The sequence below is a fragment of the Lycorma delicatula genome, chromosome 3 (genome assembly GCF_047948215.1).
Source record: "Lycorma delicatula isolate Av1 chromosome 3, ASM4794821v1, whole genome shotgun sequence".
In the NCBI taxonomy this organism is placed as follows: domain Eukaryota; kingdom Metazoa; phylum Arthropoda; class Insecta; order Hemiptera; family Fulgoridae; genus Lycorma; species Lycorma delicatula.
In genome coordinates this window covers 181,060,415-181,204,593 of record NC_134457.1, presented here as the reverse complement: position 1 = coordinate 181,204,593, position 144,179 = coordinate 181,060,415, and the positions used below count along the sequence as shown (strand labels likewise).

General features: G+C 29.3%; 2 protein-coding genes across 2 annotated transcripts in view; both read left to right on the top strand.

Annotated features, from left to right (window-relative positions):
* Window positions 1-2,163, top strand: part of LOC142322265 (cytochrome P450 4C1-like) — a 24,722-nt gene extending 22,559 nt beyond the window's left edge. Inside the window, exon 13 of the mRNA XM_075361160.1 lies at window positions 1,465-2,163. Within this exon, the coding sequence (XP_075217275.1) occupies window positions 1,465-1,637 (173 nt within the window). The 3' untranslated portion in view covers window positions 1,638-2,163. The remainder of the gene's footprint in view (window positions 1-1,464) is intronic.
* A 42,214-nt stretch (window positions 2,164-44,377) lies between these two features.
* On the top strand, window positions 44,378-133,245 carry Bsg (immunoglobulin domain-containing protein Bsg). Its single transcript, XM_075359255.1, has 7 exons — window positions 44,378-44,678; window positions 65,081-65,201; window positions 75,381-75,559; window positions 77,347-77,460; window positions 83,444-83,656; window positions 87,589-87,724; window positions 130,223-133,245. Exons 1-7 carry the CDS (start codon window positions 44,378-44,380, stop codon window positions 130,269-130,271), a joined length of 1,113 nt encoding a protein of 370 aa, XP_075215370.1. The 3' UTR covers window positions 130,272-133,245.
* Window positions 133,246-144,179: the final 10,934 nt, after the last annotated feature.

Here is a 144,179-nt window from a genome sequence, read left to right as displayed (position 1 = left end):
CGACCTTACGGTGTAAAATATTCAGTTTTTATTATTGGATTATTTGGTGAATAATCAAAAATGAAAAAGAAACGATCATGCACGAAAAATAAAGATAACATGAAGAAATATAGTTCAAAAAACACAAGAAGATGAATATGAAGAGGAAGAAAATGTTAACAACAAGGGAAGAATAACAAAATTAAGAGAGGATGATGAATATAAAGAGAGAGAAAATTTGAAAACTAGGGAACGTGTACACAAATTAAGATCATAAGAATTATATGAAATCAAAGAGCCATTAAATGAATGGCAACAAATAACGAAATGATGATCAACTCTGACTTAGATATTGTCTGACAATATCAGAGGAGTAATGAACTAAAAGAAAAGAATTTTTTGCAATTTATAAAAGACTGGGCTTGTATGCCTTAGTGTATAAGATGTTCTTGTGAGAGTCTATTTTTCAGTCACTCTGTAGTTAACTTTACTGTAGATAAAATGAAACAGAAATTCCAGAATAGTTAAATAAAATTAAACTATAAAATCCAAAAATATTACAATTCTAAATTATAATTTTCAATTAGTATTGAATAATCAAATGTTTCACCAACTCTATTTCATATACACATATGTAATAATGCCTACTAAATTACATTACACATTTTTAAAAATACATAAAATTTTATTTCACAAATAACTTCTGATTTTTTCATTTTTATTTTTTTTTTTTTTGTTGTTGTTATTGAATAATTATTTATTGTAAAACTTTTTTTTTAAATCACGTGTTAATAATTATTAATTAATCAGTACAGTAAATTTTAAAAAAAAAATGTTAAAAAAATAGATTAAAAAAAAATTTTTTTTAATAAAAAAGGAGATGAAGTCTAATTCAATCTGATGTGCCTTCCCCTTATAGATCCAATTATTTCATTAATTAAAATTTCATTTGGCTATAACTCTGGAACCAATGAAAATAAGTGCCACTTATAATACATCGTTGAAAATCTCTCAATGAGAGCTTATTAATGCAGTTAAGAAAAAATCAAAAATCAAAAATATTTGGATTTTGGACTTTTCATGGCGCCAGACAAGTGATAGCTTACAGTACATTATTATACACATAATGCAATAATTGCAGTTGCACATGGGAGTGAAAGAATGACTCACCCTAAACTTCTGAAATATTAATTATATATACTGAATTCATACTTATATCTGCTGCACAGTTTAATGAGACAAGTTTGAAAATAATACACCCTCGTTATGTAATGTAACAAGGTACATTTACAATTACTATAGGAATAAGGGATGCGGTTGGCTGAACATCCTTAATTAACAAATCTGCCTTTGACGTCTGAAAACTTCTGATACACCATATTAATCAATTATTCTCAAATTTACTGACTACACTGATTTTATTTGTATTATTACTATTAACATATTTTTATTTATAATGATTATTAATATTAAAATTACTTTCAGGTCAAAAATTTGCTCTTCTTGAAGAAAAAACTGTTCTCTCATCTATACTTAGAAACTACAGGATAGAATCACTCGAAAAATTGCAAGATTTAACCCTAATGAATGAACTTATTTTAAGGCCAGAATCTGGTATTAGAGTAAGGTTATATCCAAGAAACAATGAAAGTTCATAATATAACTTGTATTATAAAAATGTATATACTTTTTTCTTGTCAGTTACAGTTGTATGTATTCTGGCAGATTAGTCCTTTTCAACACATTGAAAAGGACCTGTAGTGTGTTACAATTTTCATCATTGTACATTATTTGTAGTTGTATGATGCACAGCTGTTCACTTTGCAGATTTTTTTAATTTTTTATTAAATGCCTAATGTATATTCATTTCTGTGTGTGTGTGTGTGTGTGTGTGTGTGTGTGTGTGTGTGTGTGTGTGTGTGTAAATATATATTATATAGCAATTAATAAAATTACCTTATTAATTAAGAATAGGCCTACTATATAGCTTTAGTATATATATCTGTGATTTTTTTTTAATTTTAACTTAGAATAACAACTTTTTACATCAATCTAGCAATATATTATTAAGACTGAACATTGTTATAGTATTTTATGCATACTAGAAATAATTACTGATGTTCATTGCATTATTATTATTTTCCTCTTTTTTTCCATTTCAATAAACTGTATTCTTAACCTTTATCAGTAGAATTTTATTTCATTAACCCTCGACTAGCAACATGATTGTTTCATACCATAGTGATGCCAGTCTGAGTAACTAATTAATGTTTTTTTTTCTATACAGTTTTACATAATAAATAATGTATCAATAAACATTTTCCTTCAGCATAAACATGATAGCTATTTATTAGTAACATGTACCAACATTTATTGACATTCTGTATAGAGTAAATTATTTCTTAAAACTTGTTTGTCAGCTGAAAACTACAATGAAGAACTCAATTTAATGGAATTACTATTTTACAGTTAACAGATAAACCACTATATGTGATACCACAGACACAGCTATAAGAGAAAACGCATGAAGCTAATATGAAACAGTTGTTCTTAGTCACCATAATTTTCAAAAAAGTTATTATTGTGTTGTTTCATAAACTACTAAGATGGTACACATTAACAAACATAGTAAACCAAGACCCCACAAATTAAACTGAAGCAGCAGCATTATACTGGAGAGATTGGATATATAACCTACAGATAAAAGGAACTCATGTATGCATTACCTAGAAAAAAAAACAATCTTAAGAAATCATCTTATAGAAATAGAATACACATGTAAAAGATATTTAGAAAGAACAAATTTTACAGATAGCACATTAAAATCAAAAATCTCGAAACATTTGAACAGTATGAAGTTTACAAAAACTAAATTTTGCTAAAACATTATATAAAATGAAGAAGCAGTAAATATTTTTTTTATTTTTTTAAATTTATTTATTTTTTTTTTGTTCAACTGTAGACAGAAGGGATTTCCTAATCATTTTAAAATAGTAAAATTAACAATACTCCTGGTAATTTTGTTGATGAAGAAGCTAGATAATTTGTTCTTTATCCTACATAGACCCTCAGCAGGAACTGAACCCAAAATCGACTGATTTAAGCATGCTAATCGTTATATCCATGGCTAGCCAGTGGTGTACCTTTTTCTGCACATATACAAAAATAATTTTAAAAATGATCCATCATTACATCATAAAAGATGTTTAGAAAACTATTAACAAACTTGGTACACTATTCCCTGTATGTTTCTTTAGTAAAATAATGTGTAAATGACTGTTTAGATTGTTACGTCACTAACTTGGTGACCTACCTAGTGAGTGGTCAATATATTACATTAGTTAACTGGTAGTTAATAAGTTAGGCTAATATCAAGGTAGATATTAGTTTAAGTTACAAGTCATATTTGAATACGTAAGTATTAATTTTTTCAACCTCAAAATACAAAGAATTTTTAAATAAAAAGAATTTTAAATGAATAATTCAAACACGTAAAAGATGTATTATTTAGATTAATTTAATGATAATTTTAATAACATTTGTTACCACTGTTTTGAAATTTTAATCAATTTTAATTATGCAGATTATTAAAAGAGAAAGTATATACAAACAAGAGAAAGTTAAGGCATATTCTGGCTAAGTAAATGAATCTATCTGAAAATTAATTCTACATCAAATGTCATGCCATGAATTCTTTTACCATTTTGAGTTAAAATTATTATTTTGAATTACCCGAGTTAAAATAGAATTATGCATAACAATAAATATTATGCTAAATAGCTGTAGTATCACATTTTTTTTTTTAAATATGTTATGTTAATGTAATGAAATTTCTTCTTTAAACATTAAGACTCTTTCAAACATTTGAACACTAGAATGTTAGAACACTATAATTACTACATATTAAATTATTTTGATTGATTATTTTAATTAGCATATCTGATTTATTTATTATAAAAGGAAACAGTACTATCCTGAGTATTTCAACTAAAAGTCTTATTGTGCACTCATAAAAACCTAAGTTAGTCTTTCTAGCTCTATACCTTTAATGTATACACAACAATCCCAACCAAGTCAGACCTCCCAAAAGATTGTGTCCAAAGATTTAGATGTCTTAAGAACCTTAAGTTCAAGGATGATAACTTTTGCTGACTCAGATGACTGATAACAAATTCTACTTAGGACATCACCATGGAATAAACCCATAAGAAAAATGAAAAATGAATTACTGATTCAAGATACATTTAGTTGAATATATATTATTTTTCTGAAGTTAATCTTTTTAAGATTCATATTATTCTTCTGTACTGTTAAAGTATATTTTTAAAAATTAAACATATTAGAGAAATATTAAATGTACTGATTGAGGAGACAGTCTTATAACAATTGAAACATTCAGTAAGCAGCATATTGTTATAAGCAGCATTCAGTAATAAATTACACGTAATTTTCATTTTAATATTACAGTAATGTAACAAACATTACGTTATGTAAGTAGTTTATTTTAGAATTTTTAATACGCAGTTTAATTAAATAATTCAATCATGATAGATGACTGAGGATGCAGTTTCTCACAAAAGTACTTTCATAATAAAATTAAGGTAAGATAGAATTAAATATATATATATATAATTATATATATAATTAGTGGTTATATATCTTAGTGATACACTAGTTTATAAATTAATCTAGCATAATAAACAGTAACAAACTCATAAACTCGTTGATCTCTGCAAAAACCACAACCTAATCTTGAAATCCACATATTTCAAGTGGAAACCTCAAAACCTGGAAACACCCCAACTACACTAAAGGAGAATGACAACTTGACCATGACTTCATGGACAAACACTACCACAAGGAGGTCTATAACGTAAAAGTCCTCTAAGGGGTAGACACAGACTCAGATCACTATATAGTCAAAATTAAAATTAAATTTACTTCCCAAAGAAACCAACAAAACCAAGCCCCTAAAGCTAAAAGAAAAATGGACCCTAACCAACTAATCAAGAATGAAAATTATCAAAAAGCAACTGAAAAAATAACAATCATGGATAAACTTGAAGATATAGTCAACAACCTTAAACAAATCACAGAAGAATTAGCCGCAATAAAATCCTGTAAAAAACATCTATGATGGAACAGCGAATGTCATGAAATAGTGGAAAAAAGACATCAGGCATGGCTATTTCACCAATCTCAAAGATCAGAAATATTCTTCCAAAACCTAGTAAAACAAACAAAAGAAACCACCCGAACCCTAAGGAGAATAAAAAGACAACACTGTAAAGACACACTGAAGTCAATAGAAGAAGAATTCAATAAAACACAATCAAGAGACTGCTACAAAACCTTCAAAAATCAACTCCAAAAATACGAACCCCCAACTCTACTAATAAAGAATGAAAACAGTAAACTGGCCCGCAACAATAAAGCAATGCAGAAATCCTAGCTAAATATTTCAATAAACTCCTAAATTGCGAAGAATCGACAGAATTCCTAAACTTCAACACCAATACCCTAATAACAACACCACTAGAAAACATCAATCCTCCCACAATAAAAAAAGTCAAGTCTACAAAGTGCTAGGTGAGATGAAGAATTACAAAGCAGCAGGAAAAGATCAGACTTTTGTAGAAATATGGAAACATGCAGGAAGATCATCAGGTAAAAATTGACCTTCATCAAGCAACTTGTCAACATCTGGATCAAAGAAGAACTACTAGAACACTCAACGATAGCCCTCAACCATCTGCTACACAAAAAAGAGGCAAAAACAGATCCTAACAATTACAGGGAAATCTCACTCCTAGACACAACCATATAAAATTCTTTCAATAATCATCCTCAACAGGATTGGTCCACTAGTCAAGAAAGAACAGGGAGAATACCAGGGAGGTTTCAGTCCCTGGAGGAGCTGTCCAGACCAGATCATGAGTTTCAAGCTAAAAATGAATTACAGCAGAAAAAAACAGAGACATGGTAATAATATTTGTAGATTTCAAGAAATCTTATGACTGCATCCACAGAAAATTTCTACTAAATCCCTACTAAAAATTAGACACCTTGGACTACATATAAAATTAATAAGCATGATAAAACTGACCCCCACAAACACTAAGTCAAAGGTAAAATTCAGAGGTGAGCTCTCAGAACCTTTTGAGATCAAAACAGGACTGCTCCAAGGCAATGGGCTCTCCCTCCTATTAATCAACTGCACTCTATAAATGGTAATGAGGGATTGACTCAAAAAATGCTCCCCAAATGTAAAAATAGGCCAAAAAATCAAAACAAATTGTCTTGGTTTTGCCGACAACTTGGCACTGCTAGCAAACGAAATCGACCAAGTAAAATCACAGATATTAGAACTTAAAACATTGCAAATAAAATTGGCATCAAAATTTTATTCAAAAACACAGAAATTATGCCCCAAAAACCATCCCGATTAAAAGAAGTAAACATAAACGATAATAAAATCAAAATAGTAATAGATTTACAAGATTCTTATTTTGCAAATTATCACTCATGTTCACCAGAGACAAAGCTCTCCCCAGGTAAGCTCTTGGGGTCCACATTCAGTTCTTAAGAAAGAAGTTTCTTCATTGTGACTCTATTTATTTGTGACTTTATTTGTGATATCTCTGCTGTCAAGATCGCAGAAGAACTCACTCTCTTGTTTTAATTGCAAAACCATGGCTGGTGTGAGCAGACAGTTACTAAGGAGTGTTGGTGACATGTGTTTGGGTACCTGAATGATATGGGAAAAGCAAACAATGTCACAAATAAATACATTTTGTGAACACTTTAACAAGAACCCACCTCATAAGCAAGATACTTGATTAGGAAAACTGCATATGGTTCCAGCAGTGTTAAATGCAGGCCACATAGTGAGCAAAAGAAAACACAAGTACAAACATGTATCACATCAATTATTCTGAGCAGTCTCCAGTTAAATCTATACATAAATGAGCAACAAAACAAACTGCAGTGGTCAACAATGAATGCATGATCATATTAAAGAAGACTTGAATGTGAAACCATTTCGATGAATGTTTGGGAATAAGTTATCAATTGGAGACATGGAACAGCAGATTGCAGCTTGCCGTGTTTTATTGGCAATTTTAAAATGCAGTATCCTGCAAAAGAGTCTTGTCTAACAAATGTGCAATACATGAGCTAGGAATGTGGTTGTTTGGTTTAAGGAGAATTTTGTGTAGGAGTTGGAAAGGATTCCACTCCATGTCATAATATCAGCCTGAATAATATTACGATATTTGATCTGGTCATATTTATTTTAAGAGTATGTGAATGTGCAAATGAATAACAAGCGTATTGTTATGTGCAAATGTTGGAAATATGATTAATACCTCATCTTTAAAAGATGGGTGTCATGGAACATGTCTGAATGCAACAAGATGAAACTCCAGATCATTTTGCTCTTGAAGTACATGATTTCCTAAATGAGCAAGTTTCAGGCCACTGGGTTAACCACTGTTCATAAGCATCACCAGCCCAATTGAAATGGTCACCACGAAGCCCTACAATACCATACCTGACAACTCATTGTAGGAAATAATCAAGGCAAACAACATTGATAAGTAACAAATAAAGAATTAACAGTGTGAAGGAAGCTTTTTGAAACATAACTATGAAGAAATTTTGGAACAGATTCAAAAAAACAAAGAAACATGTTATTGTTACAACAAGGACCTTCCTTATTAAAACAAGAAAACATGTATTGTTATTGTTTTTGTTGTTGTTTTTTTGTGTATTTATATGTATGTTTTTGTTCCTACATGGAACATATTAAGGACATCTATTTGTTCAGTACAATGGTGGACACACATATTTACTGGATAATTTGTTAGTACAAATATATATAAATGATGTTCAAAATCCATAACATATATTTATAGGGGTACAGGAACTTCTCAGACATACTGTATGAATGAAAAATGACATGAATACAGCAAGTAGTCTCAATATTTTTGAGATTAGTTTGTTACTCGATTAATAAATGCAATCATTCATGAGTACAAAAAACAGGACCAAAGAAGGCAAAATTTGTTCTTACAATAAGAAATGCATTGGCTGGCACAGTTTAAGGCTATACCTGAGAATGTGAATAATTGAATGATACGATTTCTTTGTGACTATATTGAATCTTGGAACGAAGGCAATACTGAAACTAATAAAGACATTTGAGATATAGATTTAGGAAATTCTATTCTAGATATAGATTAAGGAAATTCTTTTAAGTTAAGGTAACAACCAGGTTATTAAAAGCTTGAACATATAAACGTAAAAAAGCACGTCATGACATCTCTTGAAAATTAATCTTCATTGTTTAGAAGGAAAAATAAAAGTAAAAGTGTATCCCACTTGAAGATCTTTGATAGAACAAGTAACAGTAGTGGCTCTTTACTTAACAAATTCCTATTACTTAACAGCAACAGATAGTTATAATCGCCTAGATGATTGTTACTGCTGTTAACGAATTTGGAAGAATGAGGATTTACTACAAGCGGTTAAAAAAAAAATAATAATGTTATGGAGCAATCGATGAATCCAATTTAAAGAATATATTTTATACTCGTACATAAAGTCATTTTCTCTTTTATTTTTTTATTAACCTTAGAACGCCCATTTATCTAAAATTTATGTGTAGCAGATGCATAAATATAAACATCCCCTCAATTTGTTGCACTTTTCCCCACTACCCGACTAAGGTTCCTCCAACCAGTGCCCACCCACATGACCTTGCGTAGTGAGCATCGATCAGTCACATCCTATCTGCAGTAGATAAGATTTTTTTAAAGTAATTATGCTTTTTTACATATAATGAGTAATGCCTATGGATTTTGTATGTAAATTTTATGTATAATGAGCAATTTCAGTTAAACTTTCTGTCTGTTTTTACGTATGAGTAATAATGTTTGTAAAGTAGGCATTAATTGTATTTGTAACGAATAATGTTATGGGTACATCTTTACTACCTATATATTAAAATATATCTACCTATATATTAAAATGAAATATCTCATGGTTTTTTTTTCCTAGAAATTATGTCGCGACTTGTGGAAATTGTAGAAGAAATCCACCACATTTTGTTTGAAGAAGGTGAATCTGGAAGCAAGGTTGAAGAATACTGTGAAGTAGATTCAGATGACACTGATGCAGATCCAGAATTTAATCCTGAGGAATCTGTGGAGGATGAACTTTCACTTCAAGATGATCCAACTATTCTACCAATAAATCTTGACATCTGTGATTGATGTCAACCAGAATAGGAAAAGATCAAACAAAAATGAAAATGAAGATGGACATCAACTTCTATGGGAGATACCAATTCAGTTTTAAAAGAAGTAGAATATCATGGAATGTAATGTTTTTAATTTAAAAGAAGAATATTATGGAAAACATGGGTATGGATGGGCAAAAAATATCCTATTTTTGACGAAACTGAAAAAAAATAAGCAAAAAGAACATAGTATATATTCGACCCAGACCAGTTGGAAGAGCCACTCAACTTTTTGAGCCACTGGAAATTTTGTCTTTATTTTTCCCTGATGATGTCATAAATATAATTAATTGTAACCCATATGAATGAAGAAATTCGCTGGCAAAAACTTAACTATCTGATCAAGGAAATTCTACATTAAATGAAATTTGAAAAAAAGAATTTTATGGGATACTTGGGATTTTAATTTTGGCTGAAGTTCTAAAAATAAACCACTTATCAACAAATATAATATTTGATACCACAAATTTATTGGAACAATGCCAAAGAATAGGTTTAATTTTATAATTGATTGCTTGAGGTTTGATGATAGGGACACAAGAAATAAAAACACCAAACTTGCTTCTATTCCAGAAGTGTGGGATTTATTTATTGAAAACTGTCAAATGTATTACAGACCAAGTTCATATTTGACTATTGATGAACAATTACTAGGTTTTCATGGTCGATGTCCTCTTAGGATTTACATACCATCAAAACAAGAGAAGTAAAAAAAAAAATAATGAGGTGCGACAATTCTACGAAATACATCATAACTACAACCCCCTATATTGGCAAAGGCACTATTCCAGCAAATATCCCTGCAGCCATCTATTTTGTGGAAGAGTTAATGAAATGCATAAGGGGATCTCACCGAAACATAACCATTGATAATTGGTTTATGAATTTGTCACTCGTGAAATGTCTTCTGGATGATTACGGACTCACGTTGATTGGGACAATAAAAAAAATCAAAAGAATTACCTTCACTTATAGATATAAAATACGAAAACCAAAAAGCAGGATGCAGTATCTTTGTATTTGATAATGACATAACTGCTACTTTTTATAAACCAAAAGAGAACAAACTTGTAACATTAGTTTCTTCAATGCATGAAGATGCAGCGATTGATAACATTTCGGAGAAACCTGAAATAATCAAAACTTATAATCAGACGAAAGGGGCCGTCGATATCTTCGACCAAATGTGCTACAATACAAACTGTGGACGAAAAACAAAAAGGTAGCCTTTATTTTTTTTTTTTTATAATATGGTCAACATCGGTGTAATTAATGCATATGTCATTTATTTGTCAAATTTAATAAAAAAGAATTCAAATAAATTGAAACCATTGTTCAGACAAATACGTGCCCCCAAAAGGTCGGGGAATTTGAATTTAGCGCGGGAAACATTGCTGGTACGACCTGCTGCCGCTAGATGTGGCTAACAGTACTGTTTGTGAATCAGTGTTGCAACAGCTGTGACTGTGAGAGGCTGCATTGCTATCTTTCGCAATGGAAAACATTGCGAAAGTGCGAGAGGCTATTGTTGCAGATCGTAGACAAACAATCCATGATGTTTGTGCAATCGTACAAATGTCATATGGGTCCGTGCAACTCATCTTGTCGGACAATTTGAACATGAGACGCATTGCTGCAAAATTCATACCGAGACTGTTGAACTGCTACCAGAAACAAAATTGCGTAGCTGTCTGTAGTGAATTGAAAAATTCAGCAAGAGATGACCCTAACTTCATCTCCAACATCATAACCTCTGATGAGACATGGGTGTACGGGTATGACCCTGAAATTAAGCAGCAGTCGCAGTGGAAGTCGCCGAGTTCATCGCGGCCAAAAAAAGCACGCCAAGTTCGCAGCAACGTGAAGTCCATGATGATTATTTTTTCGACATCAAAGGCATTATCCATAAGGAATTTGTTCCTCTTGGTCAAACTGTCAATGGGATGTTCTATTGTGAATTTTTGAAGTGGTTACGTGAAAGCATTAGGCGCAAACGTTTAGATCTGTGGGGTAAAAACAGCTGGGTTCTGCACCATGACAACGTGCCCGCGCACACATCGCTAGCCGTTCGGAATTTCTTGGCTTTCAAAAAGACGGTAGTGATTCCTCACCCACCTTATTCGCCTGACCTTGCCCCGTGCGACTTTTTTCTCTTTCTGAAAATAACATTTCAATTGAAAGGCCGTCGCTTTAACACAATTGAGGAGATTCAGGAAGAAATGCAGAACGTGCTTCAAACACTTACACCTGCAGACTTCCAGGGATGCATGGAATCATGGGAAAAACGCTGGGATCACTGTATCAATGCCTAAGGGAATTGCTTTGAAAGAGACAGTGGAAATTATAAGTTATGATAAGCTATTTTATTTCTATGGTAAAATTTCCCGAACGTTTGGGTTGCACCTCGTATTTCTACTAAAACTATATGAACACTTAACGACTGATTGGAAACTTAGGAGATTGAAATCACTGACATTAAAACATCAAACCCAAGGAATAATTGAACAAACTTTAGGTGATGAAGGACCATCTACTGAAAAAGTAAACGACTCTAAAGAAGGGCCAAGAAAATATTGTTATTTGTGCTATTACACAAAAAGTTGGCACAAAAACTTGGTCATGCTGACCAAGATCAGCGTGACCAAGTTCTATTGTGCCACATGCAAGAATTCCATATGTCGTGAAGACCAAAATAAAGTTGCTTGCTCAAAATGTTAAAAGAATTTATGTTCCATTAGTAATTATGTTTGTTATTATTAGTTAGTTACTATTACATCTTAAATTATTAACAAGAAGTTCCTAAAATTCTAAAGTTATTTTTTTTTTTGTCTTCAGTCATTCGACTGGTTTGATGCAGCTCTCCAAGATTCCCTATCTAGTGCTAGTCGTTTCATTTCAGTATACCCTCTACATCCTACATCCCCAACAATTTGTTTTACATACTCCAAACGTGGCCTGCCTACACAATTTTTCCCTTCTACCTGTCCTTCCAATATTAAAGCGACTATTCCAGGATGCCTTAGTATGTGGCCTATAAGTCTGTTTCTTCTTTTAACTATATTTTTCCAAATGCTACTTTCTTCATCTATTTGCCGCAATACCTCTTCATTTGTCACTTTATCCACCCATCTGATTTTTAACATTCTCCTATAGCACCACATTTCAAAAGCTTCTAATCTTTTCTTCTCAGATACTCCGATTGTCCAAGTTTCACTTCCATATAAAGCGACACTCCAAACATACACTTTCAAAAATCTTTTCCTGAGATTTAAATTAATTTTTGATGTAAACAAATTATATTTCTTACTGAAGGCTCGTTTAGCTTGTGCTATTCGGCATTTTATATCGCTCCTGCTTCGTCCATCTTTAGTAATTTTACTTCCCAAATAACAAAATTCTTCTACCTCCATAATCTTTTCTCCTCCTATTTTCACATTCAGTGGTCCATCATTGTTATTTCTACTACATTTCATTACTTTTGTTTTGTTCTTGTTTATTTTCATGCAATAGTTTTTGCGTAGGACTTCATCTATGCCGTTCATTGTTTCTTCTAAATCCTTTTTACTCTCGGCTAGAATTACTATATCATCAGCAAATCGTAGCATCTTTATCTTTTCACCTTGTACTGTTACTCCGAATCTAAATTGTTCTTTAACATCATTAACTGCTAGTTCCATGTAAAGATTAAAAAGTAACGGCGATAGGGAACATCCTTGTCGGACTCCCTTTCTTATTAGGGCTTCTTTCTTATGTTCTTCAATTGTTATTGTTGCTGTTTGGTTCCTGTACATGTTAGCAATTGTTCTTCTATCTCTGTATTTGAACCCTAATTTTTTTAAAATGCTGAACATTTTATTCCAGTCTACGTTATCGAAAGCCTTTTCTAGGTCTATAAACGCCAAGTATGTTGGTTTGTTTTTCTTTAATCTTCCTTCTACTATTAATCTGAGGCCTAAAATTGCTTCCCTTGTCCCTATACTTTTCCTGAAACCAAATTGGTCTTCTCCTAACACTTCTTCCACTCTCCTCTCAATTCTTCTGTATAAAATTCTAGTTAAGATTTTTGATGCATGACTAGTTAAACTAATTGTTCTGTATTCTTCACATTTATCTGCCCCTGCTTTCTTTGGTATCATAACTATAACACTTTTTTTGAAGTCTGATGGAAATTCCCCATTTTCATAAATATTACACACCAGTTTGTATAATCTATCAATCGCTTCCTCACCTGCACTGCGCAGTAATTCTACAGGTATTCCGTCTACTCCAGGAGCCTTTCTGCCATTTAAATCTTTTAATGCTCTCTTAAATTCAGATCTCAGTATTGTTTCTCCCATTTCATCCTCCTCAACTTCCTCTTCTTCCTCTATAACACCATTTTCTAATTCATTTCCTCCGTATAACTCTTCAATATATTCCACCCATCTATCGACTTTACCTTTCGTATTATATATTGGTGTACCATCTTTGTTTAACACATTATTACATTTTAATTTATGTACCCCAAAATTTTCCTTAACTTTCCTGTATGCTCCGTCTATTTTACCAATGTTCATTTCTCTTTCCACTTCTGAACACTTTTCTTTAATCCACTCTTCTTTCGCCAGTTTGCACTTCCTGTTTATAGCATTTCTTAATTGCCGATAGTTCCTTTTACTTTCTTCATCACTAGCATTCTTATATTTTCTACGTTCATCCATCAGCTGCAATATATCGTCTGAAACCCAAGGTTTTCTACCAGTTCTCTTTATTCCGCCTAAGTTTGCTTCTGCTGATTTAAGAATTTCCTTTTTAACATTCTCCCATTCTTCTTCTACATTTTCTACCTTATCTTTTTTACTCAGACCTCTTGCGATGTCCTCCTCAAAAATCTTCTTTACCTCCTCTTCCTCAAGCTTCTCTAAATTCCACCGATTCATCTGACACCTTTTCTTCAGGTTTTTAAACCCCAATCTACATTTCATTATCACCAAATTATGGTCGCTATCAATGTCTGCTCCAGGGTAAGTTTTGCAGTCAACGAGTTGATTTCTAAATCTTTGCTTAACCATGATATAATCTATCTGATACCTTGCAGTATCGCCTGGCTTTTTCCAAGTGTATATTCTTCTATTATGATTTTTAAATTGGGTGTTGGCAATTACTAAATTATACTTTGTGCAAAACTCTATAAGTCGGTCCCCTCTTTCATTCCTTTTGCCCAGCCCGTATTCACCCACTATATTTCCTTCCTTGCCTTTTCCAATGCTTGCATTCCAATCTCCAACTATTATTAAATTTTCATCTCCTTTTACGTGTTTAATTGCTTCATCAATCTCTTCGTATACACACTCTACCTCATCATCATCATGGGCGCTTGTAGGCATATAAACGTTAACAATCGTTGTCGGTTTAGGTTTTGATTTTATCCTTATTACAATGATTCTATCGCTATGCGTTTTGAAATACTCCACTCTCCTCCCTATCTTCTTGTTCATCACGAAACCTACTCCTGCCTGCCCATTATTTGACGCTGAGTTAATTACTCTAAAATCACCTGACCAAAAGTCGCCTTCCTCTTCCCACCGAACCTCACTAATTCCTACTATATCCACATTCACCCTATCCATTTCCCTTTTTAAATTTTCTAGCCTACCAACCTTTTTTAAGCTTCTAACATTCCACGCTCCGACTCGTAGAATGTTATTTTTTAATTTTCTGGTGACCCCTTCCTTAGTAGTCCCCACCCGGAGATCCGAACGGGGGACTATTTTACCTCCGGAATATTTTACCAAGGAAGGCGCCTCCATTATTGTTATGTGAAAATGCAGAGCCACATTTTCTTGGAAAAAAAAAGCAGCTGTAGTTTTCCATTGCTTTCAGCTGCGCAGTACTCAGAGGACTGAGTGATGTTGATACGGCCGTTTAAGTCGTCCTGACTCACGCCCCTAACAACTACTGAAAGAGCTGCTGCCCTCTTTCAGGAATCATTCCTTAGTCTGGCTCTCAACAGATACCTCTCCGATATGGTTGCACCTTCGGTCCAGCTACTCTGTATCCCTGAGCACTCAAGCCCCCTCACCAACGGCAAGGTCTCATGATTCATAGAGGAGGTCTAAAGTTATATTGTAATTCAATTTAAATGCTTTAATTATCAATATGTAACACTTGTAATGAACGTCTTTAACAGTAATAAAGTTTAAAATAATATTTTTTATTTTAGTTAAATTATCATTTTAATCCACTTTCGTATTAGATTTACGAGAATTAAAAAAAATCTATAAATGTACGTAATTTTTACGTATAATGGAGTAATGAAGGAGTACAGGATAAGATGAATGATCGAGGGTTAAAAAATATGCATAATGAACTTTAACAGAAATTAAAAAAAAATGATATACACGTTTAGATGTAACTTTTTTCGTAAAAACAATGTTAGTTCTACTGTAATACTAAACTATCGTATTTTTATAATACCTAATCTAGAGAGAAATACTTGCAATTACTTTTCGCAAATTTCAAATATTCAAATGAAATTAAGCTAGATAAGAAGTTTAAATTAATTCATAATTAATACACAAGTTTAAAACTTGTAGTTAAATTAGTTAGAAACTACAAATTAAATCAGGTTTATTTTTAATAACAATATTTAAATACAATACTTTAAAAAAATTCAAAATAAATTGTAATAAATTATCATCGCCAACTTTGATCAACTGATTAACATAATCTTGTTTGTTTAGTAAAAATTGCTCGAGACAGAGATTGGGATAAAAATAGATTTGGTAGCCTTTCTCGAGCACCGAAATTTATCAGCTGGGTAATTCAGTGTCAGCCATTTTGGAGACCTATTTCTGCTAGAAATGGATTTTCTAAGAAATTATTTTGTAGTTTTATTAGCTTTAATTTTAGTTTTTGTGTTAAATATATCTTTCACATTAGGTAGTAAGTATTATTTCATGTATTTTCTCATTACTTATCCAAATAATTATTGTAAAACATTTTTACATATGAATTCTTCATTCCAAATATGCATAGCCTAGCCTTAAGTTAATATAGGGTGTGCTTCTGAGCTATGTATTTGCAGCGCTATATTTAAAAAAAAAGCATATTACTAAATTGCATTTAGATCTAACTGGTTTTGTTAATGGTTTGCAATTTTTATGAACTGCATATTGTGTTTAGTTTATTTTTTAATGTTATGTGGGAGGCAGTTTACATGAAAGACCTTGACTGATATACTCAGCAATGTACTTAAGAATGTAAAATGTATATTTTGTGTTTAAGAAATTTGTTTAACGTATATGTTTAATTTGCTGATGGTGTTATATATTATTTGTTCAGCATTGGTGCATCATTTAATTTGTTATGGATTAGTAATTGTCAGTTTCTATAAAATATTTTCTGATCATTGTTTTTTTGTAGGAAATTCTGGCTGTTTAGGTTTGTAAAGGAATTTCTTATAATTATTTGTGAAATAGAATTTTCATGTAAGAAGTAGTTAGCACAAGGGGAAGCTGTAAAAAAAAGAAAGTATTTTAATATGTTTAAGGATGTAATAGGAATAAATTATCTATTGAGATTACCATTTCATCATAATCTTATGTACTAAATTAATGTTATTGAATGTCGTTAAATATTGGCAGAATGCATTTCCAGTTACCTTCAATTAACTTTTGTTGTTAAGTTTTTCAAGGTTAATTTGGTTCTTGTGTATTATTGTGACCATCACTTGAGAGTTTTTACAAGATTATAACTGCCAGGGCGGGGTACTATAAGTGGTGGTTAAGTACCAATAATTTAATTTAAACTGTGTAAGTAGTAATCAGATACTTAATGTTTTTTACTTAACTCTAAAGTTGAATGTCTTATATATTCTAAATACTGAGTATCTTAATTTTCTGATTGATCGTTTGTTGGTTATGAAATTAATTTTGTTACACCTTTTCAATATCACTTGTAGTATTGTGTTACATCTTGTACTTATATTTATTCAGCTATATTATTTCTATTTTAGCATATAATTAAGCTGACTAAAAGTTGATAATGTGTGTTAAAATTTTGATTCTAATTATAGGATTGATTTTGTTATTTCAAGATTAACGCACATTACCATTTAGTATATATATATTATTTTTTTTAAATCAATTATTATAAGAATCATACTCTGTACTATATACAAATATTTTTATTTTATTTTATTAGATCATCCAAAGTACAGAATAAATAAAGTAGGATGACTTACCTTATTACGCTATATATGCAGGAGTGCTTTTGCGATTTACTCGCATTACATATTCATCTCAAATTGCATTACAAACTTCATAAAATATAACTTATAATGCACTTATTTATTTTATTTAAAATTTAAAACCTTTAATCTTTTTATTTTAAGAATTTAAACTTTTATTCAATTAAATTAAAAATTAAAACAAAATTTTAAAATATGAAAAATTAATTATTATTTATTATTAATCAAATAAAAATAGTTTTAAGTAAAGCAATTTTGCATGTTGTCCATTTAACTGAACTTACTTTACTGTACTCTTAATTTTTAATGTTAATTTTAATTAATTTTTCATGTTTTTAAATTTTGTTTTAATTTTTAATTTAACAGAATAAAAGTTTAAATTCTTAAAATAAAAAGATTAAAGGTTTTAAATTTTAAATAAAGTAAATAAATGCATCATAAGTTATTATATTTTATGAAGTTTGTATTGCAATTTGAAATTAATATGTAATGCAGCTGATGATGCGAGTAAATTGCAAAAGTGCTCCTGCATATATAGTGGAATAAGGTAATTTGTCCCACATTATTCTGTACTTTGGTTGATCTAATAAAATTAAAAAAATATACATATATATGGTTTTTTCTTTTATATTTAGTTTAGCAAAATTGAATGTGTTCATGGTTTATAAATGACATTTTCTCTAAATGTATGTTTAATTAGTCCACATTTCTTAGAGATTTATGTCAAATGAATTGTCCTGAGTAGCGTTGTGCAATAACAGTGTCAAGTCTTATCAGTTAGTTTATGTGTAGGTTGCTACTAACTAAAAAGATTCACTAATGTGGTGTCTAGTTTAAAAGTATATTCTGTTATGAAGAGGGAGTGATTGACTTAATATTATCATATGTGAATTGGATACCAGTTAAGGAATTCTTTGAATTAAACTTTTAGTAATAGCTGGTAAAAAATAGTTTACTAGAAATTTCTTTCTTTGTGTTAAACAAATCATTAAATATATTCATTTTAGTTACATTAGTTTAAAATAATTGTGACTAATATTCCATTACTCTATGTATGTAGATATCTGTCAGGTGTAGTGAGCTTGTTGTTATACATAGTTTGGATCTACTTTGTAATAATCTTACAATATCAGTTATTTAATAATATACTTTGACTATCTAGTTTGTAACAAAACAAAGTTTTCTCTACCTTAGACATTACATCTGTGTTGTAGACTTGTTTGTTGATTATTCGACAGTAGTCTACTTATCAAAGACAGTTTTTTTTTCATATGTGTTTACTTCGTACGTATAAAAAATTAAATTGCAGAATATTTCTCATTTCAAAAAAAAAACAGTGATTATGAACAAGCAGCTTATTAGTTGTTGTAAACAACCTGAATGAGATTATTATACTAAAGCAGTTGCATTTGCCTTGGGTTTGGCAATTTATAAAAATCAACAGTTTAATTGGAAGCTGTGATAAGGTCACTTTATAGAGAAGTTTTTATTTTTTAGGAGGTATAATATCAATTTTTGTACTTCCTCACAACAGATGGTTAACCTTGCTGTAATTGTAGTTTTTTATTTCAGATAATAGGGTAAACCTGCTTTAAGCAGAGCCCAGCTTTCAAAATGCATCAATAATATAGACAGTAAAATCCAAGAAACAGTAATTATACCTGTGTGTATTGATTCAGTTATTTATTTATTTTTCACTCTCAGACTCTACCTGAGTGAGAGACTGGTCAAAAGTGTCTGCCTTTAGGCAGTATACATACAGAAATAACAAAACATATGTAAAATAAGAGAAAAAAATGCTTAAACTCACCAGTAAATCTGTAATTTAATGCTCACAAGTAAATAGTTACTTAACAACCAATCAGCTATCCTGCCTTATTACATTTCTCAAAGAATTCTATAAATAAAAACACCTTTCAATTAGCAACAATTTTTTCAATTTATTTTTAAAGTTTACTTTATTTTTTTTTCACTTTTAATGTTTTTAGGTAACATTGCTAGTAATTTGTTTCCCATGTACTTAGATTTTTTCTGAAATAAACTGACAATATTCTGAATAACCATTCCTATTTCTAGTATCATACTGGTGATTGATTTTTACATTAATTATGTTTGCATTTCTTACATCATTTATAGTTTCAAAAATATACACACATGTAACTGGTAATGTGTGGAGTTTTTAAAAAGGGGCTTAAATGATTGAGGTTGTACTCTAAATATACTTCTCTTAGCTCTCTTTTGCTATATAAATATTTTTTCCAAATTTCCCTTAACTGTTCCCTACAGAATAAAATATATAGCTCGAAAAAGGTTATGGTAAACTATCATCGAGAGACTAGTATTTTCTAATTCCGACACTTTCCACTGGATGAATAGATGTTTTGAGTTTTTTCTCTTAAACTGTCTATCTGACTAATCCAATTGAACGTACAGTCCAGCTTTACCCCCAAAAGTTAAAAACAGATTCTACTCCATTAGTCTTTCTATATTAATAAAGACTGAAAGAGCCACAAATAATTTAGAATTTCTCCTTTGCTGAGTTAGTAAACACATGAAGTTGGTTTTACCTGAATTTATTTTTAAATTATTATTATTAGAGAAATATTGGGCTTAAACTATTAATGTTTATAAAAGTGTCCTGCACCAGCAAATCACAGCTTTCATTACTAGTAAACAATGTATCATATGCAAATAGAAAAAGGTTTTCTATAGGAACATAGTCATCTAGGACATTGATGTAGATCAAGAAAATAGCAGGTTCAAGAATAGACCCTCTTGGCACCCCTCTGTTCATAGTCGATGGAACCTACATGGTAAAGTTTAATTTTAGTTTCTGATGTTTGCAACTTCGGTAACTAATGATTTACCTGTTAATTCAAGCCGCTGATACTGTTCCACAAATGCCAGGGAAGCAATATTTTCCAACATTTTTTTTCCTAACATAGTCAAAAATCTTTGCCAGCATTGATAGCATGTATGCATTTACTTAAAAATCAATCAAAACTAATTTAGAATACTTATATTTACGAAAACCAAACAGATTTTTAAAAATGAATTTTTTTCTAAAAAAAATCGTAACTTTTTTTGGGGAAGAAAAGATATCTTAATTAAAATAAAATCTCTAAATACCATTTTATCAGCAAATTTCTGTATTCTCTCCAAGTAGCTGTCCAAAAAACAGTTTGCCTTACCATCATTTGGACTTCTGTACATAACTGACAACTATTTCACTTTCATTATTAGTGTAAATTTTACACTTGAATACTCAAGTTTTTGCTCTACTGAAAATTTACTACTTGTAGTTGAAATTTAAGTTGTTCAGAGTGGCAGTTATCCCTTAAAAAAATTGCAACAACTCCAATTTACAATTTTCACAACAAAAAGAACTCAAGAGTGTAGTTGCGGAGTTGCATAATCTTTCATTTTTAAATCAAAGTCTGTGTTCACTTATATATAATACCTCAGGATTTGCATCCTGCAAAAACATTTCTACTGGTTTATTTTGTTAGACATTGATTTGTTTTGCAGACTTAGAATTGCAGCTGATAGATTGGCTTACCAATACCATTCGAGACAGTAATTTTATATGATGTTGTATGTTTATTGTGGAACGTCTTTTGTATTCTGTCAGGGAGACAGAATTTGTGCATTAAAAATAGATTTTTACTTAATAATTGGGTCTGGTTGTGAATTATTTAAATATGAATAGTAGAAAGCAGGTGATTGATTTTTCATAAACATCATGAAGTGTTGTGAGACCATATAAAGGTGCTATAAAGTATGTCTGTTTCTAGTGACTATAGTTGAATTGAAAAGTTTGTTTTGGAGATTAAATATTAGTTATATAAAAAGAAAGGTTGGAATACTATGGTCGTTTTCTTCATATAATTCATTGTCCAATATGAGAAACAGCTGTCTTTTTCAACTACCGTAATCTGATAAACTGTTGCCACCACTAGGAAAAATTCATTTGTAGTATGTACTTGTTCTATATTCCTTCCTTATGGCATTAGTGAAGGTTTTTAAATATTTTTTTACTGTTGTCTCAATCTCACCCTTAAATGTTTTAATTTCCTAATGATCATGTTCATTATTGTGTACGTATTCCCAAATTTTATGGTACGTATAACATTAAGGAGTAATGATTAATATTTGTAGACACTTTGTCTAAAAACTATACTTTTAGGTCTTATATCTAGGTTCATGTTTGTTTACTTCAAGATTAGGCTAAAAATATTTGTTTTATGAAATGTTAATTTATAGGAATGTTGTGCAATTCTGGAAAATGCATTTTATGCACGTGTGAGGGTTTGTTCTTAATTTTGTAAATAACTATGAACTGCTGGTAACCATGTCCAGAATTCTAATTCTTTTTTTAGTACATGTGATTTTATTGTATTTTGTTTCATTAGTTTTTTACTGTAAAGTTTGAATAATGGCCATTATTCTTCAGGATCACCAATCTAAACGACCAACTTCTATGAAATAATTTAATTTCTCATAAGACCTAACATAAGTGTTATCCACCCTTAAACCTGCTATCTTTTATTCCAGCCTTTTGCCCGTTCAAAATGGCTTCTTTTAACAACTACCTTGTAGATACACATTTGTTATACAAGAGGGTTGCTCAGAAGTTTGTGAAATTACCCTTAAAAAAAATATTAAATAAAATACTTAAAAATTTGTTGGCCTCCATCCCTTTCAGAAGACTTCTTTCTGCATGAGTAGTGCAATCCCTCTGTTTTTTCTATGATCTGAATTGAATCTATAAGGCATCCCCCACCAGGATGCTCATTCCTCCTGTGATTTGGCATGCATCTGTTCAGTGATCTTGAAACATCATCCCTTAAACTTCAATTTTTCTTGGGAAGCAGGAAGAAATCAAGAGATGAGGTCTGGTAAGGAGAGGGAGGATGAGGGTTGACTGTTTTGTTAGTAGATGCAAACATTTATCCACAAGTAATGTATAAATGGGTACCTTGTCATGGTTAGAAAAACCAAGATTTTTTGTGCCAGTTATAAACTAATGTGCATCAAATGTAATTTTCAGTGATTTAAGTGGTATAACTGTAGTACTGTCCGTTCATAGTTAGACTGATGAAAAAAACTGTGTGTAATTTCAGTGGGGGTTCAAAACGCAAATCAACATTCGATGTAATGTTGTTTGAACCTGCCTTGCTTTCTTAGGCCACACTGTTGAACTTATCCATTGCAATGGCTACTAATTCATTTCAGGATTATAGTATAAACCAGTAATTGTGATTTACCAGTAATTATGTTGGCTTAATTTCTGAAGGTTCTCTCAACTCTGTGCAGTTTTGGTGAACACAGTTTACAAAATAAATATAAAAGTTTCATGGCAGAATGCTCTATGTTAATCTCTTGTAATAGAATTGCTAACAAATATTACATAGTAGGCCTATAATTTAATTTAAATTAATAAAAATATGTCCTGTTTATTAATATAAATGTCCAGTGGTCTTGTAAGCTTGATGCATATTTGCTACATTGTGAGATATTTTTTAAGTTTAAGGCCATCAGAATGGTCTCATAATTGACTATGGTCTGTTTTAATCATCGTATATTTCTATAGTTTTTCTGAGTTTAATGCAGATTCATTGCCCTTTTTAATGCCATTCATTTTCACATAACTGTAGAATTGCAAATCTATACTAACACATCACAATAAAAAATGAGCAGATCCGTAAAAAAATTAAAAATAGGTAGGTTAAAAATAATTAAAAAATAAGTAGATCTGCATAGTAAGGTACTACGTAGCCAACTGACTTAAGGTATAAATTTTCTTGTATCATACAGCTGTAATACAAGTGTTTCACTTGCTTCTTAAAATGTTATGGGGCTTTTGGATAGATATGATCTTATAATTAATATAAAGCATTCAAATGTTTGTGTTTCTGAATAAATTCTTGAGAAATTGGATATCACATCTGACCAAGTTTTTTTTTCATTCTTGCCTGTTCATTATTGTTACTCAACACAAAGTTTATTCATAATAAACATACTGTAGTACCCTTATAAACTAAATTAATTTAGGCCCAGTGTGTTTTGAATTATCAAACTTGTATCTGAATTCATTATGTAACTTTAAAAGTACACAGTACATTTTGCAGTAGGTTATTTTACTGTAAGAAAAATAACTAATACAAAGTAAACAGAAAGAGGTTTTTTATTATTTTTTTTAATATTACATAATTCCTTCCTTAATTTTTTCTGCGAATAATGGTGTTTCATCCTGGTAAAGAAATAAAACCTGATTGTATAGTATACAGTTTGTTTTACAAAATGTGGACAGTTATTTTATGCAGTAAGCTTTTGTCAAAGTGAAGTTTATTAGTCAGTCGCCCATCTTCTTTTAGGTAATGTTAATATTTGTTTTTTTTTTGTAGCAATCACTTTAAAAAAAAGCTTCATTGAATTGAACTGGTTTATTTTTTATGTTGTACATGAGTTAGAAATTTATCTGATTGTCAAGGACTTAAGTCTTAAACTTTGTTATCTCAGAATTTGTAGCATTGTATAATAGCAATTACAATATGATCATGCCATTATCATAAATCTTGTTAGTTATCATTACTCTCCAGCTGCTTGTTAGCATCATGATCATCACACTCAAAGCAAGAAACTCACTTGCATTATGGTCATGTTTTCATTGCCAGCCATTTAAGATGATAGCTTATTGAACCAATTTCCTAAATTGTCTGTTAACCAATTTCTCCTCGGTCCACTAACATTTTACAACAATCATCAGATTTAGCCTCTTCAAAATTGTATGCCAATGTCCTATTCAGCAAAATGTAAACTTCATATGACCCAAGTTTTCTGAACATTATTTCATTTCATCAGTTGAAAAAAATGATTTTTATGTTTTCTAATTTAGAAGGAATGGATTGCTCTCATTTACATTTTTTAACATATAATTTATAACTTGTATCATTATTTTGATACATAGTTCTGTTGCATGCACGAATAGAATTATTTTCAATGTTTACTAAAATATTAATTTAGAATAATGACGAATGAGTTAAAATAAAAATACATGACACAACAGTTTACATTATAAGAAGTACTGGATTCTTGGCCAGTGGCTATCAGAATAGTTAATTAAATCTTTTGCAAGTACAATTTACTAATTGTATTAATTAATAATTAGCCCATTTTTAACTGGAAAACAATTGAACATAATTGCAAAATTCTATCACAGAATAATAATAATAATATGATAGAAAGTCCATTATTTGGTGGTATTCAAAATTTATGACCGAAATGCTCCATTGTAAATCAGAAACAGATTTACAAAATTCTGTTTAGCTTGTAGATCACTAATATTATATTGTCAATAACATTGTAATTGAATTTTAATAAAATTTTGATAAACTTTTTCGGCATGGTCAGAAATTATAAAGAAAAATGAATTACAAAGGACATGAAAGTACAAAATTAAAAAAAAAAACATGAAGTATTAACAGTAAAACCTTTGTTCTTTCATCTTTATCTATTTCCAGTTATGCGAACTAGTATGCAATTCATTATTTCACTTTGACTGGTTGGAATAAAATCTAACATACTGTATCTCAAATTACAAATAAGACATTAAAACAAAGTAACCTAAAAATAAAATCTTTGTAGTTAAATTATACTGTTTTTTTTAAACCAGTAAAAATTTAGTCACCAAAATCATTTATATTAAAATTAATACATTCATATTCAATTGGAACAATTTTGACTAGATCAGAAAAGACACATCGAAATTAGCACCTAAAAAAGAAGAAAATTAATTTAAATCTTTAACTTAACAAGTTTTAACTTTAAGAACCACATTCCTTATAGTTTTTTCATTTTCAATACTTCTAGTAATTTTGTTATTGACCATTATCAAGTTGTTCATTGATTACAAGTGACGCAAGTTTTTTTGCAAGGCATTATTGATGGTTGCATTATATTTTAAAATAACACAGTCATTTATGAAAAAACTGGACAACAGGATTCCAAAAAAAATTTGTTTTATAGTTTACATTTGTAATTATTGCACCTTTAAATTTTTTAACTTGCAGTTTAAGTAAACAATAAATAATTATTCATTTTATTCATTGTGACTAATAAAGAACTGATAAAGGTAGTGTGGAAGTTTATCTTTAAATGTTTTAATAACAATATAAGGTTTCTTTTGTTTGTAAGAAAATAATTTTTTAAATAGATATTATACGTCTTATCTAGGTCAATGAGACATTGTAACAGTGTTTGTTCTGTTGAATGAAGACATACGAGATAGGAGATATCAGTACAACTTCTACAAAATAAAGCAGTTTTACATAGGAAGTGTTTGTAACTCAGTACATGACGTGACCTAATTCTTTCTTTAGGGGCATCAATTGAAATAGCTTTAAATCACTAATTCTTTTCGGTTACGCGTGGTGTGAAGAATTCATCCCTATGAAATTTTACTCTGAAGAATTGCATATGCCAATATTGTAATTGATTTGAAGAATATGTTGTTAAAAATTTGTTCATTGAGAACCCAGCTGACATGGAAGGTCCAGGTATAACTGTTGAAATAAACAAGTTTTGTTTTCAAAAAAAAAAATTCTATGTTGGGCATAGAAAGAATGTTTCCTCTGTGCATACTGGACTGACATGCTAAAAGATTGCTACAGGTTGTAAGGAAATCCTTTTTGCCAAAAACAACAGATGTCTTATGACTTGTGGGCATCACGTAACGGTAGTTATATCTTTACTTTGAGGCACAAAAGGTATCTTTAGTGATCATTCTGAAATTTTTGTAGATCCTATTCAAGTGCATACAATCAATCTCTGAAATCAAAAATTAAAAAGAGTATGATATAATCCCAAATTTATGAAGATATAGATTCATATCTTTGCAAATGCACATGAAGATATAGAATAAAGAGAAATTTTGATGAAAACATATGGGCTGACTTCATGTTGTACTGGCCTCCAAAAGAGTGTTAGTGAAACTTTGTTATTTTCATTAGACTAGTAAATGTAAGATTTAATTGAAAGCAATGTTTCCTTTAAAATCATTGAATACTTTTTTAACAAAGACCTTTCATCCACATTTGAGAGATTGTCACTATATATTTTACTACTATAAGTAAAGTATTAGTAGAAAATAAAGTAGTGAACATATTCTAGAAAATTGCCATTTGTTCAGATGAAGATCCATTTCATCTAATATTAAACAGCTGAGTTTGTCTTTTTCTACTTCTTCAAGAAACATATTAAAAAAGTATTCAATTGTTGAAACAAATGCACAGCTTCATCAAATATTTTAATGTTGAATAACCTCACTCATCTTCCATATCAATCAAACCATCTTGTAAGAGTACTTTATTGTTATTGGAAAATAACATTGTGAGACCACATATACACCATTTTTTTTTGTGACCTGCCATTTTTTCGGTAACAACATAATCCTGTAGCTATAGAACTTTGTTTTCTGGTCAAAAAATTGTTATACTTGGTTTACACAGGCCTCTTGAAACTAACAACACCATTCAGAGAGTTCTGCAGAGACCAAAACAAATGATAGTCTTGACAGTACCTAGTCCAGGCTGTATGGTGGATGCATTGAAACCTTTCAGTTTCTGATGGGTCGTTAAAGATGTTTGCGATCTGGCATTGTCAGCGTGTTACACGACACCCTTTCTGTTGACCAGTTAAGTCCATTTCTAAGAATTGCTAAGTGCAATTTCACTTATTTTTGACAGTGAAGATCTGAGTCTGTCATACTGCCTGGCAGTAGTACTACTCTGATGAATAGACTTCGATTATAGCGGTAGTATGATAGAGTGGTGGTCTGTGTGGGCTTTGCCACAGACTGTGGAGCTTCTCCTCACTTTGACCACAATTTATTTTGCACATTGTTGTCATAGGTTATCCACTTTTCATCACTCATGATCAACTGCTTCAAAAATGGCTCAATTTCATTACGTTAATGTAGAAATTCGATCTAGTAAACTTTTTTTAGTCTGATCATGTGACACCCAAATATCGAGCAGCTTCTTGCAGCCAGCTTTCCCCAAATGGTTTAACACTGTTTGGTAGTGGATGTTTAGATCATTATTGATGTTATGACTTGCTTACTTGCTGGTCTTCCTCAGTTTTTGCCAGAATATCATTCACTTTTCCTTTGATTGGTCATCCACTGCAAGGACCTTCTTGGACATCAAAATTTCCAGAACAAAAGTAACTGAACCATCTATTGGCTGTTGCTTTTGATAAAATCTTGCTCATAAACAGCATAAATTTCTTCACAGGCCTGTGCAGCATTTGTGCCTTTATTGAAATAAAATTGTAAAATGTAACAGTTTTGAGAAAAGTTCTCATTTCCACAGTGCAATACCTTATGTTAGTATAACGAATTTCAACTCTTTTGCACCCTGAGAGTTGGGATGCTAACGCTAATACAGTATTTAATACATTAGATCCTATACCAAAGCACAAGAGAAATATGCCTATCAGTATTGTTTTATTTAGAATTTCAATTCTATTTTGATGAACATTTTAGATATTTTGCTGGTTTATTATGGAAAATTAGATAATATTAATCAAATTTATATATTGTTGCAGAAACTTACAATGTAAGCCTTACATAATAAGAATATAAGCAACTAATAATAATCTGTTAATTTGGATCAAATAAAATAATTCATTTCTATTGAAATGAATTATTTCTTCTCATTCATTAACTTAACATTATAAATCTTCTTCACACACAAAAATGGTCAGCCAAATGCAGTGTCACTAATATTGCAGCTTTGAATGAAAATAAACTATCCATGGTTAGATCAAACAGATAAATTTCTGGGCAACTGCAGTAAGTGATAGTAGAAATAATTCTTTAAGCTCGTCATACTTGTACCTTTTTTCGATGATTTTATTGCTGTGTTGAGGTAGATTATATATAGCTAAAATACGTCATATCAATAAGACCGGGGACATATCTTGAAAGACTAGGCTGCTCTACAAATATAAATTTGGCATTTGGTGTCAAGAATTGTAAAAAGAAAAAAAATGTTATACAATCTAATTAAAGGTTTGTTTGAACTTCATCAATTCAAATTCTATTTTATATTTCTTTGTTGAGTTTTGTAAGGTTAAAATATGTGTGTGTTAATATTATAAAATATAATAGGTTGATATTTTTTAAGATGAACTTCTATTGCTATATAAATGACTAATTTGTTTGGTAACTTCTTTAAAATTATACGTTTTCTCATATTTTTAAAATTTGAAATTAGCTTTTTTTGTAAAGAGTATTATTGTAGTTTATTGGGTACTTTTAAAGGTGTTAATTGTGTAATAAAATTATCATTCTTTTTAACGTCAGGTTGTATGTTTGAGCAAAAATAAAATGAATGTATTATAGGTTTTTAGTATGACTTTCTAAAGAGTGCAAAAAAATCATATTAATCATATGAAAAACACATTAATTGTATCACCTCAGGAATGTGCTTTGCATTGCATCGCATTATACAGATATCCCATGTACATGTTAGTAAAGGTACTGGTAAGCAGTATCTTCCTGTTTTGCTGATTTCATTGTTTGCTTATTGCTGTGCTGAAATGAATTCATGCAATATGATCAGCATGGCGTGCAGTGTAGCATAATATTTTAGTGTGATGTAACTGATGAATGTAATTCAGAGCTGAGCATTGTGCAGTAGAGTGCTGATTATCGGTGGAAATTGCAGGTACTTGGCCATGAATAACCAGAAATGAACGATAATATTATATTTTGTTAAGTATGTTAACATTAAAATAATAATTGCAGTCCCTCAAAATTGGAATTTATTAATAAGTTGCAGAAATTAATCTCCTGCATAATCTGTACAATTAAGAAACAACTTTTTTTTAAGATAGCAAATCGTAACTTTGTTTTGATTAAAATATATGTGTCTACTAGTCTTAGATCTGTTAAATATTATTTTACATTATTTTGGGTTTCTATAAGACTGACCAATATCCTGTCTACTAGGACTCCTAAAACTATTGTGTGTACTGTTTAAGGTCATCAAAAAGTTAAAATTAGTTTTCAAATGGGGTAACTTTTAACCTGTTTTTATTTATTTGTTGTTATCCACTTTATTATAATTAAGAACATTTTCAAAAGATTTTTTGTTATTCTCCCAATCTTTTTAATCATGATGTATAATTTTGGATTTTGTGTGTTTAATTGGGAGGAGGCTGGTTTCTAAGCTACATCACACAGATTTAAAGTCTGCTTTGTATCTCTTAATTCATGAGCAGAAACATACATGGTGAGACAAAAAAAAAATGAAAACATCATTTATAGCTTGATATGCAGGATGCAAAGTGTGCTTAGATTTTCTTGTTGTAGTTTAATTTAGTGGCAGATTTATATTTTTCTTAATTTTCAACCTACGTCATGATTTTTTAAACCATTGGTAGGATAAGTGAGCCACTCATGCCCTGTTTATTATAAACAGTTTTATACACATTATATAGCAGTACTTCAGGTTGTACAAGTGTAAGCTTTAACTTTTTCTGCCAGTCAAAATATGTTACTGTTTCTGTCAGTGTATTTTTTCTATGACATTGGCTTTGACTCCTGAAGTTTCCCAGATATTTCATTTTTAATTTGAAATATAATAAAAAAATTAATAATTGTAATAGTAATTATTAATAAATTTATTAATTTCCTATGTATATATATATATATATGAATTTCCTATATATATATAATTTGAAAACTTTCGTCTGTAAAATGTGTTTCATTAATAACCAAAAATGAGTATTTGTTGGTCATTTCAACTACTCTGTGTGTATTTAATAGTTTTGGTTTTCCAAAGGAGCAGATTGAATTATTATAAGTAGGTTACTTTTCAGTAGCGTTTGTAAATTAACTGCTAATGAATAAATGCTTTTTAATGCTAATTGTAAACTGTTTGTTCCTTTTGATATTTTACTCAGAACAAGATTTTTCCTTTTTACAGTAGCTAATTTCTATACAGATTTGAAATTTGGAAATAGAAAGTTCATCAGACTAGTTTAGTTTGACGAAAGGTTTTTCTCTTCTAATGTAATACTATCATTTATAACACTTGAACTATGCATTATTGATTATTATGGTTTTATTCTTTATTCCATGTAAATAAATTAATGAACCAAAATTTTAATAACAAGAAAACAATCATTCTCTTGATAAAAATAATTATTTCTGTATGGATGTTATTTGCATGAAAACTGATGTTGTCCCTTCTTATCAAGTATTATTTTGATATAGGAAAAAGAATTTTGCAGTGGGGTACAAAACTGGGCTTCAATTATCACTAATATACTTTATTCTTATAGAAAATACTATTCATATCTTCCCTGAAAAGTAGAATTTTAACCCAAATAAGTAATTTTGTAGCTGGTAAACAGGTGTACTGAACAGCCTGTAGGAGTATGAGAAGTAGACAGTTATAATCTTGATTTCTTTGCAGGATTCTTACACAGCTGAAATTTTCTTGTTTTAGTTGGGATAGTAGTATCCAGAGTATTCATGCTAGACAGACCCACTTACCAGATTGGTCTGGGTGAACTCATCTTCTCAAAACTGCTGATTTCAAATTTGAATGTTCTAAGGTTCAAATCCTAGTAAAGGCAGTTACTTTTATACAGATGTGTTTACTAGACCATGGATACCGGTGTTCTTTGGTCGCTGGGTTTCAATTAACCACACATCTCGGGAATGGTCAACCTGAGCCTACAAGACTACATTTCATTTACATTCATACAAATCATTCTCATTCTTCCTCAAAAGTAATACCTTATGGTGGTTCCAGAGACTAAACAGAAAAAGAAAGAAAGAAGACCATTCATGCTGGAAAACTGTGTAACACAGAGCAGTGTCGTTAAAGAAGTCCTCCTTGCTCTAGCTGCAAGTTGTAAATAGCCATTAAAAACCCTGTCATATGTTCATTATGTATTAATTTTGTGATCTATATCTCATCACACATTTAGCAAATTTGAGAGATAGTTCGAAAACCAATTTTTCAGTATTTTTGGTCGAAGGTTACTGGGTTTCATTTTGTATGCCCTGAACAGTAATCAGATGCTTAAATTTTACAGCCAGATCTGTTTACTGGTTTCATTACTCTTGCCGGATAAATCACCCATAAGAATGTTGGATCTCGTTTCTAATATTATTAGTGTCTTTTGGTAAATTTTGATCTTGCTCAGTATTAAGCATGTGACGAAGTGTGGTGAACATCCTCAGACTGTGATGAAAACAGCATTAATGACATAGATAGGTGGTTTAAAGGCACATGCTCAACCCTCTCCTTACATGATAAATTCACAGGAATGCTTTGAGTAATTTAGCGTTTCACATTGTTACATCATTTAGAAATTCCATTGAGTTAATTGTATATTTATTTACTACTAGAGTTTCGCCCACTCCTTAGAATTTGTCAATCATGAGAAATTTCACTACTTCCCCGACATCTTCTGCCATGAAAACATTCAAATCATATGATATTACAGTGGGAATTTGGGTACTCTTTCTCAAATAAGTCCAGATGTTGTGTTTATGGATCTAACCATTTTGACTACGTTGGCTGTTAATTTTTAATCAGTCACAACGTTTGTATGTTGATATAGTTCACCATTGCAAAATATTTGATTTGTCGATTACCATACTTATGGCCCTATTGCGACATAGATGGATTCTGCTGTATTATACTGATTCAAGCTCTTGACATGGGATTGCGGTCACTCAATTTCTTATCTCGGCGATCGCAATAAGTGTGCCAGGCTTTTACTCATTTAGTAATGATTAATGAACGAACTGATGTTGCCGTAAAGGAAGCTTGCGTTTAGTCAATTTTCGATGATGTTACTCATTCTACCATAGGTGTTGTATTAAACGAGTGAAGGTAGATCAGGAGAATGAGTATTTGACAATTGTCATTAAGAATGTCAAGCACTACAACAAATTTCACCACACTAGCTCACCGGGAAATCGTAAGTACAAGACAGCGAGCGTGAAGTTGTTTGTGTTTGGGCTGCAGAATGTCTAGATCGTTGATACAGATGTTTTTTTGGTAGTTTGGTTTCAATTAACCACACATCTCGGGAATGGTCGAACTGAGACTGTAAAAAAAAAAAGAAAAAGACTGCAGAATGTATGTTATCTGGTGATAATCCAATACTACTCCAGTATTTTTGGCGATGATATAGCTGAAATTGAAAAACCTTCCCAAATTCTTGAAATCTATTAGGTCTAAACCTTGAGTTGTAATTTTTTCTTTCTGTTACTTGTCATATTTTAGTCATCCTTTTCCATTCCATGAGTAAGTAATTCCAATTCGTACTTTTAATTTATTTGTTTTTAAGATGATACTGAGGTAATTCATTGTTTACGCCTTTTTTATTTCAAAACGTTTTGCCATTAGAATTAGTATTATTCACAGTGTAATGTGTGCATTACATTGTACAGTTTATTATATTTCTTCATTTATTCAAAGAAGTATATTATCGTACAGTGTAGGATTTTTTTCATATTTTGAAAATTGTTTTATTATTTGTGTTTTAAAACATTTATACAAAATTCCATTGAAGCTTATTTTACTGAGAAGCAGTACAGTATTCTGCAGTTTGTGTGTTTAGGCGATTATAACCCGTCGGGTTGTTTGTAATAATCAAATTAAGTTTAAAAAAAATCTTGCAACCCGTTTACAAACTACGAGGTTACAAACATCACGTTTGAAAAACTACACTGAGCCATTACTGGACTACTTGTCCTTATGCTACATTGGATTTTCCTACCATTTCAGTATTACATATACATTACATTTAAATTGCCTGATTTTGCGTCCCTTTGCGATGTTCTGTCTTATTCTAAAGCGAATAATATTATAAATCTTGGTTTCAGGCGAGATTTTGTGATGTAAACTCCAAATAATTAACTTATTAATGTATACGGAAATATTTGTTTAAAACTAAACTGCAGATCGTTTCGGAACCGTTCAGTCTGGACCAGTTGCTATTTATTAAAATACCTATTTTTTAAAATTATTTAAATACTACATTCTATTATTTATAGTTACATTTATTAGTTTGTTTCAGTACAGGTGAATAATTTAGCCTTTGCCTGTTTGTTCACACGGTAGGAAGAGCTTTTATAAATGAATGAGAATTTTTTGGGGGTTTTTTAATTTCATTTTATTAAATTATTGTTGACGGAAGTGTCGTAGAGGTAGTTAAAGTAAAACGAATGAAGTATAGCTGGCTGCCGTCACTGTGAACCGGCTAAATCTAGTTAGGTCAGGTATTCCACCAAGCGGTATTTTTGGATTCCGTACAATTGCCTAACGTGTAAGCCTCCTTCCTTCAATTAATTTAAAAATCGCTTGTCTGCTGTATTAATTTAATACATTAATTAATTAATTTTTTTTATCTATAAAATATGGTACTCTTTCGCATGCGAATATAATTTCGAACAACAAATTTGTCGTATAAAGATTTGTTCACCCTTAGTTAAAACATTATTGAGAGTACTTATAGGAAATAATTCGTTTTATATCGTCTTATATTTACTGGAAGTAATTACTTACATATTGCAATTACATTTTTATAATTTTTGTTTCTAAAATCGACTGGCATAGTGGTAATGTCTTCGCTTTTCATCCGGAAAGTTTAGTGTTCGAGCACTAGTAAAGTTTTCAATTTTTTATGCCTTAAAATATTCTGTACCACTTTATGTTCCAAATTAAATAGCCAAAAGCAGTCTTTGTTGGAATGTTAATTTATCATATTTAAATTTCAGGCGTTCTATTAGACTTATGAAAAAAGTTAAGTAATTATTTTATAATAGCGCAATAAAATTTATCTGTTTATTTAAATTCCCCCTTCTGTAAATGGTTTTTTTTAATTCTCAATGTATTAATTTCAACCACTAGGTCATGGTCATGTTATTTAGGTTTATTTAAATAACTTATATAAATTTATTTATTATAATAAAGTTATTGGAAAAATCTATGTAAAAATATTAAAGTAGTACAAATAAAATTACATGTATTTTTTAAATATGAGATTTAAATATTTTTTAAAAGTATGAAAAAATGTCAAACTGCATAATAAATTTTTAATCTAATCGACCAAGTGAACTGTTTGTTTTAAACTCATCTTTTTAGAGTTCTTGTAATTCAGATAATGATCAAACATGTTATGTGATGTTTAACAAATTTTGCAGTTTCTTTGCATTAAGTGAATAAAATGACCAAAATCGCAAATGATCATTTGCGATTTTGGTTGTAATGAGATTATATAACACATTTACTGATTTTTATGAAAATTTGCTATAAGGTAGAATAATTGTGTAAATAAGTTTGAATAAAATTTTTCATTTTAAGTTCATTATTAAAGATGTCACAGTCATAAAGCCACTGTTGTAGATAGACCAAACTTTAGTCTCCACTCCACCTCTTGATGTCACTGACTCCTCCTAGAAATGGCATAACATGCCATTTCTAGTTCCTCTGTCAGCTGCTATTGATAAGTTACTTCATACCTTATACTTTTTCTCCATCTTTTAAATTGTCTCATCTTCTTGTTGTCCATTATGTTTTTGTCAGTACATTATTAAGTGTTAATCTTATCTTTTATCATTCCCTCTTCAAACATCTTATTAAAAAAAAAAATGAATGTAATGGAATATCTGGTGTTCCTGAAAACAGTGTTTATGATATCGCTAATGCAGTAAGATTAATTTTGGCACTGACCTTCAAAACGTATTACTGTGAACAGCTTCATTTTGTTCTTTATTTTTCATTTTACTAATTCAGTTCTGTTACAGAGCTCAGTTTCTTAGATTAAATACAAAATGACCTGGGTATGTTGGTAATAGACATATTAACTACAGTGGTTACTTAATATTTATAACTTGTGTTTATATGAAATTATAAAAATAATTTGAAATTCATTTTAATAATTAAAAGTAAATCCAGAAATACTTTTGCTTTCTACATGTCTCATTAAAGATTTACCTTAAATGTGTGATTCCAGATTCAAATTTGTATATATCGTATATTGTATATGATAATTTTATAGGAAAATGTGTATTTGTAGATACATATCATTGGAAAATTATGACCAAATAATATAAAATGAAATGTCATGTTGCACTGTTATCTCATATAACTGATTACTTATATATAATCTGCCTTATAATTTAATATAACAAATCTATATTATCTTTTTACGATCAGTTATAACAAATCTTATAAAAAATTAATTTTCTAATTCCAAGTTAATAAAAAAAAATGAAACAGGTGATAAAATTGCAATTAAATATCATTATAAACAAGCAAACATTTTAAAAATCATTAGTACAGAATATTTACAATGCTAATACACAACCATTTATAAAAATGGTACATATAAATGTATTTATGTTTTATGAAAAACCTGCAAGATGTAAAATTACTCATTCAGTATTAATGGAAAGTTATTGTTCATAAAAATTATATTCTATGTAATTCTTCCCATGTTTAGATTGCTTATCCAGTAAAGTTAATGTTCTTAAAATACTTGTCCAGTATCATTGTAAGTTGTTATTAAAGCTAAATAAATGGTCTTCCACGCTCAATAAATCATTCAAGTAGTACTTACATTTAGTTCCGTTTGTAAACACCTTGGTGTCCCCTACCATTTTGAAAAATTACCTTGGTGAAGGCATCCATATCCCTTGTTCATGTAATGAGAGTGGTTGGGAATAGTATCAAAGAGGTAGTAATATTAAAATAAATTTGATAATTGGTTGATTGGAATTTGCACTAGCAATTTCCCACATGGGAAGGCTAGTGCTTACCATCTGCTCAACTATGATAAACATTATGCTACTAAATTGTATTCTTTTTAATTACTCTGCACATTTGATTTTATTGTATTTCTATTTGCTGTAATCGTACAATTGTGGGTTAACTGACACAAGCACAAGAAACTAGAAAAATAAAATAATCATTCTCAAGAATAATAAATTCAATGTCAGGTGTACTCAAGAAGTGAGGAGTAAAGTTGTTGAAAAATGTTGTTTTGCTTCACTGAAGCAATCAAATCTTTTCACCACAGCAACTGGCTGTATTTGGACATCATTACTCAGAAAGTAAATTTTGTTAGAAATTGTTATATCTCAAGTATAAGTCCTTTCCGTATTAGCAAAGACTGGGACAGGTTGTGTAAATCAATTTAATGTAAACTCTGTAGAGAAACATAATATTATATGGATTGTCTACTCAGTAAGGAAAATGATAGTTTTTGAAATTCTCCTTTCAGAATGTTAACTATAGTTTCTTGAAGAAAATAGAATTTTACTTCTTGGAATTTATATTTAAATACGTAAGATTTAACCATTGTATATATCCTTTGTTTTAAATAAAAATTGAATTCTTATTGTAGTTAGGTCCAATTCAACTTTAATGTAGTTTGAAATTTAATAAACTACACAACTTTTTTGAAGTAAACTTATTTAAACATCTTAAAGAAATTCTTTGTAAAAAAAAATATTTCAAGCTGATTTTGTTAAATAAATTTTTAAAATTATAAATTATAAAACTTTCTAAATTATAAATTATTTTTGAAAATAATTTTATTTTTAATAAATTAAAAATGTTAAATTATCATTTCTGTAAAATTATTATGTGAATATGCAAAGGTATGTTCAGTAGTTATAATTTTATGTTAAACAATTTTTTACCCTTCAAGAAAATAGAATATGAAAATTGAGCGCTACCAGAAATGTGTTTACAAAAACAATAAATGTCAGGAAAGGACTTATTTCTATTTCATCACTATGTTCAGTGTAGTGCAAAATAGTAGCTTTTAAAAAATATTAACTGCACTGATAAAAACTAATTAAATTTAGTATTTAGGAATGTAAACAGCTTATCAAATGTATATATTTTTTTAATTATCTGCAAAGGATGAGTAAGCTTTAGTAATGGTGTTAGTTTTTATGTATAAGCATTTTAAAATAGCTTAAGTATACTTTATTAACTTCATTGTTAAACGGTGGTATTTTTTTATAAATAGATGTGGAAATGTTGATCTGCAGCAAGGGTGGTGCAAACCACTCCCAAGTAGCAAAGATCAGTATCAGTAAATTAGTCTTCTTCAATCTAGCTCTTTGTGCCCTATTTTGGTCATTTTTATCGATATCTTAATACATTTGCAGGCCATCAATACAATGCAAGTAACATTATGTATTAAAGATTGAATAATATTAATATTATTGTTAATTTTAGAAAAGTTTCCTGTTATATTTTAAATTAATGAAATCTATGCATAATCATTTATAATTATTATTTGTCAACAATAATATATTGTTTACCCTAGATTTACGTCTTCATTAAACATGGTTTTTATTAACAATTAATTTTTTATGACAGAGCTGATTGAGGAAAAAGGAAATATTTTATTTTAAACATTTCAAAAAATAACAATGAAAAATTAAAGGTACTTAATGATGCAAAATTTGTATTAAAACTTTTATAATAAGTTATTTTTTAAAGTAATCAATAATGTGTTTTGATATTGATGATATTTGTTTAATGGTAATTATAACACAAAGCATCAAATATTTAATAACCATGAAAAATGGACATTTTAAAATCTTTTTATAATTGTTTTCTTATTAACTGATTTGATTTGGAATCTTTGTTTAGTGGAATTATAAAATATTGTGAATGATTATTTTCTAGTTTTTCATGTAAAGGATTTCTATAAAAACACACATTTAAGGGAAGTGTGTTTTGAATTCATGCAGATGCAGTTTCATTATACTAATTAACTCCATTAGCTTCCCAACATTTTCGTGCATTATTTGCTGAATTACTACTCCAGCCTGCTTGTTAATTACTATCCTCCTAAAAACCTAAAAACCTTTTTATATAATACACTGAATACTTTTTTTTACTCATATGTATATATATATATACACACACACGATATATCACGAAGTTCAACTTTCAGGCTAATGACAGTTTTATATAGTAAGTCATAAAGTAGGTTAAATATAATAGGGAACAATTAAAGTCAAATGTTTTTTATGTTTATTAATAATTTAAGCCTTTCTTCAGTTATTACAGTTCTTTTTAATTGTTTATTAAATTAGATTCAATTAGCATACAGTCTTAGGGTGACAGTATATTAGGTGAAATATAGCTGAAATTGACAAAATCTGTAAAACTGTTTTGCCCTTTCTGAGTTAGTAAATATTTCTGTCCCACTTTCATTTCATTTTAATTTTAAGAGTTTTATACTTTTGTCTGATGTTATCATCCATTTCTAGTGTTCCTATGCAATTTTTTGTTTGTAGTTTTTTTTTTGTCAATGAACTGCTGCTACTTGCATCATTTTGTTTGTGGGCTGTTTGTATGCATTACTTTTTCTCTATAAAATAAATGATATAAGCAATGATTACCAACATTGAGTGAGACGTTTATTTTTTTTGCATATTTTTTCACCCAAAAATTAGAAAAAGAGAAATAACATTTTTTTTAAAGAAATTTTATCAGTTCAATATCAACATAAGTTTTGTCCTAGCTCTAGCTATTATAATGCATTGTTTCTTGTATGATAAGTAAAGTTAAGTATGAATTAATAAGTGATTGTTACTGTCCACTACTGATTTGACATTATTTGTTGCTGGCAGCTTCTTGTGTTAATTCACTACTACTAATTAGCTCATAACATGTTCTTAGTAGGCAAAGTTAGCCCTTGTCAATTCCTAAAATGAAACCACAACCAAAAGAAAATACACTAGCAACATGTAAAAGCTTCCAGTCAGCACAAAACAGACAGAAAAAAATAAATAAATAACAAATAAATTTTTCCTCTGCCGTCCAAAATTAAATTCAAATACTGTAGAAGATACCTGCTGCATAAAGAAAAGGCAGCAGAGCTCTGACACAGCATTAATCATTTTGCAAAACCTTCTTCTTTATTCCCCTCTTTATTTTAAATTGATGCAGACCTCCATACACGATGTAATCTTCCAGTAAGTGTTTGACTGTTAGTAGTCCCTGACACTCCTCACAAACCAGTTGATTGTCGCCAGTTAACATATTGCTTGATGTCAGGTTCATATGTCCTTCCTATTCATAGCCTTGTTATAACAACTTGTTCTCTCCGTGTGATCACAGAGGGACTAGCCCACTTGCGAGGAGAGTCCTTCATGGGATTAAATTTCATTGTTATTAACCCTCTCCAAACTCTGTGCCATTCATATCTGGCACAAGCAGATACATGACACTTAACATCGCCAGGTCTGATGGGAATTTCCTCAGGCTCAGGTGCATCAGCAATCGCTCAAGCTGCCTCATCTGGAGCCTTGTTTCCAGCAATGCCGGAATGTCCTGGGATCCACATCAGTGTGCATTGTTGTCCCTTCCTGCTTAACACTTAGAGCAGTGCAAGTATCACTTGCACCCAGGGGTTCATTGAGCACGCATCCTGCAGTGCCTGAAGACCATTCATAGAGTTGCTGCAGATCAAAGAGGACGTTACACAATAGTGCTCACAATACCTCAGAGTTTTGCCAGATGGCGTAAAACTCCGCAGTATAAATAGACACAACAGCTGGCAAGGCAAGGACCACAAATGACTAACATCTACACAATAGAAGGCACTGCCAACCCCATGCACTGTTTTAGAGCCATCTGTGTATAAAACCAGCTCCTGGTCGTGTTCACTCACAATCAAACGATGAATTACCTCCAGAGATTAAAAAAATTCTTACTTTTTATATGAATAATAGTTTCTCAACAGAAAATTTTAGTTTTATTAAATAATTTATTTGTTTTGTTCTTAATTTGTAACTAAGCTATTTAATCCTAGCATATTGATTAATTCTATAAGGTCATAGTAATCTGAAACTCTCTGTAACTTCAGAAATAGATTTTTTCTGCTAGTATTTCATCAACATTTTTTTTATTGATAGGTTTTGTGGAATTTAAAAATGAATTAAGTAGTAATAGAAAAAATAGGGCTTATAATCTGATCAAATTTAGAATGAATGACTGACTGTATTGAAAAATATTGCTAAGAAAATCTTTAGCTTATGTGAAATATTGCCATGAGAATCTTTAGCTTATGTAAAAGTAAGATGTCCTCCATAACAAAATGAATGCCATGTATAAAATTAATTAAGACCCCATAGTTTTTTCTGATACAGTAATATTACTGTGACAAGTATACATTTATGTGTAATCTGAAAAAATCTAATTGTGTTTTAGATTTGAATTTAAGTTTTACTTTCTTAGATAACATCAGATATCCATTAGCAGTTGGTTTAGGAAATAAGATTCATCAAATATTTGCCATGTGATATATTGTTTTAACAACCAATTGTCAACAGGTTATTCAAAGCATGAAAATTTGGAGATTTTTATGCATGTTTCATCAAATTAAGACATTCAAACAGCAATAAAGATGAATATAAATCCAAGAGACACGGAAAAATGTTGCCTTATTTACTTCGAAAACACGTGATTATTATACTGACATCAATTTCAAATGATTTGAATGCAATAGCTGAATAGGTGATATTTATGGGAATACATAAAATTGAAATAGATCAATGATTTTCAGCAAATAAATCAGGATCAACTGAAAAAAGAATTGAATAGATAGAAATTATTAATTGGATGTTACATAAGAGGTTCATTAGCACAAATTTAGTGTTGCAAAATTTAATGCAAGAATAAGAGATTTATCAAAGCAGTCTTTCAGAGGAAAGTATTAGTTTGCTTCTATGTGTTTTGCTGTAAAGCATGATCTTTAAAAAATGAAAAAAAAACAAAATTTTTCAAGACAGAGTAACCTAAATAATTTTTTTTATTATAATTTATGTAGTGAGTAAATATTTTGTAATGAAAAACTTCTAATTATGTCTAATGAATGTAATTACGATTTTTCATTATGAATTACATGTTTTTGTATTTTATGCTTGTTTATTTGAATAGTTTGATAAACCAGACAATTTTATAATGTTATTTTTATTTATATTGCTTTCTTGTGACTGAATATTATGAAAACTTCTGCTAATTCATCAGTATTATAAGTAGGATTCTTGAAATTCACCAGATATTCTCTCTACTTTTTTATCTTATTATGTGTAAATCATTTAATTTTGCTTACACGTACAATTTTTTAAACTTTTAATCACATAGCTATGCAAACAGGAGATAACACATACTAATTTGAAAAATTTAGTAATTTATATTTAAAAAGATGCAAATAACTAATTATTACATAAATTACTATTGCACTTGCCCATAAAAAAGTTATTATTACACTACATGCAATTATGATTCTTTTGCCATAGAATTCATAAGCATTCAACATGTATTCTGTTGATTAGTGCATAAGAATTGAATTACCGTGTAGGCAGTAATTACGTCTGATTATGTATTCAACTCTTGCAGAGTATGAAGCAGCATATCAGTACCAATGTTAGTGAATGCAGTAATCATTATTGCCTTGAAGTCTTCTGTGTCAGCAACCTGAGAGTTGTTATTGGCACAATCCTTGGAGACTGTGTAAGAAACCTGAGAGTTATAGTCACAAATCCTTGATGATAACCTGTATAAAGAAGTTGCAAGATGTTAAGTCCAGTGACTCAATGACCAAGCCAGTAATTAAGGAAATTTATTGTTGAGGAATTCATGATTAGGTATAGTTCAATGTGGCAGGATACCATCTTACTGGAAGATGATGTTGGGTTGTAATTGTTGTAGCTGAGGGTAGTCAAAATTTTCCAATACATTGAGGTAAATATTGCAGCACAGTTTATTCATGAAAGAAAAAGTGGCCGATCACTATGCCGCTTGTCAAATAAGACCACAAATTAATTTTCAGTCATCCTGAGTATTGAAATACAGGTTTTCCAAACCCAAGATTCTGTTTTTGTTTATTTACCTTTCCTGATAAGTGAAAAATGGTTTCTTTAGAAAAAGGAATTTTTTTAAGATAATTGTTATTATCTTCCAAACAATTAAGCATGGCAACAGCCAAATCATTTACAATGAGCAATGTGTGTATCTGTGTGATTTTCTGTATTAATTGAAGTTAACTAGGATGCATTTAAAACTTTCCTTAACATAATATGTACAGTGTAACAAGAAATGTTTAATTCACATGCTGCTTGTCGTATTTGCTTGTGTAGACTACAATAAATACCTGTTGCACTTGTTTGACATTTTAATCAGATACACTTTGTCCCCTAACCTTTCTTGTGTTCAACACTTTGTAAGATCTTAAACTTTAATATAATGCTTAAATAGTAGGCTCTGATGATTGTGATTTGTTATGACATATTCTAAACTTGGACCATTTTATCTGATTCTACAGTATAATTTCTCTGTTATCATTCAACACACTTATCTCTTGAATATTTATAGCTACTGCCGAGTGAAATAAGCATGACTTCTGTTTGAAATACAAGTTGACATCACATGTCACTTTCATAAGTTCAAGAAAGCCAACCTTTTGGCTGTAGGTTCTATTTTTAAAATCGTAACTCTAGTCCTTTAACTAGGTCCATCTATATTAAGTTAAGTAGCATAATTGGTTTGTTTACTGTAAAAAAATCTGTCCTCAATACAAGCAGTTAGAAGTGTTTACTACCTTTGAACATCATTCTTTACCATAACAAATGTGTCTCATTGTAAAGCTTTGATTTCATTTGAAGTAATTGTTGCTCTCAAATTGAATCGTTTAAATTTCTTGAATTTTCCATTCAGTTATCTGTAATTCCTTGAAGAGTTTATTTAAAAACATTGTTTTTTTAGTCATAAGTCAATACAAAAATAAAAATGAAGGAAATAAAAAGCTGTTTAAAACTTGAGATTGAGTTTTCGCATTGGAATTGAAAGCCAAATGAAGTATTTTACTGGGAAAAATGGTTATTGTTGGCTATATTATGGTAAGCCTGATAGCTTTTCCTTAAACTTGAAAATGTTAAGTTATTCACAGTTTTTCACTTTTTAATACACAGTTTTTCAGTACTATTAATTTTAAAAGGGGAGACAAAAAGATCTAGGTTAGGGACAGAGTGAGGATTTAATGATAATTAATCACTGTTCTGTTGTTGAGAATCCTTTTTTAAATATCATTTTGTAAGTTTTGGTATAGTCAGTTTTGAGTTCATATTGAAATCATTATTTCTAGTTATAAAGTCATTCTTACAAGTTTTGTTGTTTTGATGTATTTTGATTTTTTCTCTTTGTGGTTTTAATTATCTTTGTACTTTTAACTGCATATTTTTGGTGAGTATGGTATTAATTAACTAGATACAAGATTGTTATTCAGGATTATTTTTTATTTTAAACTTTTTTTTTCTGGAAATACTTAACATTATATAGCAGAAATTGACCTAATGAATAATGTTATTTGTTTCTATTAATTCTTCATTTGATTGTCAATACAAATAATTAATTCTTTATTATTAATTAGCGATGAATATTTTAATCATGTATTTGAAATATTGTGTACTTTTTTTTTTTAAATATTCTAGCCTTTTTATAAATCTGCTTACTCTTTGAATTATATTTTAAGTATTATTTTAAATATATTTTTTTAAAAGTGTGTTTAAACTGTTATGATTGCTATTTATCACATAAGTTATCCACTTAACTGGTAACCTTGTGGATAATTCATGTAATTTACTGTGTTTTAAATAATTTTACTTAATATTGTAATTTTAATGGGGCTAAAATATTTTTGTTTTTGACACAGAAAAAATTTATGTTAAGTTTAATTAATGTAATTGGGGTGAGTTTTTTTCTTCATTTGGGATAATCTAGTCTTCTTGAGATCGTCTAATGTTCTTTGATTTAGGTAAAATTTATGATGGCAACAGTACTGTAAAGGAGGGAGATCCTTTTTTGATTATTTGTCGACTGAGTTTATCAGAAGCAGTCGAATGGCAAAAAGACAGTGTTCCAATAGTTAATGAAAACAAATTAGATCCTCATGATTATTTGTTTGAGGAGAAAGAAGATCCTGAAATAAAAAATTTTGTATTTGCTCATCTCAGGGTTAAGTCAGCTCGTCCACTACATTCTGGCACTTATCGGTGTCATTCTAGTCATACTGAGAGCCACCAGCTGATTGTTGAGAGTGGTAAGAGATAATAAATGTTGCTGCTAAATGCTGCTAACTATCTGCTTCAATTTTTCGTTCAATGTTCTTTTGTGTAAAGCAATAATCATGCGAATAGAAAAATGCCGTAGTTTAAGTGGCTTTATTTAAAAGCCTTACTTCTGCTGTTTTTCATTTTTGCCTAGAAACGTTGAAGTATTTCTATTGCGGACAAGTGTTCAATATTTTTTTCTGTTTGCAGCACCTGTAAATCATATTTATATTTTTTGAGCAAAATATTTTAAAATTATTTTGAAAATATATCAGTTGTGTGACATGAATAATTAGCAGTATTTATTTTTTGAATTCCAAATTCGTATCCCTCTACTGTTTAATTACATTTCAGTTATTGTTGATGAGTATAGTCTTCTTCTATAATGTTTCTTTCTGTAGTTGTATTTTTCATTTCTTTCAATAATCAGTACAATCATTTTTGTGTAGTATTTTGTTTATAACTTAAAACACTGAAATAACCATTAAAAATTTACTTTCCAAAGTACATACTGAATGAAGTAATTAAATTAATATCCTTCTCCTCTGCCCTCACTTATTAATTATTTAATGGAACAGATTATTTTTTGGTCCTGAAATATACAGTATTTTGGGTTCTGATGTATTTATTATTAATTATTAATTGTAGTGTTAGTAAATTTTGTTTGCATTATTTTGTATTGTACAATTAATCAATATATGATTATATTATGTAGTTAAATAAAAGTTCATTTATATTATTTTATTACAATTTACTTTTTTCAGTAGAAACACATTTTTATTACATTTCTCTATCCAAAATTGGACATTAATATGCATATGTAGTATTCTTTTAAAAGTTTATTTGTTGATGGAAATACAGCCTGATACCGAAAACAATGGTCAATAATAAATATTTTGAAATTATTAGTTCTTATGTACACACAGCTATTTTTGACTAAAAATTAAGGAGTCCATTGGAATTTTTACTTTTTTTTTTTAACTTTGCCTAAAATATTTATATTTATGTAGTTTATAATGTAAAATATAATTTTAGTCCTGTTAACTTGTTAAAAAAGATTTGTTCATGTTCTAATCAGCATTGTTGCTGCTCTGCTGTGTACTCTGCTCTCTGCTACAATGCGCTCAGCAGTAGGCTTAATCTTTGTAAATCTGTGCAAATATTATTCTATATATGTTGGTGTTTTTCTTTTAAACATGTGTGTAAGATATTTTATAGCTAGTGTAACAGGTTTTAATACAGTTTTCTTTTGTACGTGTCTGTTTTAGCTACTGACAAAGCTCTAGTGCTTAAAAATGCAGCCATATTTTTTTGTATTTATTGTTTTGGTTTTTCTTTTAACTATTTTTTAATAACACTTTGAATAATTTTGTTGTTTACATATCTATTCATGCAGTTCATTTAATTTGATAAGTTTGGTGTTGCTTTAGATTCAGGATTAAATTAGGTAGATTTATCATTCATATTACTTATTTATATAATTATTTAATAAATAATTTATAAGTATAAGTTAAATTTATTTCATTGTTTTTACCTATAGTAGTTGTAATTTTCTTAAAGAAGATTAATTAAAACAAAAATAATTTTTGAAGTGTTACGATAAAATTTATTTTATTTTACTTGTATTTAAATAAATTATTTGTTGGATTTAAATTTCTTTTTATCAGTCTATTTGAATTTTGATTTTTTTAATTTTTTGTAAATTATTTTGTTATATATAAGATAAAAACAGTGAAAAATATTACAACATACATACATTAATTATTTACTGTTAAATTTTTACTTACTACAAACTTGATAAAAAATTGTTTCCTGTTAATAGAAACATTACTTAAACTATGATAATTTATCCTATAGTAGGTTGAGAACATAGAACAAAGAATAATCATTTCCTACAGGTCTACAGAAATATACAAGTGAATTTAAAAACCTGATAGCTTTAATTAAGCTCTAAAGAAATTTAGTAGCCTGTACAATCCTGCACTGATCAATTTCACAGCTATTTAATGTGAGATATTATCGTAATGTGTGAAACTGTTTGGTGTAACAACAGTCTTCAGTAACACTAATGTTAAGAGGATATTCCATTTTAATTTAACAAATTTTCAAAAATTTTATTGCATCACTATTTTTGATTTTGATATGTGGTATATGATGACTACCCACCTTGTAGTGACCAAAAAATATTTTTTTTATATTCTTAAAAAAATTTTTCTTGAGTAATAGACTATTTTCTAACTCACCAACAGGTAAAAAAGCCATTTTCATCACTATTTCCATGAACTGTAGGATTCATATTTTACATCATACAGAGAACAAAAAGGCCCTTTTGCAAAGAATAAAGATAGAACTTCATCTTAGTGTATTCAAAATTCATTTTGTTACATAACCAAATTTTGTAATGTTTATTGAAGTTATACAATTTTTTTTTCAAATTTTGGGCCAAAAATAAATAATGAAGGGATTAGGGTAACATACCTGTTTTTTTACCTTTTAACTCTTAGCTACTAGTAGTACTTATAAAAAAAATACTGTTACAAAGTGTCATTAAAAAAAATGGCCCCCTAAATTTGAAAATGTCTCATTTTTGGAGCCCAAAAACCTCATGTGGGACAATTGGCAAAAATCTGAACTGTTTACAGCAGTAAGTACTTTTTATATACTTTAAAACCAAATGAAATTATTTAATTACTCAAAAGGGTTGACGAGTAATGAAGCCAACAAAACCGCTAAAAACACTGTTCCTTCTAACCATAAACAACATATCCAAAAATACTGATGTTATGTGTTTTTTTTTTTCAGATTATAAAAATTACAACTAAACTCAATAGAATGAATAAATTGATACTTAATAAATAGTCAATTAAAAAGTGATAAATAGTCAATTACAGAATGATAAATAATTACAAAATGATAAACAATTCAAATACATTAACAGGTTTTTCAATTCACTTTTACCTTATTTTACTTCTGCTAATGGAAGTTATGAATAAATCTTGCAAATTTTGGTAACAAACAATGATTTATTGAATGAAGTATCAGAACTCTGCAGATAGAAAAAGTGTATTCGATATTCCTCGACATTTTCACGTATTTTGACTTCAATGATTTTGTCTAACCACCATTTGCCATCGTATATGCAGCAGACATAATTTTTACATTATGGCTTTGGTAAACCTATAAAGGAATCAGAAATACTAATGTCCTTGTGTACTAATACTAACATAAATGTTTCTGGTTCAGAGGTCGCCAGGACTTTCAGATTACATTTCTGACTTGGAACATAACTGTGAAAGGTTCTTGTTTCTGGGACTGTTGTGATTACTTGATAACAAGAACTGAGGTATTCTTCAGTGTTGAACATCTTTATTAGAGCAGAAAATAAATGTTATATTTTTAATATTGTCTTTGCAATAATTGTACATTTCAGAAGGTGTAACAATTTGATTGTCAACTGTCCATTGAAGGCTGGCTTTAGTCACAGTCCTTTTTACAGTTCCACCAATACCACCACACGATCATTTTCCATGGTATGAGGCAAAGAATTTCAGTGCAATTTCAAAATCTTGATAGTAGCACAAACTTATGACATTTTTTTTGTTTTTATATTGGGCTGAGGAACCATGAGAAAAATAAAAAAGACTGTTTAACTTGTGGTAACAGTGTTTTTATTTTATTTATAACTTGCTTTTGGAAGCAAAAGAACAATGTAGTATTGAGCTTCAAGTAGTCACACATGCAGCTTTGGCTTTATAATTTTCCTTCTTTTTTAAAATATAAGAGAAATGGATGTACTGTGGCATAAGTTTTTGACCAATGATATGACTGGACTTTATACTATATCACAAAAGGATAATTGTGAGAGTAGTCTGCTTCTACAATACATTCACTCTCTTAATGTTTTCCATTTTTATGTTGAGGAAATTAGCTTGTTTCTTTGCAACAAAATTATGCATTTATATTTTTAAATTTTCAATAAGTTTATCTAAGTACTCTAGAAATGGAAGAATTTGAGTAGTTAGTTAACAATGGTCAACAGAAACCCACTGTTTGAAGATAATTTCTGAATCAAAATCATCCCAGCTCCCTTGCAGTAATCTGAGCATTCATTATTGCCTGGACATTTTTCACATAGACAGCATGCCATGCACGTTTCATATTTCTATACCACATACCATCGGTCTTAAATCAGCAAATTTTGAAAAACCAATTTGTAAATTAAGATTTTCTTTGAAGGCTGTATACAATTTTTTTAAGTTACATAAGATAAGTTTTTTTTTTAATATTAATTTTCATCCTGTCAGCTTGTCTTACAAACAATCCTTCTTCCCTGGCATTCGGCTGTGCACCTCATTTTGATAAAAATCTTGGATACATTTAATAAAATTTTCATCAATTATGTGACTAGGTAGGTTCCTTTTTCCCAATTTGTGGCAAAATTCCATTTGTTTTAACTAATTGTTTGAATTTACAGGCTAAATACTGATCAACACTAAACACGTTTTGATTTTTGAATGTTCTAGCTGCTTGTTAATAAACTTAAAATAGTTTTCATTTTATCATTTATTCTAATGATTAATTCTTCATATTCCCTGCCTAAATCAGCATAACTTTGTGGTACTAAACTGGTTTCTTCTGTAGAATATCTAAATCAAAGGAATCATTTAATCTACTGTTAACTAATTCGGCTATTTTTGTAACTAATTTTTTTTTGAATTGGTTCCTTTGCACTGCTCGATAATTTTTAAACCTTAACGGTAGAAATGCCAAGTGCTGAAGAAGCTTTATTCACTGACTACTATAACATATTGAAGCTCAAATGTATCTTGACATTCCGATTTGCTTTCTGTATCATCTTGAAGTTTTTGTATTTTGTTTAAGCATTTTTTACACAGTGCTCTGCCTGGAATTAATTTTACATTTGGATTGCTTGTTAAAAGTGTGAAAGAGATTTCTTAATCGGTTTAGTGTGACAGCTAAATGAGTCAGAACAACCTTTCCCATTAATATGAAAACATTTATCTAAATATTCAATTTTATGAAAAGTACAGATATTTTTTCAATACATCCACTTCTTAAAGATATCAATGTTATTTGCTGTTCAGTAAACTCTAAAATATTGTGCAATACTGAAGAACTATTGGAAGTCAATTTGTGATATATTGTTTCAGTGTGAATGCCAATTAAACACTCCATAATCTGTTTTTATAAAATGCAAGGGTTCTTTCGATAACAATACTGTTTGTAAAAATTATAAAACTACCAATTGCACCTCACTTTGTAATATACCAGATTCTCTACAGTTAAAATAAAAATTTCTCTAATTAATAAAATTAAAAATAAAAGATATTGATAAAAGAGAAGTTCACTGCTAATAAAATTACTTTATAAACATGTGTATATTTCCCAACCACAGTATTAACACTAGCAACAATACAACATATCACTACAAGGTGGGTAGTTATCATATACCATTTATCATCAAAATCAAAAATAGTGATGCAATCAAATTTTTGAAAATTTGTTGAATTAAAATGAAATACCCCTAAGGCTTTCGAATAAATTGTTTTAGATAGCCTTAATTGTGAGGACTGTTGCTGTTACTTTGAAGACTTGTGTTTTTCCTGTATACAATTTCTTTAATTTTGAACTAGGACATTAGAATATTGTCTGTTGGTTAAGCTGTGAACGCCTAGCAAATTGTATTTTCCCACCATTACATTGAAATTTTCTAAAATAATTGAAGCATCAGATTGTTTTTATGAATTTACATTTTTAATTAGTTTTGTTTTAAGCAGTTTATTAAGAGAAAAGCTCATGAACATTTTTAAAAATTAATCTTCTAAAATTAGGTATTTTTAATAGCAACTTAAATATTTTATTATAATGTAATTGTTTTAAATCTGTAACAGAATTAAATCATTGATTTTAATTTATAATATTTAATCTGTCTGTTCTTTGGACTTTATGATAAATATGTTTTATTATGTTGTATTTGTTGTAACAGTTTTACAGTTATTTAGGTTATTTAAAAATGTCAGAGGAAAAGAGAGTAGTATTGTAATTATAGTACCATAGTATACAAACATTAGATAAATGCTTTTTTTGCTAATACATGTTTACCATTAATCTGTTTTAGTTATCATTTTACAAGCTGTAATTAATTATTCAGTTTTATTATTTGAAGGAATTTGAGATAAAATAATTTGTTTGGTTTGTAGCTGCTGTTAGCTATATAATCAACATACAAATGAAGAGAAATATACAAAGTGATAAGTAAAACAGAACAGCACTTTACTGTAGATGTAGGTGTAAACAAATTTACAGCCTACAATGGAGGGTTGTTGACTAATGAAAAGAATTTTCATTAATAATTTGTAAAAATTTAATGGAAGTAATTACAACTTTCTCAACTTTGCCCTTTATAGATTTTTATTCCAAATATGTCATAGGTTTCTAAATATTAATGACCTAATTGTGCAGTATTTTTAGTACAATTGCGAAAAAGATCAAAATGTTCAGTTATAAAAAAACATTAAGTCCAATTTGATCCCTTTAACTAAATTATTATATCATCAAAACTATACTCTGTTTCGAGTATAATTGCTTTAAACAGATCAAAATTTTTGTAGAAAATTTTGTTCTCATTTGAATGACTCTTGCTGCTTGACAGCTGCCTCATATTTTTTAATATCAGTCACATCTAAAGTATTTGAAAATGTAAAGAAATCAAAAAAAAAAAAAGGTTTTAAATATTCATTAGTCGTTAACATTAATACTAGATACAGTTTGATTTTCCTTCATGAAAATTAAATTTTTAAAAAGCTTACTAGTTGTCTGGTCATACTCAGCTCCTTTGGTTTTTTAGGGCTTAAAAGTTTATTAAAGTGTATTTAAAGTATTATTTGTATTTCAATTGTAATTCTTTATTATAGTATAATTATTAAAGTAATTATTTAATTTAACAATAAGTGGGCTTAATTTTATGTGTAGTGTTATTCAACAAGGCTAAAAAAATTTTTTTTTTTGTCTTCAGTCATTTGACTGGTTTGATGCAGCTCTCCAAGATTTCCTATCTAGTGCCAATCATTTCATTTCGGTATATTCCTCACATCCTACAGCCCTAACAATTTTGTTTCAAATACTCCAAATTTTGCGCAATTTTTCCCATCTACACGTCCCTCCAATATTAAAGCGACTATTCCAGGATGCCCCAATATGTGGCCTATAGGTCTGTCTCTTCTTTTAACTATATTTTTCCAAATTCTTCTCTCTTCATCAATTTTGCTACATCATTTGTCACTTTATCCACCCATCTGATTTTTAACATTCTCCTATAGCACCACATTTCACAAGCTTACAATCTTTTCTTCTCAGGTACTCCGATCGTCCAAGTTTCACTTACGTATAAAGCTACACTCCAAACATTTACTTTCAAAAATGTTTTCTAGACGTTTAAATTAATTTTTGATATAAGCAAATTATATTTTTGACTGAAAGCTTGTTGTTTCACCTGTGCTATTTGGCATTTTATATCACTCCTGCTAAATAACAAAATTCTTCTATCTCCATAAACTTTTGTCTTCCTATTTTTATATTCAGTGGTCTATATACATTATTTCTAATACATTTTATTACTTTCGATTTGTTCTTTTTTATTTTCATGTGGTAGTTCTTACATAAGACTTCATCCATGCCATTCATTCATTCATTCATTCATTCATTGTTTCTTCTAAATCTTTTTTACTTTCAGTAAGAATTAGTATAACATCGGCAAGTCATAACATCTAGTCACCTTGCACTATTGCTCAGACCTAAATTGTTCTTTAAACATCATTAACTGCTAGTTCAATGTAAAATTAAGTAAAAAGTAAAAGGCAGTAGGGAACATCCTTGTCAGACTTCCTTTTTTTAATTATGGCTTCTGTCTTATGTTCTTCAGTTATTACTGTTGCAGTTTTGTTCCTGTAAATGTTAGCAATTGTTCTTCTATCTCTATACTTGAACCCTAAATTTTTTAAAATGCTGAACGTTTTATTCCAGTCTGCGTTATTAGATGCCTTTTCTAAGTCTATAAATGCCAAGTGTGTTGGTTTGTTTTTATTTTATCTTCCTTCTATTATTAATCTGAGATCTAAAATTGCTTCCCTTGTCATGGTACTTTACCTGAAACCAAAAATTTGTCTTCTCCTAACACTCTTATACTCCTTCTGTACAGAATTCTAGTTAAGATTTTTGATGCATGAGTAGTTAATTGTTCTTCATATTTATCTGCTCTTGATTTCTTTGGTATCTTGACAATAACACTCTTTTTGAAGTCTGATAGAACTTTCTCTTTTTCTTAAATATTACACATCAGGTTTTATAAAATATCTATCACTTCCTCACCTGCACTGCACAGTAATTCTGCAGATATCTCAGGAACCTTTCTGCCATTCAAATCTTTTAGTGCTCTCTTAAATTCAGATTTCAGTATTGTATCTCCCTTTTCTTCCTCTATAACACCAGTTTCTAATTTATTTTCTATCCACCCACCTATCGACCTTTTCTTTCATATTATAAATCAGTGTACCATCTTTGTTTAACACATCATTAGATTTTAATTTTGGTTCCACAAAATTCTCCTAACTTTCCTGTATGCTCCATCTATTTTACCAATGATCATTTCTCTTTCCACTTCTGAACATTTTTCTTTAATCCACTATTTTTTTGCTAATTTGCACTTCCTGTTTATAGTATTTCTTAATTTTTGATAGTTCCTTCATCCTTCTTACCTTCTTCATCAGAGTAGAAGGTATCAGTTTGATACCTTCTTCATCAATAGCATTCTTATACTTTCTACATTCATCCATTAGCTCCAATATATCTTTTGATATCCAAGGCTTTCTGCCAGTTCTCTTTGGTCCGCCTAAGTTTGCTTCTGCTGATTTAATAATTTCCTTTTTAGCATTCCCTCATTCTTCTATATTTTCTACTTTACCTTTATTACTCAGACTTCTTGCGATGTCCTCCTCAAAAATTTTCTTTACCTCCTCTTTCTCAAGCTTCTCCAAATTCCACTGATTCATCTGACACCTTTTATTCAGGTTTTTAAACCCCCAATCTGCATGTCATTGTCACTCAATTATAGTCTCTATCAATGCCTGCTCCAGGATAAGCTTTGCAGTCAACGAGTTGATCTCTAAACCTTTGTTTAACAATGATATAATCTATCTGATACCTTGCACTGTTGTCCAGCTTTCTCCATGTGAGTATTCTTCTATTATGATTTTTAAACTGGGTGTTGGCAATTACTAAATTATGCTTTGTGCAAATTTCAATAAGTTAATCTAAAAATTATTAGTTTCTATAAAAAAAAAATGGATACCGTGTGATACACTCTTGTCAGTGGGATCAAAAATCAGGCCTGGGTTATAAAATATATATATATAATTGAATAGATTAAATTTTTTATAACCCATTTTTTCTTTCATTTTTCTCTGTATGTTAAATAACTGTACATAATATAATATTTTTCCTGCCTCTGCAAAGTACAGAATTAGAGAACACTCTTCCTTTACTACTTTTTCATGTTCAAAACATTTTCAGGCCTAAAAAAACATCTTCAGTGATGTTTTTTTTTTTAATAATAATTATTTTTTATATTTACACATTAAATTATAGCTTTTTTACTTTTATTTTGTAAAATTGTTTATTGATTAAAAAAATGTTTAATTCAGAAGTAATATTTGTTCAGTCAAGATAATCAATTCTGTAGAGAAAATTCTTTCAAGAGGGATATATATATATATATATATATATTAAACCAGTTTTCAAACCTTTTTGATCAGTGTATTTTCAAGATATGATTTATAAAGAGAAATAATCTTGAGTATCCTCCAATCCTTAAATGTGATTAAACGAAAACTTAGAAATTTTAATTAATACTTCATCATACTAAGCCTCAATTTTTTATAACTATAAAAAAATTTAAACGGCCAACTACCCCTCCCTTTTTTATTTTTGTCCAAAATTTATTCCCTTATATAGAAAGTCATATATTTTTTTTTTTTTTTAACTTACAGTTTATGTAATAAGTTGAAAGATATTTATCAAAGCACAGACCAGTACACTCATGTAACTGCATATATACATCATCTGCAGATGTCTGTAACTTATTTGTACTTTTTTTTTTTGGACAAAAAATAAATTTATCAAACATGGCCAGCTAGCAGTGGGTAGAATTAATATAGAAATGATAAAAATTGAACTTTCAACCAAGAAAATCAAAAAAATTGAATAAACATGCTTATTTTGACAGTTAAATATTGAAATTCCCAACCGAAATGTGTAGTTTTGTTGTTAAGAAACTGATATTAAAGGAATACAACCTAATACCATTAACATTTTAACGAGATTGTATTCATGTTTCCAAAACAGAGAATGTAATCCTTTACTTTAGTACAAAGGGAATCCCTACAAAGGAAGTTTCTCATTTCCTGGAATAAGAAAGTTGATTCATAAATTTCTCATTTTTTAAGTTTCTAGAATTTGTGTAATATGATATTTTAAGAGAATCAATAATCTTGGTTTAGCAGTTATTTGGTGAAATAAAGTCATTTTCTTTTAAATTTCAGGAAGGGATATATATTGTTGTATTATTCCCTTTGTGTTCTGTGTTTATTTTTAGGATTTTAGTGAATATTTATTTTGAAATTCTCTCTCACAAGAAGCTGTAAGCCCAAATATAGTTCACTGATATGTAGTCACTACCCTACCCTCAAGCTAACCATTCCTGATATAGTGATAATGGAATTCAAATGGTCAAAGAAATACCAGTAATTATAAAGTACACTGTTATTGTTGGGCATTCAAATTCAGTTAAAAGTAATAATTATATCTGTAACTGACCTTGAACCATACCCCAGTTACAATGAGTTGTTTATTTTAATGAAGTTGTCTTTTTTAAGTTCATTATTAGACCTCTTGTTTTTTTTTTATGACCTTTGTAGCAGTCGGCTTGTTAAAACTTTCATCCTTGCGTTATTTTATCTCCCACACCTGTACTATATGCTTGTGTATATGTGCATTGCAAATGTACAAATATAATTATGTTGAAAACATCTGTTCTGTATCAATCATAATTGTATTGAAATGTGTTTGTACTTTGAGCAGAAGCAAACGCAAATATTTGTATTAGTTGCAAAATAATCTTGAGTCTAGAAAAATATTTTCTGGGATGAGTAAATTTCAAACGCTTTATTTATCCTCCCTCTGTAATTCTATTACTTCTTTTCTGGTTTTTGGTGTGTATAGTTCACAAAATAAATATTTTGTTAAAAATAACTTTGCTGGTTTTAGTTGTTTTAAAGTAGGGACATTTAATGTTCTAACTCAATGATAATACTATAATACAATCATTTAATCTCCAAAAAATAATACAAAATTAAAATACTGAAAGTCATTCTGCTTAAGAGTTCCCATTTGTGTCCATCTGTAATGCCAGTCATGGAGAATTTTAACATTTAAAATATAAATTTGAAACATTGAAGTTATGCAATTTAAAAAAAAAAGTTAATATATAAATATATTAAAATAGTCAAATATATTACTGCTCATTAATTGTGAATAGATAGTGGTAATTAATTTATGTAAAGCAAAATGGTTATACGTACATGTATGTGGGTTAAATGTCAGGAGCTGCTGATCCATCCAAGTAATTTTTCTGCCGTTACATTCTAGAATTTTGGGAAAGGTTTTTAGGATGTATTTGTCTAGATAACTCTACAAAAAGGTTAAAAGAATAATTGAAAGTATGTTGAAATTTATTTATAATTTTCTTGTAAAATGATATTTTAAGTTGCTGACTTGATATCTATGTGGTTTCTACAAAAAATAAAAATAATTTTTGAAGATGTCTAAATGTTTTTATTATTTCAATTTTGAAAATATCATTGATTTAATAAAAACTATTTTTCTTTTCTTTTTCTTTTTTTTTAATGAAATTTGTTATTTAAATTTTCATGGTTTATTCCTTTATAATGTAAAATCAAATTATTAACAAATTTAAAGATGTATTTTAAAGATAGAAATATCATTTTAAGTGAAGAGTTTTGTCTAATTTAGGTTATGTTAAGATTATTTAAGAATTAATTTACAAAATTGGATTTTTTTTAATAACAGTTTCTAATTATTTATTTGTTAACGTAATTAAAAATCTTGATTCACTTTCTAATTTTTAGAAATATGTGTCCATGTTTAATAGAAAATGACTGCAATAAATAACTATATGTTTCTATAAATGCTGATTTACAGACACTTATTCTTATAATTACTTTCATTTCTATAAATAAATAATATTGTCATTAAGTTGCTTATGCTCAGATTAAGATATTAATTTAAATAATCTTATTAGTTAAAAATTACATTCTGTATTTATATTTCAATTGACACTGATTAGTTTTCTTAACATCTCTTTATTTTTACTGTGGTAGTTTTATTATGTGAAGTAGTTTTTGTGGTTTATTATATATACTGATATTATTATTAAAACTAACAGTAGTAAGAGAATATTTCTTAAAACGTGTAAGGTAGGGAATGATGATTTCTAATTAATTAGTTTTAATTTTATTTTACTGGGTACTTGTGATTTAAAAATTGATTGGAAAGCAAATATTGGTAGGAAAATGCTACCATTCATTCCCCTCTGTAGTTTCTATCTATTTTTGCATTGATATGTTTTGGATGCTAAATATTATGGCACTGTAACAAAAGAAAAAAAAGATTTACTTAATAAATTGTGAATAAATAATAGTACACATTTCAGGATGCAATTTTGAAAATTTTACATTATCAACATCTTTGTGAACATTTGATTTCATTTCATTAGTTATGTTTTAAATTATTGTTAAATTTATTAAGATGTAGATAATTGAATTTCACATATGTCAAATTGCTAGGCTCACAAACTTTCAAATTCATCATAAATTTTATGATATTTTTTTGTCATACTTTTAAAATAGTGTAATTTTATTCAACATTTCTAACATAATTGTGTTCAGTGTTATCATTGTGCAACATTGAGGAGATAAGGTAAAAATTGAAGTAGTTAATCTTTAAAGTGAATAATAGAATTTAAAGTAGTTAGCTTTTATGAACCAATGAGTTCTCTTTTCTATTAATATTTTAAAATAAATTATGTTTATTTTTAATATAAAATTTGCCTTTTTCTTTTAAATAACGTATAAATGTTTTGAATTCTTAATTTTGAAATATTTATAATTTGTATAATTAGTAGTAGTTGTTTGTTGAAATCTTTTTTTATTTATTTGTGGCTTAATAATAAGTAAACAGTTTTAATCTTTATAGCTGCTGCATTAATAAAAATTTACAGCTACTAGCTACACAGGTAATTTATCAATATAACAAAAAAAAGCCCAGTTTATAAAATTATATGACTTTAAATAGTTTTAAATATCTTTATTTTATTTAGTTGCAAAAGAAATGAATATCACCCATGAATTCCCTCCTTATTCTGAACGAATCTTTATTATTTGTAAAAGTTTAAAGCAGTAAGAATATACTACATCCTACCTAACCACATATATCTTCATATTGAAATTTAAATTAATGATAGCTATTCTATGTGTATTGCTAAATAAGTTAACATATTTTTATTTATTTTCCTGCATAATCTTTTGACTATTAGAAACTAGTTTCCTTGATTTATCTGTACGAATAATTTAATTTTAGCTTGAATACAATGTAGACCAAAAATTCCAATTATATTTGTATACAATTTACATTTATTTTAATGCATTTTACCTTTGAGGCGACATTGTATTGTTGAAGATGAACACCACTATAATTTAATTGCTGAGAAACTTGGCAGTTTACTCTTAATTAAATTATTGAATTTGTCTGATCACTTACATTTATTGAGGAACATTGACTCTTCTGACAGTGTTTATTGTACATATTGATGATTGGATAAATATGTATTATTATAACCATGTTAACACTTGTTGATCTGTTACACATTTCATAAGGCAATTGTTCTGGTCAACAACCTGATACCTCAGAGTGATAGATTAGATAAAGCATTGTCTGGATTTAGTCTTTATCATTGTATTGACTTTTTTATTCCATCTATGTAGTAATATTTGTTTTGAGATTCTAGTTTTTATTTTTTATTTTTTTTACTCTCGTGCGCGTACACACACACACACACACACACACACACACACACACACAGTCATGTATTTAATAAAAGGGCATGAGCACATAAATTAACAAATATTTACATTGGACTAGTGTTCATATGTTAAATAATACATTTGAGAATATTTTATTCTTTGAATTCTAAAAGTATTTTTTGGTTGTACTTGTGATTGTTAAAATAATTCTACAAAAATATCACTCCTTCTTAGGTTCTTATAATTTTAATTTTTTTAAACTATTTTACTTCAAAAATTACCACATAAAATTATTCATAGAAAGGGATTGTGATGCAACTTTTTTTATTCCATACAATCTACAGTTGTAAGCAATGTCAATTAATTGTATAATAACAATGATTAACTCTACATTTATTAGCATATGTCTATATGTGTATTTATTGTAGGTAAAGATTTTAAATGCTTTTATATAGACATTTTTTCGACTGCTCTAAGAATTAATATTTTTTCAAATTGTGTAATATAAATTAATTATATTTAAGCAACTTGTACAATGTGTGGTGATTATTGCTGGTGGCATCCCTATTGAGGCCTGGCTGGTGACTGTGAGATGTAATCAGTTAGAGAGTCTGAAGACGAACCCACCGGGTTGGTCTAGTAGTGAACGCGTCTTCCCAAATCAGCTGATTTGGAAGCCGAGAGTTCCAGCGTTCAAGTCCTAGTAAAGCCAGTTATTTTTACACAGATTTGAATACTAGATCGTGGATACCGGTGTTCTTTGGTGGTTGGGTTTCAATTAACGACACATCTCAGGAATGGTCGAACTGAGAATGTACAAGACTACACTTCATTCACACTCATACATATCATCCTCATTCATCCTCTGAAGAATTATCTAAATGGTAGTTACCAGAGGCTAAACAGGAAAAAGAAAGAAAGACTGAAGACGATATCTGGTAAAGCCCTTCAGGGCTAGGAACAGACGGGGTGATGTGGCAACCGGGGTGTCTTCCCCTACAGGATTGTGATGTCAGTAGATTTTTCTTAATTAAATCCTATTTATAATCTTGATTATTCATTTTCTTCTTTCTTAATGTAAAATGTATTTTATCTTTATATCAACTCTCTTATGTATAAAATCTTATGATTAATTTTTTTTCAGTGCGGTTATCACATTGTTTTTTTCTTATTTATCTCTGTATTACTGATAGATTAGCAGAAACAATTTATCTTATACGTGTTGATATTACTTAAATGTTTATTTCTTTGTTACTGTGTTAGAAGATACTGAAAAAAAAAACAGTAATTATAATCACTGGTAATGAGTATAGAGAAGTCAAATAGAATATTTTTTAATACACCTGACAAATGGTTTTTTTCATCATTGCTCTTCATACATAATTGAAGTAAATAACTTAATTTATGTCTTTGAGAATCACAATATAGTGGAATTGAGAATGTATATTAAGATTTTCCTAATCCTGATTGAAATCTAGATCTTAAGAAAACATTCATATAGGTGGATGGGGACCTATATGAAAAATAGTTTTTTTCAATTTACACATTTACATTTATTCACTCAGGATTCATTTTACAATGGTGTAATTAACAGGATAAACTTAAAAACTAAAACTTGCCGCTAATTTGTAGAAAACATTGTGAATTTTCAATACGCTCTGTGACTTCTAAGTGAAAACTTTTGTGATGTACTTATTTAATGAAGTATTGTAAGAAAAATTGTGTTTTGATATTTAAACAATTTTAATTTTTGAGTTTATTTAATTGCAACTGACTCCCATTCAAGTATATAATGCATTATTATTACTGTTGCAGAGTGCTTTAAATAAATATACAATGACAACCAGCAGTTCAGTTTTAAATATGTTGTCTTTATTTTTTGTACACTATTGTTACTATTGGCACTTATATTATTGATTGATATAAACCAAAACAACAGTTTAGTAACCAATATTTTGATTGTATCCCATCACTCCCTCCATCAAAATGTTTACTACAACAAAAGTAATAAATACATGACAAGCATACGAATATAACAATATCACATTAGATATGTATCATAACATAACATGCCAAAAATAAAACGTAGTGAACTTTTAAAAACATCAACAAAATAAAAAGAAACATTTCTTACTTTTCATTTAACATTAGTGTTCTTAATCTTTATATGACATATTACTTTAATCATATTCCAAGCATCTCTACTTAGATGCTTGGAATATGTCAGCCACTTGAACATCCGATGGTACATAACATACTTTTATTATACCTTGCTTAGTTTTTTCTTGAATAAAATAATAGTTAATATTTAGGGTGCTTGCAGGATTTACTAATTTCATATACCAAATAGATTGTTCTCAAATAAAAGTATATCTAAATTAGTTGAATTTTCCATCACATTTAATTTAATTAAAACATTTTGAAACCAACAAGCCTCACTAACACATTGACTGCGGGCTAACGTATTCTGCCTTAGTGAAAGCTAGAGTAACTCAAGATTGTATCTTTGAATACCATGACACATTACAATTAAAAATCTTCAAATAAATCATTTCTAGCACAGCTTTGGTATCTGCTTAGAATAGTAATACTTGGACACAAATCTGGTCTGCTATTAATTAATTAACCTATTAATTTCCGACACATATTTTCTACCTCAGTATTTTTCTTGGTTTTCTCTCAGGTGATCAATATAATCAAAACTTTTACCCATTGGAGTAGAGACAGTTTTTTACAATCAAACATTGAAACTTTAATTCAAAATTAATTCAAAATTCAAAATTTTTGGTACATTTTCTAGATAATTACTTTGATTCAAAGTTATCACGCCATTTTTTAAACTTTATTCTTCTGTAATATCAAGATAATATGAAATTTGACTGAAATCATTAATTTTAAAACTTGCTCATCAATTCATTCTTAAAAACATTAATTTATTGTTTGAGTTTGTGGTCATCAACATAAATGTTTAAAACATTACATAATTGAAATACAAACTATAATCATTATTTGACCTTAAAAAATTCTGGGATATCATGAATTCTTTAAATTTATCATACTGGCATTTGGGAGAAATCTTTAAACTATAAATTGCTTTCTTAAGTTTGGCACATTGTCATTTGGTAAATTCAATTCACAGGTAAACACATAAATTCTTATAAATACATTTTCTTTCTGTTCACCATGAAAAAAGGTGCTAGAGACATCTGTTTACTTAACAGACCAGTCAAAATTTACATTAACAGCTAACATTAATCTAACTGTATTTAATTTGGCAACAGGGAAATAAACATCATATATTGACCCTCTGGCAACTAACCTAGATCTAAATTGAATTATTTTGTTCTGATTATCTTTGTTAAAACTGAATTTCTTGCTGTTAACCATTATACAGAAGATTAAAAAGTAAAATAATTTCAATTTTCACAATGTGTCATAAATGAACTGAAACATTACATTAGATAAATTTTTAAAGAGGTAACTGAGCACTTACTTGATGAAATGAATTATTTAGTGATATAAACAAAATTATAAAAAAGACTGTTGAGGCTGATAAATAAATGTTAAACTTATTCAGAGATGTAAGTTTTTTTTATAGTAAGCGATTTGTAGAGGAGAGATTATGATGTAAATTATGTATCGTTTTATTAGCAAATTATTTTTTTGTGATTATTATATTTAACCTGTGATTGTTATTGTAATAAGTTGTGGAAATTTTACTACCTACAGATTTAAAGAACTGTGGTTTTATTCATTGTATTGCAATTATTAAGTATAAATAATTTCATATATAGAATAATTTCATTAATATTTTATATTTTATTTCCTAGAAAAGTGGTAGTGGATAGTATGAAAGCTCTGGAAATTTTGGCCTTTTATATTTTAATAGGAAAATAATGTTTTGTTAGTACTTTTATTGTAGAGGAAACGTTATGATATTTGAGGTACTTATGAGTTTAAATCAGCGTTTCTCAATCTTTCAGTATTTGTGACTCAATTTTCAATCATAATTTTCATCATGCTCCCCCTCTCATACAATAATAATGTATTTTGATCCTAAAGCTGCACTACATCTTTAATTACAAACCTTACAAATTACCAAGAATAAGTAAATTTGTTGATATTTGGCCATACCGATCTGATGTGACCATATCAGACATTCTCGCGGCTTCGCAAGAAGTTCCAGTTTGTCTTGAACATTCTATAACGTCAGCGCAAACGTGTATAAATGCTACACCTCATTCAATTTCACCCACTCTCAGTCTAGTCAATCCTTTAATTGCTATCGAACCTATCATGAATGTGTATGTTGTAATTTGTGTATAAATTGCAATTCGTAGTATTAAATATTCACGGCAGTAGATTATAGAGTCAAGGATAAATTTTTAAGTAGGGGTAAGCGAGCATTAGATGTTAGTGAAGCATTAACAAGTGCACAGACGAGCGTGGTTCGAAAATAAAATCAAGGCAAGAATACTTCAATTTTGGGTTTACCAGTAGAACAAGAAGGCATGTACTAAAAATGTTGGCAGCAGACAGCATGAAACCTAATAAACTTAAATGACATTTGGAAACAATTCATAGTGAGTACATTAACAAACCCTGAGAATACTTTGAATTAAAATTAAAATCTTATGAAAAGCAAACATCATTTTTAAAAAAAACTTTGTGAATGAAAAAGCTTTACTTGCCTCTTACAAAGTTTCAAATAAAATAGCCAGCTGTAAAAAGCATTGCACCATTGATTAAGTGCTTATTTTGCCAGCTGTTATTGAGATGAAAAAAACTATGTAGATAATTTTGCCAAACAATTGCAGTCCATACCTCTATCAAATGATACTGTTGCCCGTCAAATTGGTGATATAGCTGAAGATGTACAGCATCAGCTTTTCAGGAAAAATTTGTGTGACATTGTTTTCAGTTCAGCTTGATGAGGCAACTGAGAGCAATAAAGATGCTCATTTCATTACCTATGTTTAATTTTGTGGTGGTATGTCAGCAGTAGAACTATTTATCTGCAAACCAATAGAACTTGGAGCAAGAGCACTTGCATTATTTGCTGCTATCTTAAATTATTTTGTAAACAGGCAAACATAGAGTGGAAAGATTGCATCGGAATATGCACTGATTGTGCTCATTCAATGTCTGGAAGATTCCAAAGTATACATTGTGAAACAAAAATGTCCACAATGTGTCTGGACACATTGCATGATCCACAGAGAAGCTCTGGATTCCAAAGAAATGAGTCCTGGTCTGAATATTGTGCTAATAACAGTTGTTGTAACTGGTAGTAAATTATACAAAAATGAGACCCCTAAAATCAAGAATCTTTTCCACACTTTGTAAAGATGTGGGTGCTGTATATTCAGCGTTACTATTTTATTGCAAGGCAAGATGGTTATCACTTGAGAAATTTTTGCTATGTGTTTATGGATTAAATAGATGAAATTTCCATTTTTCTTGAAGAGGAAAACCGACCAGAAGCCAAATATGGCTTAAATATGTAAAAACAAAATGCACTGAAAACAAGACTGTCTGTAATATTAAACCTTCATTCGAAAAACTTTGCTCTGCAAGTCAGGCCCAAGGGAGTTACTAATAATTTTTAAACTTGTTTTTAATTTAGTATTTATAAGTTAATTATTAAATACATTATGCAGTACTGATACAGTCATATTTATAAGTGCATTATATCAGTGGTGTAATTTTATTATTTATTATGTTAGAATATATTTTGTTTTGCTTTCCTTTCAGTAAATTAATTTTTTTTTTTTTATTTTCAATTTGCTTGCACCCCCACTTAGTGTTATCATGCCCCCCATTGGGGGGGCACATCCCACAGGTTGAGAAACACTGGTTTAAATTGTAATTGTATTTTGAACTATAATGCTGCTTCTATAATTACAATATTTTTTGTAGTTAAATATTACATAAAAATTAAAGATAAATCTTGCCGCTGAATCTTTTGATAACATATTTTAATAGTTTTACCTGTTTTTAGTATTCTTAGCTTAAGTAATATACTTAATTAATTAGTGATGTAATAATACACTCATTAGTATCTTTTGTAAGAAATGTCTTTTTCATATTACCTTTTTACTTTTATATTTTTTGAGAATTTAATATAATTTTTTTTTACCATGGAAGTTTTTGTTTATTGTGTATTTCAAGCTTGTTTTATTTCATATTAGTTATGTAATATGTATTTTTTGTTATAGATAATACAATAGAAGCAACATATGATTTTCCTAAATATAAAGTACTGAAAGCGAAAGACCTAAGGCTTGTATTGGAATGTAATGTCACAGAGTCTTCCAGTAGTAATCATGTTATAAAATGGTAAGTTTTTGGCATTTCTTTATGTTACTGTTTTATAATCCATGGTGTCTGGGTTAAAGGTATCTAAATATAACAGCTTATATTAAGAGAACTAGTTAATATTTTGTTCTCTTTAAATAAACATAGTAATCACCAAATTTCAATGTGTGCAGCTTTTGTAGCTTGGCAGATGTTTAGACAGTAATCTAACTGATGCCAGGTGTTTAGGAGCATCTGCGGCATTATTAGACTTAACAGCTTCAACAATTCTGTGTTTTAAATAGTCCAAATCTCGAACTTTTCTTTGGTACACACAACTTTATAAATCCCCAACCAAAAACATCCAAAGGAGTGATATCTGGAGTTTAGGTGGCCATGCAGTTGGACCTCCTCATCTGATCCAATACCTGGGGAAAGAGTTGTTGAAGAACATACATCACAAAATGTGGTGGAGCATCATCTTGATAGAAACTGAAGCCTGCAAGAATCTTAGAAACTACAAAGTACTTGAGCATATCAAGGGTCCTGTCACAGTCGACTCCATAAAAAAAAAACAAACTGATGATGCAGTTTTCCTTTTTTGTGCAGTCCTAGACATTGACTTTCAGTGTGTAGGGGTATTCCATTTTAATTCAACAAATTTTCAAAAATTTTATTGCATCACTATTTGTGATTTTGATGATATTTGATATATATAACTTTCCACCTCATAGTAACCAAAAAATATTTTTTGTATATTTAAAAGAAAATTTTTTCTTGAGTAATAGACTATTTTCTTACTTAGCAACTGGTAAAAACAGTCATTTTCATCATTTTTCCATGGGCTGTAGCATTCTAATTTTATATCATACACAGGTCAAAAAGAGCTTTTTGGAAAGAGATATAATGGCACTTAATCTTAATTTACTCAAACTTCATTTTGTTACATAACCAAATCTTGTAATGTTTACTGAAGTTACGTTTACAAATTGTATTTTTCAAATTTTGGGCCCAAAATAAATAATGAAGGTCTTAAGGTAACAGGCCAGTTTTTTTACCTTGTAACTCTTAAGATACTAGTAGTACTTATAAAAAATTGGACTGTTACAAAGTGTCTTTCATTAAAAAAAAAAAGGCTGACAAATCATAAGATTTTGAAAATGTTTCATTTTTGGGGCCCATAAATCACATGTGGCTTCGGTGGCAAAAATTTGAAATGTTTGCAGCAGTAAGTACTTTTTATGTACTTTAAAACCTTATAAAATTTATTTTGTTACTCAAAGGGGTTGACAAGTAATGAATCCATCAAAATCGCTAAAAACACCATTCCTTCTAACCATGAACACATTATACAAAAAATTCACAGGAGGTATTTTTTCAGATAATAATGTAGAGCTACTGTATGAAATATTTTGATATGTCTATAATGAGATAGCTTATATTCTAGATAGTTTGTTACTTGACTCATACAGTAGTATGAGTATTACTCATACACACAAACTCATGTTTAAACACGAAAGTGAATAGACATGAATGATTGTGTAATCTTGAATGTAAACATTGTAGAAGGCTCAGTTACTGTTTTGATTTCAATGTGATATGTATTGTTAGTCTTAATACTGTGGTTAGGTAATGTACACTTGTTTATAAAGTAATTTTATTAGCAGTGAACTTCTGTTTCATACGATATCTTTTATTTTTAATTTTATTAATTAGAGAAATTTTTATTTTAACTATAGAGAAACTGGGATAAAACTAAGTGAGGGTTGGTAGTTTTATAATTTTTACTAACTGTAATGTTATCATAAGAATCCTTGCATTTTATAAAAACATACGGAGTGTTTAATTGGCATTCACACTGAAACAGTATGTCACAGATTGACTTACAATAGACCATGCAATAGTATTGCATGGTATTTTATAGAGTTTACTGAATAGCAAATAACCTTGACAAAAAAGTATCTGTACTTTTCATAAAACCGAATATTAAGATAAGTATTTTCATGTTAATGGGAAAAGTTGTTCTGACCCATTTAGCTGTCACACTAAACCGGTTAAGAAATATCTTTGACACTTTCAGCAAGCAATCTAAATTTAAAATTAATTCCAGGCAGAGCATTGTGTAAAAAATGTTTAAACAAAATACAAAAACCACAAGATAATACAGAAAGCAAACCAGAATGGCAAGATATATTTGAGTCTCAAGTATTGTAGTCGAGTGTGAATAAAGCTTGATTACAGCTTTGCATTTCCTCCATTAAGGTTCAAACATTATTGAGCAACGCAAAGAAACCAATTTTAAAAAATAAAGTTACAAAAATAGTCGAGTCATTTACCAGTAAATTAAACAATTTCTTTGATTTAAATATTTCTACAGAAGAAACCAGTTTATTACCACAAAATTATGCTGATTTAGGTTGGGAATATGAAGAATTAATCATTAAAATAAAGGATAAAATGAGAACAGTTACATCACCCCAGGGAAAAATTAATATTTTAACTTTATTAACAAGCAGCTGGAGCATTAAAAAAGTTCAATATGAGTTAAATGTTAGTCAGTATTTAGCCCTTCAATCCAAACAATTAGTTAAAACAAGTGGAATTTTGCCACAAATCAGCAAATCCAGTCACATAATTTATGAAAATGTTATTAAATGTGTCCAAGAATTTTACCAGAATGAGGAGCACATCTGAATGATGGCAGGCAAGAAGGATTGTATCTCTCTCTGTAAGACAAGCTGATGGGAGGAAAATTCATATTCAAAAAAGTCTTATCTTATGTAACTTAAAAGAATTGTACGCAGCCTTCAAAGAAAAATGAAATTTAAAAATTGGTTTTTCAAAATTTGCTGATTTAGACCTAAATTTTATGTTCTGGCTGGAGGGTCAGGTACTTATTCTGTGTGTGCATGTGTGTGTGTGTGTGTGTGTGTGTCACCCACCAAAATGTAAAACTCATGTTATCTGTTCTAAAAATGAAATTTGATCATAAAATTCTCCTTTCAACCATGGTACATGATATAGGAAATGAAACTTGCATGCTGTCACAGTGTCAAAAATGTCCAGGCTCTAATGAAGTGCTTAGATTACTGCAAGGGAGCTGGGATGATATTGATTCAGAAATTATCTTCAAAAGTGGGTTTCTGTTGACCATTGTTAACTAACTACTCAAATTCTGCCATTTCTTGCACTATCATTTTGTTGCAAAGAAACAAGCTAATTTCCTCAACATCAAAAAGGAAAACGTTAAGAGAGTGAATGTATTGTAGTAGGAGATTACTCTCACAATTTTCCTTTTGTGTACAGGATAAAGTCGTCATATCATTGGTCAAAAACTTATGCCACAGTACATCCATTTCTCTTATATTTTAAAAAAGAAGGAAAATTATAAGGCCAAAGCTGCTTGTGTGACTACTTGAAGCTCAATACTACATTGTTCTTTTGCTTCGAAAAGCAAGTTATAAATAAAATAAAAACACTATTACCACAAGTTAAACAGTCTTTTTTATTTTTCTCATGGTTCCTCAGCCCAATATAAAAACAAAAAAAATGTCATAAGTTTATGCTACTATCAAGATTTTGAAATTGCAGCTGAATGGCATTTCTTTGCCTCATAACATGGAAAATGATTGTGTGATGGTATTGGTGGAACTGTAAAAAGGACTGTGACTAAAGCCAGCCTTCAAAGGACAGTTGACAATCAAATTGTGACACCTTCTGAAATGTACAATTATTGCAAAGACAATATTAAAGATATAATATTTATTTTCTGCTCTAATAAAGATGTTCAACACTGAAGAATACCTCAGTTCTTGTTATCAGGTAATCACAACAGTCCCAGAATCAAGAACCTTTCACAGTTATGTTCCAAGTCAGAACTGTATTCTGAAAGTCTGGGCGATCTCTGAACTAGAAACATTTACATTAGTATTAGTACACAAGGACATTAGTGTTTCTGATTGCTTTATAGGTTTACCAAAGCCATAATGTAAAAATTATGTCTGCTGCATATACGATGGCAAGTGGTGGTTAGGCAAAGTCATTGAAGTCAGAATACGTGAAAATGTTGAGGAATATCGAATACTCTTTTTCCATCCGCAGAGTCCTGATACTTCATTCATGAAATCATTGAGGGATAATCAAACATGTGTTCAACTGGAAAATATTTTTAAGATTCACCTTCAGAACTTTTCTATCAACTACTGGAAGAGGACACAACATCACACCAAATATAAATGAGACTTATCAGTTCTACTCATTAAAAAAATGGCAGGAGCACTAAGTTATGTTAGTAAAGTTTGTTATCAAGAAGTGCAAGATTTTAAACTTCCATTAGCATGAGTAAAATAGGTAAAAGTGAATTGAACAACTTGTTAATATATTTGAATTGTTTATCATTCTGTAATTGGCTATTTATCATTTTGTAACCATTTATTAATTTTCAATTTATTCATTCTATTGAGTTTAGTTGTAATTTTTATAATCTGAAAAAATACGTAAAATCAGTATTTTTGGTTATGTTGTTTACAGTTAGAAGGAACAGTGTTTTTAGCGGTTTTGTTGGCTTCATTCCTCATCAACCCTTTGAAGTATTAAAATAATTTCATTTGGTTTTAAAGTACTTACTGTTGTAAATATTTTAGATTTTTGCCACTTGTCCTACATGAGGTTTTTGGGCTTCAAAAATGAGACATTTTCAAAATTTTACAATTTGGCGGCCATTTTTTTTTTATGAAGGACACTCAGTAAGTCTTTTCTTTTTATAAGTACTACTAGTAGCTAAGAGTTAAAAGGTAAAAAACCAGGTCTGTTACCTTCAGCCCTTCATTATTTATTTTAAAATTTGAAAAAAAAAGAAAATTTGTAAAGTAACTTCAGTAAACATTACAAGATTTGGTTATGTAACAAAATAAATTTTGAGTACACTAAAGTGAAATTATGCTTACGTGCTAAACTTTTATGGTAAAAATTTATATTCAGTTTACATTGGGCATGTGTATATAGTTTAGTGAAAAATTCAGGTTGTTTACAAAAGGAAAATATTAATTAGTACCTCTATAAAATTATAAACAGTAAGAATACTTGTGTAAAAATTAAGGTAGAAGTTATATATTTTGTGAAAATTATTTTAAAGAATTGTCTTGTAGTTCATTTGCTGAAAATAATAATAAGCTACTCTATAAAGGATAGTTGTTTCTTGATATCTATACCAAATCTGGATGTCACATCTCATTGGGTATTCTTCACTAAAATAGTAAACTTGTTTTTTCTGAAAATCAATTTATCTGTGTAATTATTGGGCTCTTATAATAAATTTGTGAAAAAATTTCTGTAAATCTTCTTTTTATTTATAAGTTGGTAAATGTAAACAAAGAAATGAAGACAGAAAACTTTCTGTTTATCCCATATTTTTGCTATCAACTTGATTTTAATAAATTTTCAATAAATATTATATTATTTTAAAAATTACATTCAATTGTTGATTCAACTTATAAATGTTCTTTAATCTTTGTATCAACATATGGATGGATAGAGGAATTAATTTCTACATCCTCAACCAACAATATTCCACTGCATTATATATTTTTAATTACTCTGCTGCATTATGAGTACATTTGTCCTTGATTTTTTTAGTTTCATAAACTATATGCAGAAGCATCTGTATTGTGCTATATTAATAAAATATAAATGATACTTATATAATATATTACTTGTGATATATTTTTTTCTATTGTCCTTAAATAAAAAAGACCACTGTGCTAATTAAATTCAAAAAATAATCGCCAAAAAGTAAAAAAAAATTAAAATCTTGACAAATAACTTTTGCAAGATTCTGCATCATTAGACTGCACATCTAATAAATTAAAAAACTACTGGATCAATGGCAACCAAATTTTTACCCATGTTTCTTGGTAACATGTTTCAGCGTAACTGAAATGGTTTTTAGAGATATATTTCATCTCAACAAATCTAAAAAAAAAGTGTAGGGGTGTGTGTGTGTGTGTATGTATGTATATATATATATATATATATAGTGGAGGTTTGCTGGTTGAAGCACGAACTTTAAAGAATTGTGAACTGTTTGTGTCTTATCACTGTGTGAGCTGGGTTTGAACTGAATGATTATGAATATCTAAAAACCAATTTCTAGATGTTTGAAATTCAGTTTCAAGGGTTAAAATGGATTTTTGAATTCTTTTTGAAACGCTGTATTTTTTTTTATTTCTCAGTAACAAATGATAAAATCAACCTGGTTTTTGGTGAGTGTAATCTTCATGTCAATAAACAAACTTTAATTTTGTTAAATTCAGCCTTGAAAGGGGATGAAGAAAAGTAAAATAAATTTTCAACAATGATTTTAAATTTTCCCAATCCCAACTATATTAAACAAGATATTCAGTAGATTTGAGCTTGCAAATACTCTTCAGATAAATATTTAAAAACCATTTTCGGATTTTTCTTTAATTCCAATTTTTTTATGGGGTTTAAGGTACATGGTGCAGTGGCTCAACCAACACAGCCACTGCCACCATTACTGTATATGTGATTGGCTGCACTAAAAAAACATAAAATAAAAAGATTGACTGCTACGGGAAACACAAGCAACCACATAGCACAAGCAAAGTTGTGACAAGGAGCTAGTAATTCTTTAATTACATCAGCAAAAAATAACAAAAATAAATTTTTCATTTTTGATAGCGATATTTCTTATTTACTTCCTTGTATGAAGTAAAAGAAGTATTGTAATCCCGAAAAATTTTGGTTTTCAGATTTTAACAGAAATATCATTTTAACCATCCCTGAATCCATTTTGACTAGTTTCGGCTTGACCTCTGTACATACTCCAAAAGGCTGAGACTATGGCTTTTGACGTTGCAGCATATTCAATTTCTTTTTAATTAACAAACTACATTTTTCATTGAGTGACACTAATTTATTAGTCATTGAATAATCGTAATTAAGTTATGAGTAAGTAAGTGTTAAATAAGTCGTTAAGTAATCGTGTAAATATTGAAGGTAAAGTTCTATTATGTGTAATTTTCTTCTTTTTTTTGTCTTCAGTCATTTGACTGGTTTGATGTAGCTCTCCAAGATTCCCTATCTAGTGCTAGTCGTTTCATTTCAGTATACCCCCTACATCCTACATCCCTAACAATTTGTTCTACATATTCCAAACGTGGCCTGCCTACACAATTTTTTCCTTCTACTTGTCCTTCCAATATTAAAGCGACTATTCCAGAATGCCTTAGTATGTGGCCTATAAGTCTGTGTCTTCTTTTAACTATATTTTTCCAAATGCTTCTTTCTTCATCTATTTGCCGCAATACCTCTTCGTCACTTTATCCACCCATCTGATTTTTAACATTCTCCTATAGCACCACATTTCAAAAGCTTCAAATCTTTTCTTCTCAGATACTCCAGTTGTCCAAGTTTCACTTCCATATAAAGCGACACTCCAAACATATACTTTCAAAAATCTTTTCCTGACATTTAAATTAATTTTTGATGTAAACAAATTATATTTCTTACTGAAGGCTCGTTTCGCTTGTGCTATTCGGCATTTTATATCGCTCCTGCTTCGTCCATCTTTAGTAATTCTACTTCCCAAATAACAAAATTCTTCTACCTCCATAATCTTTTCTCCTCCTATTTTCACATTCAGTGGTCCATCTTTGTTATTTCTACTACATTTCATTACTTTTGTTTTGTTCTTGTTTATTTTCATGTGATAGTTCTTGCGTAGGACTTCATCTATACCGTTCATTGTTTCTTCTAAATCCTTTTTACTCTAGGCTAGAATTATTATATCATCAGCAAATCGTAGCATCTTTATCTTTTCACCTTGTACTGTTACTCCAAATCTAAATTGTTCTTTAACATCATTAACTGCTAGTAATTTTCTTAGGTTATAAATAATTATTAAATGAATCTTTATGTTTTTATTAGAGAAACTTGTTAGCATCCGTCTCAACTGATTATTTTAAGAACTGATGGTGACCTCAACACAGCTATGCACTAAGGAGGGGGCACCTATCCTTAGTACATATAATAAAGTACATATACTTTTATTTTTTAAGTAATTAACGGTAATAAATAATAAAGCATTAATCTTAAGTTTTTTTGTTAGTCTCTTAAACTGTGTTTTTTTGTTTTTAGATTTTTTTTTATTAGATCAAATCTAAGAATTTAAATTTTTTAATGAAAATTCATTTAACGATACGTTTAATTAATTAAATTAGTTTAAATGTAGAAGTAATTAAAAACAAAATAAAGGATATTGTGATTTTAATTAACTGAAGAGAAATTTTGTAAATTAGTTTATTAATGTTAATTTTATATTTTTCAGTTATCATAGTTATGTTACTGTATATTGTAAAGACATTCTTTTTTGTATATGTATTATGGAATAAAGAATTATCATTATTATTATATGTATCTCACATAACTCAAAAATAATTAGTTATAAGATGCTGAATTTTTATGTTTAGAACTGTTGTAACATCTAGTTGTACACCTCCCCTTTTAATTGCAGTCGATTGGGCCAAAAATGTGTACACAGTCCGAATTACAGTCTGCCTACACTGCCAGACTGCATACAGTCTAAATTAAGCAGGGTTTCAATTTTGAAACATTTGGATTTTGGACTTTTTCTTAACTGCAGTAGTAAGCCCTTGTTGAGAGCTTTTCAACGATATGAAAGTGGTACTTATTTACATTGGTTCCAGAGTTATAGCCAAATAAAAGTTTAATTAATGAAATATTTGCATCTTACAAGGGGAAGCCACATTGGTTCAAATCCAACTTTGTATACATTTTTTTTTGTTAACTTATTTTTTTAAATTTAAATATATTTATTTATTGATAATTATTGACCTCTGATTGCAAAAAAAGTTTTAACAATAAATAATTTAATAGTAACAATACAAAAAAAAAAATATGAAAAAATCAGAAGTTATTAGTGAAATAAAATTTTATGTACTTATTAAAAAAACAAATATATTCAGATTAAAAAAAAAAAAAATTGTTTATTTATTTGGATGGACCGATGTGTGCGTAGTTACAGATATACTTGAGCAACTTTAAGTAAAATTAATACATAAACTAATATAATATGCTAAGGAAATTTTTTGAGCCATTTTTCTTGAATATAATTGAATATTGCATGTTAGTATTTTGTGATGAAGACACATAAACAATGTACTGTACATAAATGTCCCAAAGCCTGTGCCTTCCTCTCATTAGCTACAGTAATATAGATCTTAGGTGCCTTACACTGATTAACGTTTTATAGAAAAAGGTCACTATAGTTATTTTCTTTCAGAATTAGAAATAATTTGCTTATGAAAACAATTTTTTTTAATCATTAAGCAAAGTAAACCAGTATGGATGAGATGTCAGACCTACTGAAAATTCATAAATTGTAGTAACAATATAAATATATTATAAATTCAGAATAAATATACAAAGACAAAAACCCTACACCATACTCATTTTAAACCCAGTAAAAACTTGTTAAAAATTTAGTAACCTTTTTCAGTTTTGTTTTTATTTTCATTGAATATATTGAAAAATTTATATATATATATATATAATGATGAAATATGATATGCTTGAAGAGAGGTAACACTTACTTCGTCTCCATTTCTCCTGTATAAATACAATTTTTATTTATTTATGCATTTGTATCAGCTTGATTTCTACTTGATAATAAATATCACTATAAAATTTAGTAACCTTCTCTTGTTTCATTTTTGTTTTCATTTTGTTGATTGTTACATCATAATAATTAAAAAACTTTAGTATTAAATAGATATAATATTAATTTATTTAAAGAGTAATAAAGGGACCACTCTATCCTAATATTTCAGGTAAGATTGTTGAATTAATAATGAATATTTGATATTAATAAAAACTGATATTTTAGCAATTGTGTAACTGTCCACTTAATTAAAGAATTGGAGAATCATACCTCACTTTCAAATGAAATAAGTTTAAATGAAGTGCAGCAAAAGATATGTATATGTAATTTAATAGGCATACAAGGAAGTCATGTAGTGTCCACATCAGATTTTTTGTTGTTTGAATTATGTACAGACTTATGATGTGGGATCCCACAAAAGTCTACTATTGATATTAGTTTTTGTGTTTTTTTTTGTTACTGTTTTTGGTGGTTAAGTTGTTTTTTGAATGTGTATTTTAATTTATTAATTATTGTTATAGGACAAAGGAAGGGGTAGAATTAAAACCAACATCTGAAGAATTTAAGCAGATAGAAATAGAAGGAGGAAAAGTTACATTTAAAAGACCAAACTGGGATGATGTGGGACATTACACTTGTTCATTGTATAATGGTAGTAATGGAAGTCAGCTTTTACATAAGGCAGAGATTGAAGTTATAGGTTAGTGTGCATTTTTTAACCCTTTCCAGTCTATATACTATTCTCAGGACAGTTGTTTTGCCCTTTGTCTATTATTGTTACATACTCCATAGGGAACATATCTAAACTCATTATTCATTCTGCATTGTTTTTATTCAAGTAACAATCACTGACAAAAGGTAAACGTATAATGTATTTACTTAAAAGATTTACATTCATAATAGCTACTTCCCTAGAAGTGCAAAGAACTCATCTTATATCTGTTATATTTCGTGTTGGTAAAAGCAATTCAAAGGCATTTTTTAAGCAATTAATTATAAAACGTTTGAGTACTAATGTCACAATTGTAAGGATTCACATGTTTCTCTTCATATATACCATATTTCTTCTACTGCAGCCCCAGAACTTTGACATTAACATCATGTGCAGATAACAACACACTTATTGCAGATTACTATATATTATTATTTCACTATGTAATTATTAAATGATTCCTTGAAAGGATTGAATCAGCTAGTACAGGAAAAGCAAAAAGTGCTGTAAAAATAAAAAATTTAATAGGCCATCAAAGATTATGTTGAGGGTCCTTAAATAATTATATTTTAAGAAACTAAAAAGTTTATAAAGGGAATTTTCACAAGGATTTTTACATTGGTTAAAAGGAGTGAAAACAAGAAGAAAGATGTATCTCTGGTGTTTATAATTATTCTACAAATTATGTTTTATAGATAGAACTAATAAACTTATGTTTTTTTTTCTTCACCAAAACAATAATTTTATCCAGATGATGTGAATTGTGAAAAGATATTTAATGGTCTTACCTCCATTTATTCTCTTAATATTTGCTATCTGTTACATGCATATGATCAGTCTCATGATGGATATCATGAGATGGATATCATACTGGTCTCAGAGACCAGTAGTATATGTAGAATTTTGATAACATTTTACAAACAACTATTGGTCTGTAAAGTACTAAAACAAAATATAATTATACCAATAAAATATTATTATGGTATAATTATATTTTTTTTTAGTACTTTACAGACCAATAGTTGTTTGTAAAATGTTATCAAAATTCTACATATAATTCTATAAACTTAATAATTGTAAACGTTCTTAGTTTACTTCCACAACAATAAAATTAACATTTTTACAGCTCAATTAAAGTTATTCAGTATTAGTAGCGAGCTGGCTTGCTTTGATATTTTTTTTATTAATGTTCTTGATAGGTGTGGAAGTGTGTTTCATGAAAAGGTATTTAGAATTATTTATTTAATAGTACACTATTGAAGATATTACAAGATTCAATAATCTATTGGAATATTGTGTCAGCTTATTTGAGAATGGTATTTATGTTTGGAGTATTCTGCTTGCAATTTTAAAACTATAAGTAAATAGTTTAATCAACTTCTATGTAATATTACTATATTATAGTTATTGTGATTTAGTTGATCATAGTGATTGAATTATAATTTTAAATGTAAATTGTGTTAATTTTATCAATAACTGTTAAATTTATCATGTAACGTATCTGCAAAAGCATATTCTTTCCGTTAAATGGGCACCGTTTCATTTAATTAACATGAAACACAAGATTCAGTTTTATGATATTTTCCCAGACTGATATGGTCTGTAACTACAGAACTTGTGAAGTTAGACAAATTTAAAAAATTCTTAATGATTTTTTTTTTTAAGAGTGTGATTTTAAAGGTGGGTTCCATGATATTTTTTTAAAACTTTTTATTCAATTTATTTGTAACCAATTATTGTTTATTGTGCCTGTTTATTTTTTTTTTTTTTTTTAGCAAAACCCTATTTGAAAATACATCCAAATGAATTAACATTCGTTGAAGGTGAGGAGCTGAAAATAGAGTGTATTGTCTTTGGTAGACCCACTCCTCATGTTATTTGGCGGTTTGGTAAGTTCTGTTAATATTTTCTTATTATAAATAACATTTTTTTTTTAGCTGTTCGTGTTTGCCTATACTAACAATAACTTTTCTGGAAAAACGTATTAAAATATACCATCTGGCAGATAGTTCACAAATTTTTCTTAACTGACCTATGAATCAAAATGTTCTCTTTAGAAAAATCTAAAATTTATAAGTAATCTATTTGTATAATTTTATGTTGAACTTTAAATTATCATCATTTGATGAGAATAAAATTTATAAGTTGCTGTTTGTATATAATTAAATTGAAATAACATTTTTTGTATGATTGAAATCATATTTAGCACATGAACTAAAGTTTTTTGTCATAAGTCATTCAACTGGATTGATGATATCAATTCCTTTCAGTTCTATACTAACCTTGGCATAATTACTTCATCTTATTCTCAGTCTTGGGTCTTTAAAATTATTTACTCTCATTTACACACACCTCTGTTTCCAAAATAACTATACCTGTATATACTAAAGCACCACATTTCACTTTCTTTTCTTTTTGTAAGGCTTTCTAATTTCATTAGTCAACACAAAATTCGTATGTAACATGTTATACAACTTTTCTGATTGAAAGTTTAGTGCTGATTTCAGATATGCTATTGAAATTGTGTTCAATAGCAATGTATCACATAAAGGTTTTACGTAAAATGTAAATTTGTAAAATATTTTTATTATAAACTCATTTTGATTAACTACCACTGTTTGCCATTAAGAATAGTCTCTGTATTTTTACTTTTAAATAATATGCATACATGTTTAATAAAGAAAAAATAATAAATATATACACTGTATCATGTACAAACAAACATGTCTATATGATGATGTCATACAGACATCTGTTTTGCCTACTGCAGAGCTTAAAATCTTATTTTTTTTGGGTTCACTTGACTATAGTGTGTGTTTTGTTTCACAGAGTTATTAGTGTTATATTTTCATCAGTTCTTTATAATACTAGTGATTTTTCTTGTTTTTATTTGCTACAACCTGGCTTCTGTAAAAGTTTTGATGTTCAAATCATCTAGACAATTTTTGTTTTGTCTGTAGTAAATTTATGCCTTAATCTCAAAGAAATACCATTTTCTAAATTGATAAAAACAGCATATTCTTGAAGAATGGCTTCATTCTAAAGTTTGCATAAAGGTAACAAACAGTCATCCATTCCATTAGCTCATGCACTCAGCATGAAAGACACATATGAGACTATGGCATCAATATTAGAAGCAATAAAAAACAAAGAGCATATGTGGCAAGTTTGCGTTGAAGTGAAAGTTGTTACATTACTTCTTGTTTTACAAGGTGGGTTTACAAAATATTGTTGTTTTCTTTGTTTTTGGAATAGGCGTAATAAAAAAAGTCATTACCTAGTAAAGAACTGGCCATTGTGGCTGAACTTAGTAGCTGGTAAAAAAAATGTAAAGTATTTATCATTACTTGAATGATAAAATCATACTGCCGCTAATTCACATAAAACTCGGACTCGTGAAAAAGTTTGTAAAGGCACTAAACAAAGATGGACCAGGATTTAATCATTTAAAAATAAGTTTTTCTAAATTGAGTGATGCTCAAGGAGGATATATTTATTTGTCTGCAAATCAAGAAACTGCTTAAGGACTTAACTTTTGACGATAAACTTAGCGAATGTGAGTTAGTTGCATATGTTGTTGGTGGTTTTTTTTTTGGCAGCAGAAAAGATGAAAACTGTATTTTTGGTTAATAAGCTGTTAGAAAACTACGAACATTTAGGATGTAGAATGTCTTTAAAATTCATTTCCTACACTCCAACTGGACTTTTTTTCTGAAAATTTGGACTCTGTCAGCGATGAGCAAGGAGAGCATTTCCATCACGATATTCTGACCATTGAGCATCAATACCAAGGAAGATGGGATCCTGGAATGATGGGTGAGTATTGTTGATTTTTGTTAGAGAAACCAATCAAACATCATACAAGCAAAAAGGTTTGTCAACATATTTTAAAAATTAAAGGTAAGACAATTCCAATGATTTAAACTTTTGTAATTGTTATTTTAAAATTTTATTTCAGTTTATCTGTGTTTGAATAAATAAAAATCTAGTTGATTTAACAAAATTTTAAATGAATACACATAAATAATAATGTTTTAAAACTATTGATTCACAGTGATTAGCCATTTATTGGTAAATAAATTTGAAAATGATTTATGTCTAAATCATATATCTAAAAAAACCTTGACTAAAAAAACCTTGATGAGTTACACAAATTCTGATAACAGTTTTGAATTCAGCATCCCAAAATTAGTTAAAATCACCATGTATGATTCCAGATAGAGAAAAAGATTTTATTGTCGACTAGTGTTTTTAGACCCAGATTTGTTATTACTAATTTAATATGTTTCTGCTCGAAAGCTGTCATACTTGTGCCATTTAGCTTTTGATCTCTATCCTACTTTCTCACCCATTAAGTACTCCCTAAATAGCAAAATTACTTCTGGAATATTATTTTTTTCATCTATTTAGAAATTTTTAAATTTTCATTTCTGATGCAGCTCATTATTCTGGTTTTATTCTTACTTATTTTTAAACTGAACTTGCATCCTATAAATTAATCAATCCCATTCAGAATCTCTTCTAACTCATATTTTTCTGTTATCAAAAAAACAGTATAATTGTCCCTAATTGCTAATAATTTAATTTTTTCCTCAATTATCCTCATTTTTCTCCTCAAATATTTACTAAATTCTCAGATTTCTCCTTTTAATTCCTGTACTACTTATGCTGTAAACTAGTTAAAAAACAATGAGGACAGACTACATCCTTTCCTCACTCCTTTTTGTAACAGTTTTCCTTTCTTCATTTTAACTCTCTTATCAGTACTACCAGATTCATGTATGTATTTTACATTAGTCTTTCCATATATTTCAGCCTGTGTATTTCTTAAATGTTAAACATTTTGCCATATTACTCTTCTGAATCCTGCCTTTTTAAGATTGGCCTGAGGATCAGAATGAGTATAAAAGAGGTTAGAATGACCTCTTTTCTATTCATGTTCTTTAGAAACTGAGCTGATCCACACTTTCTATTTACTTGTTAAATCGATTGTTTGACTTATAGAGCAGTGTAGTTCTTTATTTGACTGCTCCGCTTTCTGTGGTATATAACAGTCACTCTTATAAATTTGTGGATACTTTTTCAGTCTAAAAAACTTCAACATGTTATAATGACTCACTTCAGTTCTTATTTCCTAAAGAAGATAACTGATGTATGTTGTCGCTGCTTACTGTCTTATTTTTGTAAGCTTTTAGCTTTCTATCAAATTTTGATTCATAGTGAAAATGAAGTACAACTAATTGAAAAAATAATTAAATAGAAGCACAATTTTTGTATGTAAACTGTGCAGGAATATTGAGCTAATTTAATTAAAAGCTGTGAAACAAATTTAAAAAATGGAAGGATATAAGTTTTTTCTGTCTATGAATGGCTATTCATCTCGGCATAAAAAAGGGACTGAAATGATATCTTTTTAAATGTGTAGACAGACTGCGTGAATTTTCTGAAATTCTTTCTTTCTGATATTATTCTAAATATGAGGGCAGTCCAGAAAGTAACTTAGGATTGTGCCTAGCATGGAGATGGGTGAGGATAGAGCTGCCATCTTGACATCAAAACATTTCTACACTCTGTACACATCAAGCTGTTGTAGCGTGTGAACTGTGATTTTTCTACTTTGTTCATTGTGAATTATTGAAATGTGCACTTCAATAGAAAATTACGCGAGTTGTGAAGTGCATTCAGCGATTAGGTTTTTACTGGCAAAAAACCTCAAACCAATTGAAATTCATCAACAACTTTGAGAGGTGTATGGAGATGGAATAATGGGTGAAGGTGGAGTGAGGCAGTGGTGCATTCAGTTTAAAAATGGCCGACCAGTGTTCATGATGGGAACCACAGTGGTCGGCCTAGCCTTGTGACTGATGAACTGACAATGAAAATCAGCTACAGAATTCATTAAAATCACCGCATTACGATTACAGAACTCTTGCTTCATTTCCCCCAAATCACAAAGTTTACTGCATGAAATTGTATCGGGGAAGTTTGCTTATCACAAGTTTTGTGCAAGATGGGTGCCAAAAATCCAAGGCGGCAGATTTCTACAGAGAAGGAATTGAAAAGCTTCTGCATCATTATGATAAGTGCCTCAATTTAAATGATGATTGTATAGAAAAGTAGTTTAAGATTGTCCCTTTCAAATGTACATAATAAAATTTCTTTTTTTTATTTGATTAGTTTTTTATTTCAAAACTTAAGTTACTTTCTGGACAGCCCTCGTATATGAAGTAAGGTAATGAGACTGTTCAATGTATGGTAATTTGTAATGCAGGAATATGATCAGATATTTTTGTTATGTACAGATGACAGAATAATGTTATTACATAAAAAAAAAAAACTAAAATTATCAGTTACATGAGCCATTTTCAAACAGGTAAATTCAATATAAAGACATGTTGCAATGCAAACACATTTGCCTTCATTATTACCATCAACAAATTGGAGGACATCTATCCACAACTACTGGATTTGTCTTAAAACTGAAACCAGCATGTATTTCATTCCTGATAAAGCAATCGTTCGTTCTGTTAAGTTTTTAATTTTCTTCACTGCCTACTTTGCAAGCATGTTTTGTGTACGCATGCATAGTGCGTGCTAGATGGGCAGCTGGAAATTCGAATGGGTGAACAGCATTTAATTTAAAGGCCATGGGTACGTTTGGGTATTCAGTCAGCTTTGTAGCCTATTAGGGTAACATAGCTGACTGAATTCATCAGGTTTGGTATTTCAGGGAGGATGCAGATCAGAGGTGAGTAGACAAAATGTGACTTGATTTCAGCCATGTAAGACTAGATAGATGTTGTTTGGCTCATTTGCCATAAATTTGCTTTGTCACCTGCCTGGGGAAATCTGCGAGGGCTTGCATTCTGTATGTGTAAAGTTTATTTTTAATAAAACACTTTTAAAGAAAATTGTGTAAGTAACATCATTTAAAGAAAAGAGAGTTCAAAGCTCTCGTATAATCACTTTTTGTGAAAGCTGCACATGATGTTAAACACATCCCAGGTTAGATAAGAGGAGCAGAGCCTTCTGTTAATTCTCTTATACCCATCTTTGATGTGCTTTTTTCATAGCATTTTCAAAAGTAAATAAAAATTAGTATTTCTTTATTATCTGAGATTTATGACAAAGCTAGGTTTTAATTTTAAACTGATGAAATTAATGGAAATTGGTTTTTTTAATTTTTTTTATTTATCATTGAAAATGTTTATTTAGATGCAAGTGTAAACTTTTCAAAAAATTATAAATAGATGACAGTAATTTTTTAGATCGGTAGCTACAGAATTATAGCCATAATTAACAGTATAATATTTTTATTTGTAAAGCTATTATATTAAATCAATATTGTTAGACAAAATTATTCTTTTTTAATTCTAAAATATGATAAAATACTGAAATTCAAGTGACATGTTTTCTTTTATATAATTTTTTTATAAACTGTAATGTTAATTTAACATAAAATTGATCTTATTGAAAAAATTAATTGTATAACCCATATGTAAATTGGAGCCAAACTATAATTATTTTTTTGGAATTTTTGCAATGTTTATTATTTTTTACAACTTATGAATTTGAAAAGCTTGGGCATGCATTTTTATTTGTATACACTTATAATTATGAGTACACAATTATCAAATGGTTATTCAGTTATTTTATAATATTTATTTAATGATACATTTTCAAAAATTATTTTTCTTCAGTTATTATTATATACAATGTTTTAGGTTAATAACTAAAGTAAATATGTAATGATAAAATAGAATGTTTATGAAATTTTGAATTATTCCAGAGTTTATTTCAAATAATATTTTTAAATTTTGTTAATTGTTTTATTTCATGGTTTGTTAATTTTATTTTATGGTTTTATTTCAGAGAATGAAACATATAATGACTCTACTGATAGAGTTAAAATCACATCAGCAGTAACAAAAGAAGACAGCAATATTTTGAAGTCATATTTTATATTAGATCGTGCACAGATGTCTGACCGTGGTTCATACTCATGTTTAGCTCAGAATGCTGCTGTAACTGATAATCCTGTAGACCGTGAAATGCCAAAAGCTACTTGCTACGTCCGAATTAAGGGTACTCTTTCTTCTTTTTTTTTAGCCACTGTATTTAGAGTCAAAATGATGATAAAGCTTATGCAAAGCGTGAAAATAATAGTGTATAATAAAATATTAAATGAAAGATTTAAATATATTCTAAAAATATGTAATGGCTATTCAATTCATCAATTTAAAAAAAATTTAATTTAACAGAAACAAGCTTCTATTAAATATGTATAATTTATATTGATAATAGCAGTTGTTCTTTAGAATACTAAATTTACTTACATTATGGAAACTGTAATTTTATAGTGCTCCATTATTTCAATTTTCTGGTCCAAAATAATAATATAGACTCACATTTTCCCCATTTGAATGTTTATTAAATGATGTTAACATTCAAGTTGCTACGAGTTGACTATTGCAATATTTTTCATGTTACTTACAAGCATATCATCAGTTTAAGTCATGAAATAAAAATTTAAAAAGAATTTAGTTTACCTATGTAATATAAGCTACATGATGAAGGTTATTGAACTCTGCTGAAATGGCTAAACAGCTCAGCAGATATTAATAAAATCTCTAAAGATACAGAATCATTTTAAACAACATTAGTGTCGCATAGTACTTTTACTATAAACTCTGAAATTACAGGCTAAATTCATAAATAAGAAACCTCCTACGTTTAAAATTCTTAAATAAAAACTCGTAAAAGATATTTTTTTATTGATATACACAAGGGTGAATCAAATAGTAATTTTGCTATTCTACCCAGGAAGCAGTTTCCCGAGCTGGATTGCATAGTGCGGGGGGGGGGGGTTAATGTTCAGTGTGTTAGAGAGTGGTAACCAGCTTGGTTAGCTCCTACACTCTGTTCTGTCGTCAGTACAGCCATGAGTGAGCAAAAGATTCTGTCATCTGTTGCACAACGTATAATCATAAAGTTTTAGTTTATAATCAATCATAAACTAATGAAGGTGTTAAACCCACGAAAATTCGTTTAAAGGTACAGTTTGGGGATGCTACAGTGTATTGATGCTCAATCCATTATCACTGATCATCTTGGCTTTAGAAAAAGTAGTGCTCAATGGGTTCGAGATTGTTGACCAAAAATCAAAAACAGGTCAGGTTGGAGATCTGTGAGAGACTTCTGAATAAATTTCAGCAAGAAGGGGACAATTTTTTGAAGACATTGCCACACATGTGATGAGACATGGGTCCATCATTACACTCAGAGTCAAACATGGTAAGTAAAGAGCGGTGAAGGAAGGATAATAGCTGCCCAGTGATGTGCAAAACCTGTCTGTCAGCCGGAAAATTTCTTGCAATAATTTTTTTACTCAAAGGGAGTTTTATTCTTGATTTTCTCCACAATCAATGAACAGTGAATTCGGCTTACTACTGCCAGCTGCTACACTCAACAAAAGCTGCCTAACGAAGCAAAAGACAGGGTATACCCATTACAGATGTCATTCTTCTCCTTGACAACGCCAGGCCATACACCACGATTTTGGCAATGGATAAATTGGAAAAATGTATAGGGAAACCCTCAAACACCCTCCTTACAGTCCAGATTTGTCCCCCTTTGATTATTTTTTGTTTGCACTCTTGAAAGAATTGCTTGGAAGGGAACGATTCGAAAACAATTAAGACATCAAAGAGAACGTGTGCAGTTGGTTGACAACTCGTCCTCAAACTTTATGAACAAGGAATAGTCAAGCTTCTAATTCATTGACAGAAGTGTGTATTTCGTACAGGAGACTGCATAGAGAAATGATGATGATATTGTTTATATTATCAATCAATAAATTTATTTTTTTTAAATTATAGTTTGATTCACTCTCATAATTAATAGCTTTTATTTAAAAGTCAACATCAGAAAAATTAATTTCATTTTATTTCCTTTATAATACAATTATCAAGAATTCTTTAAGTTTATTAGAATTATTGAGGTTTATTAGAATAATAATATTGATGACTGTTTCAGTATCAAGATAAACTTTCATAATGCTAAATATTACACCAACAATGTTGTAACAAACAAGCTCATTTTTAAGTACTGTCTTGACATTAGGTTTCACTAAAAATTAAATTATTGGTTACACTAAAATTAAATTATGAAAATCCAAGTTTAGCTGTGATAATTTTATGGAAGTTCTAGTAACCTACACACACACACACATACACACACACAATCATCATATACACACTAGCTTACTATATGTGTATGTGGGTCCTTAATGCTGTTATATAAAACAAAATTTTGTTTTCATTTAATTTGTAGCTATTTAGTGCTGTTTGTGCTAGAAATAAATTTCTATGGAAGTTAGATATGGAGTTATAAACAATATATATATATATATATATATATTATAATAAAATTGAATCTGCAGATAGTTATTCCCTAAAAAGAGATTTCATTTTGAAAAATGTAATTATAAAGTAATATTTATAGTAATGTACTAGGGGTGTGAAAAAAACTGGAATGCAACAACTGTACTTCGATTTAATGTATTATTAATAAATGTTATGGTATCATAAAGTTGATATTCCAAAATTCTACTCAAAGAATAACCAATAAAAAATGTATTTTTGAAATAAAGAATGAAGTTGGGTGAGCGCTGTCATAATGTTATTTCACATAGTGGTTTACATTCTGAAATATCTGTATACTACAAACAAATTTATTTTCCTAATTTTTTTTTACTTATTTAATAAAATAATGATCATAAAGGAATTCATTAACATAAGTTAAACTTACCATATTAATTTTCAATAATTAGTCTCTGCTGTATCCCACAACTTCAGTTCGTATTAAATTCTGTAGTCTAGATACAAAAACTAAGTATATGTTAATGAAACTGGTTATTGAAAATTAATATGGTAAGTTATCCAATTACTGTTTTGGTGGTATGTATTTCATATAATATGTATGTATCTGTTTAATCACTCATTCAAGATGATTATTCTGTACCAGGAGTTGAAAATTAAGAAGTCTGTCAAAGTAGGATGCTACATATGATAGACTGATGGCTTTCAGGAGATGTGACTTGAGTTGGAATCTACAGGCTATTAATATCAGAAATGCATTACAGGTCTATCCTTGGCATAACTCCACAAAAATAAATCTAATAAAACTATATCTGTTTATTTTGGTGTCTTAAGGTGTTTTTCATGATCAATTCATCTATCATGAGAACTGAAATAGAGTCGGTCTTGAACAATTTATTCTAAGTGTGGCAGGTGCACCCTGTTATAGAAAAAAAGTAGCTGGACCAAAAAAAAACTCTTTATGGACATAGCAAATAAAACTAGTGTTATTAAGGAAAGTTGTACTGATTATTTGCATGAGATTATTATTAACATTCATTCAAGTGTCATCATATTTCAATGACAAGATTTGATCTTATAAGCCTCTTATTTATATATTTTGCCTGACTTCTGAGAACTAAAAAAAAAAAATAATTTAACTTGAAAAACCCTCGCCTTGTAGATAAACATTACCGTGTAATAAAAAATCCTAGTCATAAAAGTGACATGATGAGGAGGATGCTCGGATGATTTGCTCTATGTATATGAACAGTTATATTTTTTGCACACAACAATGGGGAAATTTTATACAGTACACATCACATGAAGCACACCGTATAGACCTAGACTGGCTCAATTGGAATGCTTTGGACAGCTTTAAGAAGAGTGACTCCTAGTTGGTCAACATGATCATTTTAGCGACGCAGTGTGAAGCTTTAGTGTTCTTGTGGTAAGGCAATGATCAACTGTACTCTGAGATATCCTGGAGCCATAGACCACCCTTTTTTTGTATGGATGTACCACTTTATTTTCATGTGATTACTGTATCATCCACTTTGTTCACCTTACTATATTATCATTTACATAACTACATGAATTTTTTTAATTTATATAAAAAAACTATTTTGTTGTATCTTTTATAAATTTTTATTTTGTTAGATAAATATGCTGCTTTGTGGCCTTTCTTGGGTATCTGTGTTGAAGTTGTTGTCTTGTGTACCATCATTTTCATTTATGAAAAGAAGAGGAACAAGGCTGAACTAGAAGAAAGTGACACTGACCAGAGTCCAGAACAGTAAGTTTAATTTGATTTCTATCAGTTTTTTAAATTACATATTTACTTTTGATTGCACATTAACCTTTTTGTAATTAAAAGTAATGTTCATACATTATCTTTTAACTTGTTAAAAATATATTATTTTTTATGTCATAGAATTTTATTAAGAGTTATAGTCACGTTGCTTTTCAAATTTTTCAGAATTTTTTTTTAAAGTTTTTCAGTTTGACTTATTAATTACTTCAGCGGCAGTCAAATATATCTTTTCTAAGATTTAATTGTCATCAATGTTCTGTTTTAATCGCTTTCTACTTTCTGTTTTGAATCACTTGTTTGAATGAGGTTTTTATTAGTCGTTTTAATATTATATTTTATATATTATAAATTTGAGAGGAATGTGTTCAAATATTTTGAGCCATAAAACATCTGTAAAACACTTTGCTTAACAGTAGCCTTGACTATTGTGTGAGCTGTAATATGAATCTTATGAATGGCTTAGTATTATACTGTTTGATTTTCAGCAGCTGATAAAAAGTAGTAATTTAAAACTGTGATTTCAGTTTACCCATTCATTCATTTATTTTTAAGTTTATAAGAAGTAATGAATTATTAGGCCCAATTTTTTCTTAAACCTAGCGTAAAGTTACGTTTGAAAAAATAATCAACTAACATGAATTGATATAAAAATCTAAACTTTGTATTGCATCCAGTTTCTTTTCTTGTTTTGAAATTTGATTCAGTGGTTTTTTTCCATTTGGTTCATTATAAATCTCTTTTTTATGATTAGTGAGGGTATAATGATTGAGTATTTATATTGTTATTTTTTACAAATGTAGCAAAATATACTAAATAAGTATGTTATGCAAAAACTAATATACATTTTTTATATTAGATGTGATCAGTAAACTGGGACATTTGAAAGTGTTAATTTTGAAATTTACATTATATCCAACATAATAGATTACATTCATTGAAATTAATATATATATATATATATATATATATATACATAATTTTACGGATATTAATCTTTTTAAGATTCATATTATTCCTCTTTACTAAGAAATTATTTTTAAATTTTGTTAAATAAACCACACAGTACAAAATATTAAGATACAACATATCTTACCTTTATCATTAAACTACTTTCTCTGGATCCCGCATACTCAGTTCAGTCATGATTGAAATAATTCCATTATTGCATAATAAAAATACTAATATAATGATAATTACATATTAATTTACATGAGTGCTGCTATCTGTTGCAGTTTTCATAAGAATGTCTCCCATAAAAATTGACTGTTAGTTTATCAAATTGAAATTTTGTTTGTATTTATGTATGTAATATTTTTCTAATATATTTAATTTTATGTCATCTTTATTAATTTCTGATATTTCTAAATTTGTGTTGATATCAGTAATAGAAGAATATTTTTTTATTAAATGGTCTGCCACATTAGATAAAGCTAATTATTATTTTTGTAATTTCTATAATGTTCAAGAAATCTAGTTTTAAAGGATCTCTTTGTTTTTCCTGTATAAATACATCACAATAATTTTATAAATTCCACACTTATTTTTATTTTATTATTTTTGTTTTTTTAAATATTTTATATTTTATTGTGTGGTTATTAGCTTTATATGCTGGTTTAAATATTTCTTTATTGTAAGTTTTAATAATGTTTTAATTGAAAATTATTAGTATATAAATAAATACTTAATGAATATTTTTTCACTCTTTTGTGTATTATTTATTATACAAGGGTTTTCTGAAAAGTTTTGAGCCTAACATAGACATATTATTTCTATCAAATATAGTTTTATTTTTCAACAAGTCTTCTTTCAAGTCTATGCACTTTAGCCCAGCGATGCTCTACCTTCTTTAACCCTTCCAAATAGCGTTTTTCTCCACAAAATAGGCATTTACATATGTGATAACCTCCTCATTCAATGAAAATCTCTTTCCTCCAAGTGAAACTTTAAGGTTAGGAAACGAAAAAGTCGTTTGGGACCAGATCTGGTGAATAGGGTGAATAGTTAACCAATTCAAAGTGCAATTTGTGAGTTTTAGCCATGGTGACCGTCAAAGTGTGAGCAGGCACATTGTCCTGGTGGAAAAGCACTTTCTTCTACAAATTTAGTCATTTTTTTGCAATTTCTGCCTTCAGCTTGTCAAGTAATGATGTGTAATACTGTTCTGTTATTGTTTTTAGTTTTTGAAAATAATCGATAAACAGAATTCTGTTACTTTCCCAAAAAACAGTCACCATCACCTTCCTGGCCACCCAACAGTGAGTCTTATTCTTTAAGACTTTGGGGGTTGCCTTTCCCATGGCCCTGGCCTCTGCAGCTTTTCTTCCCACTACACCCTAAGCTGCAAAACACTGTATACATACATTACACCAAGAACACTGCACAAATTACAACATATACCCTTTTACAACTATACATTCTACATTATTTCCTCTTTTACTTACACTCAGTGGCATTGCGACACCTTACGAAACGCAATTGTAACCCAAGATGGAAACTATCGTGCTGATTGGTGAATAGCTCTACTTAGTGAGTCTTGAACGAAGTCCTCTGAGTACGTGGGCAAACCCAGTTGTAAGCTCTTGAAACCTCATTAAATCAGATGTCTCTTTCATCACTGCAACATCAAATAAAGCTCCTGTAAATGCAGGCAACCAACAGTGTTGATCGTGCAGTGAGCTGAATAAGCTTGTTCAGGTGTTATCTGATCAGATTACTTCACTTACTGCAACTATTTCTGATTTAACAAGAAATCAGTAGTTACAACTAGTGAGACTAACATTAGTGGGATCCCTCTCAAAGTTCCTGCCCCTAAAATTTTACCTTTGCAGACTGTTAAATAAATAAGATCTCTGTTAAGGGAGCAAACACAACCACCTTCTCTGGGATGTTCTGCATCTACTGGAGGATATAGTAGAGGACCACCTGACCACAGGGCATCAGAGTTCTTTAAAACAAAAAATTCAAAAAAGGAAAACCGAATCACCTACAGCTAATTTTTTCATATTTATTTATCTGTATTTCTATATCCAACTACCTTAATGAGCATTATTCTGTGGAACGTTAGAGGTCTTTGTTCCTGCATTGAAGATGTTAAGACTGTTGATGCATGCACATGAACCATTAATAATGTGCTTCTAAGAAACGCATCTGTTGCTACTGCATCTTCATTGAAAATGCAGTAGCAACAGATAGACCTGTGATAGGTAATACTGTCTTGTAGGTAGTAGAGAGAGTGGTGGAGTTGCTATTTTCATATGAAAAAGGTGTCAGCTACAAGGCTACAACTAGCTACCCTCATTCCTGCTGTTGCTGTAAAAATCTCAGTCCCCCTTTAAATTGCGTATCTGCAATTTGTATCTCTTGCCAAACTGTGATTTCAATGCTCTAGAAATGTGAAATCCCATTGCTGCCGTTAATAATAGGAGACTTTAATGCAGGGCCTTAGAAATGTTTACACAAATGCGTTTTTGGTACAAAGTAAGCAAATGAGGCACTCAACGTGCAGATAGCTTACGCATATTCAATTCTTCAGTTAATATATGACTATATTCTTTTGATTTGCCCATAGCCTCTGCTATCTCTCTAATCTTAATTCTTGAGTTGTCCAGTACCATTTGATGAACTTTTTTTTGATGATTTCAAAAAACCCATCTTTTCACTGACAAATGATCGGACAGAGTGTCCCTGTAAACAGCATCCAAATCTGTTTTAATTTGCGTAGGTGTATTGCCTTTCAATTGCACGTATTTAATTACGGCACGATATTCAATTTTTTCCGTTTCACAAAAACGCTCACGACTTACTCAAATGATTATCAAACAACAACTGAGCATCCAAAGTGACTGAAATTTTAGTGAGTACATTTCAACACATGCGCAAATACATTCCTTAACTTTTGTTAATGAGTGCTACAATCTTCATGTTAAGGCTCAAAACTTTTCAGACAACCCTTGTATACAGGGTTGTATCTTACAGCATACTATAAGTATGCTAGGATACTGTTCCTTTTGTCATAACCATTCTATTGTTTTTATTTACGTTTAAGCTGTTTACTTTATTTACTAATTTGTAACAATTTTTTATATAAAATATATTAGGTAAATTCATTTTATTTCTAAGAATGTTAACTATTATTTTGGATATAATATAACAGGGGACAGATATAAAATTGATTAAAGGGTTTGCATTGGGATGTTTAATTAATGAATTATTGGTAGTCCGGTTAATTTAGGGGCAATTGTCAAACATCTTATTATTTTTAGAAATTTGTTAGTTGGGTCATTTCCTCAAATTTATTATCAACATTGTATTGTTTACATTGTTTCAATTGTTACATTTATCAAATGTCATGATAAAACTGGTGTATTGTTTAATCTGATTTTATTGTTAAAGATTGTTTGTATTTATTTTTTCTCTTAATTACCACTTGTATGCTGATTTAAATTAAATATTAATTTATTAATATAAATTAAGTAATAAACTAATAACCACACAATAAAATATTTAAAAAATAATAAACAACAATCTGTGTGGAATTTATAAAATTAAATGTAATGATTGTGATCGTATTTACATAAGATTCCTTGAACATTATAGAAATTACAAAAGTATAAATTAGCCTTATCTAACATGGCAGACCACCTAATAAACAATAAACATTCTATTTTTGATATTAGGGTCAATTCATTTGAAGTGATCCATGGGTGGTTGCTTTGAACAATACAAAAAAAAATTTAACTTATACACTTGTTTCCTACATGTTTCAAGACCTTAAGGACTTGATAACTATTTTTATTTTTTTTATTTAAGCAGTTTACCTGTGGCAGCCATTTTTGTTACGGTGTGCATACCTATTTTTGTAATTGTAAGGATTTGCAGAAAAAATCATATTTAAAAAAACTATTGCTCCTTGAAGGATGAAACAAAAAGCAATTTATTCGTATTTTCTCAAGGTAAAAGATTGGTCCAGTGGTTTATTTACCTATCTCTCCTCTTTCTATGAGAAAATTACCAATAAAGTTGAACATGAAAAACTGTAATTTCACTTTTGGTAATTTTTTTGAATAGGCAGGAATGGCATACACAGTTTGAATTATTTTTTTATGTGTAGGTATATGTTAGTAGTTTTACCGTAAATAATATTACTGGTGATATACTTACCCCTAAAATTTTATGAATTTTTGAAAAGTAATTTTTTTTTTAATTCAGATTTTGGGTTCAAATAACTCTGATGGGGCTGGTGATAAAAATATCAAAGTTGTACAACATGCAGTGTTTTTGTAGATATTTATGGCAAATAAAAAACGTTTTCGTGTATTGTACTAATAAAAAAGTTATAACCTCTCAAAAATCATGAAAAACCTGTTAAACATGATATTTTGACGCAATAAGTGCTCCAAGGGGGTTGCATGTCTTCTTGGCACTTTATATTTTTATACTTATTACTGTAGTTTAAATTTACTTGTTTAAACCATTCAACTGCAGTGTTCATGTTATAACAGGCACTTGAAGTCGTTTCCAGTTGTCAGGAAAATTCATGTTAGACTGTTCAGTCTGACATTAGTCAGTGACCTGTTCACATCTTTACCAATTGTCTCAAATTTCATCCTGTGTTTGGAAGTGTTTACTAAAATAAATTTTACTTAATAATATTATATTAGCAAATTTTAAAATCAATTAAATTTTTACAGTATTTTCAAGTAATTTCACATAAAACAATGAAAGAAAAATGTTCCATAGAAATTTATGTGAATGAAGAGTGTCATAAAACAGTGTATAGTATAATGAGTGCCAAAAGAACTCATTAAAATTTGTGAATTTAGTGATGAAAACCAACAACTTATTATTTTTTTTACGTGTTAATCCAGATGTCACTAGTGTTTGTCAGTATCATGAAAAAATGTTTTTGTCAAAATTCAGTCATGTGTATGGGCAGTTCTGTTGTCCTCATAAAAAAACAGTTAAGAAAAACTTAAGACAAATAACATTAGATCAAGTTCTTAAAGAACTCATTTTTCCAAATTTAAATTTAGTTCCTGAAAGTCTCTTTGTGTTAACCGTTACAAAAGTATTTTTCTGAGTACAACAAGGCTTTGTATGAATGCGAAAACCAAGAACAATGCATTGTCCCACATCACAGTATTGAACATTTATTTGTTGGATGCTGTTTGTAGCATTTAGGGTGTATTATCTCCATCAAAATAATTAAAAAATTAAGCATGGATCAACGACCTGAGCATTAAAATTTAAAATAAGGTATCTGAAAAATTAAAAAAGAATCTTGAATTGATTTTGACTCAAAAATTTCTGAAAATGAAAATCCAGCTCAATCTTCTTCACGTGAATATGATAGTCTTATTTTAAAACTAAAAGGAAAATGTGTTCTTGCTTCTAAAGAAGATAGGTTAAAATTGATGTTTGGTGTTGGCAGACTTTGCAGAAAACTTTTCTCTCTTGTTTAAGATGAGATACAAAGCTTCCATTGGGTCAACAGTCAAGCCAGATTTTACCCTTTTGTGTTCTATTTCAAGGAAAATGATACAACACAAAAGTGTCTGTATTTTAAGTGATCACTTGAAGCATGATTTTATTGCTTTCAAAAACTTTCAACAGACCATATCAAGGAAGTACATCTGAAAATTAAAAACTCATCAATTTTATTATGGTGCTTCAAGTCAGTTTAAAAATAAATAAAAAAATTGCTAATTTGTGCAGTCACAAAAAAGACTTCGACCTTAAAGCCAAATGACACTTCTTTGGATCATCCCATGGGAAAAACACCTGTGATGGTGTGGGAGGAACAACAAAACAAGAGATGGCAAAGACAAACCTGCAAAGAGCATTAAACAGTCAGATATGTTGATGAAATGCATTCATTTTTGAATCACAAGCTGAAAAACATCAAGTATTTTTTTATTAAATCATATGAGGTAGCTAAGATTTCAGAAACTCTAGAAACCATTTGACTTCTGTGAAAGAGTTGTTTGTATAGAAGCTACCACAAGTATGTTCCTATGTCAGAAGGCATTGTAAGATGTTATTTTACTTCAGACTCCAAGGACTATGAAGACCATCCTGTGTCAAGTATTGTACCACTTTCACTTAAGGAAAAAGACTCTATTGCTTGTGTGTATGATGGTCAGTGGTGGATAGGAGAAGTATGGTGTGTCCAGGTTGCTTTTTTTCCACCCATCTGGACCACATACATGATTTCAAAAGTCTCAACAAGTGTGGGTATCGATCTGCAAAGTCCTGAGAAAGTTGACATCACTTGAACTAGCTACAGTGACGGGTCGTTAGCACACAATTTCAAGAGAATTATCAGAAGAGATATCACAGCTGTTAGTTAAAAATGCTAAATAATAAACTTTCACTGCTATAAAAACAGGCTATTTCATTGAAGAATAATTCAAATTTTCCTACAATTTATTTTTTCTTCAGTAGTGTTTACAAGTAAACCAATATAAAAATGAATTCTTGAAAAAAGATATAGGCTACTCATTGAAATCTCAGTTTGGGTAAGCTTTACAAGCATTTTTGAATCAAAGTTGTATTAGGTTAGTTGTATTGGTTAAGTTATTAAATTACATCCTGTCATTAATAATTTAAAAAAAACCATTTTAAAAATATTGAAAACAACAACTTCAACTACACAGGGGCTAAATATGAAAGATACATAAAAAATTGAATGTGCAAAGAAGACAAGAAATCCCCTTGGAGCATTTATTTGTTGAGACAAAATTGTATCGCTTTAACAGGTTTTTCATGATTTTTGAGTGGTTATTACCTTTTTATTAGTGCAATACACAAGAAACGTTTTTATTTACCATAAACATCTATAAAAACACTGCAAGTTGTACAAATTTGAGATTTTTATCACCAGTCCCATCAGAGTTATTTGAACCCAAAATTTGAATTTAAAAAAAAAAATTAAGTTTTCAAAAATTCATAAAAATGTAGGGGTAAGTATATCACCAGTAATATTATTTATGGTAAAACTACTAACATATACCTACACATAAAAAAATAATTCAAACTGTGTATCCTATCCCTGCCTCTTTAAAAAAATTACCAAAAGTGAAATTTCACAATTTTTCATGTTCAACATTAATGGTAATTTTCTCATAGAAAGAAGAGAGATAGGTAAATAAACCACGGGCCAATCTTTTACCTTGAGAAAATATGAATAAATTGCTTTTTGTTTCATCCTTCCAGAACCAGTAGTTTTTTAATGATGATTTCTAATGGATTTTTACTCATTAGTGCAAATTTAGAAATATTAGAAATTAATAAAGATAACTAAAATTAAATATATTGAAAATTAATATATATATAAAATCAAAATTTTGATTTTATAAACCATCAGGCAATGTGTTAGGGAAACAGTCTTATAAAAACTGGTACAGATATTAGCACTCATATAAATAAATTAATACACAATTTTCATTATTTTAGTATTTTTAATGTTTAATTAAATATTTCATTCATGACTGAGGATGCAGATTTCATAAAAGTACTTGAATGATTAAATTAAGGATTTAAGGTAAGATATGTCTTTCCTCAATATTCTGTGCTAGATGGTTTATATTATTAGCATTTAATATATATATCTTCATTCAGTACAATTGAGTAAAAAAAAAATATATTATTTTAAGGGTCGTTGTTTTTTAAACCATAAATAGTGTTATTTTTCAAAATGTTTTGTTTTTATTAAGAAAAATGTAAAAATCAAAACTTTTACTCATGTCATTCTGCTAGCAATACCAAACTAATAATTAATGTAATAAATTAGTAAAATTCAGTATTGAACAAAAAACAAAAACATGATCAGTGGAACTAGTCAAGTATGTGGTTATGATAACAAACAGCCAGACAAAAAACAGTCATTCTTATTACTCTTACTAACTGTAGAACTAAGATTAACAATGATCTGTTTATTCTGATAAAACTAAAATAAAAACATAAAATTTATTAAATTAAACCCAATATATTCTCTAGTGTTCTCTTTTTAATAAGTCTTTCTCTGTTATTTTGAAATTTTTTAAAAGCATGGTAAAATCATAAGACACCACATTTTATTTTCTAGTTTAAACAGACCCTGAATTCAGTTGTAAATATTTACAATTTCTACAGAAGATAATGGATCTGAAACATTAAAAAAAATCAGTGTTATATTTTTAGTAGTTTTCAAGGTATTGAAAAATTATCATGTGTCCGTTTTAAAGATCCTTCATATAAGATAGCTAGAAAAAACCGAAATGTATCTTACCCAAGGCTTACATCCAGTTTCATGTTCAATTTAAAACAAAAAAATCATAAGTAGAATTTACTCCTGTAAATGAAATATGTAACTTGTGGTTCAAGGAATTGCAGGTTTTGCTTATTATGATCTATTGATTTTTTTTTTTATATGAGAAGTGTCATTATCTCCAAAGACCCTTTTTTTACAGAAAAAACTGGCCATATTTAAGACTTAAATGTTCATTGTAAATGAAAATAAATTAAATTGCCTTTAAATTTAATTTACACTTCTAATTTTTAGATATCATATCAGATTCATTATCCAAGTTACACCTTTATATGATCTTATTAGAATTGTTGATCTTATCTGTTTCCTCATCTTCAGTGAAATATAAATCATATGATTCTGCCTAGCTATAATCAATCAACTTTGCTTTAGTCATTGGACCAAAAAAGAAATTCAGCTATCTAAACTTATGATAGTTATATTTTTATTTTTTGTATTTGTATTGTTTTTTATTCTTCTTTAAAACCTTTTTATATTTCTATTTTAAATAAAAATTAATTTGTTTTTTAAATTTGTATAATACTGAAATTTAAAAAAAGCAACAAATAGTAAAATTTATACGTTTAAACTATTTTCAATTTATTTTGCTTCAAAAATATAACCCATATCTGTTATCTCTTATTATATATTATTACCACTATTAGTTTTTTTAATTATTACTGACACGAGGTGGTATCAAAAGGTTCCCAGTTAAGTATTGCACCAATAGATGACAGCACAGGATTATGTTAACACGAAGTCCAACCTGTAAACTTTATAATGTAGTGTGCCAAGTAACATTGCTGTGTTTATCTTGGTAGTTGTTAAATTGCTGTTTTTGTGATTGTGTGAGGTAGTCTGCAATTATGCCATGGATAAGAATTAGGAACAAAGAGCCAATGTGAAATTTTTCATTAACCTAGGAAAATTGACTACAGAGACATTCACTTTGCTTATGCAGTGATTACAGCCATGAGATAATGGATCGCTTACAAAGTTTTGATTAACATGCATGATTCAAAAGCACAAGAACATCCCTGGAGGATAAAGAATGATCTGGAAAACCTTCCACTAGCACCATCCCCAAAAATTTGGCAACTTGTGCATGAGGTCTGTCAGAGGATGATCAACAATATTGCTGACATTGGCATTTGAAGATAAACATTAGGTGAAAGCAATCAATCTGTGACATTTGAAGAACTCGATTCTTGATGGCAACAATGCACCCATCACCATGCTTTACTTAATAATAATTTTCTCGTAAAAAAGAACAACACATTATTTGTAGTTCTGCACCCACAGTTCACCAAATTTAGCTCCTGCAGATGACTTTATTTTTCCTGAAGAAGAAGTAGATGAAAGGTCACAGTGCATAGATCCTGTGCAGATCACAGATTTTTCACGATTCACATAACAAAATACAATTTCAAAGCTGCATTCCAGAAGTTATCTGGAACACTGGTACCAGTGTATTATTGTGCAACTTAAATACTCTGAAGGAGATAATGTTTAAATTTAGGTAAATTAGTACTTTTCTTTAAATAGAACTGGGTTGGGAACTTTTTGATACCAGCTCATAGCTTTTGGAAAGTGCATCTTCTCTAAAAATAATTTATCAAACCCTTTCAAATCAAAAAACTTTAAAGAAGTTATTTATTAAACATGGAGAACTTCTGTTATAAATTAAAAGACAAATTGTATATGTTGATGAGTTTGTGGTAATTTTATGATATAAAATTTAATGTGTGTTTAACTGCAGTTTTAGAAAATAGTTTGTGAAATGCTTGTTGTGTAATTTATTTAGTACTTTATTTTTCTTTTTCTATATCTATTAGCTAAACCAATATCTGATTCAACGCTTAACTATTCATCTAGCAGTTGTCTGCCTGTTAATACATTACACTTGACTTGCTCTGCATCGAGTATGTGTAAAAAAAAAAAAATGTGTTCTATTATGTAGCTTACTGTGGTGGCTACTAATAAATGATTGTTTTTTCTTTTTGTATTCTACAGACAAAAGAAATGAAAATGTATTTGCTGTACATTATTAATTTTTTGGAGAGGACATATGCTAATTGATGATTATAAAATAAAACAAAAAATAGGCAAAATTATTTACTTTATTGCCTTTTATTCATGTTAGTACGTGATTCATTTACATAGATGGTAAGTTTGATATATGTTTGTAAACATGTATATAGTTAGTTCAGTTTTTTAACTGTTCATTTTCCTTTTTTTCTTATTTCTGTAGTATTAAAATACGTGTGGTAAAAATCGCAAAATTGATTGTAATAAATTAATAACTGAACTGCTCTATGTGCTGCTATATTTGTTATTAACAGTAAAAAAATAAAAAAATGGAAAATAATGTGCTTAATAATCACAGTAAACCTCATAATTGAAATTTAGTGTTGTATAAATAGAATAGCATTAAATTAGAATCATAGTTGCCTATGCAGTTAAAACTACTTTTTATAACAGTACTACAAAAAATGATTGAGATTTTTTATTTTAAATATCATTTACATTAATATATAGTTAATGCGTTTATTTATTCTGATTTAATATATTGATATATTTCTTACTTCATCAAAGATTTCTAAAATAGATTTAATTTTAAGCTTTTAGAAAAATAAACCAAATGAGTTTTATAATCAAGATCTGCATAAAAAATTTTGAAATAAAAACATTTGTTGTTGAAATATGCTAACCAGAAAATGCTTATTTTTTCAGTTATAGTGGATTTTGTTTGTACGTTTTTGTATTTTAACAAACTCTCATAAAACATTTATCACCTCACATTAACAAAGTACAATTCATTTTTCTTGATTGTAATTGCCAATAGTGTCTGGTTGATAATTTTATTATTAAAATATGCACAGCATTTTTATTAAATTTTTTTTTTTTTGTTAGTATCAAATTTACTTTATTCACATATTTTTTTTTTTTTTTTAATTAGAAGTATAAGTTATATAAAATATTAGTACTAATCGCTGAGTTATATATTCATTCATGAAAAATTAACTTTTATTATAATAATACCACGTAATACTTCATATATGGAATAATCTTTTTTTTTCTAATTTTAAGGAAAATTAGGTTAAAATATATACAGGCAAGAAAACAAAAGAAATAGGTCTGGAAATATACGTATAAGTCCAAGATATAATTTGATAGCCCTTACTAACTTGGGTTAAAAAGGCTAATATTGTCAGAAATTGTAGAAAACCATTCCTTTATATTTTATGACGTCTTAGTTTTTTCCTGATTATGTAACATTAATATAAATCTAGTTGCATAATTGTTAGTTTTTTGTTTTTTTTTTGCAATATGTATGCACAAATCGTTTAACTACAAAGCAGTTGTAGATATGTTTTTCAAATATAAATTAACTCTTACTGCTGTTTTTCTCAGGCCAGGAAACCGTTAAAATTAATCTTCTGAATATGTTTTCTTAGGCCTTTTACATGTTTTATTTGTTGCCTTTCATTAAACATTACTAAGTAATGTTTAGCTTAGATTTTGCTAAGTGCAATGTAGTATTACTAATACCCAGGTCCCAGGTCTGAATCCCAGTCAAGATTGGCACTTTTCAGACCATAAAAATGTTCCATGTCACACTTAAAATTATGTTTAATTTGTTAAAATAATCCGTTCATGTGATATCTTACATTTAGAGGTTGTTAATATCAGTTTAATATTATATACATATTTAATTTAGATGGTTTTCAATAAATGATTTTTATGGGGGACTGAAATTCCCTAGGAACATTTTGCTTGCAATACCTCTCCTGATTGGTCATTTCCTCTTTCCGACTTCTTTCCTGAAACTATTACTTCTTCACTGGATAGATACAATGAGATTAGTGTCGACTGCATTACTTTCTCCATAAAACTGATGAGCAGCTGCTTTAACAATATTTGTAGGATGGAAAATTTGCCTTTGGGCTTGTTCAAGGACTTACTTTTTCTCAGTAGTTGGGTAAAGCCAGCCCTCATACTTGTTTATGACCTAAATATGTGATATTTTTTTTTAATTCTAGGTTCATACCTGAATTTTTGTCCCTTTATTTTGTGAATTGTGAAGGTAAAAATACTATTTATAATAGTAATATGTTTAGATAGTTTCTAGTTCAGCATTTACATTAGTTTCATAAAAATTAATTAATTAGCTGTGCACATATACTGCAGCATTTCTTATCCTACATCTTATCACAGTTCTTAAAAAGTTAACAAATTTTTTATTTATACCTATGTTCTGATGAAAACACAATCTCCTTGACTAGGAATGGTCATTAAAGATTACTGTTATATTTTTAAAAGTAGGGTATTTAAGGTGATTATAGTTGGTTGTGACTATTTACATTGGTTTTAGGGATAAGGTCACACTTTCATTTATTTCCCATAGTCATGTAAGAACCTTTTCAGTTGATACTAATAATGATTTTTCTGCTAGCTCAGAAGTGTTTCAAGAATAAATTTATAAGATTTTAGAAAAAAAATTATGGCTTCAATTTACCTTTGGTCTCATCAAAGTGTTATTTTTTTTCATAAATTCAATTCCAAACCTGTTAGCTATTAAATTAATTATTTCAGCCCCTTTGTCCTGGTTGACATCAAAAGTATTTCACCACTTGAAAGCCCATCAGCATATTTGTGAAAAATAAGAAAAAATTGTTTTTTGTGTTTTCATTAGCATGCAAAAATCCACCTCGCATAAATTTCTTTGTACGTAGAATGAATAAAGACAATTTAATGAATTATGGATGAGAGAAACAAATGAACAATTTTCATTAATTTCATAGGTGATACACCGGTTCTACTTGATGAATTCATCAACATGATGCTGCAAATCATCTGTAAAGATAGATAGACTACTCCATTCACCATGAATGTTCTCTCACCCTCATTAAAAGTTTGGACAATATCACAATACTGATGATTCATCCATCAGTAAACTTCCCTAATTTGGCATTGAATATCATGTCACATATTAATTGCATTGAAAAATGTAATGGCAGAGTTCACTTCATACGTGGTGATATTATCTATTTTCTTATTCAATTTAAACATCCTTAGAAATAGTGAAAGAAAGTAATTAGTATTGTTTTTTACATTATAATCCTTTCTTTGTTTCTTTTCTTATTTTAAATCTAATGCTAATTAAATTTTTAAATATTGTAGTCATCCAGTCATCCCCATCATAAGAGCACGTGAAATCATGACTGCAGCATTGAATGTACATTTTTCACATGGAAATTTGCTTTGCTTCATAAAAGTGAATATGAAAGAATATAACATTTTTTATTTGTTAAATGAATAATTAATCTTAATATTATCTTAATCTTATTTATTCAATGATTAATTTTTATAATTGTTAACAGGAATATGCATTGATACCTTTTTTCCATGTTTTATAATTTTTTGAAAATTTAAAGCTCAATAATAAATAGTAGCTTTTGACTTATTGGAGGATATGTACAAATATTTTGTAAATTTTTGGATTATTTTATTTTAAAATGTGTTGTGCATTTATTTAAACAACTAAATTTAGATACTGCTAAAATTGAAACAAATTTTGGCAGCCAATGGATTTTTTTTACTAAATAGCCTTACATGATTGCAGTTTGATTTATTCCCCCCCCCCCATCTTTTTTATATGAACAATGATTATGTCAATTGATGTGCACAGTGTTTATTTTTAACATTTTTGGTCAGTAATTATCATCCACTCAAGATCTGTAGTTACCAAGAAGAAAGCAGCACCGTTGAGCCCAACAACAAATAGTAATCAGAAATCCAAATTTCTGTTAACAATAGTCAAACATCTTTGAATATTTCTTTGTGAATTAACAACACTGACAGTCTTGAATTATCCTATTGAACTTAATCAATTTTTTTTTATAAAATGAGATTGTTAGTAAACTTGCAGAAAAGATTAAAGATTGAACCATTAATAATAATTTGTAGATGAGAATCTTTACTGCACACAGACTGAATAATGTCTTTTGAAAATATTTTCATTTAGGAAATAAGTTACTGTTAGATATCAGAGATTCAGTTAACAATTGTACTCTTATGATGGAGGATGATTGTACTTATTTTTCTAGAAATTTTGTGGGACATGATAATAGCAATAGTAAAGCTGAAGAATTCATTCCTTTGCAAGAACCCATTAATGAAAACCGTGCCACACACCTTGCAGCAGTAAAAAAATTACACATAACAAGTGGTAGCATCCAAGATCCTAGTCAAAGCAATCCATTTGAAACTAAAAATAAACCACATTCAGGTAGAAAAATCTATTATGTTAATTCTTTTAACTAATTTTTAAATAAAATAAGAATATGTTTCCAAAATTTCATATAAATTTTATAATAGAACATTATACATGATTAATTAGTTAGTCAAATATACTGAGTTTCACTACCATTTACTGACTTTTGTGTTGGGTCTTCTGATTATAAAGTGCTAGTAAAATTTAGACCGCTAGCTTATAAAATATATTCATTTTTTTTAGCACTGATTATATGAAAGTCAAATTGCTTGTAAATCTCTTTCTCAAAAATCTAGAAAAAAATATACAGTATTTTTTTTTTAAGTATCTGATTAGAAAAACCAGTGTAAACACAATAATAAGGATCATATACTAATAAAATGCAAAGAGTTCAGATTAAATCTTGAGATTTGCTCTGCAATTTCAAAAGTTTTTCTTCAACAGATGTTGAAAGAAAGGTTTTCTCCATTTACATTTTAGTTTTTGTTAAATAAAAATCATGAAAGAAAAGGGAACAAAAAATGCTTTTTCTCCTGTAAGGGACTACAAAACTTGTCGCTTACAAGTTAAGAACTGTTTATATTTATAGTGCAGTTATATAAAATTCAGAGCCAGTTAATATCTAGTGCTGTTATTTTACATTATTTTCATGAAATATATATGGTACAATTTATATCACACTGATTAAATGTGTTTTATTATTGACCAACCAAGCAAAGCAAAAGATCTGCTTTAACTCAACCTTTAGTTTAGCCTGTTAGTGATGCAATTACTACCAAATGTGTTTTCAGATTATTGTGAAATATTGCAAAAAAGTTACAATATTTCACAATGCTGTACTGCAGAATAACGTATAGTTGATCTCCGTGGCAGACTGGTAGCATCTCAGCCACTCATCCAGAGGTCCTGGGTTCAAATCCCAGTCAGGCATGGTATTTTTCATATGCTACAAATTCCCATTTTCATAAGGCAATATGACCAAAGCAGTCAATGCCCAGAATCTAAAAAAAAAGCCATACATATTTAACTGTTTATAAAATGGTGCTATGACTTTTAGACCAGGATAGTGAAGGTTCACTAGATCTTTTAATATGATTTTTGTAAGAACTTATTTTTTATTGTTTTCTCCTCAGATGCCATATAATTTCAATAAAAACATTCAGCGTAATTCGTTTATTGACTAAAAATTCATTTAATATTTCTGTAATTCAACAATGATAACTAAGTTGGAATACATTGCAGTTGCATGCATTGACCTATAGATAAATAGAGAATGAAAATTTATGCAATGTGTAAAACAGTGGTCTAGTTCAAATTAGAACTTTTATGTTCATTTTTCCTGCATTATCAAATAATATCTATTTTATAAATATACATAAAACTAGTAAATTGTATTAGATAGTTCTTTAAATCTTATCTATAATTTGTTTAATAATATCGTGTGTTTCAAAATGAATATCAGGGTTTAAAGTTATGTAATATTTATTAATTTTTACTTACATTGATAAATTATACATGAAATAAAAGAGCAACTCAAACAGTTTCTCCTATAGGTGTTCATTGCGATTACCATTTGTCACACAGCACACATCCAGCCAATTAGGAGAGTTCATCCCGTACCTTATCGAGCAAGTCTGGAGAATTTGATGCGACAGCTGCTTCAATCCTGTGTCTCAAGTTGAGTAGGTCAGCTGGTAATGGTGGCATATACACTTGATCCTTTATAAACCCCCAAAGAAAAATATCACATGGGGTTAGATGGGCGAATGTGGAGGCCATGGCAAACAAGCCCTGTCATCTGGTCCCCAGTAACCAATCCAGAAGTCTAGGAAAATTTATTCAACTAGTCACATACAGTGTTACGCCAGTGAGGAGGAGCACCATCTTGTTGTCAAATAAAGTTGTGCGGTGATTATTGCAGAGGAAAGAGCCCAAATTATAACATATCAAGAAGTTCATTCCAAACAAACTTACTGCCATGAAAAAGAGCAGCCCGTAAACTTGTTGTCAGGATATGGCACATAAAACATTCAGTTTTGGGAAGTTTCGTTCACACTGTAATGTTTCATGAGGATTTTCTGATCTCCACATACGTATATTATTATGTTCTTCCATTATGATGCAATGTTGATTCATCACTGAATACAATACTATAAAGAAAGTTTTCAACATCACGGTGCATTATTTCATTTGCAAAGCTAACTTGCAAACCGTAATCTGTAGGCTTTAGAGCTTGTAACAGCTGTAAAAAATATGAATGCAGTTGTAACGCATAACTAAAACTCTTTAGTCGCTCTTTCATTTCATATATAAAATTAATCAATGTACACGAAACTTTAAAACCCGTTAATTCATTTTGAAATACAGTATTTTTTTGGCCCCCATGTAAGCTGCAAATCGGTTAATTAATATCACCAAAGACAAATTCTTCTGTAAAGGAAATATTTTACTTTGTAATAAAATTACAAAGAAGTAAAATTCTGTCTGTATTTGTTTCTAAGTTTTCTTTTTTAATTACATAGATCTCTGTAACAAATTAATTTTTTTTATATGAAACCTAATGATAAGAAGCTTGGGTACATTATGACAAGAATTTTCAACAACTTGAAATACTTGCATATCCAATTTTGTTCTTAGTAATATATATATATTACGGAATGCAAATTATTTTTAAATCTTCATCTTTATCTCTTTGTTATTTTTGAAAGCAGTAGTAGTAAGCTCAAACCAAATAGCAGTATTCAATCTATGCTCATATTGTGAAAGAAAATGTAAATTTATTTGTAACACTGACCTAATAAAAAATGAATTAAAATTACTTTGATCATTGTGTTATTATCGTCTACATAAAAAATGAGCATATAAAGAAAGGATTAGAATATTGAACAGTTTTATTCAACATTCCTTAGAAGATTTCTTATGCTTCAGAAGGTGCTGTGAAATGAAATCTATTACAACATGTTTGCAGCTAGCAAAGAAAATCACTGTGACAAAATAATATAATTTCTATGTTTTGTCATACTTTGACTCTAGAGTAACTTAGAATCTAAATATTTTTGTAGAATTAATTGCTACTTGGTAGGAAGTCATTCATGTAATAATTACAAAGTTTGATTTTGATATTCTAACCATCCACTCTGAACAAACTCCACATAGTCAAAAATTTTTATTAATATTTTTGTCATGTCATGGGCAAGAAAAATTATTTTGATCTCCTAAGGCAATCTGTTCTGGATTTTCTCCTGATGATTTCCCTTTACCTTTGATGTCACACTAGTACCATCAGGTGACTAGCAGGATGGTTATTTCTTTACTAACTCTTATTAACCCATAGGCTTGTCAAGGCTTCCTTAGATCACAACTTCAGTGGTCGTAGTCTGTTTCAGTAGTCCCTGTTTGAGCTAAACCTCTTATTCCATAATTAAATGTGGAATAACTAAAAATAATTTAAATTCTTTAAAAGTTGAACAGAAAATATCTGTTCATAATGAGCTTCTTATTATGATTTATTTGTAACGAAGGGCACTCAAAATGTTATCTACCCTCCTTAGAAAGAGTGATGGTGGAGAGGTAGTGTCATTTTTATTTTTCAGTTGCACTTCCACACACTTGTTGTATTTAGTCTGCACAGAGGTTATGCCACAGTAAAAAAAAATTATCTTGCTCCTCAAAATACCCTGAAACAGCTGCTTTCAATTTTTTATCATCATTGTGAAAACATCTACCCTGAAGGTTTTTCTTGAGGTTTCTGAACAGGAAAAATCACTGGGGATCATGTCTGGACTGTAGGGAGGGTGAGGAAACTCTTGAAATCCAGACTCCCTCAACTTTTGCTTTGCAACATGTGATGTGTGGATGGAGCATTGTCATGCAAAAGCAAGACACCTTTGTTTAGCTTCCTTCGCTGTTTTTCTTTCCATTATTGATCTTCCCAGCCGATGGCTGGGTCTTGAATTTTTGAGTATTTGGGGGGAGGATCCTTTATGTTTACATTGCGTAGACTCTTGTTTGGTCTCAGAATCGCAGTAATGAACCAATGTTTCATCACCAGTCACTAACCTGCTGAGAAAATCTGTAAGATTCCTTTCACACATCTGCATGTTCTCCACACACTACGGCACATGTCATTGCTTCTGATGTGGTGTGAGGTTTCGTGGGATTCATTGGGAACTGACTTTTGTCATGTGTAAATGGTCATGAAGTATTGTTATAATGGTTCCTTCAGACACCCCACATTCTGTAGCAAGTATTGCAACCCTAAAACACCTGTCTTCCATAATCAGTTTGTCCTGTTTGTCTACTTTCTGGGTAGATGTCAGGTGTGGTTACTTATACACCATATACAGTCACCATCCTACTGTGGATGTCCTTCGGACATTTCTCTTTGGTGAGAAACTTTATGACTGATCAATGCTCCAATTTCTGCAAATCTATTGCCATAGCCGGATTACTAACTTCAGAGGACTACTGTATCAACACGTAAAAGAAATTCAATCACAATTAGATCATAGCACATACATGAACTACATATAGGTGTCAACACATCTCAATACATAACTTGCAACACCCCAACATAGATACCTTTTTGAGTGCCCCTTGTACATCAAGCTTAAGGTATACTCAGGTATTTTTAGATTTATTGAAATCATAATATTTCAGAAATTTGCAGTCAGTATTTCTTCAAAAGAATTTAAGCTTTGTTAGAGAGTCTTTGAAAAATAATATAAAGATTTATATATAAAAAATAGGATGAGTTACACTATCTTTAGTGAATTTCTTTCTATATTTAATTTTGAATTATCCATTTGTCATGGACTTTTCGTGTTTTTGTAAATTTTTTAATTAGGCCTTTATTAGTAAAATCAGTTACTTTCAATTATTTTCAGTGTTAGATTTTTATTTAATGTACAAAATAATTTTTATTTAATTTTTAAACACTTTTTTAATTAATGTACAACTAGTGTTTGTTTATTTAATTTAGAGATGCGATTACTAATTGGAAAAAAGTTGTAAAAAAAATAAGATACTTCTGGAAGATATACTACAAATACTTTATACTGAAATGGGTATATAGTTACTTTTTCACAATATGTAATATTTGATTAAATATTTTTTTTTGTAGTTTTAAATACATTCTTTTTTAATTTTTTATTAAATTCTTATTTTAGTTGATTGTTAGTAAAGATTTTTCTCTTAATTCAAGGGAATGTCAAAATAAAAAATGTAATTGAAGAAACAAGATTTGAAAATGATAATTCTATAGAACTATTTTCAACATTTCCTTCTACCTCTGTTTTTAACCAAACATCATTCCATATTAAAAATTCTACTCTCAATATTTCTTCAGGTTTGATGATTTACTTAACTTGTCATGTATAAACAAGTAGTCATTAAATAGTTAGTTATTACAGGGTATTTGGTAATAATGATATTAAGAATATAAGAGTAAATAATTTTATGAATAGAATTGCAGTAAGCACTTCATTTAAGATAATTTCTAGAAAACAGTGATTTTTGCTAAACTTATTCAGTTGTATGAAAACCTAGTAATAAATCTATTGTGTTTTGAAATGAATGTATGGAATTTTTGTTTTCATAATAAAAGTTTAAAAACTTCAAATTATATTTTATTATCTTTGCAAAAGAAGATAATTTACATATCTTCATATTTTTGTATGAATCCTGAGAATATCACTTAATTGTTTAAATATTACTTAAGAATTAATAATAGAATTTATACTAGACTGACCTGTTCTAGAATACAGTGATATAGATCAATAATATTTGTATTATGTTTACGGTTTTTGTCTGATTAAAACTGTACTGTGTCAGTTGTTTTTTCCTTTAAAAACAGTTGAAGGTTTTAAGACAGTTTAATGCTCTCCTTTTTATGTTATTACAATTACTTGCCTCCTTGAGATCAGAAACTACTTTGCTTGTAATTCTTTTCTCATGTATTATAAGCTCAGGTGTATGCATTAAGCCTTTGTAATATATTTTAAATCATCAGTATCGCATATTAAGGTAACTTTAACCATATCTTCAGTGAACAGAACACACAAAAAAGCTTTGCACATTTCAATACATCTTTTTTAGCTTCTTGAGTATTTTACATTTAAATTGTGACATGAGCTTATTTATAAAAAATGCCTTATGAGAGGAAACTTCTGAAAACAATTCAGAAGAAAGTTCATTCAGGGAAACTTTTTTATAGTATATTAAACAACTCTTAATAATATTTCATTCATTTTCCCCAAATCATATGTAAATTAGAAATGTCAACTCCGTTGTAATGTGAAACTTATATTAAATTTTGAATCTGCCGCTAAAAATCTTTCATTTTGGATGCATGGACTTTGGAATCTTCAATTAAATATTCAAATCTTCTATAAAATTGTAAATAGACTTAATGATGTTATATTTTTTGCAATAGTCTGCAAAATATCTTGTTACACATCTATACTGTATGCTATTTACATCAGAGTACAATGCTGAAAGCTCAACTACTGATGATAGAAAAAAATGATTAGCAAAACCTGAAGCAGAATAAAACATTGTAAGCAAAAACTGAAGATTACAAAGTTGTAAATTAGTGTTTTAGTTAAAAATGTACAGCCTATTATTCTGTTTCAACTAGACCATTGTTGGTTTGATATTTGTTGAAAACATATGACGCAAAATTCAGAAGTAAGGGCTGATGGGTTATAAATAGCAGTTGGCAACACTGATTGGTTGACGCATGCATAGTAGCTTTAAATGGTCTGTTAAGCATGTAAAAACTGCATTGCTCCTAGTTGTTTGCCTTTGGGAGACAATATGTTAAAGTGAGTGCAGTAATATCAAATTCCACCAGTTGTGAACTTCGATCAGTGATTAGATTTCTAAACGCAAGAGAACATAATTCTCCTGAAATTTACTGTCAGTTTTGTGAAACATATGGGCCTACTGCGATGAGTGAAGGAAAAGTGAGGCAATGGTGTCCATAAGTTTAAGGAAGATCATTCAAATGTTCACGACTAACAGAAGTAGCAGGCCTAGTGTTTGGACTGACAATCTCATTCAATGTGTGATTGCAAAAGTGAGAAAAAATCATTGCTCTATGATTAGCAATTTTTCTCTAGAATTTCCAGAAGTTTTAAAGACAGCATTGTTGAGAATCGTGACTTGATGCTGTAGATTATTAAAACTGTGTTGATGTAATGTGGATTTCGTATGTTGCTGCTGATGAATCAACAATCCATGTAGCGATGTCATTCTGGTTCACCTAAACTAAAAAAATTCAAACAAGCCCAGTGTCAAAGAAAATCATTGGCAGCTGTATTGTGGAACCAAAAGGATGTTCTTTTGATTGATGTCATTGAACCTGGAATGTCCATCACATCATAAGACTTGTGAAACTTTTTCTAAACTCATTTGCCTTTGCAAGACAGTATGTTGAAGTGAGTGCAGCAATATCAAATTCCACCAGTTGTGAAGTTCAATTACTGATTAGATTTCTAAACGCAATTGTTCATTATGATAATGCATGTCTACACACAGCTGCATGCACAACAGAAACAGTTCAGAAATTCAGATGGGAGATGAACCCAGATCATCCCTCTTACAGTTCTGGTCAGTAGTCATCCAATGACTACTTCACTTCCTACATCTCAAAAACTGGCTTGCATCTAAACAATTCAAAGAAAGTGAAGAGTTGGAAATTTCTGTGCAAAAGTAGCTACAATTCCAGGCAACAGAATTTTATGCAGTGAGTTTGAAGAAGCTTGTTTCATGGCAGTAAAAGTGTTTGGAAGGAAATTGTGATTTGTAGAAAAATGAAATAAATATGTACGTACTTGAAAACCATTAATAAATTTTTCATTTTTTTAAATGTTCTCATTTTGTTTTCAATCAGCTCTTACTTTTGAACTACACGTTGTTTATTAAATATAATTTTTATTACTTATTATAAATTTTAACTGTGAGACATTATGTTAGTGGAGTTCAATATATATATATATTATTACTGTTAACATTTAATAAGTTTTTGTAATTTGTGTTTTATGTTGTTCGTTATGTCCCAATGTGTGCATATAATGAAAACATTCACTCTCTTCTCTGAAATAGACTGTACCTCTGTACTACACTTTTAAAATTCCTACTTGTAATATTTCTTTAAAAATTTTGCCAAGTAAAGCTACGGATTATTCTGTTATTACATCTTTCCATTTGAAATTCAGAATTTTGCTAACAATAGTATTTTTTTTTTTATGTACTGTTTAAAATATAAAGTAGTTAAATATTTTTAAAGATTTTGTAAAAATAAAAAGAAGTAAATTAGAAAACATTTTAAAGAATTGCATGAACCTATGGTGCTCAACTTTTATTTCATGTGCCTGCATATAAAATATCAGATTAAGTATTTTTTTATTTTTTATTGCGGTTTAATAAATGTTTGTTTTATTTGGGAATGTTTTTTTCTTGGCACTCATTTGACTGCTTTGATTATATTCTCCACTCATTTCCGTTCAATACAAACATTTTTAACTACAACATAATATTACAGGCCCAGATATCTATTCTATACATTCCAATTTTTGCCCTCCTCTTCTACAATTTGTATTTCCTTGTACACTCCTTTATTATTAAATTAGTTAAAACCTTTATTATCTTTTATTGGAAACAAATTTAGTTAATTTCTTCAGTAAATCTTTCTCATATTCTTCTTCTCTCCTCTTAGTTTTAAATATTTCAAATTGAGTTCTCTTCTATAAAAATTAAGAATTACTTATTCATATTTTTTTTTTATATCAAAAGAATGTCTTCAGTGAATTTCAGCATTTTTATCTTTTTTGCTTTCAATATTTTTTACAGTTACTCTGCTACCTTATTTTTCCTTCAATTTCTTTATTATTGCTTTTATATACAAGTTAGCAATGAAACAGACTACATCTGTGTTCATTCATTTTTTGATTAGAGCCATTTTTCATCTTCTACTGTTATCCAATGCTTTCTAATCTGTATGTAGATTGTTTTTTTTTACATAAACAAAGTGAGGGGAAAAGATACACAACATGTATGGAAAAAGAAAAAACATACTGGGAACCCAATATATGGAAAAATTTTAATTTCAAGAAATAAATATTAAATAATTTCTTAACTTGCATCTATTTCCTTCATTCGCATCTATTCAAGTGTGAGCAAATTTTTTCATGTTACCAGCACCTTTATTGTATGGTTACAACAATGGTATGAGATTCTAAAGATTTTTCATTTAAAACTGTTAGTTGGCTGTGGCTGTACTGTTTCCATTCATCTACACTATCAGTTTTTTTTTTAATTTGTGGCTTTGCGTGAAATTGATTTATTGGGTATGTTTGATGAATGAAAACCTTTAGCATAGTATTTCTAACACTTCAAAAAAGATTGCAGTTAAAAATAACTCCTGAAACTCTGTAAAATGTATTGTAATAGTTTTAAAGCACACTTGCCTCTGACAGAAAAAATAGGAAGGGATTATTGATTGTTGTATATGTGTTATTACTAGGTTAAAAGCATTACCAGCCAACCTACTACCCCTTAGTGCCAACCTAAAAGCAATTTTCCTCATAAGTGAATAAACGAAATCAAGGTTGCATCATAACCTTTCACTGTTTCTGTCCATCAGTCCCATCTCCTTTTAACATTTTATTGCATTCTGTATTATCAAATCGCTTCTCCAGATCTACAAATTCCATACAGATGTCTTTATTCTTAAGCCTGCTCTTTAAAATTACTCTGAAAACTTGAAAAGCCTCTCTTACACCTGTGTTTATTTAATATACATTTAATATACCACACATTCTTTTTCTGAAACTATCTTGGTGAATATATTTTGGCGCATTAGATGTTAGACCTGTGCTGGTGCAGCTATCAAATTTATAATCTTTTTTTCTTTGGTTTGGCAGCAATTAACTTTTTTTTTTTTAAATCTGTGGCTACTTCAATCTCAAAAATTCAACCAAGTAATTGATATTGTTCAAATAATTCTCTTTTCTAAATAAGACAATAATCGTGATTATATGAAAGTCATGCCTGCTGCGTTATTTCTATTTAAAGTTTTTAAAAACGTAACAAACAAATTCAAAATAAGATTTTATTCTACCTTTTCCTTGGATTCTAGTTCATTTTGGTTTAATTTCTCAAAGGTTTATATTTTCAAAATTAAAAATGAATTCAAATAAACTAAGTCACATAGTCACATTTCAAGTTCTGTAAGCAATGTATCCAGTAGAGATGGTCAAAATTTCACCTAATAAAAATTGTGACTAATTTTCTGTAGAAATTATTTATCTTTTTGACTCTAGAAAAATAGATTTAAGCTTGACAGTGAATTCCTAGTCTTTGTACAAATGTATTTTGTGAATACAGATGTGCAGGTTATTAACACCAGTTGTTAAAAGTAATAATCATGAAGATTTATTTATATTTTTACTATAATAGCTCTAACTAGTATTAAGCTAACATTATTCAATAATGACGTTCTTAAATATTTATTGATTTTTTAAACTCAATCACTGTAAAATGCAGTATTTATTAATCAAATGAGTTCATATAACATACGTTTTTTTTAATTTTAAATTTACTTCATTACTGTGTGAAATTTTACCTTTCTTACAATTAATCTGTTACAATTTTCTCATATAGTGGTATCTTTAAGAAATAAGTAAATTTTTTATTTAAACTATTATTATAATTAAAATCATCACTTTTATTGATAATATGTTATGTTATTATTGGTTTTCCTAATCTGATGTTTACAGTAAGAGCCATTTTCCTCTTGATTCATGCTAGTGTAATAAAAGTGTGAAATTTTATTTAATAAACAAAATTTAATAACATACAAAATTCTTTCAAGAATCATTTTTTGATTTGAAGAAATCTACATTTGTAGATTCAAGAAAGCTTATCCACAGAGAATCCCTTCTAAAAATTCTAAGACACATTGAACTACATACCAAATTAATAAACATGATAAAACTGACCCTCACAAACAATCAGTCAAAGGTAAAATTCAAAGGCGAACTCTCTGAACCGTTGAGATCAAAACAGGAATGTGCCAAGGTGATACACTCTCACCACTATTATTCAACTGCACTGTAGAAATGAGAGAATGGCTCAAAAAACTCACCTAAAAGTAAAAATAGGTCAAAAAATCAAAACAGCTCTCTTGGTTTTGCCACTAGCAAGCAAAATCAATAAAGCTAAATCACAGATACTAGAACTTCAGAAAATTGGCCTCAAAATATCACTTTAAAAGACAGAAATATGCCCCAATAACCAACGCAATTAAAAGAAGTAAACATAAATGGTAATAAAATCAAAGTAGTTACCCAATTTAAATAGATTAGATTATTTAAAGAGAAATAGTAACAAACAACATAAATGAAAAAATACGAAGAAACAAACTAGATAAATTTCAAAAATTAACCTGATACACTACAATAAAAAATGCGTATCAATAAACACAAAAATAAGGCAATAAAACAAGTTATAAGACCAGAAGTCATGTATGCAGCAGAAATACTCTCACATGAACAAACTATCATACAGACTCCAGAAAATCGAAAGAATTGGAAGAACCTGCATCAATAAAAAGTACCAGAAAGACGGGTAGTGGTGGATTGTGCCCAACAAAGTCATGTATAAAGAGTTAGAACCCATCACGAACCGTGCATAATAGGAAACCAAGATTCTTTGGACATATCATCAGGATCCAAGATTCCAAGATCTCTGAAACAGCTAGTACAGTACAATCTCGACTCGAAAAACACGAAGACAGGATGCAGATGAATCAGAGAAATAAAACAGAATCTGAAGAAAATTGGCCTTACATCAGAAGGCACAACAGATAAGGTAAAATTAAACAAGAAAATCAAGAACAAAAACACTTGCTTCACACTTACAAGAAAAAACTCACAACACAAAGATTTTCAACAATGGAAGGAGCACAAAGATCGGAATGTTTGAAAAAGTATTGTCAGGACCACAAGTCCCATCAAAGAGACTTTGATAATGGACTGACTAAAGTGATTCTACATGGTCATAAAAGATAATAAATAAGATTTTATTATTTAGTTCTTAGTGTATGTATTCCAATGTGCTGAAGTGTTAATTATTATTTTCTATTAAATAAAATCCCATAGTACTTGTATTAATTTATTATTAAAAAATCCCTTATGGCACGCCAGAAGGTGTTGGTAGATTTCAGCAGTCTAAGTAGGGGATAAAAAAGTTTCGCATATCTAGTATACAACAAGCCCCATCTTCTTACAATTCCAGTAATATTTTGGTCATCCCTTGCCGTAAGGGTTGTTAATATCAAAAATTGTTTCTGACAAAATTTTTAGGTAATGTTTAGAGGACTAGCGACCACTTTAAAGTGATTTGATACTGTGCCTCTTAAGGGAGATATGAATTTTTTTGTTTACGAAACCCCATTTTTTCCTCTCGTGGGCCAATTTTTTCAATCCCCATGGGGTTGTGATATCAAAAAACTTTACTTAGATAGGTTTTAGACCCTTATCCAAAGAATAGTAGGAACTTTAAACGAATTCGATATTTTACTTAATAACAAAGTTATAGCGATATTTAGTTTTTTGGAAAAAGCTCCCCATTTCCATACCCTTGGTCCAATTTTGCTGATTAACGAACTCGACCTAGATCTTGGTTCATTATATTTTATGTATCAATTTGAAAGCGATTGGCACAAAATTACAGCGTTATCGTGTCCGTAAGAAAGTGAAATATATATATATAAACTTTTGAACTAACAGTTGTTTTGGAGTCTGGGAGATGTGAAACGCAGGGGATATGAAATAATTAAATATATATATATATATATATATATGTAATATGAAATAAGATGATGAAATAATTAATATACTGCATCTTATAATGATGGATCGAGTTTAAAAAACTCAAACTTCTTTATATTAATAAGTACTACGTATTACTAATGTAATATAGAAATATAGTTCTAATTATATAGTAATATAATATATTAGTAGTAAGTTTCAAAAATTGAATGACAAAGATTGTTGTATTTAAAAACACATGTTGTATATACATATACAATGTGTATACAAACACATTAATATACATAAGCAGTAGTTATTTGATACAGGGTTTTTTTTATTTTGTTTCATCAAATAATTTTATATACAAGGAATTGTGTGAAATTATTTCTACTTACTGAAAATGATGCAATCTGCTTTTCAAAATAAAATTGTTATGAATACACCACCAGCATATATCAATCATCATTTTCACTTATCCCATATCTAATTTTGAAATCTTACATCAGATTATAACATATATAGACATAACAGGGAATCCAAATTATAGTGATGTTTCAATTAGAAGTTTTTTTTTTCAACTGTCCATAATGGAGGAAAGTAATAATATTATACAGAAAAAAAATGCAATTGTAATTTATTATCATACAGTAAACGAAAAAGAAAATTTTTCATTGAGTTAGTGAATAACACTGAAAGTACTTAAGTCTATCAATTGTGTAGAGAAAATAAATCTAGATTGCACCTAAATTGTAAGGTGACAATTTTCATGAATTTTTACATTTGCTTTTTTCACTAAATTCTCTTTTTTTCAATAGGATAATAAATATTGATTTTCTCTTGAAATAAATGATACTACTGTCGCTCATAATAAATTTGAATATACATCAAATTTACATAAGATAAGACTGCCCCACTACTTCCTCAAACTTCTGATTACTGATGTAGACTTGCCTATTAATTAATATATACCATATTGATCCCAATTTAAATCAGTTGCAATTAATAACTGCAACCGATTGCAAAAATAGATGATTCCATTTCCTATTATAATAGTATACTAATTATAACTACATTGATTACAATAATATCTTAAATAAGCAATGAGAACATGTGAAGACAACAGCCTTCATTGAGACAATTTAAAGATGAGTTACAATTATGGCAAATATTCTGAAACACCTTAAAGCAGTTCTAAAAATGGCTTACATATAAAGATTGAAAATTCTTAGATTATAAGATTTATGGTCTGTTGTTACTTAATATGTATATTATTATTGCATTCCTAATCTGAGATTAAAGTTAGATTTGTTGTGTTTACAAAATGTTATTTTTCCTTTTTTTGATTTAGTTAAATCTGAACAAGAAGGAGATGAAGAAGTACTATTACAAACAATAAATAAAAAAACATCTCACATTTAACCTATCGTCAATTACCTAAACATTCATAATTCCTTTGGTTTCCTTATTCCAGTAAGTCCTCCTCTTCCATTTATTTTTTCTCTACTTTGATTTGTAGTTAAATAATGTTTATTTAAATAATGAACTGTTGAAAATATTTCACCATGTGACCAACAATTTTTCACTATTTATTATTAATTCTTGATTTTTATGTTTTTGTTCCGTGGTTATATTTGTTAAATAATATAATTATCAAATAAAATACATACAACATATTTAAAAACCCATAAATATTAGGAATTTATTAGTTGTTTTACAACTCCCTATACAGCAGCACTGGTTCAGCAAATACCAAAGGATTTCTTTGCAATAATATACATTGTTTTTAAATGTTTCACAATTTATTTTTTATTGTAATTGTCAATTTAAAAAATACTTTCATGACTGCTAGCATTAGTTTATTAGTTTTATAAATCGCATAAATAGTAATCATATTTTTTGTAGTTTTGAAACTAGAAAGTGAATTGTGTGATATTGATAATTTTACTTCAACAATATAGTTATATAACTGATATCGCTAATTAATAATTTAGTGGGAAATCATTTTATGAACATCATTTGAATTTCCATAAATTATGAAATTAATTTATTTTCAAACACTTCTTATTTTGCTGTTTAATTCATTTAAATTGCTATTCTGCAGTTATTTAATTGTAATATTAAATTTTTGTTCTATTAAATTGCTTAGAAGTAATTATATAAAAATAAAATAAGAAATATTACTTTAAATTTTGAGTTAAACAAAATTTTTTTTTCAACTATTTTATTTTTATAGGTTTTCAAACACCTTAGTAAAGTAATAGAGTTGGTACTTATTTCATATGAACAACCAACCTACTTCTCGTTGACGTTGTAATGTCTTTTCCTATAATGAAGAGTGTATTTTGAATCTATATCAAATTATAAATAACCTGTTTCAAATTACATTCATTTATTTGGTAGTATTCATGCAGTAGTTTCTGCTGTAATTATGTAAGTTTTCCTGGTAAAATCATAAGTAAACCCATTTTCATCATAATCATAGTCTTCCATGCTCATGCTCATTCAAACATGCTATGTTTTAACAACCATCTTAAGTGTTGACAGTGTCTCAGTAAAAATATTTGCTTGATTGAAAGACATTCAAGTAATCGATGTATTTGGTAGTTAATTTGATACCATTAAAATTTGTTTTTAATTCCAGTAAGAGATTTTTAAAAGTTCTATTATTTTTAAATAATTGTCTTTATTTTTATAGTGATATGTAAAACTGAATGCGGTCATTTACATTTTGCAACAACTTTATTTACTTTCTTACTTGAGGATCTTAATTTCAGAATTTCATCTTTCTGTTAAACTAGGAAAGTTCCATGGATTTTTTTAATAAACTTTTTTCTTTTTTTTTGTCTTTGCCATGACTAAAAAAACATTTGTCTGAAGATATATAAATTGTCCTACTTAAATCAGTCATTTATTAGGCAAAAAGTTATTATGATTAATATTCATTGATGTAAAATAATATCCACATTCACATACTATTGCAATTCAGAAATCTTTGGCTAAAATGTCAATGTATTTTATGAAAAAGTTTCATTAAAGTGACACAACATAAGAATACACCATATGTATGTATTTTTAACAACATATGTGTTCTTAATGCAACATAAATGTTGCATTAATGTTAAAATTGCATTGCAATGTTGTGTAAACAAACAGCAATAGATATCCCTATTCTCTGTGCAATCTGTCATTCATGTAATTTATTAAGTAAGGGGCTTATTACAAGTTGAGCAAGCAGTCATATGATGGGGTGTATTGTAATTTTGTATAATTCTGAATCGGGCACATTTCATACATTAATGTTGTTTTCTTTACAGTTGTAATAACAAACTGATAAGAAATATGCCTAAGTCAGTTCCACAGTAACTGTAATTAAGTCAGTTATTGTGGAAAATCCAGTATATATAAATTCATAAGATGCTATTCATCAATTTATAAAATAGATGGATAACAATTTATAAAATAGCTTTGCACTAGGAAAGCTTTGCAATACTAGTTAGCCTATGTTTAGACAGTCCCAACCTGCACTGGAGCTGCTCTAGTTATTGTCTTAGACTCATTTGCTTTATAGTTGTGATGGAGAAAAAAAGGTGTGGAGGTGTTTGTGTGTGTGTGTTAACAGCAAAATTGCATTACAGTACTTTCGAAGAGAAATTAGATTTCAGTGTTCTTTACATTGTCTGAAATGAGGCCAAACTCAAGGATGGACACATGGTTTCTTCAGTGTTTTAACGCTCCATACACCATTCTAAAGTTTGTCCCAAGTATCTGACCAGCACTGGAATAAAACTGTTAGAGCACTCTCCTACAGTCCTGATCTCACTCCACCTGACTTAGTGCTGTTCCCCCAGGTGAAGAACAGACTGATATAAGTAATCATGACCTCCTAAGAGCCTTTGAAGACTGGTTTCAAAGGATGGTGCAAGTGTATAATGTGTGTAAAAATTATTTTGAAAGCTTATAAAAATTAAATCATTGTAAAACTTTCCTAGTGGCCTTTGTATGTATTGCTTAAAAACATTATTGGCTTCCATACAGTCACAGTAAGTTAATTCACTTAATTTAAAGTTTACGAGTATTTCCTTTTTTAAAATTATTGAATCTCTGTGCTTATTATTGGTGTCATCCTTTCATAATGTCACTCCATTCATACTCATTATGTTGTACTACAAAATAATAGTAAAATTCTTAAAATGCATATATCAGATATATGCTGTAATTAGTACTTAGGCTAGACAGAAATTTAAACAAATCGTGACCTCAGTTCAATAGGGGCTTCCATTATAAAAAAGTAAAATTTGGCAGGAGAGCAATTTTAATTGGCAGGAGAGCAATTTTAATCTTTCTGGTGTGCATAATAAGACCTCAAGCATGTTATTTGTTTTTAAACTTTACTAAACAGTTTTTAAGGTTACTTTTAAAAGTATGTCACAGGAATTGGTTTCTTTCTTACTTCAATTATTCATTATTTTGATTTTATTTTTGTGTTATTCTATTTTTAACTTAAGAAAATGAATATTTTTACTTTGTAGTGAATTCAATAAGGTTCCATCAACAGCATTTATGATTAAAATATTTCTTTAGTACACTGTTTTTTGTTTTATTATTTTACATACTAGTTATTATGGATCATGTAATCAACTACATAAAACTCATCTTGAGAAGTATTAATGAAATGTTTTAAAAAACTAGACTAAAATTAATGTAACTATTAATAATATGGAAACTGAAATTAAATTGCTTAAGTAAATTGCAAGTTTCAAACTTTGGCTTACCTAACAGAAACAATTTCTTTTCTATTTGCCCGGTACTTCTAGCTTATATCCTAAAAAAATCCAGTTTTCTAGGAATTAACAAAAAATAAGAGATGATTGCAGAGTGAAAATTACAGATTGTTAAAATAAAACTATAATTAAATTAACTAGAACTTAATACATACCAACTAACTTTTAACAATTATTGTCCTTCATAACTTAATGTTAGATAAAAAAAAATAAATACCAGAACACAAATAAAAGAAAAAGTGACAAGATGAAAGATATTATATTAATTATGTTTATAAAAATATTAATTTAGGCTTGTAGGTTATTGTTACGGTTTTGTTGATTTATTATGTTACAAAACGTCCTTTCATCTGTTCAGTTCATTATTATCTGAACTAAAATAAATAACACATTAACATGTTCAGTACCAGCATTAAAATAGTTCTCATAAAATAGCCCAGCTGACACATATTTGTGCTGAGTAGTTCTTTCACCATATACTAGCGGCACATATATGTCCCATTTGGTTTCATAAAGATAGATCAATAGACACATATTTTGCCTGTGTTCTAGTTAAAATCAATTGCTATTCATGATGTAATTGTCTCTTTTAATGGACTGATTGATAGTTTCATAGCAGTCTTCAGAGATGTGTGGTAAACATATGTTACGCTTGGTTTTTAGTGATGGTGTCGATACATGTCATAATAGTGTTGTAAATTTGGCATCATTGTTGTTTTTATTTATGTAGCAGGTGACTTACTCTGGCTTGTTATTTTAGTGTAATACTATCGCATAACCTTATCAAAGTGTTTCTGTTGCTGTGTGTTATATTTAGTGTGCTTTATTATGTCAAATATGACATAATACTACTAATTATGGAACAATAGAAAATGAAAGTTATTAAGTTCTGAAATTGAGCACGTAATGAATGAAAGTTCTGAGGACAGCTCTTTGTTTAGATGGTGAAAGGGAGTATAAACCTCCTAATTCGGATGAGGAGACTGACAGCGAGGTAAGCATTAATAATAATGATCACAACAACGCACAAAGAGAGGATTTTACCTGGGATTAGACCCAAATAGTCCTTTGACAAGTAATCCCAATGTTGGGTTTGTTTATGATAGTGAAGAAAATGATTCCATTGCCAATAATCCAAATGTCCAGTTTGTTGTTCAAAGTATTCATCAAGATGTGGACAAAATAGACAAAATATTAGGACCAATAACAATTAATACTCCTCCAATTCATAATTTTACTGGCCAAGAAAAAAAAAATTCACATTCAATCTACAAACGCAGTTGAAATATTTGCTAATTTATTTGATGACAACCTTATGAGTAAAATTGTTATATGGATAAATAAATGTACTATTCTAGGAACACCTGTATCACAACATAGCATTATGAAAACATGGTATCCTATTAATTTAGAAGAATTGAAAAAGCTGTTATGTTTTGTTATGCTTACAAATAATTTGCATTTTCCATCCATTCAACATTACTGGTTTCATCACCTTTACATGATCATCCTATTTTTGGAAGAACAATGCCCAGAAATCATTTCCAAGCTATTCTGAAATGTCTTTGTTTTTATGATGCAACTGAACATAGACTGCACAAAGTAGACAATGTCCTGAATCATCTTTTGGAAAATTTCATAAAGGCTTTTAGTCCTGTAGAAAATCTATTGCTTGTTGAAGCCGTGATACTATGGTGAGGAAGACTGTCTTTCAGGCAGTGCATCAAACTGTACAAACTTTGTACTCCTGATGGGTTTATCCTAAACATATTAGTCTACATAGGAAAAGGCATTCACTTTTGAAGAGGCCACACTTTTGAAGTAGTCATGAAACTCGTATAGAACTATATTGCAAAAGGACATACATTATATTTAGATAATCTCTACTGTAGTGTTAATCTTGCTGAACACTTGTTGGATAACAACCATAACATGTATGGAACACTGCAACAAAACCGGTCTGGCAATCTGCTTGAAGTTAAAAAAAAAGGCGAATATATTAGTAAACAAAAAGGAAACATTACAGTGATGAAATGGAGAGATAAAATAAATGTTTTAACTATATCATCAGCCCATGGGCCAGAAATGCATGATATTGTTAACAAGAGGGAAAATGTTACACATCGAACCTAGTATGGTGGTTGCATATAACAAGAACATGAGTGATGTTGACAGGAGTGAGCAAATTATTTCAATTTCTTATTATTCAACATACCTAAGAAATCTTTATGTTGGTATATCAAGGTGTTTTTTCACCTCATGGATGCTTCGGTTAGAAATGGTATGTATATTTATTCAAAGGTAGGCGAAAAGATAACATATCTGAGATTCATAGGAATTATTATTTTCTACAGTTGCTGCCCACCCCTCCTGTTATTGCCTCTAGACTACCTTCAGACCAACACCTTCCCAAGAGGTTGAATAATAGATAAGGTGTTATGCTTGCCGAAGAAAAGAGGCAGACTACTTTTATGTTTGTAGTATTTGTAAAGATGGAAAGGGTAAACACTGTATAGCACTTGACAAGAGATGGAAAGGGTAACACTGAAGCAATTGTGCTTAATTGTTTGAGGGAATGGTGTCAATAAGTGAAAAAGTAAAGACTTTCTCGTTTTACGTTTTTTTTACAGATTTACCATAATCCCTTGCGCATAGTTATTTTTATTAATATCGAGTTGTATAATTTTTTTTCTTAAATAATTAATTTTGTATTTGTTAATGATTTCTGACAATGTGTAATAAATAATTTCTAGTAAAACTGTTAATAAATTTCCACAAAATTATTGCAACTGAGCCAATGTCTGTGTTGCACATATGAGCCAGGTGGCCTGCAGTAGACCCGCAGATTGGTCTAGTGGTGAACACACTTTTAAAATCAGCTGATTTCAAAGTCGACAGTTCTAATGTTCAAATCTTAGTAAAGGCAGTTGCTTTTATACGGATTTGATACATCATTGATACCAGTGTTCTTTGGTGGTTGGGTTTCAATTAACCACACATCTCAGAAATGGTCGACCTGAGACACTACAAGACTACATTTCACTTACATTCGTACATATCATCCTCATTCATCCTTTGAAGTTATACCTGACAGTGATTCCCAGAGACTAAACAGGAAAAAAAAGGTGGCCTGCAGTAATAATAAATATAATTTTAATTTCTGTAGACAGAGTGGAACATATAGAGTGTTACATATATATATATATATATATATATAGAGTGGCAGAGTGTTACATGGAAAAATGCTCTAAAAATAAAAAAAAATAGTCAAATTAAACAATTCAGACATTATTTATGGTAAATTGGTTAGGTTTCAACAATTTTCAATTGTGGTATGTGGAGATGGTTAGCCATGACCTTGTCTACTGGTGAAGTTATCTATATTAGTGCTGGTTGGTTGTCTGGCACATATGTGTGCCACCTGGTATTAAACATCTTAAAAGAATATATCCAACTAGAAAGAATGTTTTTTAAGTATAGCTTCAAAAAAAAAACCATGTCTATTTTCGTTATCCACTTGTCAGACTTTTAATATCCTTTACTTTTAACTGAGTAATTTTTTTTTAATCAGATTGTGTTTGAGGTATTGTTGTTGGGTACAGTGAAACCTGGCCAGAAGGGCAACGTCTTGCCTGCAACTTCAAAAGTACCATCGCTGTGTAATAATTTAAATTTTACAGACAGTGGTGAACCTTGACAAAATTGCAGCTGTGAAACGTTTGAAAATGGAACAATAATGTCATCAAATTGTTTTGCTACTATACTGTAAGCCTTAAAGTCTGATGCTGTCATTTGTATTACACAAAATGGATTTTTGCAGTTCACTTTAAGTAATAGTCCTATAAAAGATACAGGAGACCAAACATCTGATTTTCTTTAGTAATTTTTCAATCTGAGAGTGAACATTCTCACATCTTGTATAGATGAATGTCCAGGTGTTGATTATTTCATGGTAACTGTATGTTTGTTTTTATATCTTAGTGGAAAGTTTGTAATAGCTACAGATATTTAACTGTTCCTATTTTATAGAACGCAACTGTCACACCATGTATTAACTAGTTATATGTAGTTGATCGATCTCTATTTTATCTAAAATCTTAATAACAACAGCACTAGTTAGGTTGTTGCCAGACCACCTTGTAAGAACCTCACTCCAGACAGCACAGTACACCTTGTTTGAACCTGATACATGGACAGTCATATTGTATGTTGTAAATTTTTTTCTATAATATAATACTGATGTCAGAATGTGGTAATGGTATTACATTTACAAAGTCAAAATAAAATTTGTGAGTTTCACCATTTTTAAATTCATCATATTCAATTTTGTCATCACCATTTAAGCTTATTTTTTGCTCTTATTCCCATGTAATTCACACTTTTCACACCTGTTGCTTTTAGAAAGCAGGAAATCCAAGTTGAATTCATAATTAAAAATATGACTGTACATAGAAATCGTTACTGGTTTCTTGCAATCTTCTGCACCCTTTTCTACATACAGATAATGTATTATTAAGATATTTAGTTTGGAATCAAAGTATTCTTTTGAAGAAGAAACTCTGCATAGTGAGATGAAACCTTAGGAAAAGATTTTATATAATTTCTTACTACTTCAAATGGAACAGTTTTTTCTCTCCCATCAGGTTTTGGTATTCCAAAAATCCTCTTATTTTGTGAACATTGTAGATGGGTTTTTGACTTAGGCATAAAGTATTAAAAAGAAATTCTTACATACCCTAATGTTAGTATCAATTTTTTGAAAAAAATATTGAAAACTGTGTAACCACTTTTTAGTTATAGACTTTGTAGCATTTTCAGTAGTAGGCCTATTATTTAGCAGAAAGAACTTTTTTGTTCTTAATCTAATTTGTAATAAGAATTAAAAATCATGGTTCTGTCTTCATCAGAAATGTGTTTAGAACAAGTAAATTTACAAGAATTATTTCAATTTTTTTTAGCTTTAATCACCTTTGCAGATTTTACTTTGCCACTACTGCTAGAAATATATTCCTTTCCAACTTGGTAGTCTCTTATTTACACGTTTTTTCCAGTTAAATGCATTGTGAGAGACCATACTCTAGTTTTTTCTTAGATTTTATGGGAGTTTTCTCCAATTTTATGACTTTACTTTCAGTTTCACTATAGGGAACCAATGGTTTGACTGAAATATTGTCTGAACATAATTAGAAATAAAAGTAATATTATAGGCTAACAGGATTATTTATATGAATCATACTTTTCTTTTGTAATATTAATGACATTTTTCAAAACTAAAGTTTTGAGCATTTGGAAACTGGCTGTACAAAATATAAGTTACCCCACTCATTTCATCAAGCAACATAAATAGAAAACCAGAATTAGTGGTTTTATAATCGTCACTTTCGTGACGATTTTTCCAGTTGATGGGTCTGTAGAAATCTCATGGTGCATTAAAGATAAGAGCACAACCGTTATTCCTGTCCAGAACTAATGACAACAGTGTCATGTCTTCTGTGAACCTGTACACACTTGACTTTGCCACTCTTGCTTTGTTTTGGAGAAACTGTAGGGGAATCTCCCTTTTATTTTTCTTCATAGTCCCCACATACATAATACCTCTTTAAAAATTCTCCAACTAAATCTACAGAAGTAAACCAATTGTCGGCAGTTAGGTTTCATTCTGTATTCTCAACAGGTGGGATCAATCTTAAAACGGACAGTGGGTATTGAAAATTTTCTCTCTTCCTAGGTATTCCCATCACTACTATACAGCATATACGTATGCATTATACAGATAATTCGTCCTTGCATTACACTTTTATGCTATATTTGGCCGGCTTGCTCAGCATGTACATCTGAAGCCAGCACCACCTTGGAATGGAACCAACATTTCGTCTATACAGACATAAGCACCCATAGAATATAAACATTGGCTGCTTTCTATGATCATAGAAAAAATATTGGAAAACTGTGCGGTTGGGTCTTGAATTTTCCTTGCTTCACAATCGCTGGGTTTATCAAACAGTAACCATGTCAAAATAAACAAAAATCTTTGTTTTGACACTGTACATCTGAAAATGTTCCTTCCAGTTCCATCTGTTGCATATAAACTGTGAACTGACTCATCTTCTGATTTGAACACAGATGTGAAAATAAGGAGACCAAGGAATGCTTGTAGTTCAATGTTTTCCTTGTGTAAAACGATCAAACTTTTTAAATATTCACGTTGGTCCATTTCAAAATCTTCTCTATAATGTTCTCGATAAAAAGGGACCATATTTTTTCAATGTCGGGAAAGTCTCCAAATATTTTTGCTGGTAACTGCATTATATTGTGTTGCCTGGTCCTCGCATTTCTTGGAGGCTGTTCTTTCCTCCATTTGAAGCAAGAATTTTTTCCGAAGTAAAATAAATTTGAAGACACCTCCTTCCTTCACAAAGTCTCGTTCAAGCTTCTAGGTCATCGATGAGTTCACCTTCATCATCAAATAAAATATGAGATTCATGATTACTTTGGATTTTAAAGTCAGGATCGTTGTCATTATCTGTAGGGTATCTAAAATTTCAATATTTTCACCCAATATCTGTTCAACACCATACGTTTTTAGTTTTCTTTCTCCCCATGAATTTTTACTGCCTTCTGAGGTAATGAAACAGTCTATGAAAATACTATTGAAATTGTTTACATCTGCAGTTATCGTATTCTATATAAAATTTACTCAATATTGCAATGTTATTTCCTGCTTTACAAATATCTGGAGATACAAGACATTGATTGGTTTGAGGGTTTTTTGAGAAAAATAGTTGCCTCAGAATGGGTACAAAACTGTTCAGTAAACGAAAATGTCACAGTATGGTGATCCTAATTAAATCTAATTTAGCACAGTCCATCTGAGAAAAAACACTTCTCTTAAGTATAACATAAAAATGAAGTGAAAATAACTAGTAAACAAAAATTAGAAAATGATGTTAAAATGTGTAAAAAAGGTATATTACTGCTGAATTAAAATTTCATTAAATAAAACAGTTATTATTAATCACTTCTTAGTAAAATCTCATCAAATAAAACAGAAAAGAATATCTGTTACCTCAATGTCATTCTTCAATACCCAATAAGCTGCTACCTGTTGAACTACCGCATGGTTCCCAAATTTATCACATATCTTCAATAATATTTTTACACAAACTGACTGCTTCCCATGCTTTTTGCTTTCTTGTATGAAGTAAGGGAAGTATTGTGATGGCAAAAAATTCAGATTTCAACAAAAATATTTATTTTAACCATATCGATTTTGAGTAGTTACAGCATGACATCTGAATGTACGTATGTATCACGCATAACTCAAAAACAATTAGCCATAGGATGTTGAAATTTTTGTTTTAACATCTAGTTGTGCACCTCCCCTTTTGATTGCAATCGACTGAACCAAAAGTGTCCAAAAAAAATTGGATTTTGTACATTTTCTGAATTACAGTAACCAGCCCTCAATGATATATCATAAGTAGTAGTTACTTTCATTGGTTCTAGAGTTATAGACAAATAAAATGTTAATTAATGAAATATTTGGATCTTACAAGGGGAAGGCACATTAGTTCAAATGTGAATTCATTTCCTTTTTTTTTTTATTTAAATATATTGATTTATTAATAATTATTAACCACTGATTGTGTAAAAAAAACTTGACAATAAATAGTAATTCAATAATAACAATAAAAAAAAATTATGAAAAAATATCAGAAGTTATTAATGAAATAAATTTTATGTACTTATTTAAAAAAATGTGTATATGTAATTTAATCAGATTTTTCCTCATTAATTGCATTACTCTGATGGAACATGTGCACAGATGCTGTTGTGGACGTACATTTATATTTTCAGTAGTTATTTAATCACTTTGTAGTAAAATCTCATCAAATAAAACAGAAAAGAATGTTTGTTACCTCAATGTTTTTCTTCGATAGTCAATAAGCTGCTGTCTGTTGAACTACTGCGTCGTTTCCCAAATTTTTCACATATCTTCAGTTATATTTCTACATAAGTTATCAGTTTCCCATGTTTTTTTTTTCTTTAATTACAAGTTGAATAAATTCTTCAAACTATTTACATCTACTCTATTAACATCTATCAATAAAAGCACAGGGTAAATTAAAATTAAATAGTGTACTCCATAGTGATACAACTATGTATCTAACATTGGTCTTGAGCAATCAAGAGTCTAATATCTTTGAAATCATTTCATACATGTAGATTGTAAGAAAAAATCTTATTCAGTTATCCTAGTTTTTTCCATTATGCAAGTGTTTGGTGTTCCAGTTATTAAGAGTTTATTGAATTGAAATGATAGAATTCTTTTAGACTCTAAATTGCTGAACCTAGCGATTCCAACTTACTACAGAACTATAATAGTTATAACATTTTTCTTTTATAAATGTATTTCTCTTTTAAAATATTTTGTTTCTGTCAACATAGTATGAAAAGAATTACAAAAAGTATGCTTTTCTACTCTTGTTATTCTTTTCTACTAAAGTTCAAATATGTTATTGTAATTGTTAGGTTATAATGTAACTCATTGGATTACAATAATTGTTTTATTGCTATTTTGATAGAAATTTCGCTTGCTTTCATTTGCTGTGTACTTTTTGTTTCTTTCAGTATTATTGTTAGCTTTTGTCAGCCAGTAATTGTTTGTTTTATATATATTAACATACTTAACTTTTCATTTTGTTTTTTATAAGCTTTTGTTTTTATTTACTAAAAGAGAAATATCTATTAATTAATAAACTATAGGTAGGTAAGTGCATAATTAAGTACCACTATTATGTCGTATGTAACATTAATGTGTTTAATTTTATACTGTCTTAAAGCAATTTTTGCTCTTACAGCTATTTCTAAAATGATATTGTTACATTGTGAGAATCTTTGGAAATATTTCTTACTTAGTTGAGACAGTTCAGAATAATACTGAGCTGATAACATATTTATTCTCTTCCTGTATTGTTTTACTGGAATTTGTAATACCTAAATTTTATGAACCTTTTAAAAATAATGATAATTTTTGTTTTATCTACGTCAAATAAAATATTAGACATACATATATTACCAACATTCCTGTTAAAATTTATATTTCTTAATTCTTTTGCTTCTGTAGCAATAGATTACACTCTGTGATAGAATTATAATTTAAAAAATGTTTTAAACTTTTTTGAACATGGATTATGCTGAATCTTGTCTTTTAAAACCCCGTACAAACTTAAAATCCTTGCCTCAGAATTTTGATCGTGTCTCATAAATTCTAATATATTTTTCTTTTATAGCTTAAAAAATGTTATCTTTTTTCAGGAAAAACACACCTGATCATGGAAAGGAATCAGTTCGGCAAAGAAAATAACTAGGAACATTGAATATTGCTTCTGACAACATAAATTTTAGGCTTCTTTCATATACATAAGAAAAACCAAATGTACTTGAATTTCTTCTTGGTAAAACATATGTTATAAATATTTATATAAATATATACATAACACTACTGTAAAAATATAAAATGTACTAAAATACATATTGTTCGTTAATGAACAGTACAAATGAGTGATTGTGTGTGAGAGTGTAAACTACGTCATCAGCAAGACCTTGTGGACTGTGTCCACTTGCCTTTTCAGAATATTATAATGTTATTTATTGATTATTACTATTATTATTATTATTATTATTATTATCGATTATTATTATTACTGGACATTTTAATGTTAATCTAAAACTCTATCTGAATGTTAGATGAACAATTCAAACATTTTAATAAACTGTTCAAGTGTGATAAGTTTAATAAATATAAATATATATGATTGGTTATTTTATTATTGTTGTTATTTTTTTTCTTTTTTATCAGAAGTTGCATGTATAATATTAATTATTATTAAACAAAATCTGAGTACTATGATGCTTCTTGTTCAGAAAAAGTTATTGTAGAATTAATTAAAATAGAATAGTAAGTTTATTAATTGTATAAATTATAAACTTTTCATTGTTAATTAATATAAATAGAAAAGGCTACAATCTTAAAATACATTTATAAACCATTTTATTGTATTTATTAATGGGACTAATAATATTAAAAGTATATGATAGTGTATGGTTGATTCATTTTCACTCTTTTATCTCTCTTTGTTGTTAGGAAACATAAGTCATGAGGAGTGCATAGTCAATTGTTAGCACAACAAAATGTTTTATTATTGATTCCATTGTTAATTTTTACTTATTGTTATCAATTTTATTCCATTTTATTCTCAATAAACTCAGGATAATTTCTTTTCCATTTTTTTTTTTTTTAAGAGTATTTTAATAGGTAATTGTGAACCCTCGGTAACTTATCATAAGTTTAGTGTTTCCAGCATAATGTGTAGTATTTAAAGTAGAAATTTTCATTATCAGTTGTCATACCGATAAGTAATAAGACTCCTTCAAAGATATTGAGAGTTAAGATTTCAGGTACTTAAGGGTCAATTATGTTTTATATTGTATTATCACTGTTCATTTAGTATTACAATGGAGGATAAGTATGAGAAGCAGAAAATTTAGATCTACTGACTACATTAATCCTTTTTGCAACAGGGTGGTCCTAGAGATATTTTTAATGAAATATAAAATTTTCCCACACAAGCTTTAAGCTTCAAGCTTATGTAACAAATTAATTGTGTAATAGATGGGTGGTGGCCAGTTGCAATTTTCAAGTTTTACTAGTTTATGTAAATCACTGGTCTGAGCACTGTTTGTCAGACCAGCTATACTGCCATTTTTCACTATTTCATATTCGTAGTCTTCATTAAATATACTGTCAAGTTTATGCCATTTCTTTAGTAATAAAAAAAAAGTAAAAGAGTGAAATTAATTTTTTAATGAAACTGAGAATAATAAGAATCTAGTACATTTTTATTTGTGTTCATGTGTTTTTTTATTCAGAATTGTGTTCCCTTCTGTATGTTTCTCTTTATGTAGAAAAAATTCTCAGTTGCACAGTGTTGTGGTAACTGCTACTTGGATGATGGCCCAATTATCTGCTGCTGGAGTCTTTGATATCAATTAACACTGCTTGAAAGCGTTGTAATGATGTATTTGCATTCCTTCTGGTATACTGGAATGTGAAAAGATAATTGAAATAACTTTTGTTCACAGTTGCCTTCTTATTTCTCCATATCCTTTTTTTTTTCTCTCTTATTGCATCAAAATTAATGCATTATGTATATATATTCATATATATATATATTATTTTTATATAAATAATTATATTCTTACTTGTATACATAAATGTTAAAAGTGGTTATTATTTTTTTAGTAATATATTGTATTATAGTTTTCAAACTGTCCTTGCATTATATGTTGAAGTTTATTATCATTATTTTATTATTCAGTTTTTAATTATATCTTAACTTCATTTTCTCTTGTTACCATTTGATAGTGATAATAATTATTATTATTATTATTACGTATTTTTCACTGCACCAAATTGTACTACAATTCCACTTTACTTTTATGAAATTTGAGATGTATGCTTTTTTTATGCCCACACATGAAAATATTGTTAAAAAACTATTAAAAGCTGTCATTATCTAATGAAAATGTACCTAAAATGTTGCAGTGAAAAGAAAACCTGGTAAATAGTTGTATACAATATTATTGATTGTTTATTATTATTAAATAATTTAGATGCTTCTAGTGATGTGTATATACAGCAATACACAAGATATTAGCACTCATAACATAGGTGTGTATGTGGGTATGCATGTCCATATGTATGTGTGTATGTATGTATGGGTGTATATATATATATATATATATATTTATATTTACGGCCATAAACCTTGCTTGCCATTTATCAGTGTTGTGAATTATAAAACCCACTCTACAATTTTTTTATGTTTACAATTGGACCAAATTTTTCATTAACAAAATAAAAAAATTATATACAAGTGACATTACAGATTACATTCTGATTGTAGTATTTTTTATTTATTTTTTTTTTTAATCAAAACAATATAAATATATCTGCAAAAAAATGCATTGATATTAAAAAAAAAAGAAGTAAAGACAGGCTTTATAATGGTAACACAGCATTTACATAATACAGGCAAGGTTTTATAAATTGTTATTGTTATTGCCTTAGATTTAGGTATTGTTAAAGTTTTTGAAATCATACGTACGGATTGTTAATTTAATTTTTTCTCATGTAATTTTTATTTTTATTTTTGTGTGTAACATTGAAATATATTGTACTTAGAAGTGAAATATAAATATTGTTTAATCAAGCTATTGTAGATAGTATATAATGTGTCACTAAACACCATTAATAAATTAAATTCTATTAAAGTTTTCTTTATTTGTGTTTATTTTAAGCTTTTTTTGTTTCCTCAGTGGGAAATAATAACATTTTTACTAATTAGGTCTCCTTTTAGTTTTGTTTGTTCTTTGAATCTTATTAAACTTAACCATATTGGTTTAAATTTTCCCGTGAAACCAAATGTGTTTTAATCCTAGAAAGCAACTGCTGTCAATAAATCAACACTTTTTTATATCTATAATTAATAATTTATAAGTTTTAAACTCAAGTGTACAACAGGTTTTTCGTGAAGAAATGGAAATAATTTCAGAACATGTACTACCAGATAAAATGTTATAAAAATTGTATAAATATGGGTGCACAGAAATACTTGTGTTTTCTAGTTGTAACTTGAGAAAAATTTTGTCCCAATTTCTACTCATGTAAAATGAACCCTTGCTGAAATTCATGGAATTTAATTGAAGAGGTAAATTTGATAATTCCAAATTGTTTTAGACAATTATTATAAAACAAAAAATTGGTCCTGCAAAATATTGTTTTTTTATTTTGATGTAAGTAACTGTATTAAACTATCAATAAACAAACATTTTCAACAAAATTTGACCTTGATTAAAAATAAGCAGTTTCATTATTGGAAAATATCTAGAAACAAAATCAATAATTAAAGTAAATAAAAACTTTTTGCAATAATTGATTCTATACAGAGTAACAACAGCATGCTGCAAATAATTTTGTAAAATTTGCACTACACTCATACTTACAAACTTCTCTTCTTTTTCTGTCTAGCCTCTGGAACCACTGTAAGGTATTACTTCAGAGGATGATATGTATAAATGTAAATGAATTTTTTGGTTTTTTTTGTAAAAACATTGTTATCGAAGATAATTTTTTTACTTTAATTCAATTAATGAAGAAATGAAAGTGCACAAAATTGTCAGACTGCATAATATGAGGGCTGTTTTTTTTTTCAGTCTTCGATGGGCTATAAAAATAATCTAACATATTTTTCTACAAAATCACCAAAACGATTGAGGTATTGGTTGTATCGTGATACCAGCTTTCCGGTGCCTTCTTCAAAGAAGTTTGCCACAGTCAGGTAAGGTACATCTTGACAGCCTTCTGAAGTTCTTCGAAGTGTTGTCTGCCTGACCATGCCTTCATTTCTCAAAGGAGGTGAAACTGCTAGGTCTAGACTATACAGTGGATGGTAGAAAACTTTCCACATGAATTGTTTCAGGTCTTGCGTCACATTGGCACAGTGCAGTCGTGCATTGTCGTGGATCAAAACACCAGACGAGAGCATGCCTCTTAAGTTTGTTCTGGACATAATTCCTTTGCTATTGTTAAAATTCCATTGTTATTGTTGTCCTCTGCTTTATAAAGGTCACCTTTATGATACGAAAAAACTGTAGCCATTGTATTTGTATTGCTTAGTATCTGTTCGAAATTTTCAACTTGTTTGGAGAAGTGTGTATCCACTGCTTAGACTGTTCTTTGGTTTCTGGATTGTCTCAATGGATCCAAGTCTTATCACCAGTAATGATAGACTTTCAAAAACCTCTTCTCCCTCATAATTGTAACGCATGAGAAACATTAAGGCTGATGCCATTTGTTGCACTTTGTGATTGTCACTCAACATATTTGGGACCCAAAAACTGCACACAGTTTCTGGTATCCTAGGTCTTTATAGTCACAATTTTGTGCAGACCTTGAAATTTCTGCAGAAAGTTCTTGTCGTGGCAAAATAAACACGCTCAACCAGGTAGGTGTATAGTAGCAACAGATTTGCGTCCTTCCCCACCTTCATCATGGATGTCTGTTTGCTCTTCTTTAAATTTCCTACCCCATTACTGTAAACTACCATCACTCATATACACTAGGCTCATTCTGTGATGTGCTACATTCTTCTGCTTGCAGAAAATGTATCACTTCGCAACTCGCACCCGGCCATGTTTAATTGCCTGTAGCTCAGCTCAGACTGATGCATTAAAACTGGCAATGATAGGAGGATGTACTGGAGGTGGTGGATGGGGTGCATCTCACGATACACACACCTGGCTCCTGCCTACCTCTTTTTTACTTAGATGCACAATCAGTGGTTGAAAAATAAACAGCCCTCTTATTTGCAGTACACTAAAAATTTCAGCCTTATTGCAATTGTTTATTAACAAATTTGAACAAATGAGGTGTGTCAGTTTGTTCATAGTAGAGTTATAAAACTAATATTAAATATATTAGTGATTAAAAATTGTTTTGTAGATATGAATACATACATACATACATCGAATTTCAATAAAATATGTCTGTTATTTAAAATTTTACTGAAAAACAGAAGGAAAATAAAGGGAGATAAGACTTTATCCACTAAATAAGCCCTAAACTTGACCAGCACCTTCTGAGAAACATGTATATACATTTATGTAACAGTAAAACTCTTTTATTTGAAGAACATCAGTAAATGTGGCACATACGTTCATAAATTTAGTCTACGTAAAATATTAAAACAGTTAATTATTATTATTGCAGCAGTTGTTGATTTGCTAACTAACCTTTATTTTCTGTATAGATTTGTCTTTGTGTTAGCATCATATTAATTTTTTTAAGAAAGTAACTGCTTTTATATACAAGATTACAATTTTAGTGAATATAATCGGATGTTATGCACATTTATAATGAAGGTTGTAAAAAAAAACAACTTGATATTACTAATAAACTCGTTACAATTGGATATTACTTATGAATGCGTATCAGTTTGATTTATGGAGCAGTAAGAATTTATGCATATAAAAATAGTAAATATACCACAACACAAAATTCATAAAATTTATTTTTTTTTGTATAGAAGTATTCTAAAATTTTGGGAAGTGAATAATTCTGAACTTGCTCTTTAAAAAGAAATTTCCCCTCCTTATTTCTAAGTAGGGGGACTACACAGTGGTACTGCCTACCAGTGATTCTTCTTTTATTTAAAATATGTAACGTTATTGTTCTTTAATTTCTGCAGTAATAGAACTGTTCTGAAGGAGTGTATTGTTTATATTTTATCTTATGAAAATATTTATACTCTTTCAGAAGACTGCAATTATCTACACTATTTCAATGTTGTTTTTTTTAATTAGAGTATCGCAGTAACAGCATGCTAAATAAATCTTAATATTAAAAAAAAACGATACTTTGAAATGAAATGACAATAAGCCCGTAAAATTCTATACTATAACATCATTATATAGGTGTTCAACAAAGAATATAGAGATTTAATTTGTTATAACATCTGAGGTATACAGTTGTTGATTCAAGACTAGAATGAAAGAGCAAAAAGGACAGTTTTAGTTGCACGCATGGTCATAAATAAATTGATTCCCCATCTTGGCAGTGCCACCAGCAAAAATGCAACTCCTATTTTGCTGTGACAGTAGCACTGGTATGGCATAATTTGTTCGAACTGACTGGATCTCTGAGGTAAAGGTAAGATTATGAGACAACCAAGGTTATCTGAAGAAAATATTGAACATTGGGAGTTACCCTGCAAATGTCAGTTGCAAACTGGTAATGCCAATGACAACTGTGGAATGTCTAAAGAAAACCGCTTACATATGCATCTATGCCAGTTTCACATTGAAATGTTCAGCATAAAGATGACCACATTTGATTGTATTGCATTTTTTAACTGGCAGTCAGAAAATTAATTCCCATGAACTCGGTACAATAAATTTTGCATGGGCAATAAGTTCAATTTTTAATGTACTTACAAACCGAAGGTGAAATTGACTGTTATCCAAACTATAAAAACACTACAAGACTTTATCTTTTAAAGAAATTCGCTTCTGAAATTAAGTTTTCACCGCTTGAAACATTTTTGAAGTCAAATTTAGAAAAAGCAAACTGGTTCCTTATTTCAATTGTTGTTTTATTTATGGGGGACCAGATCAGAGCTCTATGGCAGGTGCCAAATAATCAGTACTTGAATTGTAAGGTTAGTGTTATCAAGAAACAAAATACCATTTAAGTAGGGCAGGAAAGTGTATCTTTTCAAAAATCATAAACTTTTTATTTTCTAAAAAAATCTTCACAATTTTCTGTTTAATAAAATATATGGTTATATACTTTAAAAATCAAAAGTTGAAAACAGAAAACTGAACAGATGCTTTTTTTGAACTACTATTTAATGTAATACTGCCGATCTTGCAACTTTCATTTTGCCATTTGCTTACATTTTCTTAATTTATATATTTATTTTATTGGCAAGAATAATTTGAATTATACAAAAGCCAACTGAAAGCTCAACATTGCAATTTGGTGATGGCTTCTATAAGCTGTTTGTTGAAAAAAATACACTCAAGTTCAGTATACGAGGTGTGTTCAAAAAGTAACGAAAAGTTTTGTTTTTTGGAAAGAATTTTATTTATTCGTCTGCATTAATATTATCCCCTTCAAAATAGTCCCCATTAGATATTATACACTTATGCCAGCGCTTCTTGCAATCCCTGCAACACTTCTGGAACTCTATCTTTGGAATAGTGTTTAGCTCTTTCAGCGATTCGCTTTTAATCACATCTATGCTTGTAAAACAATAGCCCTTTGGTACTCTTTATTTTTGGACATAGAAAAAAGTTACACGAGACCATTTCTGGTGAATATGATGGCTGGGGTATCATTACAGTGTTGTTTTTGACTAAAAATTGATGAACAAGCAATGAAGTGTGAGTAGGTGCATTATCGTGGTACAAAAGCCATGAATTGTTTTGCCACAAATCCGGGCATTTTTTTCAGATTGCTTCATGCAAACAGCATTGAACTTGTAAATAATACTCCTTATTGACTGTTTGACCTTGTGGCAAGAATTCATGATGCACTATACCATTAAAATCAAAGTACACAGTGAGCATAACCTTTATATTCGACCATACTTGTCGAGCTTTTTTCAGTCTTGTTGATCCAGAATGCCTCCTCTGGGACGATTGAGTCTTAGTTTCAACATTATATTTGTAAACCCATGTTTCATCACCTGTTATGACACATTTCAGTAGTTCTGCATCTAAGTTGAAAAAGTTTGAACAGACACTAAGCAATACAAATACAATGGCTACAGTTTTTTCGTATCATAAAGGTGACTTTTATAAAGCAGAGGACAACAATAACAATGGAATTTTAACAATAACAAAGGAATTATGTCCAGAACAAACTTAAGAGGCATGCTCTCGTCTGGTGTGTTTTGATCCACGACAATGCACGACTGCACTGTGCCAATGTGACGCAAGACCTCAAACAATTCAAGTTGAAAGTTTTCTACCAAATCCAAGAAAGGTTTTCCCTGAAAAAAAATGAATAGCCGTGAAAAATATATGGTGACAAGATTATGAATAAATCAATTGTGAGAAAATAGTTAATATTAAATTAAGAAAGATGACATTTTTACTGGTTCAAAATCAAAATCATATGTTGGATGATTTTTACTTACACTGCGAGGTATCTAGGATAATTATTGGTCAAAATCAAAATTTTTTTACTTGCTAAGTTAATATTTTTAAATAATTCTAGAAATTCTAATAATAGATACTCACCAATGGAAGATTTAGTAGATATTTCAGATTCAAACTGAATTATTTTATGACAAATTTTAAAAATTATCTTTGGAGAATTTTACACGATTTTTATTTCATTTGTCTCTTCAAAACAATCAGCCCTTTGCTCTTAATAAAGGTTTTTTGCATTTCTTTTCACCTAATGTAGAAGTTCCACTGCCTTTAATTTCTTCCTTTAAACCCTATCATTATCAATATTTTTGAATTCTGCTAAATAAACATCCAAGTGCAATTCCCTGTAGGTATTTGCTATTATCAATAAAACAAACAACTCCATCATATTTCAAAAAGTAACATGAATTTTGAAATTTTGCGGGTGTTGCATTAGTCAGATTCTCAGGATTTTTTCGTTGTTGTATTGCTAAACAGGTATCTGTACATTTTTAGCCATTTGGATGTTTAGTCTGTTGTCAGCTGTCAAAAGGATAACACGTGTTTTGGTACAATCAGTGACTTTTTATTTGTATAATAATGGATCAGACAATTAGTATTAAATTTTGCTATGCTATAAGAATGGAATAAAATGTAGCAATGTTTTAAATATGTTAAATATTGATTTTGGTGAGTCTGCTATGAGTAAAGCAAGTATTTACGAGTGGTATAAGTGTTTTCAAGTAGGTCGTGAAGATGACAAGCACCTCAGCACATCAACAACCAATGAAAACATGGAAAAAGTGAAAGAAATGATTATGAATGATCGCTGAATCAAAATCAGAGAAGTTGCTGATGATGTTGTGATATCAGTTGGCTCATGCCATGAAATTTTTTCAGATGTTTTGGGTGTGAAACAACAAAATTGTTAAAATTTTTTAACAAAAACAGTGGCTAATGGAAGTAGTTAAATGAAGTCAACAATGATGCAGAACTACTGAAATGTGTCATAACAGGTGATGAAACATGGGTTTACAAATATAATGTTGAAACTAAGACTCAATCGTCCCAGAGGAGGCATTCTGGATCAACAAGACTGAAAAAAGCTCTACAAGTATGGTCGAATATAAAGGTTATGCTCACTGTGTACTTTGATTTTAATGGTATAGTGCATCATGAATTCTTGCCACAAGGTCAAACAGTCAATAAGGAGTATTATTTACAAGTTCAATGCTGTTTGCATGAAGCAATCTGAAAAAAATGCCCGGATTTGTGGCAAAACAATTCATGGCTTTTGCACCACGATAATGCACCTACTCACACTTCATTGCTTGTTCATCAATTTTTAGTCAAAAACAACACTGTAATGATACCCCTGCCATCATATTCACCAGAAATGGTCTCGTGTAACTTTTTTCTATGTCCAAAAATAAAGAGAACCAAAGGGCTATTGTTTTACAAGCATAGATGTGATTAAAAGCGAATCGCTGAAAGAGCTAAACACTATTCCAAAGATAGAGTTCCAGAAGTGTTGCAGGGATTGCAAGAAGCGCTGGCATAAGTGTATAATATCTAATGGGGACTATTTTGAAGGGGATAATATTAATGCAGACGAATAAATAAAATTCTTTCCAAAAAACAAAACTTTTCTTTACTTTTTGAACACACCTCGTATACTGAACTTGAGTGTATTTTTTCAACAAACAGCTTTTAGAAGCCATCACCAAATTGCAATGTTGAGCTTTCAGTTGGCTATTGTATAATTCAAATTATTCTTGCCAATAAAATAAATATATAAATTAAGAAAATGTAAGCAAATGGCAAAATGAAAGTTGCAAGATCCGCAGTATTACATTAAATAGTAGTTCAAAAAAAGCATCTGTTCAGTTTTCTGTTTTCAACTTTTGATTTTTAAAGTATATAACCATATATTTTATTAAACAGAAAATTGTGAAGATTTTTTTAGAAAATAAAAAGTTTATGATTTTTGAAAAGATACACTTTCCTGCCATACTTAAATGGTATTTTGTTTCTTGATAACACTAACCTTACAATTCAAGTACTGATTATTTGGCACCTGCCATAGAGCTCTGATCTGGTCCCCCATAAATAAAATAAAAATTGAAATAAAGAGCCAGTTTGCTTTTTCTAAATTTGACTTCAAAAATGTTTCAAGCGGTGAAAACTTAATTTCAGAAGCGAATTTCTTTAAAAGATAAAGTCTTGTAGTGTTTTTATAGTTTGGATAACAGTTAATTTCACCTTCGGTTTGTAAGTACATTAAAAATTGAACTTATTGCCCATGCAAAATTTATTGTATCGAGTTCATGGGAATTTTGTGACTGCCAGATAAAAATGCAATACAATCAAATGTGGTCATCTTCATGCTGAACATTTCAATGTGAAACTGGCATAGATGCATATGTAAACGGTTTTCTTTAGACATTCCACAGTTATCATTGGCATTACTAGTTTGCAACTGACATTTGCTGGGTAACTCCTTATGTTCAATATTTTCTTCAGATAACCTTGGTTGTCTCATAATCTTACCTTTACCTCAGAGATCCAGTCATTTCGAACAAATTATGCCATACCAGTGTTACTGTCACAGCAAAATACAGGTCAGTTCAGGAGTTGCATTTTTGCTGGTGGCACTGCCAAGATGGGGAATCAATTTATTTATGACTATGCGTGCAACTAAAACTGTCCTTTTTGCTCTTTCATTCTAGTCTTGAATCAACAACTGTATACCTCAGATGTTATAACAAATTAAATCTCTATATTCTTTGTTGAACACCTATATAATGATGTTATAGTATAGAATTTTACGGGCTTATTGTAATTTCATTTCAAAGTATCGTTTTTTTTTAATATTAATATTTATTTAGCATGCTGTTACTGCGATACTCTAATGAAAAAAAAACAACATTGAAATAGTGTAGATAATTGCAGTCTTCTGAAAGAGTATAAATATTTTCATAAGATAAAATATAAACAATACACTCCTTCAGAACAGTTCTATTACTGCAGAAATTAAAGAACAATAACGTTACATATTTTAAATAAAAGAAAAATCACTGGTAGGCAGTACCACTGTGTAGTCCCCCTACTTAGAAATAAGGAGGGGAAATTTCTTTTTAAAGAGCAAGTTCAGAATTATTCACTTCCCAAAATTTTAGAATACTTCTATACAAAAAAAAAATAAATTTTATGAATTTTGTGTTGTGGTATATTTTCTATTTTTATATGCATAAATTCTTACTGCTCCATAAATCAAACTGATACGCATTCATAAGTAATATCCAATTGTAACGAGTTTATTAGTAATATCAAGTTGTTTTTTTTTACAACCTTCATTGTAAATGTGCATAACATCCGATTATATTCACTAAAATTGTAATCTTGTATATAAATGCAGTTACTTTCTTAAAAAAAATTAATATGATGCTAACACAAAGACAAATCTATACAGAAAATAAAGGTTAGTTAGCAAATCAACAACTGCTGCAGTAATAATAATTAACTGTTTTAATATTTTACGTAGACTAAATTTATGAACGTATGTGCCACATTTACTGATGTTCTTCAAATAAAAGAGTTTTACTGTTACATAAATGTATATACATGTTTCTCAGAAGGTGCTGGTCAAGTTTAGGGCTTATTTAGTGGATAAAGTCTTATCTCCCTTTATTTTCCTTCTGTTTTTCAGTAAAATTTTAAATAACAGACATATTTTATTGAAATTCGATGTATGTATGTATGTATACATATCTACAAAACAATTTTTAATCACTAATATATTTAATATTAGTTTTATAACTCTACTATGAACAAACTGACACACCTCATTTGTTCAAATTTGTTAATAAACAATTGCAATAAGGCTGAAATTTTTAGTGTACTGCAAATAAGAGGGCTGTTTATTTTTCAACCTCTGATTGTGCATCTAAGTAAAAAAGAGGTAGGCAGGAGCCAGGTGTGTGTATCGTGAGATGCACCCCATCCACCACCTCCAGTACAACCTCCTATCATTGCCAGTTTTATTGCATCAGTCTGAGCTGAGCTACAGGCAATTAAACATGGCCGGGTGCGAGTTGCGAAGTGATACATTTTCTGCAAGCAGAAGAATGTAGCGCATCACAGAATGAGCCTAGTGTATATGAGTGACGGTAGTTTACAGTAATGGGGTAGGAAATTTAAAGAAGGGCAAACAGACATCCATGATGAAGGTGAGCAAGGACGCAAATCTGTTGCTACTATACACCTACCTGGTTGAGCGTGTTTATTTTGTCCACGACAAGAACTTTCTGCAGAAATTTCAAGGTCTGCACAAAATTGTGACTATAAAGACCTAGGATACCAGAAACTGTGTGCAGTTTTTGGGTCCCAAATATGTTGAGTGACAATCACAAAGTGCAACAAATGGCATCAGCCTTAATGTTTCTCATGCGTTACAATTATGAGGGATAAGAGGTTTTTGAAAGTCTATCATTACTGGTGATAAGACTTGGATCCATTGAGACAATCCAGAAACCAAAGAACAGTCTAAGCAGTGGATACACACTTCTCCAAACAAATTGAAAAAGTTCGAACAGACACTAAGCAATACAAATACAATGGCTACAGTTTTTTCGTATCATAAAGGTGACTTTTATAAAGCAGAGGACAACAATAACAATGGAATTTTAACAATAACAAAGGAATTATGTCCAGAACAAACTTAAGAGGCATGCTCTCGTCTGGTGTGTTTTGATCCACGACAATGCACGACTGCACTGTGCCAATGTGACGCAAGACCTCAAACAATTCAAGTTGAAAGTTTTCTACCAAATCCAAGAAAGGTTTTCCCTGAAAAAAAATGAATAGCCGTGAAAAATATATGGTGACAAGATTATGAATAAATCAATTGTGAGAAAATAGTTAATATTAAATTAAGAAAGATGACATTTTTACTGGTTCAAAATCAAAATCATATGTTGGATGATTTTTACTTACACTGCGAGGTATCTACGATAATTATTGGTCAAAATCAAAATTTTTTTACTTGCTAAGTTAATATTTTTAAATAATTCTAGAAATTCTAATAATAGATACTCACCAATGGAAGATTTAGTAGATATTTCAGATTCAAACTGAATTATTTTATGACAAATTTTAAAAATTATCTTTGGAGAATTTTACACGATTTTTATTTCATTTGTCTCTTCAAAACAATCAGCCCTTTGCTCTTAATAAAGGTTTTTTGCATTTCTTTTCACCTAATGTAGAAGTTCCACTGCCTTTAATTTCTTCCTTTAAACCCTATCATTATCAATATTTTTGAATTCTGCTAAATAAACATCCAAGTGCAATTCCCTGTAGGTATTTGCTATTATCAGTAAAACAAACAACTCCATCATATTTCAAAAAGTAACATGAATTTTGAAATTTTGCGGGTGTTGCATTAGTCAGATTCTCAGGATTTTTTCGTTGTTGTATTGCTAAACAGGTATCTGTACATTTTTAGCCATTTGGA

Excerpts from the sequence above, each read along its gene's own strand:
- Bsg (XM_075359255.1), top strand. The coding sequence starts at position 44,378 with ATGTTCTTTGATTTAGGTAAAATTTATGATGGCAACAGTACTGTAAAG. Across the intron at positions 44,679-65,080 it reads CCAGCTGATTGTTGAGAGTG|ATAATACAATAGAAGCAACA; the intron begins GTAAGAGATAAT and ends TTTTTGTTATAG. Across the intron at positions 87,725-130,222 it reads ACTGACCAGAGTCCAGAACA|GAAAAACACACCTGATCATG; the intron begins GTAAGTTTAATT and ends ATCTTTTTTCAG.